The 144,179-nt window shown below is 29.6% G+C and overlaps 3 protein-coding genes, 1 long non-coding RNA gene and 1 pseudogene across 6 annotated transcripts; 2 read left to right on the top strand and 3 right to left on the bottom strand.

The window, feature by feature from the left end:
- The first annotated feature begins 5,719 nt into the window (after positions 1–5,719).
- Positions 5,720–12,523, top strand: LOC111311159 (V-type proton ATPase subunit B 2-like). Of its 2 annotated transcripts, none has more exons than XM_022910552.2 (15): positions 5,720–5,775; positions 6,989–7,052; positions 7,289–7,344; positions 7,444–7,542; positions 7,758–7,817; positions 9,007–9,118; positions 9,224–9,432; positions 9,958–10,086; positions 10,224–10,361; positions 10,653–10,803; positions 10,902–10,984; positions 11,410–11,457; positions 11,682–11,735; positions 11,833–11,916; positions 12,021–12,523. In XM_022910552.2, exons 2-15 carry the CDS (start codon positions 6,998–7,000, stop codon positions 12,204–12,206), a joined length of 1,464 nt encoding a protein of 487 aa, XP_022766287.1. In that variant the 5' UTR covers positions 5,720–5,775; positions 6,989–6,997; the 3' UTR covers positions 12,207–12,523. The 2 variants fall into 2 exon arrangements, with proteins under 2 accessions (XP_022766287.1, XP_089621945.1); XM_089765819.1 differs by having other exon boundaries at positions 5,720–5,934.
- Positions 12,524–36,783: 24,260 nt separating this feature from the next.
- Positions 36,784–39,285, top strand: LOC111303183 (putative GPI-anchored protein At4g28100). The gene is made up of 2 exons (XM_089766206.1): positions 36,784–37,749; positions 38,685–39,285. Exons 1-2 carry the CDS (start codon positions 37,081–37,083, stop codon positions 39,009–39,011), a joined length of 996 nt encoding a protein of 331 aa, XP_089622332.1. The 5' UTR covers positions 36,784–37,080; the 3' UTR covers positions 39,012–39,285.
- A 22,255-nt stretch (positions 39,286–61,540) lies between these two features.
- Positions 61,541–98,615, bottom strand: LOC111316969 (uncharacterized; annotated as a pseudogene). Its single transcript, XR_016344895.1, has 4 exons — positions 98,490–98,615; positions 62,793–62,886; positions 62,183–62,371; positions 61,541–61,783 (listed from the first exon to the last, which is right to left on the bottom strand). The product of XR_016344895.1 is annotated as an uncharacterized LOC111316969 (transcript).
- A 22,649-nt stretch (positions 98,616–121,264) lies between these two features.
- On the bottom strand, positions 121,265–123,592 carry LOC149516792 (uncharacterized). Its single transcript, XR_016345392.1, has 2 exons — positions 123,261–123,592; positions 121,265–121,476 (listed from the first exon to the last, which is right to left on the bottom strand). It is a non-coding gene; the product is annotated as an uncharacterized LOC149516792 (long non-coding RNA).
- A 4,319-nt stretch (positions 123,593–127,911) lies between these two features.
- On the bottom strand, positions 127,912–129,126 carry LOC111316961 (myb-related protein 308-like). Its single transcript, XM_022919231.2, has 3 exons — positions 128,876–129,126; positions 128,609–128,738; positions 127,912–128,321 (listed from the first exon to the last, which is right to left on the bottom strand). The coding sequence occupies exons 1-3, from the start codon at positions 129,003–129,005 to the stop codon at positions 128,000–128,002; spliced, it is 582 nt and encodes a 193-aa protein (XP_022774966.2). The 5' UTR covers positions 129,006–129,126; the 3' UTR covers positions 127,912–127,999.
- Between the last annotated feature and the right edge of the window lie 15,053 nt (positions 129,127–144,179).

The following is a 144,179-nucleotide window of genomic DNA, read 5'->3' as shown; positions in this document are numbered from 1 at the left end:
ATATTTGATATTCCTTTTACTAAGTAATAAATTGTTGAACTCTGGATACTTTCATTAGTTATTTTGAGCTTTGGGTGTTGTAGATACTTTGTGTATGGACCATACTAGAGCAACCTTTCACCTAATGAAAGTTATCTTTAAAGATGTTACTAGTAATGGTTATGAAAGTCTTTCAAATTTGTTTTGCTTTTAAATATGTGAAATTGAACTTGTTCTTGCATTTTATTCCATGATTTTGTAGGTTATCTTCCATATTTTATGTTAAGATTTTATAATTGATTATAAGTTTTTTAAAGTATTAAACGAAAACCATTTAGCAATATTTGGTATAACTGATTACTGTTAGGGTTAAGGAAGTTTTTTATTAAAGTTAGGGTTAGGAAAAAATTCAGGAAAAAATTTGAAGATTTTTATTGATTAAAATTATTTTTAAGCTTTTGTTGATTTTACTTTTTTTAATTATTGTTAAAAAAAATGCAAAGTAGGCATTTTCGTTTCTTAGGCAAGCCATTTCCCAGCTAATATAATAGTATGCCACTACCATAAAAAAGCTATGTTAGCATCATTTTAATAGGAAATCCAAAAAAAAAAGTCAAATAAACAAAGTCAATGCCACGTTATCTAAGTCAACGACCATATCAACACATTTAATTGCACAAAATTAATAGAGTTATCAATTGGACTTAGATTATTAAATCAATATAGTAAAAAGACTTAATTTATATAAATTATATTAGAGGGACTAAATTTTAGATGAGCATAAAGATGAAACCATTTTGTAATAACTTTTTGATTAAAAATAAAAATAATGATACAAAATAACAAAAGTAATTACTATAAAAACTCATAACTTTTCTATCCATTTTCTTTTTATTTCTTTGTATAACTAAATCACAATAAAACAAAGCTTGAGCTGAAAGAACTTGAACTCTATTAATATAAGCCACATAGAAGATGAATGCAGTAAAGGGAATTGATTTAGAACATGATTGCCACTTCATTTTCATGAAAAGGCTTGAAGATGTCATTTTTTAGGTTGTAAGCTTAGACTAATCATAGTCACAGCCACTTTAAATAGAAACCATTGCTTAAATCGAAGCTTGCCTTGATGAAATCTTCAATAATAACTTTCACCCTATTGATAATACCTCTTATGCAAAGATAACCTTATTTCAATTTGGAAATTAAACTTCTTTTTATATATATATTTTTTATTTTTTTATGGTCATGGTTGGTTTTTTATATGATTTACAAAGCTAGTGGAAGATTGAACAAGAATGAAATTGTTCAAATGAAATAGCTTTATTGACATATATTAAGTGAAAGTAACATACTCTTCCATGGAGTCGTGACTCTCTTCTTTCTTACCATCTTAGACGGCACAAAACTAAAGGTGAAATCTTTATAGCAGATGATGGTTGCTACTTAATTCCAAATGTTAAATCATAGCCATAAATGTTATATATTGACTTAAATTCTAATTGAAAATCAATTTGGATTTTGATAAAAATTTTATTGATTAGAGAATTACTTAGTAATTAATTTTATTTAAGGATAAATATATTTAATGGTAAGAGTTCGTAGAAAATAGAAATTTTTAATAATCAAGTAATGGGCCTCTATAAATAGGTGATGCCATTTATTTCATGAATTATAAATAAGTAGGCAAGTGAGAGAAAATAGGAAAAAAGTAAGAAGAAAAGATAAGCGTCTTTGTTCTTGTAATCTTTCAAGTTTTTCTTTCTTATATTGCTATAGGGTTTGTTGTATATCTATCTTAGGATAGTAAGAAACATAAAAGGCCTTCAAGTGAGTAGTAATTCTATGTGATAGTAATAGTTTTCATATAGTGGATTTTGTCTCTACTGACCCTGGTTTTTTCTCTAATTTTGAAGTTTTCCACAAAAAATTTTATGTTTTGTTATTTTATATATTCTCTGTTGTTGTTTGATTTTTTTGTGGAGGTAGATCTAGGTGATATGTAATTAGATACTATTTAAGTATATGGTACTATTCATGTCTATGAAAAGGATGGTGGTTCTGCATGCGAATTTCTCACCAACAAATTGGTGAAGTTTGCAGTGCTATCAAATTCATAACAAGGTATATCAAAGTCGAAGGTTTCTATGGTTCATTTGGAGTTTTTGTGTGATTATTTATCAAGCTCAATGCAATGGGCATATAATGTCATCAATAAAGTTTGATATTAAGATGGGAGAATTGATTTGTATAACACAAGTGAAAGATAAATCAACCACTCTTAACAAAGCTTGCTTGAGGTGTGGCACATTTAAAAGAAAATTTTCAGGTGGAAATAGTCTAGCTAATAGCTTTGTTAGTCTTAAATTGATTTGTATTTTGAAAAAACAAAACATTAAACTAAATAAGTTTGATTAAAATTTTGATAAAGATTTATTTAGTACATGTGTTTTTAAAGTGATATTTGCAATGAAAAACATTCTGAAAAGAAGTTTTGGATTTTGAAATAGGTTTATTTAGTACGTGATTCTTATGACATATTATTTTTTATACTAAATAAACATTATATCTTTCAAAATTTTATTTGATTCGAAAATTATTTTTAAGATTAAACAAAACTTTATTTATGTTTGTGTATTTATCAAAGCAATACAACTTTTTAAACATTATTTATTTGAGCTTAAATGAAAGTTTACAAAAATTCAATTTTTTTTTAAAGTAAAATTGTTTATCTTAGACTCTATATATATTTGATGATATTGGTATTGAGAAATGAATTAACTAAAAAAAGTTATGTTGCAAGAATAAGGTTTTTACAATATTGATTTCGATTTATTTTTTGTATTGTTTAATTATTTTTTTAATATTCAAATTATATATGGTTGAAATATTTTTTGAGTTACTTACTAATGGATATAAAAAAAATTCAAATATAAATTTTCTAAGTAAATATATTTCATTTTTATTTAAAAACTATGCAAGTTGTCTAAAATCTGCATATAGTAGTTTTGAAAATTCACTTTTTTTTTAACATTGATTTAGATGTTGAATTTTATGTAGATGAAAATCTTTTTAAGTTTATTTTTTAAATTTTCAAATGGATCATGATTTGAAGTTGTATAACTCATGATATGGTCAATTTAATAAATAGAGTGCAAAAATGCCAAAACATCCTCAAATGCTGCCTAACATAAAGGATCAATCTTTTATAAAAAAAAGTTTCAATCACCTAGCCTGCAATAGTCAAAATTTGAATGAAATTCATGAGAAGATCAATCATTTATGGATAGGATCGATTCACTAGCCCTTGATAGCCTTCAATCACTATTTTTTCTAAAGAAATAATAGCTTTTTTTTTAATCAACTCAATCCTAATTGCTCCAAACATATTTCATTTATAAAAGAGACTCCTCTAACACCATTAAAGCTAAAATACCACCTCCAAAAAAGCATTCATTCATTTTCCTCAAGCAATTCAAGAAAAAGCTAATGTTTAGAGCTTAAATTCTTTATCCTTATATTCAATATTTGTTTATATCCATTTAGTATTTTGTTGTACTTTATATGGCAAACATTCAACCTTTGAAAGGTGTTAGTTGTTTGCAAAATAATTTGTAATACCTAAGAGCTTGATTGTAATCAAGAGGTAAGGTACCCTCTTAAATGATTGTGTGAGTTTTTGTAATAACTCGATTTGAGAATTTAGGAGTTGTTACCTAAACTTAGAAAGATAGAGATTTAGATGTTGCTACCTTAGCTTAAAAAAGTAAGGAATTAGAGGTTATATCTTAGTCTAAAAAGGTAAAGATTGTACAGGTTATACCTTAGGCTTGAAACGTCGTTTGTACAATTTTTAAGAATTAGTGGATTGGGATTTTTAGCTACAAAAGTTAAGAGAAAGGATGTAAGTGCTTTTAGAAAAAGATCAAGCCTCTATAAATCTTTACATTTGATTTCTCTACCTTACTTTTTTTATTTTATTGTTATTTATATGTGTTTTAATTTTCTTAATTATTATTAATTTCATCAAATTTCTATCAAAGATTTTATTGTTTTAAATTTTTTATTCAATATTAATAAAATTGATTTTTTTAAAACAATTCAATTCACCTACTTTTATATTGTTATCTACACTTAACTTAACAAACTTCAAAAGTAGCAGGCAATGTATTTTTTGAAGACATGTACTTATAACATGTCGCTAGCTGTCATTATAGAGGATGTGTTACTGTTAGCTTGTCCATAAATTTACACATGGGCATTGGTTTGACTTTGATGCAAGGTGTGTGCTGGAATATTGTTGATGGTTGAAGAACTCTCAGAAAAAGCCAAACATGGGAGTTGCACCATAATCAACAAGGTTGTTCGACATAAGCCAAAATGAAATTTTGGAATTTGTGAATTTTAAGTGTATAGTTTTGTGGTGAAGTATGTTAATTCTCTTATTTGAGAATTGTAACTAGAAGACACAGTTGAGATAATATGCATTGAAGAAATCTTGAGGTTAGTCTTGTGAATTTGTATGTGAAGATTTATATAATATTAACTCAAATTTTAATTGAAATTAATTTGAATTTTAGTAAAATTTTATTGACTAGCGAATTACTTAGTGATTAAATTTATTTAAAAATAAATATACTTAATGGTAAGAACTCTTAATAAATTTTAATTCTTGATGATTGAGTAATGGATCTCTATTAATAGGTAATGCCATTTGTTTAATAAATTATAAGTAAGTATGCAAGTGAGAAAAAAATAAGAGAGACAAATAAGAGAAAATAGGATCGATAAAGAAGAACAAAAGAAAAAGAAATGTATTTTTATAATTTCTTAGAGTGTTTTTTTTTTTTTTTTTTGGCTTTTTATATGGTCTATTGTGTATCTAACGTAAGATTGTAAACAAAAAGAAAATAAAATTATAGGTAAGTCGTAATTTTATGTGATTGTAATAATTTTTTACATTATGGATATTGTCTTTCATGGCTCATGGTTTTTTTTTTTTTTATTTATTTAAAGTTTTTCATTTAAAATATTTTGTGTTGCTTTTTTGTTGCTGTTTGATCTTTTTGTAAAAGTAGATTCGGATAATGTGAAATTTCACACTATTCAAATATACCGCATTATTCGCATATATATATATATTTATATAGATAGAATGGTGGTTTTGCATATGAATTTTTCGGCAACAAAATAATGAATTTAGCAATGCTGTCAAATTCCCAAAATAATAAAGATGTTGATGAAATGCACTGGAACAAGGCTAAGTTAGTATTGTACAGTGACATGTTGGTGATCGGTGATGCGCCGGAAACTCAATCTCGTCACCTGCTAAACAGGGTGGTGAGAAGTGAAGAAATGACTTCGTTGGTGTGGACCTGGTTAATTTTGGGCCATCCAATCTCAAAAACAACAGCATCTGAGATAGAGGTAGGAACCCGAAGCTGGCCCAATGAACTAGCCTAGTCCAATCATCGTTCGCCCATACTACAAAAAGATTTTCTACACCCATTTTCTCCAAGTCGATCCGTTTTCCCAATCAATATCCGCCACGTCATCCATTTTTAATTGGATCCCTTACAAGCCAATTCGACTGGGAAAAAATTTACTGTGAGTGTTTCCTTTGCTCCCCTTGGATTATTACCATTACTGAAGTTAGTAATTAATATTTAATTATTTAATCAAAATTTTTATTTCTCGTTTATTTTTCTAATATATTAAATTTAATATTAGACCACAGGTTATCCTCCGTCCATCTCTCTCTCTTCTTCGCTGCTTTTCGAAACAAAAAAAGAAAGGGTAAATTCCTGTTCTTTTAATTTTTAATTTTGCTTTTTTTAGATCTTAATTTCCTTTCACTTCATTATAATTTTCTTCAATTAATCTCTTTAAACTAATCGCATCGAATTCAGTTCCACTCTCTTTCGGTTCGTTCCTCGGACTGATTTACATTTTTAAGTTGTTCAATTTTTCTTTCTGTTTACTTCTCTTATTTGTGCTTAATTTTGATCGATTTTTAATATCAGAAGTGTCTACTATTTTCTTTTTTAATTATTTTTTGTAAGGAATGTTACTTTCGGCACTTCGTTTCTGTTTGGGCACTGAGAAAATAAAGGAAAATAAATAAAAAAGAATTTTAATGTTTAATTCTAATTGTGTTTGAACCATTTCTGATCATTGAAGTTTCATGATCTGTGGCTTAGCTCATTAGTTAGTTAAGCCAAATAGAGTTTCACTCTTTAAATGGAAACAAGGTTTTCATTTTTATGAATTTAGAATGACGTGATTAGGACATATTGGTAGATAATGCATTCCAGATACTGATTACGATTAACAGTGTGTTTGGAATAAATAAGATTAATGGAATACATTTCATTGAATATATTTCAAGTGTAGCAAATTATGAAATTGAAATGATTTGAAAAATAGTGGAATTCATTCGTTCTAAATAAATATGTATTAGGGAATATTTTGTTGGCAACGGTTCAGTTTGTAATTTTGTTTGTTAAGATGCCGCTTGATTATCACTTCTACTACTTAATTTTGATTCCAGAAATAAAAAAGAAGCTTGTTTAGATACAAATGGAAAAATTATTTTTGAAGAATTAAAAATGAAAAATGTAACATGTAACTTGTATTGTGTATAGAACTTTGTGTTATAATTGCTGTTATATTTAGTCATTTAATAATTTTTAATCAATTGTAATTTTGCTTTCTACTGTTTTCTTTTGCTGTAAAACTCAAAGAAAATAGTAAAAAGGGAGTATCAAAAACAACAATCTAACAACTTCCTGTATTGTTAACTAATTTTCAAGCTTCTGGATTATTTTGCTAGTGTGTTTGAGAGAACAGAGCTTGACATGTTTAACTAATTTTCAAGCTTCTAGAGTTTTTTTTTAGAGTGGTTGAGAGTGAAAATTTTTGTCTTCCTTTTTTTAGTTATTTATCTATGTTTTACATTTCCTGCCCAGCTATGAATTTTCTGTCTTGTTGTGGCTTTCTTTCTTGACAGAACTACAAAATGGGTGTGGCAGAAAACAATCACGATATGGAGGGAACACTAGAGATTGGCATGGGTAAACTGTCTTGCTTTATACTAGCTGCATGATCATTATAAGCAACTTTGTTTGCTTATGTTCAAATGGATTTATGTTTTAGCTATAAAGTGAACGCTCTGTTTAATCATGAGGCTAAATTGTTGATAAGATTCTAGTTGAACTGCCACAAGCATTGCAACGAGCAGGATTTGTGGCATGAAAGAAATGGTAAAGTTCAAAGAATAGTTATTTTACTTTTCTTGAGTTGATTGCAGAGTATAGAACTGTTTCCGGAGTTGCTGGGCCGTTAGTAATCCTCGATAAAGTGAAGGCAAGTTCTGTTTTTCTCACTCATTGTCTAGTGTCATTCTCAAGCTTTTTTAATTTTGATTTCAACTCTTCATTATTTGAGGGTTCATGCTTTCTCTAGGGACCCAAATATCAAGAAATTGTTAATATTCGTTTAGGGGATGGAACTACCAGACGTGGTCAAGTCCTTGAAGTTGATGGAGAAAAAGCTGTTGTTCAGGTAATTTCTGTCTTAAACTCTCTAGCATTCCTCTGTAACTATGAGTTCCTATTATGTGCACTTTTACAGCCAAAATTAATAATGTCAACTAGTTCACCATGCAATGGGCTTATATTTATGGTGAGAGTTGTTATACCTTAGTCTGGTGCTGCAATTTCACTAACAGTGGAGGCATCTATTCCTTGTATGCTTTAATTATAACTCACTTGGGCCAGGTTTTTGAAGGAACATCTGGTATTGACAATAAATATACAACCGTGCAATTTACAGGAGAGGTATGTAACCTCCTCCTTTCCTTTTTTATGTTTAATCTTATTTTTGCATCTCTAAGTTTGAATAGCTTACCTTAAACACAGCTGAAAAATAATTGAAATAGCTGCTTTTTCTGTCTGGAAAATTTTAATTAAGATAACTGGTTTGCATCTTTTGCAAGATTGTATGTGTTTAGACATTGCAAGGCATGCTGACACATTTTAGTTGTTTCTTAAATCTTGAGGTATCTGGTTCTGTAATAGACTATGGGGGAAAATAAGTCTTGTAATTACTAGACCTTGTAGATATATCATGTTGTGCTGTGAAGCCAAGATTCTCTTATGGCATTATACCGGCTGTTATTGTTGTAATACTTTATCTTCTAAGTTTTATGTTATCAGCCCTGTATTGGTCTCTCAAATCAAATTAATGTTTGCAATTATCTTTAAATTACTGATTTAGTATATAGTTAGATTAGTTATTAATATTTCTGCCTACCACCATGGTTTGCAACCTTTAAAAAGGATGTAATACAAAGCACGTCATATACATTAGAGAGTAATTTTCACTTGCTTTATTAAGGTTAATAGCTAACAGTCTATTACTTGTTTGGGTTTCTTGGGAATGTTTTGTTTTTCCACCTCCAGCCTTTTTGCAAGGTTAAAGTTTATGCAATCAGGCCTTTGGAGTAGGCTTGTTTATATGTTTAGTGGTTTTTTGGACATAACAGTCATCAGGCATTGGCAGCTTATACAAACCATATATAAGCTTACTTGTTCCCATGCCCATAGAGGAACAAAAACAAGGCCCTTAGTATCATGTTTTGTATGATTTAGTTACCATGCCATCGTAGTGGTTTCACTAGGTTTTTGTTCGGTTTGTAAATTTGGAATATGCTTAAATGATAAACAAGTGTATTGAGGGAAGCACTTGTAAGAAATGGGAAAAAATAAAGGAAAAGAGCAACCGAGTTTTGCAGTGTCTTTAAAATTAGTTTTAGTATTTCTGTTTGCTACTTCCTGATTCTTTTCAATCATTTATTGTGTCTAACTTTTGTAATAATCAGTAGGAAGCATGGTAGCTAGGTAGAAGAAAACTGGGAAGAGCCTGTTTTCAGTGCATTTAGAAAATTATTCCATTTTTACCCTTGTACATTGCTGTACTGTTTTGAACTCATTTGCGTGTGTTCCTTGTTCTGACTCTATTTTGTAGGTGTTAAAAACTCCTGTCTCCTTGGATATGCTTGGGCGCATTTTCAATGGCTCTGGCAAGCCAATAGATAATGGTCCACCTATCTTGCCTGAGGCATATTTGGATATCTCTGGTAGGCAGTGTTGTGAAATGAATAATATTGGAACAGTATAAGTTGCTTGTAATCAGCAGTTTGTTAGTTGCTGCATTACTTATCCTTCAATCTATTACTTTGTAGGGAGTTCAATTAATCCTAGTGAGAGAACTTATCCTGAAGAAATGATACAGACAGGGATTTCAACAATTGATGTCATGAATTCAATTGCTAGAGGGCAAAAAATCCCTCTCTTTTCTGCTGCTGGTCTTCCCCATAACGAAATTGCTGCTCAGATTTGTCGTCAGGCTGGTTTGGTGAAACGATTGGAGAAGTCTGGAGATCTGCTTGAGGTAAAGTTCAAGTACTAATATTGATTGGCTAGTAATAATTTGACATCCTTGATGGTTTAGATAAGTTAACGAGCTAATGGTACTATATGCATGGATTATATCTCTTTCTAAAACATAGCCTGATATAAATTTCTGCATTTACTTTATTACTATGTTCAAATTGGACTCTTTGATGCTTGCTCAGTGCAATTTAATGGAAGCAATGAAATTTGTCATGGTCGCTGATAAATTATAAATTTATGATTAAGTTTTCTTTTAAGTGGCATTTTAATTTTCTAATATGTCATAACTAGTTGTTTGTCCCTTTGGAGTGAACTCAAAATTGAAGATACATAAAAAATTAACATCTTGCACTTTGTGTTAGTTGTTATCAGTTACCGCTAATATTTCTCACTACTGAAAGGATGAGTTATTTGTCCTAGATATGGCTGTTTATCTTTCTACCTTTCTTACTTTCTTTTTGATTGTTTTGGGCCCTTACTGCTAGGTTCATAGAAAGCTGATTGTTTCACTCACCTGATTCAGGATGGCGAAGAAGATAATTTTGCAATTGTGTTCGCAGCTATGGGTGTAAACATGGAGACTGCACAGTTTTTCAAACGTGACTTTGAGGAAAATGGCTCAATGGAGAGAGTGACCCTTTTCCTAAACCTGGTATGTTTCAATTTGAGATACAAAGGCTTTATTCATTTATTTGTTTTAAATGAGAAAGGTGCATGGGTGGGGAGGTTGCAGCTATTGTAAAAAATTTATTTATAGCTGGAAATTAACTTCTGCTATGTTCTCTACAGGCTAATGACCCCACAATTGAACGTATTATTACTCCTCGTATTGCTCTCACTACTGCAGAATACTTGGCATATGAATGTGGGAAGCATGTTCTTGTGATCCTTACAGACATGAGTTCTTATGCTGATGCTCTCCGTGAGGTAACAAAAAGCAACCATGTCTCATTTATTCAATCTCTCTGGTGTGCATGACTACTAGCTGTGGAAACCAGAGATCCATGAACCCTTATATGATATTCTTCACTATCGTTTATGATTTTGGTTGCTCTTACATTCTTGATATTTAATACATGCATTTCAGAAATGTATGCAGCTCCCAAAAGCTTTTATGTGAATGCTGGAAGTTTGTTGTCTTTAATCATCTTAAATTTATATGAGGTTTTATAGAAATTTATGCCCTTTGTGTGAGACAAACTATTATTGCTACTGCAGGTATCTGCTGCCCGAGAAGAAGTACCTGGAAGACGTGGATATCCTGGGTACATGTATACAGATTTGGCCACAATATACGAGCGTGCTGGACGAATTGAAGGGCGAAAGGGTTCTATCACGCAAATTCCAATTCTTACTATGCCAAATGATGGTAATGCATCTTTTAATTATATCAATTTTTTGCACCAACATGCTTGCTTTAATGTTAATTCTGATTCATGACTTCAATCAATTTATCTTTTTTGGCAGATATTACACATCCCACTCCGGATCTTACTGGATATATCACAGAGGGGCAAATATACATTGACAGGCAGCTCCATAATAGACAGGTAATGTCAAAACTAGCCTGTGCATGCTGTCAACTTGTGTATCTGGGAGGTATGCAGGTTCACAAATTATCATCATGATTCTCATCAATTTATGCATGAAATTTTATTTCTAATATTCTGTTTTCTATAGAAACTGTATCTTCTCCATCCTTGCATTGCTTTAGTAAATTTCTCAAGGTGACTTTGGGTTGAATGTGGCTCATTGTGGTTTGTGATTTGATGGCCTGTAACTTGGTTGCTTAAATGGTTGATTTCAGTGTCAACAATATTCTCTATATCTGTTTTCAAAGTGGGTTTTGGTGCATATGGTTTTCTTCTTCGTATGGATAACATTGTAGTTGATTTGCGTCAATTAACAAATTCTTCATAACATTTTAGTTGATTTGTGTCAATTAACAAACTCTTCGACTTTCTGAATCGGACAGATATACCCACCAATCAATGTGCTTCCATCGCTGTCTCGTCTCATGAAGGTGAGGATAGCTGTCATTTGTTCAAACTCTTGATTGTGCTAGAGGATTGTATTGCGTCAGTCAAGATGAAAAGTATACAAATCGTGACTTACTATGAAGTGTTATCATTGTTCTCTCTCTCTCTCTCTCTCTCTCTCTATATATATATATATTTATATATATATATTTATATATATATATATATTTATATATATATATGTATGTATGTATGTATATATTGGCAGAGTGCAATTGGTGAGGGGATGACACGAAGGGATCACGCGGATGTTTCTAACCAGGTCTGATTGCATGGTTATAGTGGCATAATTTCAATCCTCTATTTGATGTAAAGGCATCTAACTTTTGCTTTTGTTTGTCAATCGTTTTAACTTTCAGCTGTATGCAAATTATGCTATTGGGAAGGATGTGCAGGCCATGAAAGCTGTGGTTGGAGAGGAAGCACTTTCTTCCGAGGATCTGGTTACCCTCTTTCCCATTACCTTATCAATTTTCTTGCACCATTTTTTTTTTGGGTCAAGTAATTTCTTAAAAAGAACCTAATTTGATGTCCTTGAAAGTAACAGCTATACTTGGAGTTCTTGGATAAATTTGAAAGGAAATTTGTCACCCAAGGAGCATATGACACCCGCAATATCTTTCAGTCACTCGATTTGGCATGGATGCTTCTTCGCATATTTCCTCGTGAACTTCTCCACCGTATACCAGCAAAAACTCTTGACCAATACTACAATCGAGATGCAGCTAATTGAAGGAGACAAAAACTCATGCTCCCTCTTGGTCGTCTTTGCGTGTTGTTTATTTGCCTCTTTCATTCGTAAGTTGCCATCTTCCACTGTTCAAATAATAATGGTTGAATTCCAGCTAGGGCTCCCCATGAAAGCCATATGGGTAGCAAACAAGAGATAAAAATATTCAGCGACTCTTTGTGTTGGTTTTACTTTTCCTCTAGATATAATTTTTTGTGTTGCGTGTTCTATCTTCCTATTAATTTTGAAATCCAGTTGGTTTGGATTGTTGTATCGATGAGGAAATACAGACCAAGGCCAGTGCTTCCAAACTGCTTTTAGCTGTTTTGCTTTTCTTTTATTTTCTTTGTATAGAATTTGTTTAGTATGTGATGATAAAAGCATTTGAGACAATCGACGAGTTCTATCATGTTGAACAAAATCGTTGAAAAAATTAAAGAAGATTGGAAGGTAAAGTGTAAAAATATCAGAAGTTAACCACCTTCAATTGGTCGATGTTCCATGGAGTTCCTTAGGTAAAATGAGAATTTCATTAATTTAGAAGGAAAAAAGTTTTGAAAAAAGAAAAAAAAAAAAAAAACAAACCCAACATGCTATGGTCGGGACATCTTTGGTATGTTCCAATTTTGATACAACCTCTAGCTAGATGCTAATTTTCAAGCATCCACGCTAATTTAACATTTTGGTTAAATTTTAATTAACACTTTTTAAGTATTTGTTTACACACAATATAAGTTATGTAGCACACAATGTAAGCTAAGTAGTCTATCAGAATGTTGGAGGTTTTTTTTATATCAGTAATCCAAATTTAAATCTCGATAATTTCAACCATCAAAAGAAAACAATCTAAAACTAATTTAACATTTTGGTTAAATTTCAATTCACATTTTTAACTAACTATTTTTATTTACAATGAAATTTGGTGAATTTGAAGTCAAATAATAATTTAAAAAAAATGTGAAGTACAATTTTTTAAATTTGTTGGGTATAAGTTTTGATGAGTTATTTTATTAATAAAAAATATTTTTTAAATTTAATTTTAAAAAATATATTAAAATTTTAAATATATTATTATTTTATTAATAAAATAATACTTAAATTGACTAACAAAATTATGTTTGAATTGGCTTTTAAAAAGGACAATATTACATATCTAACAATATATTATTTTTATACGCATGTTGCTATGAGTGACGTGGACTTTTAAATATTGTTTTTTACTTTTTTTTTATGGTTATTTATTCTTGTGATGAAAAGAGTTTTTCTTTTAACTTATAAACAATGAATTAACTTTTAACATTCTGAAGATAACTACCGGTAACATTTTTTATATATTTGTATCAGAAAATATGTACGATTCCTTGGTTTCCTTTTCTTCTTAAAGTTTTTTTAATTTTTGAAAGCAAAATTATGATAAATCTCCTAAGTCCAAATTTTCATCGAAAAAAATTTTTGCAAAATTTCTATCTTCCTTCTCCCTCATTTCTTTAACAAAATTTATTGGCTTCTTATCATTCCTTTCAAAAATAAAGTAAAAGATATTCGAAAACAATTGAAATAAGGATTATTAGCTCAAATGATTGAATAAACCAAGAAAGAAGTGCATTGATTAATTATAAATTTTAATAAATTGATTGCCAATTAACACAAAATTCACAAAAAAATATTTTTAGGCAAATAAACACAATATATAAGCACAATAGTAATAATCTTGACAAATAAAGAGATAGAATTGGGGAATCAAATATTGAGATATTTAAAGGTTTAGTTCATCTTTAAAAAGCCTGCATCCTTTCTTTTAACGTCACTTACCAAGGAGTTCAATTCACTATCAAGATGTTGAATGTTGCAACCTAACTCTTTCGAAGCTCTATATAATCAATAAGATCCCTTAACGATTATCGTCCTCTTAAGCTCACAATCTCATGATACAAATCTTTAAAGTGTTTTTTGCAAACTTAAAAATCTCTCTAAAATTAGATGTTTGCTAATTTGAAATACAAATGAATGTTATGAAATATATCAAAAGAAAAATGAGTACAAGATTAAATTTTCTACTCTTTTCACACAACAAGATACTCTTTAATACTTGAAGAAAATGAAGGATGGAAGCAATCAATTTTCTTGGCTATTGATGGCTTGTAATTTGGTTGAATACTACATTTTATACGTAGAAAGGAGAAAAGAGTCATTGGTTTCATTTAATGTTTGGAGCATCTGTAAATAACAAGAAAAATATGACAGTTCAAGCTTGTCAAAGTTGAACTGACTGATCTTGTCTTGAAAGTGATCAATTGGTTCTAGCTTAAAAGCAAAAACGTACAAGCTTTTAAAACAGACTTAATCAATCAAGTGGCATACTCGATCAATCTTATGGCACACCTAATCGATCCTCTATATTGAGTTATATTGAGTGATCAATCTTTTATGTTGGGTGATCGATCCATTTTGATATTTTTGAAACAAATTTGGCTACTAAAAAAAAATCGATCAATTCATACAGACAAGATGGATCAAGTCTTGAAACCTTTGAACCAATCAATGGGATAGGACCAATTGGTTTTCATAAAAATTGCATGAAAAAGCTTTCTAGTTGAATACATGTCGATCCTATGAAAAAGAGGATCATTGGGTGCTTAAAAGGATTGATTCCTCCAATGTAATTTTGGTCAAATTCATTTTTTTTAAACCATAGAAAAAGGATTGTTTTTGTTTCAAAATCATTTTTTACTAGATAAAAGGCTAGAAAAACATATAAATTAAGTTCAAATCAATTTAATTCAATTTTAGCAAATTTTTGTTTTGTCATTTCAAAATACTTATCAATTCAAGCCTAACAATCTCTTTCTTTTTGATATGACAAAACTAATAAATAAAATTTGCTTTAAAAATATTTTCCTTTTGAAAAATAAGCTCCCCTTGAATATAAGCATGATTAAAAAAATAAAGAGCCAATTTTCAACAAGCATTCAACAAGTATATAAGGAAAAAATCTATCCATTTCATTGTTAGCACAATAAATATTTATCGAGATATTAATAACATTAATAGGACCTAGACACTTTCAATAGCATATATTCATTAAAGCACAAGTCTCCATTTTTTGTTATTAGCACAAAACAATTCAAATTCAAGCTTTCCCTTTTGTTATTTAAAACTTTCCCCTTTAGAAACATATAAGCAATAAGCAAATATAACAAATGACAAATTTTCATAAGTCTACTCCTTTTTATCATAGTAAAACAAAAATCTCAACCACAAAAATTTGATAATCAATTTAAGACAACAAAATGATATAGCAATTCAATCTCAATACTATAACCCATCATAGCAACATAATACCATTTAATTCGAATAACTACCAATGGTAATATAACACACAATAAAATACAAACTTATGGAAATGAAATGCCTATGCCATTGATAAAATTATGCAAAGTGCCAATATTAAAGCTACAATAAAATTTATCTTTAAGAAAATTAAGAACTTAAAAAAATAAAAATGTAGAAAAAATAGTTCGACTTGGCATCAAGAATAGGTCAAGATGAATGAGGTTAAGGTGGAAAGTGTTGAAAATGTTGCTCCATTGCAATCCTTGTTTGTCGAATCAATTATGGCATTTTAAGTGAGTTCTATATTTTCAAGCTTGGAATTCATATCCCCAACTAAATAATTTAGACTATTCATTTGGGTTATGATTACTTGTAGAGCACTTTAAGTATCAAACTTTGAACTTCAAAGGCCTCTTGTGGATCATCTTGAACTTTATGTTCTTTTCTTTGCTCAAATCTAATTTCATTCTTTCTAATCTACACACCATCATCATTTTGAATTATCCCATGCTATAAATAGTATGAACTTTAATAATGCTACATGAATCATTAGGTGCAATCCTCTATCACTCTTTGTGTTGATACCTAATTTCTTCAATAAGTTGCTAATGGTTATCCCATAAACCAAAGTGTAGTCCTTATTTTGCATAACCATCATCATACCATTTGGAAATAAAGTGACTGGATTAGGTTTTTCTTCATCTTAATCTTATACATCCACCAATAATCTTGTTTCTTAATGGTGAAGAGTATTGTGTTTCAAAGGGTGATAACAGATAAGTCACTATAAAATGAAGCAATCTATCATGCATAAGTAACCTAAAAGTTTGAGTTGGAGCAATCCTCAAATTATCATTTTCAAAAGTATCTTAAACCAATCCAATCTATCACACCTAGTATTTGTATCTCTAACATCATCTAGCATGGATGCCTTAACCAATAATTGTTTGTTTACTATAATGTCTTTACCCATCACATATGTTCTAAACTTATCATCACAATGTCTATTTCCATATCCATTAACCTTAATACAATTAGCATTACTATAGAATACCCTAACTAAATTTTCAAACACAATTCCTTACATGCTAAAATAATTAATCCAACCAAATGTTTCAAAAGAATGCAAGTATGAAAATTCAATAGATTGGAGAAATTCAAGATTGATTACCCTTTCTTGCTTGATTTCTCTATGAACAAAATGAGTCTCATATCTTTCATTTACTACAAGGTTTTCAAAATTTTGGTTGAAAAAAGATGAGCTAGAGGCTTTCCTTGAAGAATTTTTTCTTATGACAAGGGGAGTTCTAGTCTTAAGAGCCATGGAGGAATTTGAAATTTTGAATAAGAGAAAATAGATGGCTTTTTTTTTTATGGAATTGTTGATAAAATTGAAGAGTATTGGTGATAGGAAAGATTATATATTTGTGAAAGAAAAATGTGATGAGTGAAAGGGTGTTTTTGATTGAAAGCTTAAAAAAACATTAATTTTTTTTAGAGAGAGAAATAAAAAGGAAGATTTTTTAGTGATTTAAAGATATTTGAAGATGAATTTTGTAATAAATCAAGTGGGAAATATGAATTTTGTAAGAAATTTTAGTTGAAAGTGATTTTTTTGTTGAATTTATGGCTTGAAGACTTAAAGTTTGAGAGAAAATAAAATGAGAAAGAAGAGAGAATGAGAATTTATAGAATATGCTTATTACTCAATGGGAGAGTTTACGGAATATGTATACTATAAGCAAAAAGGAGGAGAACATTAACAAAAAGGGGCATAGCTTTAATGAATATGTGAATATTTGCTAATGAGTTTTTGCTATGACAAAAGAGAGTAATATTTTATGGATAATTTTGCTTGTGCTTTGATATACAAATATGTGTGTGTGTGCTTAATTGTTATATATTCTACAATTTTGCTTGTGCTTTGATATATAAATGTGTGTGTGCTTAATTATTATATATGCTTTAACATATGTATATTGAGTTGTGTTGAATCAGGTTGAGATGCATTTGTTGAGAGAAAGAATTTATTAAGTTTTGTTATGCATTGTTTAAATGGGAGTTTTTCAAAATGATTTTTGAAAATGGCTTTCAAAACCCTAAAATGATTTTCATCAAGCAAATTTATCTTTAAGTTTTATCATATTAAAAAAGGGGAGATTGTTAGCCTTAAATTGATGCTTAGTTCGAAATGACAAAAACATTAAACTAAATATGCTTGATTATGATTTTGCAAATAAATTTATTTAGTACTTGTTCTTAAGTTTTATTATTTTGTACTAAATACATAATATGTTTTTTAAAATGATATTTAATTTGCTAAAACTTGAAAAAATGTTTTAAACTCAAAATGAAAATGTTTTAAAGTGATTTATAAAGTGAAAAATGATTTAAGATCAAAAACCAACTTTTTTTCATGTTTAAAGAAGGTTTTATACAAGCTTGCAAAAAAAAAAATCGATCACTTGGTTTACATGATTGATATTCTGGTTGATTAGATTGATCCCCTGAAATATAGGATCAATCATGTCTAAGGTTTGGAAAAATCAATTGATCCCTTAAGGAAATAAATCGATCAATTTTTTATCCAAAAAGCCATAAAATTACAAACTAGCCAAAAAGGATCGATTGGGTAAAGTAAGGGATCGATCGAGTCCAAAAAAGGATCGATCATTTCTAGCCCAAAAAGCTTTAAAAGACTAGTTTTTCAAAAGTTCAACATTATTTTCATCACCAATCCATCCCCAACAACTACAAACTCATTTTCTCTATAAATAAAGTATTTCGACACACAATGGAGTAAGATGAAACAAGAAAGCAGGCACAAACAAGCCATATATTCATATCTCACAATAAATCAAAAGTTCAAAAGCTTAAAGTTTATATCTTTTGTATTTGTTGTATCTAAGTTATCTTTATTGTTCATTCATAATTTCTTATACTTTATTAGGCAAACACTAAACTTTAGAGAGGTATTCTTAATTTGCAAAATATTTAAGCTATTTTGTAACTAAAAAGTGAGGCATCCTCCTGAATAGGTTAAGAGTTTTTGTAGAAAGTCATTTGGTGAGATTAGTGGTAACTACCTTAGTCTTGAAAGGTAGGGAATCGGAGCTTACTATCTTAGCCTAAAAAGATAATGAGTGAGAGGTTGCTATTTTAAACCTTGAAAAAGATAGGGATTGAAATGTTAATCATTTAATGGATTGATCTTGGCCAGAAGATAAGGGAAAGGACATAGGTGCTTTTGGAAAAAGATCGAATTTTTATAAATCTTTGAGTTTAATTTTTCAATTGTTACACTCTTTACTTTCATTGTTATTTATATTTGCTTCAAGATACATTAATTGTTGTTCATTGCATTATATTTTCATCAAAGAACATATTGATTTTAATTTTTCATTCAATTTATTGAAATCTAATTTTGAGAAAGAATTTAAAAAATATCTAATTCACCCTCCTTTTGGATTGCTATCGACACTTAAGCTAACAATGATTTTGTCGATGGGTTTGATAAAGGATCAAGGCAAACAGATTTCAATCTAGATATATACTTAATCTTTTTACTACTTTGAAACTTTTTTGTATATACCCATATTAGATTTTTCTTTTGGTAAGGTTCATGTTTGGTTGATTCAGAAGGTCCATTACCTTTTTTTTTTTTTTAATTTTACTAATACGGTTTGAAAATTATTCAGGAAATTTATGTTAATATTTTGTTTTGGATGCGAAGAAATAAGCGATTGCTTAAAGAGAAAAATTATGTATTTGAATTGTCAAAAAATAATGACACAAGTATTGTATTTTGCATTTTTTTTAATTTTTTAATTTCTTCTAATTTTGTACATATAATTCTTTAAGCAGCTCTATGTGTGTTTTTAAAAATGCAAGTGATATCTAGCACTTTTAACCAAATCTCTATATTTCAACTACTAGGTAAGCATCTCTGAATTTCTTTTTTCTTATTACATTTCTTTTACTTTTGTTATGTATGTTATGATAAGCTTATTGATCATAATTACTAGTGTTATGCATGTTCTTCTTAGCTGATTGTTTGAAAGTAGAAATTAAATTGTTAAGATTTTAAGATTGATGTTGACTATAAACTTTTTTTTCATAATTGTTTGAATTGTTCTTAGGTGATTGATTTAAGGTAAAAATAAATTGTTTAAAATTTAATATTAATTTTGACTATAAATTCATTTCATAACTTTTTGAATTGCTAGCCCAATGTTTACGTTTATGTCTCTATTTTTTATTAAAAAGTTAAGTTTGCTGTTATTTAATTTTAATTTGTATTCTATGTCTAAAATATCAATATATGTTTGTTAGCAGATAAATGGTAATGACTTTCATGACAATATGATCACATATGAACAAACTGTTATTGGCTTCTGTAAAATATGCTTATTGTGACATATGCATAAGATCTAATTCATTTGAATTGAAAATACTATGATTGAGATTTTAAGATTTCTTGCTTGTAAGAAATGGTTAGCATGATTGTTTTAAATCTAACTTGTGTTCTTAATTGTATGCTTTCTTTTCACACAATATATATATATATATATATATATATTAGCATTGTAATGTGTTTTAATCAGTTTCACAGCAATTACACAAATTTTTGCTTATTTTACACAATTACAGATATTCATTTCTTTCTATATAAATTTGATTCACATTTGAAAAAAAAAAAGTTGATTCTTGGCAAAACTTTCATGTATTCCATTAGAATAATGTCCTGCAGTTAATGGCAAGGGGTTTAAAAAAAAACCTTTAAACCCTTACTTTATTATATATCTCTAAAAAAAAAAATTCAATATATAGGCTATGTGTGCAATTCATCAATTATTGATATCATGAGTGTTTACATGACCAATGGTTTGTTGTGTTAGATTTGATACTATAATGTAATATGTTTTTAAGTCTATGAATTAATGTGTCCTTTTTAAAATAAGATACTATTCTAATTAATCTGTCCTTGTATTAGAAACATATATATTTAAATTTTTTGATATCAAAACTACTACTTACTGTAATGTATTAATGGACCTTTGTAAATGACCATATAACATATGTTAAGCTACTATTAACTTGATGATAAAATAATTAAAATTGCTAATTGTGCTCTTTAATGGCAATGAAAATTACTGATATTTCTTAAGGTAGAGTAAATGCACCTTAAATAATTAAAATTTTAATCCTATAAAGAAATATAATAGATTTGTTACATAGTCAATAGCTAGACATGGATAAGAGAGTAAGGAATACATATGTTTTGCTACAGTAATGGTTAAAGTGTTTTATATAGCTAAGATAAGAGATAAATGAGCATGCGGTAATGTTGTTAGGATTTTATATAGCCATTAATGGCCTAAGCCTATAAAGGAACCTTTTTTATCATTTAAACTATCTTATAGCCCATGTACAATTTACCAATTGGTCTTATGTGTTTGAAAAAATATTTTGTTTATGAACTTTAAAACTACTTATCATTGTTAATAATGCCAAATTTGTTTCTAATATGTTGAATTCAATGAAACATGTATGATTCTATGGTATGAAAGAGTTTTATTTTATGTTTTTGGTTCTCTAATAACCAATTACTACCCATAACTGTTTTTGTTTCTATATCTAATAGAAATGTGCTTATATGTGATATATTGTTGAGATTGTTAACTACATAAACAATGGTATAATGAACTTGCTTTTGTTAAATGATATAACAGGTTGCTAATGATTCTACTGCTATTTTGCATCAAAATTTAAGGTTCGTTTCTTTACAACTCTAATCATTTACTTAACGAATCACTAGAAATTGTTAGGAAAAATGGAAAAGCTTAATTTTGTATTGTTATCATATATTGAGCTATTAAATAAATACAATTGTGATGAAATTTCCTACACAATAGCTCTTAATTTTGAATTCTACCTTATTTTACCATTCATTTGAAATTTTTTTTGTTATTAATTTAAAAATTACAATTTATTGTTATATTTAAATTTGTTGTCTTACCTTTTAGTTTGTTATAATAATTTGAAAAATAAATAAATACTCACAGTAATGTGCAAAATATGATCTTGTTTGATATGACCATATTAATGGACTTCACTATTTGCATTTAAAAGTTTTAAACTTTATACGTCGGTTTATATAATTAACAAGTGTTCAATTAAATATATATTCTTACTAATATAAAATTTTTTATTGAATTTGGTATCGAGAGATATCAAATCAATTTAAGAAATTATTTAAAATCTAAATTAAACATACAATAATAAAATAAAATTAAAAGTATTTGTCTTTTTATTTTAAAAATAAAATGAAAATTTTTATTCACATGCATTTAAAAAATATTAACCATTCATCAAGTAACTTTTTCCTTTTTCTTTTTTTCAAAACACGATTTTTATTGTTTGGCTTAAAATCTAAGGAAGTCAAGAAGTTGATATAATAATTGCACACATATCAATCAAATTAACACATTTATGATTTTTTTTGCCAATCACATTTATTAAAGTTTAAATATTAAATCATAATGTATAGATCTGTATACTTATCACTAAACCTGATTTTAAGGAGTCATCACCAATCTCTTTTGTTTAAAGACGATTGGTCACCTAACTAAATCTATCACATTTTAAAAAGATGTCCCAAGCTTGATTTAGGTATGCTTCAAAGATAGATTCTAGTCTATGAAACCATGATTAGGTCCGAGAGTACAATTACATGTAAGGAAGGTTATGGCACCCTCACAACACTAATCTAAAGGATGGTACCAGTTTGATTTTGTATTATCTAAGCCTTAAAAATATGTTTGTAATTTACCAAATAATTTAATTTTTGGAAATTAGTCTTAAAGTTTCTCCAATCATTTGGTAACAATTTAACACAACTTACTCACTTTAGGAGTATTCATAGAGACTCGTGTCCTACTCTGAAGAGGCTTTATTATCGGATTCATTACTACGCTTTTCCAATGAATAATTTTAAAAAACAATTAATAAAATCATCCAATCGTTTGGCAGGATTTTATATCGATGGATATCCCTAAATAGATTAGTGGGATTTTTATTTGAAAACCCCTTTTATGAATTTTTTTTTAAACAAGTCTTTAAATCTTCTAATAATTTAGTAATATTTAACGCGAAATTTAAATTTTTCAATCGTTTAGTAGAATTAAAATTTTATTTATTTATTATTATTATTTTAAATTCATTATAAAATTTTTCAATCGATTAGTAGAATTTATAATTCAATATTTAAAATCTTCCAATCACTTGATAGAATTAAAATAATTTCTTCTTCACAAAAATTTATTATGAAATTCTCCAATAGTTTGGTAGAATTCATTCTACAATCATTTAACGATATTAAAATTTATTTTTTTAATAAAATTTTTGTTATGAAATTCTCTAATAATTTAGTAAAATTTATAATTTAGAAATTCTTAAACCCATGAAAAATCCTCCAATCATTTGGTAGGATTTGTGGATTTATTTTGAAATTTTTTAAAAATATCAATTAAAACAAAAAAATTTTCCAAAAATAAAATAAAAACAAATAAATAAATTGAAAAAATAACAATTAAAATCAAATATAAAATAAAATAGAAGTTAAATAAACAAAAAAAAAACCAAGAAAATAAAAAAGATAGCCCAACTTAAAAATTGAAGAGGCGGCTCGGCTTCAAGCACAGAGAATAACTTAGGAGTGCGCGACTCAAGACCCAGCTTTGAAGCTTATTCAGCTTGGCAAAAGGTGCGGGTAATTGGGTCATGTAATCAGGCCAGGTTAACCTTTGGCAAAACATGTGGATCTTAAAAAATTATAACCTGAAAATGGTGTAGTTTTGCTATAAATATATAAGGCTAAATTTTGGCTTTTTATTTCATATTTCCTCTAGCTCTCTCTCTCTCCTCTTTATTTCCTCTGTTTCTTTCTTTATAATCTGATGAATGTCGATTGGATCTCTATCAATTTTTGCAGAAAGGCAGTGGGATCTAAAAATTTAACTGAAAAAGTCATATGAAACTTCAAAAGATTGTTGGAATATGGAAATTTCTTAGATTTTTTAAAAATTTTAGAAAATTCTCCAAATCACCAATTTAACCTTCAAACCTTATGGAACTCTCTAAAAACAACAACTTAAATTCTCACAACTTAAAAAAAATTCAAAAAATCTTTTTTTCAAAACTCTTTTTTTTTTTTTCTCAAATTGCTCACTATTTGCTTCTGTCTTCCTTTTTTGCAATGATTGCCATGTTATTTATAGGTGAAACCTGATAAGAATTTCAACTCATCCAAGATTATAGACTTAAAATTTATCACAAAACCAATCCTAATCTAGCCTATTTTTAATTTCTTAATCTTTTAGTTGTTCATCATTTTCCATTATCTCTTTTTTTTTAATTTTTTTCAAAAAGAAAAGCTAATGAGATAAAATAAGATAAAATATTTGAAAATAAATAAAGATAAACCTTAATAAAAATAAAAAAAAATAGATAAAGAAAAGACTAAAAAAGAAATAAATAAATAATTAAGATATATATATATACACATGTGGATAAAATAAAGATAAAATCATAAAATAATAAAATATAAAATCATAAATTAAAAACAAAGAAAAAAAAATTTTGGATAATTGGGCTTGGATTAGGTTTGGACCCAATTAACTTAGGCCCAATTGGCTTAGGCCCAATTGGTTTAGGCCTCAAACCAAATAGGATATCTATAGTTGTCCCTCTTTGCATAGTTACTATGCAACAGGAATTATGTAAAGACATAGATAACCTATTACATCCAAGTCCGAATATGAAATTATTTGGACCTAGCTGAAGGTCAAAATGAAATGACTTAGATAAGGTCAAAAGTAAAAAATGATAATTTGTGTGGAACGAAAAGTTAAAACATGATGAAGGGGATCGAACTGAACCAAGGTCAGACATAAAGGTGATCAGACTACACCGAGGTCAAAAATTAAGATGATCGGATTGAACCAAGGTTAAAAATGAAAATGGTTAGACTGAATCAAGGTTAATAAATGAAAATGACTAGATTGAACCAATGTTAGATATGAAGGTGATCGAATTGAGCCAAGGTTGAAAATGAAAGTGACCAAATTGAACCAAAGTCGACAATAAAAGTACCTGAATTAAGCTAGAATAAAAAATAAAGATGATCGAACTGAACCAAGGTAAAAAATAACAATGATTGGACTAAACCAAGGTTGAATATTAAGGTGACTAGACTGAACTAAGGTTGAAAATAAAAATGATCGAACTGAACTATGGTAAAAAAAAATAAAAATGATCGAATTAAACTAAGGTCAAAAAATGAAAATGATCGGACTGAACCAAGGTTGAAGATGGAAGTGACTCGACTGAGCCAAGGTTGAAAATAAAAATGACCTGGATTAAATCGAGTCAAAAAATTAAATGACTTAGATTGAATTGAGGTTAAAAATGAATGACTGGGATTAAATCGTAAGTCAAAAAATTAAATGACTTGGACTGAACCGAGGTTAAAAATGACTAAGTTTAAGCCTAAGTTGAAATATAAGATCAAATGTTCTTGAAAATAACAACCACAGGTTTAAATTATCATGCTTGGAGGGCTCACAAATCCTATTCATTTTAATATATGTATATATATTTACACTTTATAAGACAAAAGAACATTTTGTGAAACTTTTCAATTAAGAGTTAAAGTCTTATCATTTCCTCAATCAAATATTATCTTTTAAAAATTTTCCTCAACTGAGGACTTACAGGTTCAAAATTTTCTTATCTTTTTGCTAATATAAATTTTTTATTTGTAATGAATGTCATGAATACAATGCATGAAATGCAATGAATGCATCTATAAATATGGTAAAAAAGGTTCTCAATACTCTTTTTTCTTTTCATCTTCAAGATTGGTTATCTTCATAGCTTCTATAAACCAATTTGTGAATCAAAATATTCTTTCGTGAAATCTAAACTTTTCCCAAAATGCCTTTTCCTTTTTTCGAAAGTTTTATGGCAAAGATTTCTTTCATCACACTATCTTCATTATGCCCTATCACTATCGATTTTCTTTTCGAAGTAATGTAGGGATCTTTTATGTATTTTTTCATTTATTTCTTATCATTCCAATTTCATGAAAAATGTAATTTATCACATATTTTCTTATTATGGGAAAGCGAAAAACAAATGATGGAAGAATAAAGTGGTTTGAATAACAAGGATGTTCAATACAAGGACAAGACTAGTGAATGATAATAGACAGACAGGCAATGTTAAAGCATATTGTTAGGTTAAGTGTTTGGATAAGATTTGAACATCTAAAATAATGAATATTCAGATAATTTTTTACACTAATCTAGTATTCTTTCATAGGTACTCATTTTATTGACACCTTTGATCTTTTTAGGCTAAAAATCCAAAATTTGTCTCTTAGTCCATTGGACTCCTGAATACTCTTAAGCTGTCTAATTCTTGCTTCAACCAATATGTATACTTTTACTTAAATTGCCTTTTTAGGTTTTTGATTTAAGATTTCATTTTCTTTTTTTTTCATTTCTTATTTTTCATTTTTTTATTCTTTTATTTTATTTATTTATTTTTTCACACTTCATTCCCCATTAGTATCATTGAATTCTATATGAATCCTCGAAATGCAAAATCTCATTATCTATAAGCATGCCACAACTCAATATATAATTCTCCAATTTCAACATTCATATTTGATTAAAATGAACTTTTAAGGCATACAACTAAGGCTATGGTGAAGAGTTATGAAAAAAAAAAGGATAAAGTAAGCTCAAAATATATGTTTAGAAGGGTGTAAACTAAATGATCATCTCTTATCATTTGAAAAGCACCTTCTCATTTTGCCCAATCCTTTATCAAATTTCTTCATATTCTCTCTCTTTTTTTTTTCATTTTTTCTTTCATCTTACAATCTCACTTTTTTCTTTCAATTTTTCAAGAAGAAATTATGTACAAGAGATTTTTTTTTTTTTCATTTTTCTTTTGCTCTAGCAATTATTTGTGAGCCATATATATATTTTTTGCAAATAGAATTTTTTCTCAAACTTTGCCTCCAATGTGGATGGTGATCCTTGGTGGGTTTCTTTCAAAAAAAGGTAGCAAATGGATGCTTTTTTTATTATAAAAGGTAGAAGAAAAATGGTCATTTCTCATTTTAAATATGAATACTTTCTTTGAAGAACTTATACTGAATGAAAGTAAGCTTTCGGATATAAAGGATCATATTCTCTTAACATGACTTTATTTCTAACTTTTAGCATGTCAACTTTAATTCACCCTAACATATTAGGATTCCAACTCATCAATCTCATTAGTATGAATGAAATTGCCAAGATTGAACCTCAAATTATTATCATAATTGTTAAACATTCATTACATAAAATGTGAGAATGAGTGAAAGATAAAAGGATATATAAAAAAAGATAAAAAAATATGTAATGAAATGCACTTTTCATTTTATTGAAATGTGAGGTAAATACAAGATAAACACATAAAAGATTGCCCCATAGTTTATTACTTCTAGAAGTCTCAAAATATCTCCTTAAAATCATGACCCTATATCATTAGGTAAAGAAATTTTAGTGTTACTCAGCCTTTTTTTATCGTCAAACTTGACAATCTTTATTAATGAAACCTTGTACTTTATGCCTCAAAGCAACATAAGTTTTTGTTAAATGACTTGTTATCCCATAATGATAGTCACATTGAGTATTAGCATCCTACCATTCCTATTAAAGAGGTTTCATGGATACGAAAAAGTATGTAGATAAGCCGATAGTGAGATAGGTTGAAAGGATAAAATGCTACATTATTAACGGATTGATAATGAATTGGATACTTCAGTGGCAAGTATTTGGGAAAACTTTTAAATTGTTGATTATCATAGCTCATAGCTTGAATTTCATTTTTTTTTATATTTCACTTTTCTTCATGTTGGCTGATTTTTCTTCACTTAGCTTATCATTTTTTATGGCATTTTCAATTATCTCATTAGAGATTACCGTGTCAGTAAAGTTTTTAATAGCATTTTTTATCATTTTCTCATAGTAAGGAGCCTTAAAAATACTAACAAACAAGATGATGGTTTTCTTCTCAGTAAAAGGTGGTTAAACTTGAGTAACCATATCTCTTCACCTTTAGACATATTCTTTAAAAGATTCTGTGACCTTCTTCTCAATACTTTGCAAAGAGAGATGATCTAGAGCCAAGTCTATGATGTGTCGATATTGGGTGATAAATGTCTTTGCCAATTCCTTCCATGAAGTAATGTGAGTTTTATCCAATTAGACGTACCATCTAGTAGCAAAATCAGTAAAGTTATCTTAGAACACATGCATCAATAACTTTTCATCTCTTATGTAAGTAGCCATTTTTGACAGCACATGATAACATGAGTTATTAAACATTTTGTACCATTGTACTTTTTAAACTCTGAAACCTTGAATTATGGCTGGATCACTACATCTAGGACTAAGCAAAAGTCGGTTGCATCTATTGAGCCATAAAAATTCATCATCTTAAATGCTCATAATCTCTCTTCCAATAAGTTTATCTTTTGTTTAGCTTTTAAGCCCTCTAAAGTCTTGATTATCTTTAGCTTCAATTTTTTTTTCTCTTTCAAATCATCCAAGTTGGGGACTTATATTGATTCTACTCTTTTTTTTTTTGTAAAAACAGGATTGACATAAATATGAAAATGCTCTTGAGTTGATGTAGAAGGCTTTTCAAGGTAGGTATATCCTATTGGGCATAAGAATTGCTACGGAAGAATGCTTTAGGTAGACTAAGCTTGATATGGGCCATAACTGGAAGGATGAAGAGAATCAACAACATTTTATAACGATGATTTTATGGGCTAGTATCTTTTTCTACAACTTTCCCTCTGTTCAACTTGTATAAGGCTTCTAGAATTTTACTCAAACCCCTTTCTAGTTTTTCTTGGGCCTTCTCTATTTTTTTCAAATGATTTGTATTTTCTTGTTCCATTTGTTTGGCTTAGGCTTTGGTGTTGTATTGATAGTAAGTTGATTGTGTGAGATTCTTGGACAGTCGAGCTATCCTTAAACCTTATATACCATAATTTAGGATTAGAATGATGTTTAGCTATAAATCTATGCAAAGAGAAATTATGAATGAATTGATGCATGCTTATATAATAAGAGGGAAAAATCCTCAATTAAAAAAATAAAAAAAATAAATTTTTTTATAAGAATATAAAAAAATTCCTAAAGAAAATCGTAAAATCTATTACTTGGTTCTATACTTTAGCTTTAAGATCCCAATGCTATTATGGATAAATTCTTCAGCCATTATGATAGGGCAATGTCTTTTTAACAATCTTAAGCATTCCATCCTCCTCAAAACTCAACAGGCCTATTTTGATTAAACATTGCACCTTATGTTTGAAGGCAAGGTAACTCTTTATTGAATGGCCTATATTTTTGTACTGATAATCATACTGAATCTTAGTATCATACTAATTAGGATATAGAGATTTTAATGGGTTTAAGGGGACTAGTGTAATCAAATAATTTTGGAGAAGTAGTGGGAATAACTCACTATAGGTTACATGGATTGGATCAATAATAGCTCTCTCTTTCTTTTTACTCAACGATTTCTTAGGTTGAGCCATAAGTGGACTTACTTATGCAAGTCTTGGATAAGATTGGGTATATAAGGCCAAGTCATTGAAAAATTTGATTACTGGATGGGTTGATAAGCATTGTTCATAATGGGTCATAGTATGGGTTGGGCCAATCTATAAGGATTAAATGAGAGTCGATCTTGTTTAACATGCCAAAAAAGGTTATTGAGGAATAAACAGGTGGGGATACAAATTTAGGTATGAATTAATCTGTGGAGTTTGGGCAAAGTTGGAAGATCCTATCTCTTTTGTTTCTTTTCTGACTTGATCTTTTCTTAGATCATCAGATGCATTGGCATGACTTGGAAAAGTATTAGCATTGTAAGAGGCTTCTTAGTGAACTAATGAGGACTCTTGAGAATTAGTTGCTTCAAGCTTTCCTATAAATTGGGCAAGTTACATTTTTACCTCTTATAGGTCATGCCCTATTTCCTCTTTGATGAGTTTCAAGGTCTAAATTCGTGTTTCTAATTGATCTCCCATGTCTTATAAGTTACAAAAAAATATATTTCATATTATGCAATGATATGATGAATGCCATACATGAATGATGATTTATGAATGAATGAGATGCATAAAATTATTTTCAAAAAAATTACAGTCATATTGATGTTAACATGATTCAAATAGGAACAAAATTAACATATAAAGAAATAAAAGGATAAAACAAATTAGTGCACAACTTATATATAACTAAAGGTATGTAGCCTAAGTTTGGGTAATTTTTACAAAAAAGAAAGACATGGCTCTACCTATAAGTTAAGTTCATAAGGCTAACTATATGCAGTTTGGGTTAACTCTAAAGGTTCCTGAATTGTTCTTTACATCATTTTCTATCACAAACTAGTAAAGTACCTCAATCCCTATCCATCATAGCCTCCAAACGGAAAGGGTTCAATTTAAGTGAAAGTGTTTCGCTAGCCCAGACGGAGACATAAAATCTCATAGAGTATAGATACTTAACTCTCTCCTAAGAGACAAAGCTTGAGTATGGAGCTCATGATATACTTTGGTAAAATTAAAAACAAGTAAAAAATTCAAAGAAAAAAAAATCTTAATTTTAACTTAGGCTTTGGATAACACAAGTTTACTAGCCTGACTCTCAACTTTCTCCAGTGGAGTTGTCAAGCTGTCATAACGTATAGATCCATAAATCTATTGCTAGACCTGACTTTAAGGAGTCGCCACCAATATTTTTTGTTTAGATACTATTAACCACATAACTCAATCTGTCTCATTTTATAAAGATGTCCCAAGCTTGACTTAGATATCCTTAAAAGGTAGATTCTAGTCTATGAAACCATGACTAGGTCTAGAAATATAATTACTTATGAGAAAGGTTATAGTACCCTCACAATGCTCATTCAAAAGATTGTACCAATTTGATTTTGTGTTATCTGAACCTTAAAAATATGTTCGTAATTTACCAAATAATTTAATTTTTAAAAATTGGTCTTAAAGTTACTCTAATAATCTAATAGTAATTTAAGACAACTTTCTCACCTCAAGAGTATTTATAGAGACTCGTGTCCTATTCTGAACAAGCTCCATTGTCGGATTCATTGATACACTTTTCCAAGGAATAATTTTAGAAAAAAATCAATAAATTCCTCCAATTGTTTGGTAGGATTTTATATCAATGCATATCCCACAATAGATTGATGGGATTTTTATTTGAAATTTTATGAATTTTTTAAATAGGTCTTTAAATCTTCTAATAATTTAGTAAGATTTAACTTGAGATTTGAATTCTCCAATTGTTTGGTAAGATTGAAAATCTATTTATTTATTTATTTTAAATTCATTATGAAAAATTTCAATCATTTGGTATAATTCATAATTTAAGGTTTAAAATCCTCCAATCATTTGGTAAGATTAAAATAATTTATTCTTCATAAAAATTTTATAATGGAATTCTCTAATAGTTTGGTAAAATTCATCCTACAATCATTTGACGGGATTAAAATTTATATTTTTTATAAAATTTTTGTTATGAAATTCTTCAATAATTTGATAAAATTCATAATTTAGAAATTCTTAAACCCATAAAAAATCCTCCAATTGTTTGAAAGGATTTATGGATTTTATTTTGAAAAATTGTTTTATTTTAAAAATATCAATTAAAACAAATAAAATTTACAAAAATAAATAAATAAATTGAAAAAATAACAATTAAAATCAAATATAAAATAGCATATAAGTTAAATAAATAAAATAAAATAAAAAAAAACCAAGAAAATAAAAAGGACGGCTTAACTTAGGTGTTGAATAAATGGCTCGGCTTCAGGCATAGAGAATGGCTTAAGAGTGTGTAGCTCAAAACATGGCTTTGAAGCTCACTTAGTATGACAAAAGGTACAGGCCATCTGGTCAGGTCAACCTCTAGCAAAACACACAAATCTTAAAAATTTATATCCTTAAATGGTGCCGTTTTACTATGAGTATATAAGGCTAAATTTTGGCTTTTTATTTTAGATTTCCTCTAGCTCTCTCTATCCTCTTTATTTCCTCTAGTTCTTTCTCTATAATCTTATGAATGCCAGTTGGAACCTTGTCGATTTCTGCAAAAAGGTGCTAGGATCTAGAAATTTAATCGAAAAAACCATCAGAAACTTCAAAAGACCACCGGAATATGAAAATTTCTCAAATTTTTCCCAAAATTTAGATAATTCTCCAAATCGCCAATTCAACCTTCAAACTTTCTAAAATTCTCCAAAAACACCAACTTAAATTCTCACAACTGAAAAAAAAATCCAAAAAATCTTCTTTTCGAAAATTTTTTTTGCTCAAATTGCTCACTATTTGCTTCTGTGCTCTTTTTTTGTGTTGATTGCCATGTTATTTATAGGTGAAAACTTATAAGAATTTCAACTCATCCAAGATTATAAACTTTAAATTTATTATAAAACTAATCCTAATCCAACCCTTTTTTAATTTCTTAGTCTTTTAGCCATTCATCCTTTTCCATTTTCTCTCTCTTTTTTTTTGAAATTAAAAAAAAAAAAAGCTAATGATATAAAATAGGATAAAATATTTGAAAATAAATAAAGATAAACCTCAACAAAAAAAATAGATAAAGAAAAGACTAAAAGGATAGATAAAGAAAAGAATAAAATAGAAATAAATAAATAAATAATTAAGATATATACACATGTGGATAGAATAAAGATAAAATCATAAATTAAAAATAAAAAAAAAAAACAAAATTTAGATAATTGGGTTTGAACCCAATTAACTTGGACTCAATAGGTTTGGATCTTATTAGTTCCGACCCTACACCAAATATGATATTTACGTATAATAATTTTTATTTTTAAAATTTTATTCTATCCTTAATCTTTATTTAGTATTTATTTAATTAAAAAATACATTAAGCATACAAATTATTTTAAATTTATAATTTTTAAATATTAATTTTAATAATATATGAACTGATTCAAATGTTAGTTTACTAATTTAAATATTACATTGTCAATGCACATATAGGATAAAAAAATCTATAAGCTTTTCATAGTTAATTACAACGATGGTTGGTAGTTGTTTACTTTTATGAATGCTTGGCAACCGCAGCAAATGACAAAGTCTTGTATTTATCTTCTGGCAGATGGCTCGTCGGGAGTAAGGCCAACCCAACAGAACAAAATCAAACTGACGCTGTACCTCCATTAGCCACGTGATCCTGGTCCCCATATAAAATATTTTTTTCAAAGGACACGCCAAAAGTTTTCTTGCCAAAACGCAAAACAAAAAAACCAGCAGTATTTTGTTTGTAACATGGGATTTTCCACAGCCCACTGTCGAAGAGGTCATGTCCTGCTAAATTTTTGTACCTTCTGGGATTTTTCGTGGCTTTCACCTTCAGCAATTATTTCATGTAAACGCTTCAACTTGCCCGACATTGTTCTTTCTTTTGAGCGTACAAAATTCTTTATTTATGAAAATTTTAATAAATTTTTTTATTTATGATTTAAAATTTTAATAAAATTATATATATTTAATAAAAATAAAAAATATATTATACTTTAAAATATTCACACAAATTATTGTGTAATATATTTTACATTTTATATATATTTAACAAAAAATAAACAAACTTAAATACACAAATGGAAGTATCAAATAACATCCACTCTTATAAGAGCCTATCACGGTTTATTGAATCACCTAATTCTGCTAACTTAGTCAACGCCATTCAACCACTAAATTTTTTGGTACTGGACAAATTTAACCTTTGCCAAAGGAAACAAAAAGTAATTTAAAAAAAAAAAAAAAGGTTTAGCCATAATACAAGAAAATAACATTTCTTCCATTTATCATAATCTTTCAAACATTTATTGACATTATTTTTCTTCTCCAAGAAAATTCAATGAATTAATTTGCACTCCTAAATGATCATAGTTAAGCAACATTTATGGCTTTTTAGTTTGTAAACTGTTTGGTTGCACCAATTTCTCCTCTCCATTAATTATCCCTTTATATCAAAATTATCTTAAATATACTTTTGGTTAAAATAATAAAAAAATTCCTCAGCTTTGTTGCTTTGTTTAGATAAATTTTTATATTTTTATTACATTCAAATAAACTCTTAACATTTACTTTATATCTAAATAAATTCTTAAATTTTAATTTATATCTAAATAAACTTTTAACATAAATCAATATTTTATTTGAAATAAGAGTTTATTTGAATACAAATCAAAAAATAAAAGTTTATTTGAGTATAATAAAAGTATAATAATTTTATCTAAATAAAGTAATAAAATTTAATAATTTTTAAAAATATTTTAGCCAATATTTTTTGAATTTCAAAAGTGAAAATTTGACGGAGATTTTATGATAGCAAATTTTGTACTAACAAATTGGTTTGGTTGATGCTTTGTTATTCGTCTTGTTATTTTTTAGAGTTAATTATATTTTTAGTATTTCAATTTTGAAAAAATATATAAATTGATTTCAAAAGAATTAAAATATACAATTTATACATTAAATTTTTAAATTATATATCATATTAATCTAAATTTTAATCTCGCTAATTATTTCTACTTATATATATAACATTTAACAAATATTATCAATTTATATATTTATTATATATATTATTAACATCTTATTTCAATATTTTTTATTTGAACTATAAAAGTATTTGTCCATAATCAATTAATTATTGTTTACCACGTAACATTCACATGACATATACATAAAGTTTTTCACAAAATATTTGATATTTTTATTTAACAAATGACATGCATATATCAAAATTATATTGATTAAATATCGTATATACGAGTTAAATTAATATAATTAAAATTTATATTAAAATGATATATAATTTTAAAAATCAGGGTGCAATTATTATTTTTTTTAATTACTAATTTATACATTTTTTCAAAATTTGAATACTAAAAATATAATTAGCTCTATTTTTTTATTCTTTTTTATATTTATTCATTTTTGAAAAAAATAGTAAAAATTAACCAAATGGAACCTAAAAAAAATCCCTCGGTCCCATAAATATTATCTTTAAAATATTGTCTTAGTTCGACTTTTGATGGTCAAATTTTTTAAATTTTAATTTAATTTAATTTTAAATATATTATTAATTAAAATGTAAAAAACTCTTTGAAAACTTTGAATAAAGAGGTTTTTAAATACATTTTTATAAAAATTTAGTTTAAAATCAAAATTAAAAAAATTTTACCTGTATTAAAATTAATCCAGAGACGCAAGGAATAACTAACTTAAGTCGGTATATTGAGCATTATATTTTCAAGGAAAAAATTATCAACAATTAAACCTCAAGAAGCTGATTTAAGAATTATAATTCCATAATGCTCCAACAGACTTGTCCATGGGCTTGATTGGAATCAAACTTGGTCTTAGGCAATAGTTTCCAAACCCAAATTCAATTTGATTTGTCTTGAAATATTGTTTTATTAATAAATAATATTTTTAATTTTATTTTAAAATTTTAAAACTATTAAACTATTAATGTAAAATATTTTTTTATCTTAATATTATTTTAAAAATAAATGGGTCTAATTAGACGAATTTAAACGAGCTAAATTTAAACCCAAATCTGTCATTAAAAAATATCAATCATGTTCTAATTCAGTTAAGCTCATGAACATATCCACCGAATTACCATTACAACTATTTATTTCAGCTGGCACACTATTCGTATAGCCCTAAACCTCTAATGTCTATAATCCTACCAACTTCACTCACTAATCAAATAAATTGGAACAAAAGTTTACTGGCTTTTTATCCCAGCAGAACTTCCCATATCTACTATCTGTATTACTATAATTAAAATGGTCTTTTTTAAAAATTTTATTATTGATTTGTCACTCATTTAGGCCTTCAAAATCTTATTATTATTATTATTAAATCTAACATAAATTTTTTTAAAAAAATGAACTATAGGCCCTTGACTTGTATAAAGTGAACTAAGATTTGTTAAGGGTGTTAATTGTTTGACTCAAGCAATTAGCATCCTTATAAAAACTCACTCACCTTGGACATTTTTTTCCAACTTTTTTTCGAAGAATAAAGAAAGCGATTTTTAAAATTTTTTCTCTTAATAATTTTTTCTTTATTTTTTAAAAAATTATTTTCAATGAAAAAAGTTATAAAATAGGATAGAAAAGAGAAAGAAAAATCAAAAAAATAAAAAATAAATAAAGGATTAAAATAAATATTTTTCATGAAAATTTTAAAAAATAAAATATCAATAATCCTCGATGAATCGATTATAAATATACTATTTTTATACAATCAAAGTTATTCTTAAACGGTAACAATTTTCAATTAAAAAAGGTCTCGCCAATTGAGGTATCTAATTGATTGTCACATGGTGTGTGTGTGTGTCTATATATATATATATATATATATATATATATATATATATATATATATATATATATTATTTATTTATTGCTTAGAACAGGGAAAGGAAGAAAGAGTAAAACAAATATAATGCTCGTAAGATAATATAAAGAGTTGTGTGATATATTATTAATAAAGTGATAAACTCATAATTTTAATTAACATGATTCAATCCCTAGTAATATTAAATCAAAAAGCTAATAATAAAAATGTAATCATGATTATATCCAATTTATTTTATAAAAATTTAATATTTTATAATATTTCACATGTAAATTAAATTTATTATTTTACTAAAATAATAATAAATATGTTGAAAACTATGGAAAATGACGAAGAACAATTAACCCCAGCATAGAGAGACCAAATTATAGTTCTCAAATAATTTGTATCTTTTAATAATCAATAGTAGAGTTTGGTAAAAAAAATTAAGACATCCAACTATCGTTATTCAATAAAAAATATAGTAATATAGTATATGAAATTAAACTTTTTAAAATTACAAATATAAGATACAACAAGTATTATATTTATATAAAAAATTATTAGATAATTAAATTAATTAATTAATTAAATTATAATTAAATAAATTCAACAAAAATCAAATTAAACCCACACAATCAAACCTGAACTTAAAATTTCAATATTCTAAAACTTTACCCTTATCACCAAAGAAATCAAGCTTTTTTATTTCCGCCGGAATGATTTCTTCATGATACTATTCCTAATCCCTACTAACTTCATAGATATATTATGAAAAACTAAAATTTAGCCGCGGTAGCAAACCGCCAAAATTTTCCCAAACCATCCTCTTCCTTTCTTTACTCTGGTAAATCCCAACCCCAAACCCCACCAGGCCACCACCACTTTCACCCTTCAATTTTATTTCATCATAGGAAAAAAAGCATATCAACCCAAACCCACGACCCCCAAACGCTATCCCATTTCTCTTCTCCCAACCACCTTTCCCCTTCATCAATGTCTCTAAACTCATCCCCGTTCTTTCCTTTCTTCATCTTCCTCTTTTTCACCATTCTTTTACCTGTTTCGTTCAGTATATCCAATCAAGACACAGTTAACCCTATAACATCGTCACCACAAGCAACAATCCCTGCATTTCCAGAGCAATCAAATGTTGTTGGCTGTCCACTAGACCTACCTGAAGGACTGTTTCACAGCATAAAAAGTGCATGTGGCACCAAAAGGAACAATGGGGTTACAGGGCAGCTCCACCGCAGCCGATGCTGCCCTGTACTTGCAGCATGGCTTTATGCCGCTTATTCTGCCACTGCCCTTGGCACGACTGGCAAAGTAGTACAGGCAATAGCAGGACACACCCCATCATATGACATGCCCCTGCTGCCGGATGACTCGGAAACCTGTGTTGCTGATTTTGGAAAAGCTTTGAGACAGAAAGGGATAGAGCTGGCTAAACCAAATGAGACATGTGATTTGGTATATTGCTACTGCGGCGTCAGGCTACACACATTGAGTTGCCCTGATGCATTCTCAGTGAACCAAAAGGGGAACCTTGTTGGGGATGATAGTGTGGAGAGATTGGAAAAAAATTGCTTAAGTAGCAGCACCTATGTTACTGGATTTCCTGGTTTTGGTGGATGCAAAAAGTGCTTGAAAAGTCTTCATTTAGTAAGCTTTCTAGCTTTCGTTTCCAAATTAGTTTGATCTGTTTGCTTGTTCAACTGAAATTCTGATTAGGTTTTTCTTCTCTTCATCTTTGATTGGTATTTTTTTCACTCTTTTGGCAATTGGGAAAGTAGTTTTCCCTTTAGATTATTTTACGTGACCTTTACGCGCGCAGCCAAAAGGGTGCTTTAATCTCGGTAAATGAAAGATTCCAAGAGTCGAGAATTTTACGTGCTGAACAATCAACAGGTCAATTTTACATATACGTAAATTCTAGTATTCCACGCTCCGGGGGAGGAGTGTGATTAACCTTTATGGATGAGGATATTACGGTTATATTTACCTATATTAATTAAATTGTACGTAAGTTATATATAATTTTGAAAATTCTCAAATGAATAATTAGATGTGACTCGAAAATTAAAAAAAAATTAATTTTTATGTATTTATTTAAAAATTAATAAAAATTTATATTTACTCAATGATACTAAATAATTCATTAATAATATATAAAATTTATATAATATAATTTATCAAATATAAACTCAACTATAGATTTAATATACTACTCTTTAATTTCTCTTTTATTTTATTTTGTTGTTCCCTTTATTCAATTTTTTTTTCTTATTTGTTTCCCAAAAACATTGTCTACTATTTTTGGATTGTTTATATATTAATGTAGTTCTAAGATTTAACGGGGGGACAAAAGATAAAAAAGAATGTAGTGACGGATAAACTTATTAACTAATTAACTTTTTGTATGTACCATTGTTAATTGAAACCACCATAATCCAGATTAGTTGCTGGAGTTTGGAAATATGTGAAAATTCCAAATGCATCCAAAAGAATTCTGTCCTTATCGACTGCAATTACGCCCAAGTTTAAAGGATAGGAGCCAAACTTGTATGTCTAATGAGCAGCCAATAATTTTTATGCAGCTCAACAAGAAGAATACTTTGAATTCAAGCAAGTCAGAGCAGAGGAGCACCAAAATTAGCAACAAAGATTGCCAGCAAATGGGTCTCGCATGGCTTCTCGCAAAGAATCGAACCGCTTACATTTCAACAGTTTCTGCCGTTTTACGAGCGATCATGATGAGCAAAGGTGGTTCCAATCCTTCATCCTGCACACTAAACAGCGACGTAATGCCCCTAGCTGTCGATTCTTCTGAAATATATAATCAGTCCTCATCAGTTACCCTCTGTCTATCCCAACATCTCTCACTTTTATCAATTTGCTTGTTGCTTATCGGCCTACATGTTTAGTTAATTATGGCATTTATATGGATTGTTGACATTGTAAAATTCTTTGTTCTTTCTGTTAAATTTGAGTAAGTTAGCTGTGAAATTTTATGGGCTTTTCCTTGAATAGCTAAGATTTTCTGGTCCATAATTTGTGCAAATTTTCAATGTGGGCCTAGATAACATGTGCATTACTCGGCGATGTTTTATCTTGGAAGGACAAATATTGGACAAAAATTGTCATCAATTTGGTGTTTCTGTTCGGGGAGACTCTAATAGGCAGTAATTTTATTCACGAGAAATTCATGAACTATCAACATCTCAAAACAAAGAAAATCTTGAAGATGTGGATGCCATGCCTGCCCAGTTGGCTTATGCAAATTTCCTTTTCCCTATGCCAAAGAAAAGCGAAGTATCAATCTCTTACTATTATTATCATTTTATGACCTAACTTTGGTCTCATATTATTTTTGAGTTATGTTCTCACTCATTTTTGAATGAATGTCTAGCGGCCCCAATCCAAGATTGGAATTGTTGTCTTCCCCTTAAAACTATCTTTTTTTTTAAAAAAAAATCTATTACATCTATATTTGTCACTTAACAATCAATAAAATCAACATTCATATTTATTAAATCGACATATACTTGATTGTCACGTCATTATAAAAAAATATCAACATCTAAATTTATCGTCACAGAATGGGCTCACCTCACTTTTTTATTTATGGATAAATTCATCTAACTCCTATTATCAATATCACATCAAGACATCATCTCACAATAAATTAATTAATTTCAAACTTATCTAAGATCATTAAATGTAACATATTTTATTTTGATATTGTTAAATGTAGTCCATGTTTCCTTATGTAACCTTTTCTCCAGATCCATATGAATTTACAATCAACTAGTAATAACCTTTGACCACATGACTACTTTTTGTCTTGTGTATAAGAAAAAAAGAGGTTTAGGTACAATAACTCTAAATCCTTATCCAGTAAGTTTCTTTAGTATTTTCTATAATTTGTTTTCCTTCTCAACAAGCCCTAGATACCTTACTAATTTAAGAATTAAAGCACGTCCCAAAAAATCAACTCCAACTCCTTTGATTGTACTTTCCTATTACAGATATAAGCTCTTCCCAGCACAACTTTCAGACCATCACTTAAGTCACTCGTACCCAAAACACCATCAACATCCCTTTTAATAAAAAACATGGTGAAATGTGTCAAAAGTCGTCAAAAGTTCTCCTTGCAGGCTGAAAAAATTCATCTCATATGGAGACTTTAAAAAAGCAATTGGATAGTCAGATAAATCTCTCATATTCCCTGGTTGATCAATGAGGTTACTGATGTTTTTGCCAAGTTAATTTGGTGTTAATAGAATTAGTAGTTTAATTTTGGTTAACAATTAATCTGTGTTTGATTATTGATGGCAATTACTGGCTGCAATTGTTGTTCTTTGTTCTCTGCATCGAAGCTTCTCGTGGCTGGATGCTATTTCATACTGCAATTTTCTACCAATGAAAGTATGTATGTGTATATATATATATATATATGCTTTAAAAAAAATTCTTTTTGTAATTTCACTTAAAAATGTAACTTAAAACAACTTTTTTGTAGGAAAACAAATTCCACAAAACACATATATTTGATACTTTTAATAAAACCAATATATAAAAAAAATTGATAAAAATGTTAACAGTAAAATATATAAAAAAGTCTCTTTTAGTCATTTTCCATATTAATAACCTCTTGTACAGTTTTGTTTTTTAACATTTTTCATAATTTCGAATTAATATAGTTTTTTTCTATTAATCCTAGACTAATAGAGCCATTAGGCTCTATGGATAACGAGATTGATGTAAATGTCCGAGATCTTTTTGTTTTGAATTTTATTTTAATATTGAGTTTTAAAAGTAATTTTTTAAACCCAAATTTAAAAGTCTAAAAGTATTTTTTCAAAATTTTTATGTATGGTAAAAAATAACATAAATTTTTATTTTTTTAAAGATTGTGATTTTATTTAGATTTAAAATTTAAAGATTGAATTTGATTTTAATAATTATTTAAAATCAAGTTTCTACCAGAAAGAAAAGAAATTTTTTACAGTATCTTAATAGATTTAGTTGATATTAAAAATTGTTAATTTGAAAAAGAATTTAATCCCTGTATAAAAAGCTCAATTTCAAGCTTGGAAAAATCAAGAAGCAATTGACACAAAAAAAGCAAACATAAAATTTTGAGTTTTGACGGAGAAGTTCTCAAACAGAGAAAGAAGGAAAATCAATAAGCAATTGGAGGGATAAATCATAAAAATAATCAACAATTCAACAATGCAATAAGCAATTGAGCAATCAACGACAATCAAGGAAAATCACAAAGCAAAAAAAGAAAGTCATATACATAATATTAAAGCAAACAAAGTCAAACAAACCTTTGTTTTTTTTTTGGCAGTAGGCTTTGTTTTATGTTGGTCCAAAAGTATTGTTAGTACACTTTCTTTTATACTGTTATATTTATTTGTTGTTTAATGTGGTTTGGGGTAATATTTGTGATTTTTTTATCAAATTATTTTGTTTTGCTATTTTTTTACTTATTTGTTTATTTATTTATTCATTATTCATTATTTTATTTTTTTGTTTATTAATTTATTTAATTTTTGTAAATGAAAATTGAACTATAATTTTTAAAAAAAGTGTAAATATATTATTTTATGATTAGAAAGTTGTAAATATATTTGTATCATTATTTGTAATTAATTTTGTAAATAAATAGTTGTGAATAAATTGGTTTATTTGTCAAAAGATATTTAATATATTTGACAACAAAATCTCTTCAAGTGAATAATGAGTTTATCTTGAATACTCTTGAGGTGAAAATTTTTTTTTTTTTGTGAAAACCTAAAGACTTTTTTTCAATAATTAAATATTGAAATTAACAAAATGTAAGAATAAAAGCCATTTGAATTAAAGCCTAGATAAGATAACATAAGACTAATATGGTACCAATTTTGGGTGTTGTGGGGTACTAAAACTTTTCCTATACATAATCGACTTTCGAACTTAGTTCTGTTGATATAGATCAAAACCTATTCTTTTTAGAGACCTTTAGTCAAGCTTAGTATAACCTTAAAAATGATAAATTCACATAGATGACCGATTACAGATAGATAAAAAAATTGATGGTGACTTCATATTTTTATATCTAATGGGTATGTTTTTAGACTTAAACATTATGACAATTTGACAACTCCATTAGAAAAATTAGAGAATCAAGCTATTAGTTAGTTATATGTTATCTTAAGCCTTATTTTGTTAGTTTTGACTTTTATATGTATTAACCTATTTGTTTATTTTGTATAGCATTTGACTTTTCATGTATACTAATCTATTTGCTTATTTTTTGTATAGCACTTGATTTGAAATATTGGATTTGTGAATAAAAATGGTTGGTATGTGCCTTCGCACACACTACACATTCATGCATAAGCTTTAAACTTGAGTTTTATCCTTTTTTACAAGGGAGAAGTATCTACACTTTCATGAAGTTAACCTCTATGTGAGTTAGTAAAAACTCTCACTCAAATTGAACATTTCCTTTTGAACCTATAATGAGAAAGGATTGAGGTGCCTTACTAGTTTATAATAGATAATGATGTAAGGAACAATTTGAAAACTTTTAAATTGTCAAGGCTTTTAAACACAGCATGCAAATAAAACCTAAGAATCCGAACTTAAGTTAGAGCCATGCCTTCCCATTTGTATGGAAAACCCTAAAATATGACTTATGAAAGGGCATCTTTTACCTTCTTAAAGATTGTATTTCTTTTTTTTTTTATTTATGCATACATACACATTTTTATATTATGCATCACCATAGTTAAAATTTTAGATTGTGTTGCATCATACTCATTCATGCATATTCACTCATAATATGTGATTACACCAAAATTTTACTATTTTATGCTCGTTTTTAGTGCAATTTCCTTATATTTTGGCTCATTCTTTGAGATTTATGACAAAAATACTCTTAAATGCACATTTTTCTTATGTATTTGTACAAATAGAGAAAATAAGAAATTTTGGACAATTTGGATACATTTTTAGAGGATTTTTGGTGCAAATTGTGAAAATAACATAAACTAGTGTCATTAAACTACTATTGCTTTTTGAAGGAGTTTCTTGATTTTTTCTTTATGAATTTCTTGAGTTTATTTTCAAAATTTTTCTTTTAATAAAAAAATACTCATTCTATGGCTTGAATTTTGTAGCAAAATAAACGCATGAAGTTGGCAGCCAAATGAAGAAGGATGAAGCAAACATAAGCAAGCTAGTGGCGAGGATTAAAGTTCATGCAATCATGAGAAGTTGGCACCATTCTTTGAGGATTTGAAGAAGACTTTAAGGGCTGATGACATGGCATTATGGAGAGCTCCTATTAGCTATAATTTAGACTTTTTAGAAGTGACAAAACGCATGAAAGGAAGGCTTGCAATCAAAGAAGGAAGGAAAGTTACAACTAGCCATGAAGAAAGGGTGAAGCAAGAAGAAAAGAAGTCTTTAGACGATCTCTCATTTCTAGATATTTTGAAGAGATTTTTTGGGGCTTAATTCACCATTCACATGCCCATAAATAAGAGGAGAGTTGGCCATTTTAGGAAGACTTTAGCTTAGGATTTTATTTTTTTGTTCTTTAGTTTTTGCATTTTCTTTTATTGCATTTTACTTTCTTAATAACCAAATAGCCTTTGATTTTCATGTTTTTATATTTGTTTTGATTGCCATTTTACATTTTTTAAAGTATTTTTCAATGTTCTTTACGATTTTGATAATGAAATTTTCAAATTTGATTGATTTCTAGCTCAAATCTTCAAGTTTTTTTGTTGATCTTAATTTTGTTTTTGCATTTTCGCACTTGACCTAGTTGTAATGCTTTTTTCAAAACTCAATCATTTTATACATTTTTTTGCTCCAATTTTTTTCATAGTTTTGTAACTCATTAGGCTTTAACATAGTAGAAAATTAGCATCAAATTCGTTCACAATCAATATAGTTAATGGTTGTAAATTTTGGTTGAAATTGAAAACTTTAGGAAGTGCAATCTAGTTCATGTGATCCAAGCTTGAACATGATTCCTCTCTCCTCTTAGCGAAATGTTTGCTTCTTTCAACGTTTGATCTCTTAGATTTACTTGTTAGTTTGCTTATTTTCATTTTGTTGCAATTTATTTCATGATTGATGCTTTGTTCAGTTATTGCTCTGTTTTTCACTGTTTTGTGCAAATCTTGAGTTACTAGTTCAATGTGCTTGTTTTTATTTATATTGCTATGATTTTGTTGTTGGATTTTATAGTAAACTTGCTAATTAATTGTTCTTTAGCTCAGTTTAAGTTTATTTTCACTATAGGATTCTACATCTAATTTTTCTTTTACCAACTCAATGAGTCATGGAAGGAATTTGAAATTCCATTTTAAATTTTTTTAGTTAGATCTTGCATTTTCTTGCACTTTTTATTCTTCAAATTAGTTTTAATTCTAGTTCTTTAATTGATCTCTTCATTTCCAGCTCATTTGCAGTTTTTTTAGTATCATTTAGATCTAGATCAATCAATTAAAGTTAAAGTTGCAAGTTAGTTACTATTTTCAGTTTTGTTGTTCTTCTAGTAGATTGTGCCATTTTTCTTCATCCTTTGCTTTTCATTTGATTTTTCATGATGTTACTTGATGGTTCTTTAATTTTTCAACATGCTTTTATTTGTTTATGTTTCATTTTGGATATAAAATAGTAGCTCAAATTCAGTTTTGTCAATAATGCAATGTAGTCATGGTTTTGAATTTTTTTACTTGAGGTTTTGCAACTTTTACTTCTTTTTTGCATTTTAAACTTGTTTTTAGTTTAGTCTTTTATGTGATTTTTCAATTTTAGATTTTAGCTCATTTATCTCATTGCCATGTAAAGTTCATTTTATTGTTGCCAGTCACGGTGTTGCTAGAATTAGTTTTGAACTTTTCGATTTTGCAATGAGTTATAACATATAGATCCGATGACTTATTAATAGATATAGACTTTAGAAGTCATCACCAATCTTTTTTATTTAAGTGAGATTAGCCACCCGATCGAATTTTTTCTATTTAAAGAGGAGTCCCAAGATTGACTTAGGTATTTTTAAATATTATATTCTAGTCTATGAAACTAGATTTAGGTTTAGAAATATGGTTACATGTGAAAAAAGATATAGCACTCTCATAGCGCTCATTCAAAAGATGGTACTAGTTTGATTTCAAGTTATCCAAGCCTTAAAACATATTTACAACTTATCAAATAATTTAATATGAGAAAATTTTCTTAAATTACTTCAATATGTTGGTAATAATTTAAGAATATTTTCTCACTTAAAAAGTATTTAAGGAGACTATTTGTCTTTCTTTAAAAAAGCTTAGTCGTCGGATTTATTTAATTTTGCTTCTAGAAATAAATTTCTATAAATTGATTTTATAGTAAAAAATATCCTCCAATTTGTTGGTAAGTCTTTTTGTTAAAGATTATCCTCCAATCTATTAGTAAAATTTTATGCAAAAAAGATAAGAAATATTATTTTATTATTTTATTTTTTGAAATTTGATTTTTAAGAAATTATAAGGCTTTCCGATATGTTGGTAAAATCTTATTTTAAAAATAAAATATTAGCCTTTCAATTTGTTAGTAAGGCTTTTTATTATTTTTTTTGAAATAAAAAAATTATAAGGTTTTCTAATATGTTGGTAAAATTTTATTTTAAAAAATGATTGCATTTCAGTATGTTGATAAAGCTTTTTTCTTTTTTTTTTAATATATTTTTATAAAAGTATATTAAAAATAATAAATAAACAAATTAATGAATAAATAAGTAAAATAAGTAAATAAAACAACATATAAAAAAATTGAAATCAGCTTGGCTAGATGATTGAGGAGCTCGGCTCGGCTTCATGCACAGAAGGTGGTTGGCTATGGCATGGCTCAAGGGCTCGGGTTGAAAGTTTACTCGACTTAGGTGAAGCATGGGTTGTAGGGTCATGCGATACAATTTGGGTTAGGATGCGATACAATTTGGGTTAGGATGTGATAAAATGAGCGGATCCTAAGCTTTAAAACTAATATGACATCATTTTTGCCTCAATATAAAAGACCCCAAATCTGTTTTTTCTTGCAAAATTTCCTTACACACTTTCTCTAAACTTCTTTTTTTCTTAGCTTCTCTCTCTAGGATAAATATGCAGCGTCAATGGGATGAGCTTTCATCAAATTTTGGAGAAAGCCACCGAATGCTGGATATTTTTGTCAAAAATCCATTGGGACATTCAAAAGCTGCCAAAATCTTCCATCGAAATCTTAAAATTCCAAAAAAATCCCAAAAAAGCCCAAAACACCAAATTAATTCTTTTTATGTACGGGATTTCCAGAAAATTTTATTTTGATTTTCTTTTCTTTCTTTTTTTTATTAATTTTTTTATTCAATTTTTATTTAAAGTAAAATAAAAAAACAAAAATGGGTATACAATTGCTAGGCCAAGGCTCAAGTGCATAAAAGCTAGCCTATCGGGTTCATAACCCAAGCATTACCTATTGGGCTTAAAGCTGAAATGCTAATTAGACAAATTCATTTGAAACCCAATAAATATTTCAAAGGCTCGATAGACACCTTGGAAGCTTGAATAGCCTAAACAGAAGTTAAATTATGGGCCTCAAACGAAATGAGTTGTCTACAGTTGCCCATCTTTACACATTTTTATGAAATTGAAATAATGCAAAAACATAGACAACCATTGAGTCCGGTTTAACTTTAAGCAATTTTAAAAGAATCCTTTAAATAAAAGCATGTAATTTTTTGAAAATTTTTTAAAGAACTCCTTTAAGCAGAGGCATAAAGCTTAAAAAACTCCAAATAACTCCTCTAAATAGAGGTTCAACAAAATAAACTCCCCTATACAAAGGCAAACAAATTTAAGATAGAAAATGGGCTCCTTTATAAAGAGGCTAACAATTTTAGAAAATTGGCTCCTTTATAAAGAGGCTAACAATTTTAGAAAATGGGCTCTTCTATATAGAGGCTAAACAACTTTAAAATAGAAAATTGGCTCTTCTATACATAAGCCAAACAACTCTAAAATAGGTAGTGAGCTTGCAGAGGCTAAATGACTTTAAAATAGGAAATGAGCTCCTCTATACAAAGACTAAACAACTTTAGAATTAGATTCCTCTAACCAAAGGCTCAATGAATAGAAAATGGGTTCTTTTAATCAAAGGTTCAAAGGTTTTGAAAAACTTTTTATTTGAAGATTAAAATCTTACCTCAAAAAATTTCTTTCTCTATCATTGTATTCATATTTTCCATGTTGGATCTTGCGATGTTCCTGCTTTAGATAAACGAAATGGATATCTTTATATGTTATGTATGCAATACAAATGATAATTACTAAACTTTCGATTAGGGTACATAGATTCTCAAGACTTTTCTTTTGAATTTCAAACTTTCCAAGTTTCCAGCAATAGGAACAAAACCAACTCTATTCTTTATTGTTCAAAGTAAGTGCTCACCTTTTTTCTTAGGGGAAATTTTCTTTTTTTCAGGATCAATTTCTTTACTAAGCTTTGAAAGTTTCATCTTTTGCCTTTGTATCTTTCCATCTCTAAAAAATAATGCACAATCTTCCATGATATTATTCAATTATCGATCGTTATCCCAATTTCAAGATATATAAGATGCAAATCATACATTTCTCTTATTCATTGTAAAGCATTTAAATAAAAGAAAAGGCAAGGATTGAAAGTGAGATATAGATAATGAATATCTTTACTTGGAAAATAAGCTAAATTTCAAATGATGATTATTTGGGACAATTTTGTCAGCTAGATATGGTAAAGGTAAACAATGATGGCCATGTGGGATAACAATGCCTCGAGATAAATACTCAGATAATCATGATAACATATCTTAGATTCTTTTCAAAGACTCAATCATACCATGCCCTTAACACTTCAGAGCTCCTTAAAATATACTAGCTTTCATGTTGGTGAAACCTCAAAATGATGTTGTACTCTTTTTATCCAAGTAATCTTTACAAGTTTTCAACTTAGATAAAACCCTTTTAGTTCAAACCACCCATTTGGGTTTTCGATTTGAACTTTTTTTTTAAGCAAAGTACTTCTTCACAACATCAGAATTTATGAGATTGGGAAGATCATCTCTATTCATCTTTGTTAAAATAATGTTTTGCCCAAAAAAAACCTTTTTACTATATATGACTCTTCCTAATTCAAGGTCAACTTTTTCTTGTTATCATGCTGACTCGGAAGAATCCTTTTCAACACCAACTTTTATTCTCAAAATTGACGAGGTTGAACTTTCTTGTTATGAGCTCTCATAATCCTTTTTGGATATAATTGGCTAGGACACAACACTATTAGCTTTTTTTCCTTAATGAAGTTTATTGTTCATAGCTTTCTTAAATCCATTCAGTTTCTTCTAATCCCACTTCTCTTAAGAATCTCAAAGATGAGATTTCTATTTTTACTAGCAATACAACCTCCATCCTATAAACCAAGGAAAACGAAGTTGCCATAGTTAAGGTGTGCACTAACATTTTATAAGCATGCAAAACAAAAGGTAATTTCTCATGCCAATCTTTATACGCTTCAATTATTTTCTTCAGAATTCTTTTGATGTTCTTATTTGTAGCTTCTACCACCATATTCATCTTTGGGTGGTATGGTGCTTAATTTTGAATAGAGTACATATCTCTTTCATCTTACTATTTAATTAGCATTATCCAAGATGATCCTTTCTATAAGTCCATATCTATAGATAATTTCTCTCTTTATAAACTTATAGAGCATGTCACATTTGCATAAAAAGCTACCTCAACCCATTTAGTGAAGTAATCAATCATCATAAAAATGAATCTTTTCCCATTTGATGCCTTTAGAGTAATGAGACCAATGACATTCATGCCTCACATAAAGAATGGCCAAGGTGGTGCTAAAACATGTAAAGTAATAGGCAAAACATGGATCTTGTCAACATAAACCTAGCATTTATGACACTTTTAAGCATAATCGATGCATTCATTTTCCATTTATAACTAGTAATATCCAACTCGCATAATTTATCTTATCATCATATGTCCATTTGCATGTACTTTATATAACCTGACATACACTTCTTTAATAATCTTTTTTAACTCAGGTGCATTTATATATTGCAATAACACCTAATCTTTACTTCTCTTATAAAGAATCTCTTCGTCTAAGAAAAAACCTCATAGTCAATCTTTCAGGACTTTCTTATTATTTTCTGTTGCTTGATTTAGGTATTACTCTTATAAAAAACCTATTCGTCTAAGAAGAACCTCATAGCTAATCTTCTATTGACTTTCTTATTATTCTTTGTTGCTTGATCTGGGTATTATTGATTTTTTAAGTACTGCAAGATGTTATCATACCAAGGTTTTCCATTTTTCTCCTCTTCTACATTGGCGTAATGTACCGACATGTCATTGACATCTAACTTAAAAGGCTAAATCTCAATATTGTTATCAATCTGGATCATCGTAGCCAGAGTTGCCAAGGCATCTGGAATATGATTTTCTTCACAAGGCAAGTGTTCAAATTGGACTTCATTAAAATGTTTGGACAACTCTGAGATATACTTATGATATGGGATAAGCTTCAAATCTTTTATCTCCTATTCTCCCTTCAATTGATAAATAACTAAGGCTGAATCTCCAAACACTTTTAATATTTTAATTTTTCTATCCAAAGTAGCTTGTAAATCCATGACACAAGGCTCATATTCTACCACATTATTGGTGCAATTAAAGTTCAACCTTGCAATAACAAGATAATAATATCCTTAAGAAGATATCAAAATTACCCTAGTTTCATGCCTCAAGGTATTAACAGCCCCATCGAAGTACATGTTCTAGGATCTCTTATCATTTTCCTCATTTTACTCATAAACGGCCATTAATTTTTCATCCGAAAAGTAAGTCAAGTTTCATTGGCTCATAGTTTTCAATAGCATGATTTACAAGAAACTTTGTTATAACACTTCCTTTGATTGTTTTTTGGCTTATGGATAGAATATCATACTCCAAGAGCATTACTTGCCATCTTGCAATCCTTTCTGATAATGATGATTTTTCAAATATGTACTTGATTGGGTCTAATTTAGCTATAAGCCAAATGGTATGGTAGAACATGTATTGCTTAAGTCTTTTAGCTGTCTAAGCTAAAGCACAATATATTTTCTCTAGTGATGAATACTTGGACTCATATTTCATGAATTTCTTGCTTAGGTAGTAAATAACACTTTTTTTTCTACTAGACTCATCTTGCTGCCCTAGTACACATCCCATTGACTTCTTATATATAATTAAATATAGAATTAACAGTTTCTTTAGAATATACGGCACTAGCACTGGAGGATGTGACAAGTACTACTTAACCTATCAAAAGCCTATTGACATTCTTCATTCCATTCACCAAAATTGTTCTTTTGAAGGAACTTAAAGATGGGATCGCATTTGGAGGTAAGTTGAGAGATGAATCAAGGTTGTAATTCAATCAGCCTAGAAAACCTTAAACTTCCTTTGGCATACTTGAAGTAGATAGGTTTTGGATAGCCTATATCTTGTTTTCACTAACCACGAAGCCTAACAATTTCCTTGACTTGACTTTGAATGTGCATTTGGATAGATTTAGCTTGAGCTAAAATTTTTTTAACCTCTCAAATAATTTTTTGAGGTTAGCTATATGGTTTTCTCTTTCTCGAGATTTTGTGATAATGTCATCCACAGACACCTCAATCTTCCTGTGCATCATGTCATGAAAAGAGTGTCACCTAGCCCTTCGATAAATTGCCCTAGCATTTTTCAATCCAAAGAGCATAACCTTGTAATAAAAGGTACCCTACATAGTTACGAAGATGGTTTTCTCCATGTTATCATGGGTCATCTTTATTTAGTTATAGCCCGAAAATCCATTTATAAAAGAGAATACAAAATGTCAAACTGTATTATCCATGAATGTATCAATATGAGGTAGAGAAAAATTATCTTTCGGGCTAGCCTTGTTTAAATCGTGATAATCCATACGTATTCGTACCTTTCTGTCTTTCTTAAGAACAAGTACTATATTAGCCACCCATTCAGGATATTTGGTCACTTATAGAAAACCTACATTGAACTACTTCTTTACCTCTTTTTTTATCTTCAGTAGCATTTTAGGCTTCATTCTTCGTAACTTTTATTAAATAGGCCTACATTCAGGCTTTAAGGGGAGCGTATGTTTCACTATTTCAATGCTAAGCCCAAGCATATCTTGATATAAACAAGCAAACACATCCATAAATTCTTGAAGTAAATCCTCTAACCTTTGTCTATCATTCGATGGAAGCAATGTGCCAACCTTAACCTCTTTCTTGTTCTCATAATCCCTTAAATTTATTATTTCAATAATTTTCTAATAAGGTTCAATAGATTTATTCTCCCGATTAATCAATCTCATTAAATCTAAAGGCAAAGTTTATTCTTCAGAGTCATTTTTGGTGCCAAGTTCATCAGCATTAATTGAGTTTTCGAAATTAAATCCTTGATTGTATTATGATTATTTTTACATTCATTTGGGGACTTGAAATTAAATGAAATGGGAAGTGTTGGCAAAATACTTTGACTTAAAAGAAAAATGGAAACTAAATAGAAGAGATGAATGCAAAATGCATAATCTTATTCTTTTATTAAGATAATAACTGATAAAAGGCTCATACATAAAAAAATATCCCAATGTTTTTGGGCATAAGCAGTTGGGAATTATAATTACATGGAAAGGTATCAAGAATAGTAGGCATCTTGATGACACTCCAATTTTTGAGTTTAAAGCCTGGTAAACATTAATGAACCAACACCCATTTCTCTTAAGCTTTTTCTCCTATCATCTAAATGGACATCTTAGTGAAAGCTTCTTTCATGCTCAATTCATTTTTAACATTTCTTTCTGACCTTGGATACATATATCCTCTTAGCTTAAAAGTCTCATACAGATAGAGTATTACCATCAACATATTCTTTGCCATCCTTCTTCATCTCCTGTTGTCACATATCCTTTTTATTTTCCATTCTTTAAATTCATACCCTAGGCCTAATCTATCGCTATTGTCTATTATCGTTGAAGAATCTTTAATTTCTTGTAAATTTTTACCTAGCCTAGCTCTTGGATACCAATATTTATTGACAATATGGCTAATCATAATTTTACTAAAATCTGGTTGGTATAGTTTAGATTCTTCACCCACAGTTTTGACAAGTTTAAAGGTTGGATAAGACACTTCAATGATTATTCTACAGCTTATACATAGGGAGCATTCATGGGCTAAGTTACTAATAGGTTCTCTTCTTCAGCCATGATCATAAGTTGACCTTTCACGTTGAACTTGACTTGTCGGTATAAAGAGGAAAGAGCAGCACCCACCATGTAAATCCATGGCCTACTCAGCAAACAGTTATAAGATGGAGAGATATCCATAACCTAGAACTTTACATTGAAAATGTAAGGCCCGATCTATAAAGGCATTTTAACGTCTTCCAACACTTCTCATAAAAGGTTTAGACAATCATATGGTTGCTTTTTATGTAGGACATATCAATGGGCTGCCTTGCTAAAGTAGATACGGGCATAACATTGATAGCTGAACTATTATCATTAAGGACCTTGGATATGGCATGACTTTTGCATTTTACGGTGATATACAGAGTTTTTGTGCTTCCCTTTCTTTCAAGTGGGATTTCATCATCAGTGAAGGCTATATAATGTGATATTACTAAATTTTCTATCAATTAGTTCACATACTTTATAGACACATTATGTGCCACATAAGCCTGATTTAACACGTTTAACAAGGCATTGCAGTGTGGTTCTGAGTTCAATAGTAGTGATAATAAAGAGATCCTAGCTAGCATCTTATTTAACTACTCAACCATAGAATACTCACTGCGCTTTACTAGTTTTAAAAACTTATAAGCTTTCTTCTCGGACATAGCCTTTGAACTATTTTTTTCTAGAGTTAGCTCTGGTTTAAACTACTTTTCCATCACTGTCATTTTTTTTTCTTACCTTTTTCAGCATCTCCAGAGTTTAGCACCTTCCACTTTTGGCTATGTCACCTACACCAGTTATATTTGAGACATTTGGCATGGGTGTGGTCTCCCCTTGCCCTTAGACTATCACTTCACAGCCATACCTCCACTATACAACATTTTCATCCTTGTAAGGGAATAGGCTTGGGATTTTGAAGGTCACTAGCTTAGGAATAAGCTTGTTTATGATTGATTTTGGCTTAACTTCACAATATATGGTTTTTGGCTTTGGCACATTTTGACTTATCAGTCATAGAAATTTTAGCATCTTTTGAAGCTTCTCTTTCTTTGTATAGCTCAATTTGGTATGAATCCATCATTTTTTGTACTTTTTATGGAATTGTTTGCAAGTCTTAATGGAATGACTTGGAGCCCTACTATGGTACTTACACCTTTAATTTAGGATACATCTCCCTCGATAGGTGCGTGGGTCCATCGATTGTTCCATCTTAACCTCTTATAGTGCATCATGCAATTAACTGAATGGCATCTTGATCTTTTTTCCCTTTTTTTTATACGTCCTTTGTCCTTATTCAAAGCATTGACTATATGGTTAGGTAATAGATTACCACTGACATTGAGCATTGTTTTTCTATTAGTATAAAAATTTATCAACCTATCTTTGCTTAGACCTTGCATTTTATATTTCAGAACAGTGTAATTTTCAATGGAATGGCCTGTAATTCTATAATGGTAATCATAAAAAGTAGCGGGATCATAGCACAACTTGATAAGAGGTTTCAAATGGTTTTATACGGAGCGAAGCAATCAAATGGTTATTGTAGAGTTCTTGGTATAACTCCGTATAAGTCATAAGAATGTGATCAAAGGTGGGTTTCTCTCAATTACTTTGTGGTTCCCTTGAACCACTTGTTGGGTTGGATGGTCACATAAAAGATCTTGCAATAAGAGGGGTATTAGGGTGGTATGTATTGGTAGGTGGTCTAAATGATGGTTGATAAGTGGGTGGATAAGCAAATTATGGAATTGGTTAGAACGGGAAAGCTAACACATTGTTTATGGTGGGGTAATAAGTGGGGTAAATGGCTTGTGGGTAAGGAGTGTAATTCTTGAATTCCTGCCCCTTAAAACTCACAGCTTGAGTTTTACTTTATTTTTTCTTGGGCATTTTCTTGGCCACTGAGGCTTATCTTCTTTCAAGCTTACCATTCTTGATGGCATTTTGAATGATCTTGCTTGATATCACCATATCAGTAAAATTTTTATTTGTATTTTTTATCATTTTTTCATAATAGGACAACTTTAAAGCGCTCACAAACAAAACTATTATCTCTTTTTAGGTCAATGGTGGCTGGACTTGAGCAGCTATGTCCCATTATCTCTAAGCATATTTCTTAAATAACTTAGTCACATTCTTTTTCATACTCTATAAAGACAGGCGATCGGGAGCCATATCTATGATATGACTATATTGGTTTATGAAAGAATGAGCCAAATCCTTCCATGATTAGGCGTAGGTCCTGTCCAATTGAATATATCACCTTGTAACAAACTTAGTTAAATAATCTAAGAATACATGCGTGAGCAACTTCTCATTACTGACGTAGCTATCTTCTTAGGATAGTACAACATGCGTGATAGGACATTTTGTATTGTCATATTTTTTAAACTTTAGTACCTTAAACTTTGGGGGTATCACCACATCTAGTACTAGATAAAGCCCAGCAGCATCTATAGCTTTTAAAAATCAATGCCTTCCACAGCTTGCAATATCTCTTTGAGCATGTTCATTATATGATTAGCTTTAGAGTCCTCTAAAGACTCAATCACCTTCAATTTCAATTTCTCTTTTGAATAGTTCAAATTACGAACTTGGACTACATTTTCGATAAAGGCAGGATTGACGTAATTTTGAGCATTCCCTTGGCTAGACGCAGGTGGTATTCATGATTAAGTATAACTTGGAAATACAGGCTATTGTGGTGAAAGCTTTGAATAGATTAAGCTGGATATGGGCCATAACTCGAAGGATATAGTGGATTAGTTACTTCATGTGAGATGTCTTCCTCTATCGCCTTTCCCTTATTTAGCTTACGCAAAGCTTCAAGGATTTCGCTCAATTCTCTCTTGATTTCCTCCTGAGTTCTTTTCAGTTTCTCAACACTACTCACTTTATCTTGTTCCATTCTTCTAGCTTGAGCCTAGGTGTTGTACTGGTATTGAGCTATCCTTAAACCTTGTGTACCATAATCTTAAATTAGTGGTTTTATTATGAACTAACATGATTAAAAATTTAATTATGAAGGAATGAATGCAATGCATGAAAAAGAGATAAAGAAAATATTTGACCTTTTAAATAGATTTCAACAAAAGTGAACTTTCATTTATTCCACTAAAGTCTGTTTTACACTGAGTTTATTATTCTCCATTTCTAAAAATGTTTAATCTACATGTATTGATCCTTAACCTTTCAATGAAGTTCAACAGATGCTATCCATGTTCTCCTACTGGTGTAACTATTGTTCTTAATGCCTCAGTCTTGTCAACCATTTCTTCTGCCTTGATCACTGACTTGCTTATCTAAGTTATAAGATACTTTATGTACTTTGTTTTCCAAATTTTTTCTTTTGCTAAACCATGCTTGGTAAGATAGCTCTCTATGCTCTTTTGTGAGTGCCATGATGTGATCCCCTTGTTCATTCAACTTCTACTTCAATGTCTGAATATACCCTCTAAGCATTTCATTCTCCTTTTGGGCTTTAACACAATCATCCTCCATCTGGGAACATTCTTTCTTCAACTTTTCATTCTCATAAGTCAAATCAGTGATATTTATTTCTTTGGTCCTCATCTGGATACATAATCTTGAATGCTCTTGACCCAACTCCATTAACTTTTTAAGGGCATTGTCACGTTCCCTAACAATTTTTTGGGCTTTACTTTCAACTTTTAACTTCTTGTGCTGTTGATGAAGTTTGGCCAAATCTTTAACTACCGTATCACTTTTCTTGGAGATCTTTAGACTCTGACTTCTAACTTTTCTACTTTTTCTTTTTCATTACTCATTTTATTCTTGAAACCATAGAATCTCTTTTGTTTCATCTTGTTTTTCTCAACTTCAAATTCTTTTTTTGCAAATTCCAACTCTAAGGGTATCTCATCCAACTCCTAGTTTACTAGCTAGCAATAATCCTTAGGAGTGAACATAACCTCTTTGCCTCTCTTGGCTCTCTATACCAAATACTCATAAGTGACTTTGTCAGTAAACGACCCAAGACTCATTTTTTTAGACTTCTTCCATGCCTTGATCACGTTATTCACTTTTTGTAGCTTTTTTTACTCACCCTATAAAAAATTTGATGAGTGAGTTTGTGTGTCATGGGAACAAACTGGTTAGCCCCAAATTGCTTTCAAACCATAAGCGATGCAAAACTTGTTGCTCTATATAAACTTGGAAGTGAGACCCCAGTCTCATCTCCACATTGATATAGCATTGATTCATGATTTATCCATGGAACTAATCACTTCATTTAGGTGCAAGTAAGGCGTTGTAGCAAAACCATCCATTCTTCTTTAGGTTTAGGCTATGGCCATTCAATGTCACAAAACTTCTTAATTACAGAAGTATAGTTTGGAAAATGCATTTTTCTTACACTCAAAATGACTTTTCATTCATAAATATAACAATGGTACACACCCAACAAAGAGCTTTTTGCCTTTTTGATGACAATGGTCCAAAGATCTAATCGTTTTGGCCAAGATTGCATGAAAGGGATTGCAACCTTTTCCCACATGCCGGAAGAAATTAGTCACTTCTATCTTAATATGACCCAAGATCCTAAGAAAGACTACCATGCCATATATAGCCAAAGCAAATATATCTAGCTCCTAATCATTATTCAAATATTTTATGATAAAGTCATGAAAAAACTCTTAAGACAAACAAATATGGTCATTTCTTTCATGAACCTGTACATTTACATCTTCTTTTTTAACTCCCATGAGATCTGCTGGTTTTTTGCAAAATGTTGGTTTCTACCTCCTAACATATATCTTATCTAGTGATTGGAAATGCAAACCCATCAATGTAGAGTATTCCTTTATAGTTGGTGTCATGTTAACCTTATTGAAGATAAAGCATCTATATGAAAAATCCTAGAATTGCATCATTGCTCTAATGAGGGAATGTTCAACTACCACCAAAAGGAAATGTGCAATATGACCATACTTCTCATAAAAGGTTGATTATTTAGATTGACTCATACCTTTCCATATATCTGATAAAACCTTCAAATCATTTTGTTTGAGGAGCAAATGAACTTTTTTTGGCAAGGTGGAAACATAGTCTAGTAGTAAACAATCACCTTCCTTTCGTTGCCCTTTTTCTAAGTCTACCTTTACATCATTAGGTGAGTCACACTTAAAGAACATAGAGGAGGCGTAAACTAGATGTTCAGTGGATTCCATGAAAGCTTTGGCTGACAATATCCTTGGAGCAAGTATGTTATGCAATATGTATGAATATTTTATGAATATGCAAGATAAGAAAAAACAAAGAAATTAGTTAATCACTATACAAAAAATAAAACATATTAACAAAATAAATACACTAACAACATGCTATTAATTCAGAGTAAACTCTAAAAGGTTAAGAGAACATGGCTTTACCTATGGGTTAAGCTCATAAAGTTAACTATATATGGTTTGAGTTATTTCTAAAGGTTCTCAAAGTGTTCCTTACATCATTATCTATCACACACTAGTAAGACATTTTAGTCCTTACCTATTATAGGCTATAAGTGGAAACGATTCAATTTGAGTTGGAGTGTTTCACTAGCCTATGCGAAGACATAAAATCTCATAAAGGCGTAGGTACTTTACTCCTTCCTAAGGGACAGAACTCGGGTGTGGAGCTTATGTTATGCATATGCAAATGAATGCCACATATATAAAATGAATAAATAAAAAATTAAATACACATAAAGAAAAAAATCTTAAATTTATTAGGTTAGGCTTGGATAACAAAAAATCATTTACTGGCTTGACTCTCACATTATCCCTAGTGGAGTCACCAAATTATCATAACGTATAGATCCATGGATTTGCAGCTAGACATAGATTTTAAGAGTCACCACTAATTTTTTGGTTTAGGGCCGTCCGACTAAATCTGTCGTATTTAAAAATAAGTCTCAATATTGATATAAGTATCTTTAAATAGTTGATTCAAATTCATGAAATTAAATATAAGTTCGAAAGTATAATTACATATGAGAAATGTTATATACCTTCATAATGCTTATCTAAAAATGGTACAAGTTTGTTTTCAGTTATCCAAGCCTTAAAACATTTTTAAAATTTACCAAATAATTTAATATCAAATATTTTATTTAAATTACTTTAATATGTTAATAATAATTAAAGAATATTTTTTCACCTCAAGAGTATTCAAGAAGATTATTTGTCACGCTTTGAAGAAACCCTGTCGTTGGATTCATTTAATTTTGCTTTTAGAAATAAATATCTATAAATCGAATTTATAGCTAAAAATATCTTCCAATCTATTGGTAAAATTTTTTATTAAAGATTATCCTCTAATCTATTGATAAGATTTTATGCAAAAAAGACAAGAAATGTTATTTTATTATTTTATATTTTAAAACTTGATTTTTTAAAAATTATAAAACTTTCTAATATATTGATAAAAACTTATTTTGAAAATAAAATAATAGCACTCCAATCTGTTGGTAAGGCTTTTATTTTTTTTTTGAAATAAGAAAAAGTTATAACATTTTCCAATAGGTTAATAAAATTTTATTTTAAAAAAAATGATTATCTTCCAATATGTTGGTAAGATTTTTTTTCTCTTTTTTAAAAATATATTTTATAAAAGTATATTAAAAATAATAAATGAATGAATGAATGAATAAATAAATAAGTATAACAAATAAATAAAATAACATAAAAAATAAAAAAACCTGTAATTGGCTTGGTTGGACAGTTGGGGAGCTTAGCTCGACTTTAGGCACAGAAGGTGGTTGGTTGTAATGTTGCTCAGGGGCTCAGCTTGAAAGTTCACTCGGCTTAAATGAAACGCAAGCCATTGGGTCGTGCGGTACGATTCAGGTCAAGTCACCATAATATACGTGGATCATAGGCTTTAAAACTCTTATATAGGATTTTCAATAAATTTTTTTTCTTTCATTTCCACTTTTTATTAATTTTTTATTTAATTTTATTTAAAGTAAAATAAAAAAAAACAAAAATGGGTATACAAATTGCTAGGCTAAGGCCTGGGTGCACATGAAAGCTAGCCTACTCGGCTTACAACCCAAACATTGTCTATTGGGCTTAAAGCCCAAATGCTAATTAGACAAATTCATTTGAAACCCAATAAAATTTCAAAGGCTCAATAAACACCTCGAAAGCCCGAACCACCTAAATCGAAGTTCAATTGTGAGCCCTGGACAAAATGGAGTGTTTATATAATGTGACTTGTATTTTTTATTTTCATCAATTCATTTTTATTTCAATTTTTTTTTTTATTTTGATTTAACTACTGTATTTTACATTTTATAGCATTTATATGCCTATTATCATTGTCCATTTTCTCATTTACTTAACTTTACATTTTTTAAACTTTTGATCTTTTATCCAATTTTTTTTTTGTAGTAGTTAGTTTTCATAATCATTTGGTGATCGATTCAACTATAAAAGAGTAGGGTGATAATAGATACTTAGCCTAGAAAATTCTTTTCCTAATCTTTATGAGATAATATCTTGATCAAAATGTCACTATCATTACTTGTACAGCTTGTACACTTATAGCTTAACCCAATCAATATGGTGCCTTAATTGTGATAATAAATGTTCAAGGATAACTCAATATTCAAACAACCTGAGGTGATACAACACTCGATATCAAGCTAGGATCATTGAAAAAGAGTGTGCTTTTCACTTTCAAAAACTAGAAAAAGCACAAGACAAACTGAAGGGATAGCCAAAAAAAATAATTGAATTGCTAAAAAATCTGAATAAGCGAAAGACATTGGTTGTCCAAAAGCATCTCAAGGGGCTTAACATCAATTGACGTTTACTGGAGGCTACGTTTATTTGTATATTGACATGCCTTTAACAATCGCTTCTACTCTTTTTGAGGACATATATCTCATACTCTTGTTTTTAAAGCATTTGATCCAACTCAAGTTCCTAATTTGGATGATCCAAAGAAACAAGAGAAGCTAAAAATAAACACAGTATAAACCAAAGAAAGCTTTGGATCCCAACAAAAGATAGACCTCATAAAGAAAAGCTCAGAACTATTGAAGGGATGAATTTTTATGGATCAGTGGTTGTTATTGGACTATGCTTAGTTCCTAATGCAGTGATTCCGCCAAATTCAAGGTGCATAGTTCAAAAAATATGATGGAACTAAATATCTTATAATACATGTCACAATGTATTATTGCAAAATGATTGCACATGCACATGATGAAAAGTTGTTCATTCATGTCTTTCATCACACAATACAAGCACATCATAGATTTGCCCTTAGATCATATGTCCTTACAAAGCATGGTAAAGAAAGATATTAAAAGTTTCAAAGAATATGCCTAAAGATGGAAGAATGCTACTACCCAAGTTCGACTACCGCTCACTAAAAAGAAGACTACGATTCTGTTTGTCAATCCGCTCAAAGTCTTATATTATGAAAGGATGAATGAAAATGCCATTATGAATTTTATTGATATGATGATATCTGGAGAGATCATAGAGCATGCAATCAAGAACGACAAGTTTAAAGGTGGTGATGCAACTAATGCGAAGAAATAAGCTAAACCAAAAAAGAAAAAGATGCTTAAGCTGTAATTCATGAGGGGCAATAGGTCAGAGGTTTCATCTTATATTATTTTTATTCGATCACTACAAGAAAATAAGTTTTTAACGGCTTTTCTTTTTTCACATTTAGTGGCTTTTATAAATGCCACTAAATGATTCGCAGCATTTGTCAAAAACACCACGAAAAGTGTTGGCTAAACCTGCGTTGAGAAAAATAACAATGTTTTAGGCAAAAAAATCATTAATGGCGTTTATCCAAAAACACCACTAAATTTAGCAACGTTTATGTACACAAATACCGCTAAATTATAGAATTTATGGCATTTGTGTCCAAAAACACCACTAAATTTAACGGTATTTTTATATACAAACCCCACTAAATTACACAAATTAGCAGCATTTATGTCCAGAAAAACCACTAAATTTAATAACGTTTGTATCTAGAAACACAGCTAATTTTAGTAATTTAGTGACATTTTTAAACATAAACGATGTTAAATTGAAAATTTTAGTTTTTCTTATGTTTCTTTTAATATTTACTACTATAGTTAAATAAAAAAATAAAAATAAATTTCATAAACTGAATATTATAAATAAAATTATATTATTTACATCTTTGCATGAAAACGCAATAAATGTTATTTACATCTACTTGAGAATAACATACAAGGCAAGAGGAACCACAGTGACATAGCCATAGAACACACCAACAGACTATGTCACCAAATTTATGTTATAATCCCATTCTTTTGTGTGCTATATATGTCACAAAAGTCCCAATAGATGTTGCTATAAATATAAGAGTGGTGCATATCCAGAATGGTCCATAGCTGCACAAAATTTAAAACTTTCAATTATGGATGTTCATACTCATAGAAAAGGGACAAAGATGGGTGCAGAAGAGACAATGGAATATTTTCGTCACATTAAAGTTAAGGTTATTAAATTATTGTGATAAAAAGGCAAAATCAGGGGCACACTTGTATTTCATGTCTAGGAATTATCCAGAACCAAGAAATTAAAACCTGTCAAGGATCAACTCTTTTTGCTCTTTTTATAGTGTTTTAGCTACCCATTCCTAAATAAACATATTCTAATCAAGTGAAATAGAAAAGAAACTTACCAGTCTCAAGCTGAAATAATTTCCCATATATATACATTCAACAATTATTCAATGCTTAGCTCACTACTCTATTTAAACATAAATGAGTCACATGGAGAAAACTCACAAATCTAGGTTGGTAGATTTTTTTTTTCTGTAAATGTTCCTCTAAATGGAAAGAGTGACTCCTTAAGTCTATCCAAAACATCTGCAGTATCAACATCGAGGTATGGCTTGTATACAGCAACAGTGAATGTACGAAACCATCCACTTCCTTGAGGTTCATCAAAGGCACCAGCAAGTCTTGAAAATGAATCTACCTTAATAGAAATGCCGTCATTTGTCACCAACATAACAACAACTATTGTTCATCTCATAAGCTAATTAGATTTGTCATTTGAATTAAACATAGAGAAAATTACATTTCATCTGTTCGATCTATTTACTTTGGCTTAACTATTTGATCTATTTATTCCTATAGTAGCTATTTCAAACGTGTCATCAATGTTATGGATGATCTTTCCTACTGTAAAAACTTTAGAAAATCTAATCATGCAATCACAAATTCATTCACATAAAGCGAATGCAATTAGTATGCAAAATGCCACTGAGATCATGAATCGTAGATCTACTACACCAGGATAAAGAAATGAAAGCATAATCACCATAAAAAACAAGATTAACTGCAAATAAAAGTAAAATGAAAATCTTTCAAATCAAATAGAATCGAAAATTACCATCGACATCACGGGGAAGTTGAGTTCCACCGGAGATCTTCCCCTGTGCACCTAATGAAAGAAACGTCCGAAGGCTCGAATCTCTAAATTTAAATAAATAAATAAATTAATTAATTAAAAAATCAAATATATCAGCAAATTTGCTACTTTAGAGCTATAACAAGTTAACAACACTCGAACACTTCATTATCCATTAAAACACACATCCAATTCATTCATTTTAAACTCCAAATTTTCTTTCCTTTCCTACATTTACCAGTAACCAAATAAAAGCCACTACAAAAATACAAGAAATCAAATTTAGATTCATAATTTGACAATTAAAAGGAAAAAAAAACAAGAAAAGAGCGAGCACCAACAGATAATGAACCAATGAAAACCAATAAACCGGCAAAAGTAGGGCACTCTTTCCAACACCAGGATCATCACCAATCAAAACCAATGAACCTATAAAAAGAAAAAAAAAAAAAATATATATATATATATAGACACATGAAATAAGCTTCCAGTATGAACTTAAAATTTCAATTTTAAGCCTCTATTCTTAGTTTCCACTTCTGAAAGGCTTCTCATCATCCCGGAATGACCACAGGCACGACAAACACCCCACCACTGGCCATCTGAATACCCACAATTCTCACAAACCCAACCAACTTTACCTTTCCCTTTATTTTTTTTCCCAACTATGTCCCCAAATACCAACCCATTACCCGAAAATGCCTTATGGTGTTTCAAACTGGAAAAGGAATGAAAAAAAACGTGGAATCTGGTGTCCCTAAATACCAACCCATTACCCAAAAATTTTTAGAAAAAGAAATCAGAAGGAATCTTATGGAAAAGAAAGAGAAAGGAAAAGGAATGAAAAAAGCGTGGAAATATGGTGTTTCAAATCAAAAAATCAAAAGCAAACGGAGGAAAAACTCATAGCTATCGGCAGAAATGGAGGGGACTGGGTCAATTTCAAAATTTTGGGGATTAATTAGCAGTGTTTGAACCGATAAATGTCAATAATTTTCGTAAAATGAAAGGGTTTATCCAAAAAAGGTCCCTATTTGACGCAAACACTGTGTTTTCATTTTTTTGTTTTAACCATTTGAAAATGTTATTTTTTAAATTCTAGTAATTTTTAATAGTCATTTTGTAGTGTTTTATATATAAATATCACTAAATTTTAAATGTTATAGGCATTTACAGGTTCAAATGCTGCTAATAAGCGATTTTTTTTTTTTTGAAAATAATACATTTTTATAATAATTTAATAATATTTTATTATATAAATACTGCTAAATTTTAAAGTTTAATGGTTTTTTTAACTACAAACGATGTTAAATTTTAAAACTTAATGGCATTTTTATTGAAAACATTGCTATGTTTATAAAGACATGACAATTAGTAGTGTTTGTTTGAAAATGATGCTAAAAAAAGCCACAAAATCCTCATTTTCGTGAAGTGGATGTATCAATCTTATTACCCAATTATAAAAAATATCTCTCCGAGTCCTTATGCTTATTAACCAATTATGCAATCATGATTGCAAACAAATTTTCAAGCACTTGTACTTAAATTTGTATCTACAAATCAGTCAATTGCTCAATCCAAAAACTTGGTGAAAAGAGAAAAAATTACCATAGATCAAATCCCCATAACATACATTAAATTACTCCATCTACTCATTAAGAGCCACTTGATTGCACCAATCTATTTAGAGCCTTTGAAACCCCCTAGTATGATTCTTGTAGACACCTAATTTGATTCAGGTCCGGATCAATTAGACATGGTCCAAATGAGAATATGAGCTCATTTTTTTTAAATTTTAAATTAATTTAATTTAAATTTTATTATTATTATTATTATTATTATTATTTATCTATTAATATGTTTTATTTATTTATCTATTATTATTATTTTTATCTTTTTTTTTATCAATTTTTGGCTAGGATTAGGATTAGGATCAGAAAAAATTGAAATGAATTTTGTCGTAAATTGGGAACTGGTAGAGTTGGGATTGGATTCAAAGTTTGAATCCTAATCTCATATGAAATTGGGATTGATTAGAAACTCTTCTAATCAATTCCTATAAATAGATATTAAAACAGAACCCAAGGACACAAAAAGAAAACGGAGAAAGAAAAGAAAAATAAAAAAAGGCGTTATAAAGGTCAAGAGCAATTTTAGGAATTTTAGAAAATTTTTGGAGAATTTTTGGTGATTTTTTTTTTTGGAAATTTTTGGAAATTCCAAATTCAGGTAGAATTTTTTGACGAACTTTGAATTTTTTGGTGACTTTTTTAACACCGATTGAATTTTTCGGTCAGTTACCCAGTTTCGACGTACCATTTCCAGAAATCGACCAATTTTTCAGTGAACTTTCGACGAATAACCCAGATTTCGATAATATTTTTCAGAATCCGACAAGATTCAACCGGTGTTCTTGGGATTCTTTTAGAGAGAAAGAAGAGAAAAAGGGAGAGGAGAGAGAGAGGGAAGGAAGCAATCTACGAAAAAACAGAGATGAGAGTCTTTTATACCTAGCTAAAACGACGTCGTTTTGGCATTAGTAAAACCCAGAGGATCCTCGTGTTTATGTTCGGACGACCTGACCCGTAGTGCAACCCGCTTTCGACCCGAGTTCGACCTGCTTCTCAGTCATCAAATCGAGCCAAGCTGAACCGCTTGAGCCGCACCAAGCCGAGCCATTTTCTATCTCTTAAGCCAAGCTGATCCGTTCCAAGGTTTTATTATTATTATTATTATTATTATTGTTGTTGTTATTTATTGATTAGATTAGAATTATTTGGTATTTTTATTTTATTTTTTTAATGATTTTTCTAAAATAAAATTTCAAAAACAAAAAAAAATATTTTTAAGGAAAAGTTGAAAGTATCAATTTTTCTTAAAGATAAAAAAAATATTTTTGAAGGAAAGTTGATTGTATCAATTTCCTTTGAACACAAAAAAATTTTTTAAGGGAAAGTTGAAAGTATCAATTTCTCTTAAAAATAAAAGGTTTTAAAAAAAATAATTTAAAAAAAAAAATGAAAGTATCAATTTTTCTTAAAAATAAAATTTCTAAAATAAAATTTTCAAAAAAAATATTTTAGGAAAAGTTGAAAGTATCAATTTCCCTTGAAAGTAAAATTTTCAAAAATATTTTTAAGAAAAAGTTAAAAGTATCAATTTTTCTCAAAATTAAAATTTCATAAAAAAACATTTTTGGGGAAAAGTTGGAAGCACTAATTTTCCTTAAAAATAAAATTATCAAGAAAAGCATTTTAAGGAAAAGTTGAAAGTATCAATTTTTCTTGTACAAAAGCAATGGGTTTTTTTGAATGAAAAGAAAATGATTTATATCCAAAGTTGAATCATTATTCTTTTTATTTTATTTTCTTGAAACTTTTTAATGTTAAATAATCCGACGATGGAGTCTCTGCAAGTGAAGCAGTAGTTTTCTTGTATACTCTTGAGGTGAGGGGATTTTTTTAATTTTCTACCAAAAGTATTGGAGTTAATTAAGAATAATTTTCAATAATTAATTACTTGGTAAAATTTTTAAGGCTTATTGGATAACAAGAATTTGAGATGGTACAATCTTTTGATGGGCGTTATAAGGGTGCTATAACCTTCTTCACTCATAACCTAATTCCTAAACCCTGTTTTGGTTAGTAGACCCGAACCTATTCTTAGGAACCTTTAGTCAAGCTTAGGTGCTCCTTAAGAGGATAGATTTCTTAGGTGGCCCAATCACACCTAAATAAAAAAGATTGGTGGCGACTCTTAAAGCCAATATCTAGCGATAGATCTTCAGATTTAAACGTTATGACAATTTGGTGACTCCACTAGGGACATCCGAGAATCAGACCAGCAAATAAATTCGTGTTATCCAAAAACCTAATAAAATTGAACCTTTTGTATAGATTTTTTATTCATTCTATTTATTTACTTTATTAATTATGTTATTCATATGCATGTGCATAACATGAGCTCTAAACCCGAGCTCCATCCCTCTAGGAGGGAATAAAATACCTATTGCTTTCGTGAGGTTTTAATGCCTCCGCAGTGGCTAGTGAAATACTCTCACTCAAATTGAACTTTTTTTGCTTGTAGCTTGTAATGGGTGAGGATTAAGGTGCCTTACTAGTTTGTAATGGACGATGATGTAAGGAGTAATTTAGGAACCTTTAGATTTTAACTTCAAACCACATATAGTGAACTTTAAAAGTGCCTAACCTATAGATAGAGCCATTTCCTTCCCTTTAAAATTGACTAGAAGCATATGATTCATTCCTTTTATTGTGTGTGACGTTTTAATTTATTTAAGTATTTATTTGTTTATTTCTCTTTATTTGATATACTAGCCTCTTTTCTTATTCATGTTTACATGATTCATACTCATATCATAAAGTTGCATAAAGAACATTTACCTGAAAAAAAGTCTTCAACGACAAGTTTTTCATGGAAAAAAAGTCTTCAAGGACAAGTTTTTCATGGACTCCATAGAATGACTAGTTTGCTCTTCATCTGTATTAGCTCATCGTGAGTCACCCAACGAAGTAAAGGTGCAGTTAGAAATGATTCAACTAAAGAAAAGGGATTATCTACCGATTAGCTATGATTCCACTTTGACTCAAGAGACATTTATCCTCCTCAAGCAAAATAATCTAAAGGATTTGGTTGATATATGAAAGAAAATGAGCCCAGCTAGACAAGAGGAGTTTTGCTAGAGGCATGGCCATATAGCACACCTTTTTACAGTTAATGTCGACCATCAACTAATTAGAGCTGCAGTACAATTTTGGGATCCTACATACAAGTGTTTCATCTTCAATGAAATTGACATGACACCCACTATTGAAGAATATTTAACTTTGTTAGCTTTGCAGCTTAAGGCTCCTAACAAGATATTTGTCAAAAAACACAAATCAAGATTCATAAAAATTTAGCCCATCTCATGGGAATAGATAAGGAGATTATGGATTCTGAAACAAGAATAGGTTTGCCTACCTTAGAAGTTCTTTCATGATTTTCTAGTGCAACATGCCAACGAAGAACGGGGGTTAAACATATTTGCCTTAGCCATATACGGAATGGTGATATTTCCAAAGGTTATGGGTTATATTGAAATAGCAGTGATTGACTTATTTGAATGTATGATTAATAGTGTAACTCTTCAATGGTAATAGAGGGCATTTTATAGGCTACATACAATTATTATACCTATGGATGAAAAGCTACTTCGAATGGAGAAAAGGTGCTTTCTTTAAGCTTTATGTCCTAATCGAGCTTCGATAAAAGAATTATGTGAAAGTGGGTGTTCAGAAGAAAAGTCTAAGAAAGAGTGGGTAGCTTTTTTACAAAAACTGACAAGCACTGAAGTAAGATGGTTAGTCCCATGGATGAATCATGAACCTATGCTATATCAGTGTAGAGATAAGACTGTGGTCCCACTACTGGGTTTATGGGGAGTAACAAGTTATGCACCACTCTTAATGAGAAGGTAGTTTATGGTAAAATAGTTTATTCCCATGACGCATGAGTTTCATTAATCAGATTTTTCTTACAGTAAGCCAAAAGCATTTCAGAGGATGAATGAAATGATTAAAGCATGGAAAAATCCTCATAGAGTGACTCATGAACCATTCACTAATAAAGTCACTCAGGGGTACTTGGTTTGGAGAGCAAGATGAAGATAGGAAATGGTATTCACTTATGAAAGCTTCCAATCGCCAACAAGAGAAAAGTTTGAAGAGACACCATCCGAATTGGAGCTTACGACAAAAGAATTTAAATATAAAAAAGATAAGTTAAAGTAAGAAATCCAAAAGCTTTGAGAGAAGAAGGATCAATGGAAAGATAGAGCTGAAAAGCATGAAGTCAAAGTTTGCAAGATTGCTAAGGAATGTGACATGGCTATCAAAGACTTATCAGAGTTACACCATGAACATAAAAGGTTATGTGTGAGGGTACAAGCCAAAGAGATAACAATTGATGAGCTGATTGAAGAGAATGCGTGATTGAAATAAGAATATGCTGAATTAGAAGAAGAAAATTCCTAAGTGCAGACAGAGAATAACATGTTGAATAGCTACCTAAGTAGGTTGAGACAAAAGTTGAATGAACAAGAAGACTACATTGCTGTATTGGTTAGAGAGCATAGAGAGTTATCATACCAAGTTTGGTATGGTAAAAGAGAGAACGACACAAATTTGTAAATGGGTATGTAAGGCAAGAGAGATGGTAGAAGAGGTAGAGGCATTTAAGCAAGTGGTGGGCCCAGTAGGAGAACATGGGTAGCGTCTCCTAAACTTCATCGAGAAAGCCAGAGCCTAGTATGAGCAAATTAAATGATTTTATAGTTATAACTCTAGGATGATAAACTCTATGTAAATGAAAGTTCTTGGGAATAAATGAAATATTTTGGTTGAATACTGTCTTAAGGCAAATATTCTTTTCATTTATGCATTTTCATCCATTGTATTCTCATTTAATGCATTTAACAAAGTAATCATAAGATAGTCATATAAACTTCCTAATTCTAAGATATGGTATTTAAGGTTCAAAGATAGCTTCACCCAGTAGAAACCCCACTCATCGATACAACACAAGAGCCAAAGTTAGATAAATGGAGCAAGAAAACTTTCATCGACTTGAAAAGATAGAAAAAGCCCAAAAAAAGCTTAAGAATGAGTTGAGTAAGATTCTGGATGCTCTCAACAAGTTAAATAAGAGGAAAGGGGTTGAAGAAAATACAAGCCAACAAGGCCTTCCATCACAAGAAGTGGTCAACCCTCTATATCCTTCAGGTTTTGGTCCACAGCAAGCTCAGTCCACATAGGATATACCTTTACAGCAGTTCACATATCCTGTATATCTTGAAATGTCATCAGCTTCAAACCCTGGGTATTACCATAGTTATGTGAATCCTATCTTTACTGAAAAGGTAGTAAAACTAATCCAAGTCCCTGATCTTGATGACTTAAAAGAGAAAGAGAAAGAAAAGGCAAAGGTGGTGGAATCTCAGGAAGATTCAAAGATTAGTAACCTTGAACAAAAGTTACGAGCTATAGAAGGAATTGGGTTTTATGGTTCTGTTGACGCTACTGAACTTTGCTTAGTCTCGGATGTAGTCATTCCACCAAAATTCAAAGTACCAAAATTTAAAAAATATAATGGTACAAAGTGCCCAAAAACTTATATTATCATGTACTTTCAAAAAATGACAGCCCATACTCACAATGAAAAACTATTAATGCATATTTTTCAAGATAGCCTTACAAGCTTCGCTACTAAGTGGTATGTCTAGTTAGACAGAACCTGCATTCGTTCTTGGAGCGATATAACTCATGATTTCATTAGTCAATATTGGCATATCATGGACTTGGCTCCTGATCGTTTGTATTTACAGAACATGGAGAAAAAAGCAAATGAGTCTTTTAAGGAATACGTCTAAAGATGAAAAGATGTAGCTTCTTAGGTGCAACCTTCTTTGACTGAGAAAGAGACTATAGTGCTATTTGTCAGTACTTTGAAATCTCTCTATTATAAAAAGATGATAGGGAATGAATCAAAAATTTCGTTGATATGGTGATTTCAGGAGAAATTATTGAGAGTACTATCAAGAATGACAAGTTGGAAGGAGGTGAAGTATCCAACAAAAGAGCCTCAAAGAAGAAAGAGACTGAAGCTCAAGCTGTGAGCTTTGATAGATAATAATTCAAGGGTTATCAACCTTACCCACCATAAGGATACCCTCCGTATTACCCTTCTGTGAATAACACTACCCCTTACCCATACCAACCAATCCCATAATCCTCTTATCCCCAAACATATCAACCCTCTTTTAGGCCTTAAAATTCCACATACGGTCCTAACACTCAGCCTACCTCAAGACCTTATACCTGTCCGGTTAGCCCAGTGGGTGGTTCACGAGAGTAATGAACTACTCATAAAAAGTCTGTATTTGACCCAATTCTTATAACTTATATAGAATTATATTATGAGTTTTACAACAGTCATCTAATTACTCATAGCAAATTAGAGCCACTCAAGCCACCTTACCCTAAGTGGTATGATCCCATAACCCATTGTGACTATCACTATGGGATTACTGATCATTCCACTAAAAGTTGTACTACCTTAAAACATAAAGTGCAACTACTAATCAAGGATGAAATGATTAGCTTTGATGTAAGAAGGGTAATTGCACCAAATGTTAGTGGCAATCTTTTACCTAATCATAATGTAAATGCCCTGAATAACAAACATAAGTGTCATGTGAAGAGAAAAGTTATAGATATTAAGACTCCTCTTAGTCAGCTGTTTGATGTTTTGTGGAAAGCTAATAAGATATAACTAGTGAGTCTGCACTGTTATCATGAAGCATATATAGTAGGCTATCATGAAGCATATGTAGCAGGCACTAGTTGTAAATATCATAATGGGGCAATTGGTCACCTTATCGAAACTTGTTGTAAGCGGTTTCACTAAGGTATAAAAGTTCTTGGATTCATACCAGCTAGAAGTATATGAAGAGAGAGAAGTTTTAAAGAGTGTTAAAGTATCCATGACTAACAAGCCTATAAAATTATTTCCAAAACTAGTAACAATTCATTGTGGGAACAAGCCAAAATCAGTCATAGACAAACTCATTCCTAGGCTGGTAACTTTTAAAGTTTCGACTCCATTCCCATATAATGATGATAAAGTTGTACCCTAAATATGGCTGTGATACAGTAGTTCAGGGGCAAGAGAAAAATGTCTCTAAGACTGACGCCGTCAATAAAACTAGTGTAGGGGGCATTACCCGAAGTGAAAGATGCTACACTCTAGAAATGCTAGAGAAGGCTAAAAAAGAAAAGGCCAAGATAGGTGAAGAGCGAAATAATCCCGAAGTAGAACATGATGAGGATCGTCCAAAGCCAGTGTCAACAAAAGAGGCATTGAATTTTTAAAGCAGGTAAAACATAGTGAATATTCAGTTGTTGAATAGTTGAACAAAGTGCCAATAAAAATCTCATTATTATCATTATTTTTAAACTTAGAACTACATCGAAATGCCTCGCTGAAAGTGTTGAACCAAGCATATGTGGCACATAATGTATTTGTTAAATATGTGAACCACTTAGCTAAAAATCTAATCATGCCAAATTACATTTCATTAAGTGATAATGAGATTCCCCTATAAAGAAGGGAAAGTGCCAAGGCTCTGTATATCACAGTCAGGTACAAGAGCCGTATCATGGCTAAAGTCCTAATTGATAACGGTTCCATCATCAATGTCCTACCTATGTCAACTTTAGCAAGGTTACCTATCAATTATTCCCATATGAAAGACAGTCAAATGGTTATGCAGGCTTTTGATAGGACTAGAAGGAAAGTCCTGAGAGATATCAAAATACCTTTGTAAATTGAGCCATACACTTTTAATGTGAAGTTTCAAGTGATGGATATCTCTCCATCTTATAGCTGTCTACTATGAAGGTCATGGATTCACATGGCAGGTGCTGTGCCTTCTACCCTACACCAAAAGATCAAGTTTAATGTAGAAGGTTAATTGGTAGTGGTATTTAAGGAGAAAGATATGTTAGTGACTCAACCATTGAATGCCCCATATATGGAAGCTGCTGAGGAAGCAATTGAATGCTCTTATCGATCTTTTGAGTTAGTCAATTCTGTGGGTAAAGGATTTAAAAATCAACCTTTTTCAAAGGAAGTAATGAGCCAAGTCATCAATAAGGGCTGGTACCCATGAGTAGGGCTGGGCAAGAACTTACAGGGAATGAGAAAGCCTCCAACAATGATGGATAATAGTGAAAGGCTCGGTTTAGGCTATGAAGTAGCAAAATGAGAAATCAAGAGAAGATCAGCAGGTAAAACAGTAAAATTAATGATCATCCCACACTTATACGAGACTTTTAGGCCTGAAAGATTCATGTACCCAAATAAAGAATAAGATTGTGAACAAAGCATGGAAGAGGCATTCGTCCAGTTGACTATCCATGCTATTGATGATGAAATGGGGCTTGAACCAGAATGATGGGTCCACCTTTGTTCGCCAGATTATAAGCTGAACAATTGGAATACCATTGAAATGCCTTTTAATCTTGAAACCAATCCAATGTAATTGTACATCCCAATAGCTATTGCCCAATGCATTGGGATAATTTTTCTTATTTGGGCCATTTATCTTTTATTATTTTAATAAAAATTAGAAAGGATGCATTTTCATTCATTTATTCTTGTGCTTTCATTTTTGTCATTTTTTCCAAACACATCTTGCCAATATATCCTATTTCATTCAATTTCAGGTCTTTAAATGAACAAGAAGATAATTATGATAACAATCAAAAATTTAATTTTGAGAATTCAATTAACACTGATGAACTTAACAATGAAGATGATTCTAAAGACTATGTTATACCTCCGGACCTAATGAGATTGATTGAATAAGAAAATAAACCAATTGAACCTAATTAGGAGATAACTGACTTGGTGAATCTAGGAGATGAAGAGAATAAGAAAGAGGTCAGAATCGAAACTTCACTTTTATCGGAGGATAGGCAACGTCTGGAAGATCTACTTTGAGAATCCATAGATGTATTTGCTTGGTCTTATCAGGATATGCTAGGGCTAAATATAGAGATAGTAGAGCATAGATTGCCTCTGAAGCTGGAATGTAAGCCAGTCCAGCAGAAACTGAGCTGAATAAAACTTGAAATGCTACTAAAGATCAAAAAAAAGGTGAAGAAGTAGTTTGATGTAGGTTTCTTGCAAGTGGCTAAGTATCCAGAGTGGGTAGCGAATATATTACCAGTTCTTAAAAAAAATAAAAAGGTACAAATATGTGTAGACTATCATGATTTAAATAGGGCTAGCCCAAAAGATAACTTATTTTTACCTCATATCGACACGCTGGTAGATAACATGGTAAAGCATTCAATGTTTTCATTTATGGATAGGTTCTCAGGGAATAATCAGATAAAAATGGCTACAAACGATATGGAGAAGACCACTTTTGTGACCATGTAGGGAACATTTTTCTACAAAGTCATGCCTTTTAGGTTAAAGAATGTTGAGGCAACGTACCAAAAAGCCACGGTGACACTCTTCTATGACATGATACACAGAGATATTGAGGTATATGTGGACGATATGATTACAAAATCTCATGAAAATGAAGATCATGTCATCAATCTCAAAGTTATTTGAGAGGTTGAGAAAATTCTAACTCAAGTTGAACCTAGCCAAGTGCACTTTCGGGGTAAAGTCAAGAAAGTAGCTAGGTTTTGCTGTCAGTGAAAAAAGATTGAAGTCAATCCAGATAAAATACGGGCCATTCAAAATTTGTCACCTTCGAGCACACCAAAAGAAGTTTGAGGTTTTTTGAGAAGATTGAACTAAATCTCACGATTCGTATCTCAGCTTACTTATAAATGTGATCTCATTTTTAAGCTTTTTCACAAGAATAATCCTAGAGAATGGAACAAGGAATACCAAGTGGCTTTTGATAAACTTAAGCAATACTTGTCAAATCTTTCAGTGTTGGTGCTATCTGTTCCAAGAAAACTCTTAATTTTGTACCTGACAGTGTGCAAAAATTCAATAGGATGTGTACTGGGGTAGCAAGATGAATATGGTCGAAAAGAGAAAGCTATTTACTATCTGAGTAAAAAATTCACAAAATATGAATCCAAGTATTCTTCATTGGAGAAAATGTGTTATGCATTAGCTTAAACTACCAAAAGACTCAGACAATATATGTTCTATCACACCACTTAACTTAGAGTAAAATTGGATCCAATTAAATACATCTTCGAGAAGCTTTTTTTGTTTGAGAGAATTGCTAGGTGGCAAGTATACTCTCGAAATATGATATCATATATGTAAACCAAAAGGCAATAAAAAAGAGTACAATAGCTGAGTTTTTTGTAGATCGTGCTACTGAAAAATATGAACCAATGAGATTGGAGTTTCCCGATAAAAACTTGATGACTATTTCCTAATTAGAGAAGGGGGAGCATGAAGAAAAGTGTTGGAAGATGTATTTTGATGGAGCTACCAATGTTTTAGGACATGAAATTAAGACAATTCTGATTTCCCCAGAAGAACAATACTACCCTATAACAACGAGGTTAAATTTCAATTGCACAAATAACATCACTGAATATGAGGCATGTGTCATGGGTTTACAAGCTGCTATAGATAGGAAAGTTAAAGCACTAAAAGTGTTTGAAGACTCAGCTCTAGTTATATATCAATTAAAAAGAGAATGGTAGATGAGAGATTCAAAACTTGTTCCATATTACAAGTATATTTTAGAGTTGATAAAACAATTTGAAGATGTCCAGTTTGATCATTTACCTCGAGAGGAGAATCTGATAACTGATGCCTTGGCTATTCTAGCTACAATGATCTGAATTAATGATAATACCGATATTCAACCTATCAAGTTAGATGTCAAAGATATGCTAACTCACTGCTTTAATGTAGAAGATGAGAAAGATGGGAAGCCATGGTATTATAATATCTTATAGTATATTAAGAACCAACAATACCCAGTCTAAGTAATGGAGAACGAAAAAAGAGTCATCCGAAGATTAGCTATGAGTTTTTTCTTGGATGGGTATGTTTTGTATAAAAGAAGCCATGATCAAGTATTGCTTAGATGCGTAAGTAAAGTTGAGGCAAAAAACTTATTAAAGAGGCACATGATGGAATATGTGGGGCACATGCCAATGGACACATGATGGTAAGATAGATCATGAGAGCGAGTATTATTGGTTGACAATAGAGAGTGATTGCATTGACTATGCTCATAAATGTCATAAGTGCCAGATCTATGCTGACAAGATCCATGCTCCACCATTCTCGATGTGGGGCATGGATGTCATTAGTCCTATTACCCCAAAGGATTCTAATGGGCATAGATTTATTTTCGTGATGATAGATTACTTCATGAAATGGGTGGAGGCAATATCATAAGCAAATGTAACATGATCTGTAATTTGTAAGTTCATAAAAAACAATTATCTACAGATATGGACTTTCGAAGAGAATTATTTCGGATAATGCTAAGAATCTGAACAGTAAGATGATATAAAAAATATGTGTCTAATACAAGATCAAGCATCATAACTCGACACCATACCATTTGAAAATGAATGGGGCAATTGAGGTAGCTAATAAGAATATAAAATGAATTCTTAAGAAGATGATCGAGACTTATAAAGATTGGCATGAAATGTTACGATTTGCACTATATGCATATTGAACGTCAGTGCACACCTCTACTGGGGTAACCCTATTTTCTTTGGTTTATGGGATAAAAACTGTACTATCAATGAAAGTGGAGATTCCATCCTTGAGGGTTTTAAAAGAAGTTGAATTGGAAGAAGCTGAATGGATTCGAGAATGCTATGAACAGTTAAATTTCATAGAAGAAAAGAGATTGACAGCGCTGTGTCATGGTCAACTATATCAAAGAAGAATGATGAGGGCTCATGATAAAAAAGTTTGACCTCATTATTTTCGAGAGAGAGAGTTGGTCTTGAAATGAATTCTCTCAAATCAACATGATAATATAGAGAAATGGACTCCAAATTGAGAAGGGCCATATGTGGTGAAACGGGCTTTCTCAGGTGAAACATTGATATTGGCTGAGATGGATGGAAATTATTTGCCTCATCCTATAAATTTTGATGCTGTGAAGAAGTACTATGCTTAAAAAAAAGAGAGAATGAAAAAAGAGAACTCAAGGCAAAAACCTTAAATGGGTGGTTTGAGTTATAGGAGGTTTATCTAAGTTTAAAACCTAAAAAGACAGCTTAGATAAGGAGAATACAACATCAAATTTAAAAATTCATTGCCATGAGGCTAGCAAATTTAGAAGAGCTCTAACTTGTTAAGTGCATCAGATGGTTTGATTTTCAAAAGAACCTTGAAATTTGTTATCATGATTATCTGACTGTTCATTTTTGGGCATTGTCTCCCCATACCTATCTTTGTAATTCTTTCTTAGCCAAAGTTTGCCAACTTTTTTGCTAATAAAAGATATTTTTCTTCATTCTTTGTGTGCCTCTTCTGTTGATTATTTCCTAACTATTCTTATTCGTTTTTCAGTAATACCTTGCAATGGAAGAAATGTGTGAATACATTCTTACTTTTTGATATTGAATAATGATTGATAAATAAATAATAAACATGAAAGATTTTTACATTACATTGGAAAGGTCAGGAGTGATAAAGGCAAAATTGAGATGTTCAGTTCTTGATAAGGACATTGAATTTGGAAAAGAGATTACTTGCATAAAGGATATGAGAATTAAATGAAAGAGATAATTGAAAGTTACGCTAACTTGGTCTTTGAAGAACAAAGGGTTCGGGGCCCAAGAAAAAGCTTGAAAAACTTGAGTACTACAATTGAATAGAAATTAATTAGCCAGCATTTGCATAGCATGTATTGAATTTCGTACGCATTGCATTTTGCATAACAATACTACATTCAAGAAAATATAGTGCATAAATTCAAGGAGTAGGGATATTTCAGGATCCCACATGAAGAAGACAGATGTGAAGACTTTTTGATTTTTCAATTCTCATTTAAGAAAAAACTTGTGAGGTAAATTTTTAATCCTTGGAAAAAGATATCTTTTGGTATCAGGATCAATTTGTAAAACCCTTGGGCATGATCTCATATTCAAACACGATCTTCAACTCTTCTAGATATGATTGTTAATGAGCCATTTATTTTTTCAAAGTTCTGTTGCCTCTATTTATAGAAGCCATTTATTTTTTCAAAAAGTCATTGAACCTTTGTTTATAGGAGCTTTGTTTATTTTTTCAAAGTCGTTGAGCCTTTTTTTAGAGGAGATATGTTTATTTTTCCAAAGTTGTTGAGCCTTTGCTTAGAAAGCTTTGTTTATTTTACTCAAAGTCGTTGAGCCTCTACTTAGAGGAGCTTTGATCAAAATTTTAACAAAAAAAGTAACAAAAAAATTAAAAAAAGTAAAAAAAAAAGTGTTCAGTTGAGTCTTGAATGGGTGTTTATGTCTTTGCACAATTCTTGTTTCACAGAAAATGTGTAAAGAGGGGCAGCTACAGATACCCAATTTGGTTCAGGCCCAGATCAATTGGGCCTAGTCCAAATGGGTAATATGGGCTCATTTTTTTTAATTTTAATTTAATTTAATTATTTTTCATTGTTATTATGATTATGATTATTATTATTATTATTTATTAATATTTTTTTATTTATCTATTATTATTATTATTTTTTAGTTATATATTAATATATTTTATTATTTATCTATTATTTTTATTTTTATCTTTTTTTTCTTAATCAATTTTCGACTGGGATTAGGGTTAGGATTAGAAAAAATTGGAATGAATTTGACCGTGAATTTGGGGACTAATAGAGTTGAGATTGGATTCAAAGTTTGAATCCCAATCCCAGATGGAATTGAGATTGATCAGAAATTTTTCTAATCAATCCCTATAAATAGATGTTAAAACAGAACCCAAGGACACAAAAAGAACATGGAGGAAGAAAGGAAAAACAAAAAAAGGCATTAAAAATGTCAGGAGCAATCTTAGGAATTTTAGAAACGTTTTAGGGAATTTTTGGCGATTTTTTTTGGGAATTTCTGGAAATTCCAGATTCTGGTAGAATTTTTCGACGAACCTTGAATTTTTTGGTGACTTTTTTGGCACCGGTTGAATTTTTTGGCTAGTTACCCAATTTTCGACGTACCATTTTCAGAAACCGACCAACTTTTCGGTGAACTTCCTACGAACAACCCAGATTTCTACAATATTTTTCAGAATCCAACGAGATTCAACCGGTGTTCTTGGGATTCTTTTAGAGAGAATGAAGAGAAAAAGGGATAAAAGAGAGAGAGGGAGGGAAATAATCTATGAAAAAATAGAGGTGGGAGTCTTTTATACCCAGCTAAAATGACGTCTTTTTGGCATTAGTAAAACCCAGAGGATCTGCGTATTTTTGTTCGGGCAACCTGACCTATAGCACAACTCGCTTTTGACCCGTGTTCGACTCGCTCCTCAGTCATCAAACTGAGTTGAGTCGAATCACTTGAGTTGCACCAAGCCGAGTTGAATCCAAGACGAGCCGAGCCGATCCAAGGTTTTTTATTATTGTTATTATTATTATTATAATTTATTGATTAGATTAGAATTATTTGGTATTCTTTATTTTATTTTATTTTATTTTTTTAATGATTTTTCTAAAATAAAATTCCTAAAACAAAAAAAAAATTTTTTTGAGGAAAAGTTGAAAGTATCAATTTTCTTTAAAGATAAAATTTTTAAAGATAAAAAAAATATTTTGAAGGAAAGTTGATTGTATCAATTTCTTTCAAACACAAAAAAATTTTTTAAGGGAAAGTTGAAAGTATCAATTTTCCTGAAAAATAAAAGGTTTTAAAAAAATAATTTTAGGAAAAAGTTGAAAGTATCAATTTTTCTTAAAAATAAAATTTTCAAAAAAAAAAATTTTAGGGAAAGTTGAAAGTATCAATTTCCCTTGAAAGTAAAATTTCCAAAAATATTTTTGAGAAAAAGTTAAAAGTATCAATTTTTCTCAAAATTAAAATTTCAAAATTAGAAAAAATATTTTTGGGGAAAAGTTGGAAGTACCAAATTTCCTTAAAAATAAATTATCAAGAAAAGCATTTTAAGGAAAAGTTGAAAGTATCAATTTTCTTTAAAATAAAAACTTCTAAATTTTTTGAAGAAAAGTTGAAAGTATCAATTATACTTGTACAAAAGCAATGGGTTTTTTAAAATGAAAAGAAAATCATTTATATCAAAAGTTGAATCATTATTCTTTTTATTTTATTTTATTTTTTCTTTTCTTTTCTTGAAACTTTTTAATGTTAAATAATCTAATGATGGAGTCTCTGCAAGTGACACAGTAGTTTTCTTGTATACTCTTGAGGTGAGAGAATTTTTTTAATTTTCTACCAAAAGTATTGGAGTTAATTAAGAATAATTTTCAACAATTAATTGCTTAGTAAAATTTTTAAGGCTTATTGGATAACATGAATTTGAGCTGGTACCATCTTTCAATAAGCGTTGTGAGGGTGCTATAACCTTCCTCACTCGTAACTGAACTCTTGAACCTTGTTCTAGTTAGTAGACCCGAACCTATTCTTAAGGACCCTTAGTCAAGCTTAGGTGCTCCTTAAAAGGATAGATTCCTTAGGTGGCCCAATCACAATAAACCAAAAAGATTGGCAGCAACTCCTAAAGTCAATGTCTAGTGATAGATCCCTAGATCTAGACGTTATAACAATGCTAATGCTACTTATGACTCATCCTAAGATTGTAGCCATTCTATAGAAAATTACATGTCATTTAAGTATAAAGTGCCAAGTTTGGTTGAAACTGGTTTGGTGAATTTTGATCAATAAGCGAAGTCGAGTGTCATTTGAAATCCTTTGCCTAACCATACAGCGACATAATTTTGAGGAAGTTTTTATCAATGCCTATCATTTTTGTCATTTAAGGAAATAATGCAAGTTTTATGAACATTTGAGAGTTTTTTTTTTATTTATCTTTCATCATTTTAATAAAATGATATATGCATTTAATTTCATTTACTCTTTTACTCCATTGCTTTTATATATATATCCTTTCATATTTCACCCATTCCTATATTTCAAATAATGAATATTCAAATAATCATGACAATAATTCAGGATTAAATTTTGAAAAGCATTATTTTATATTGGTGAAATTGATAATTTGAGACTTTTAATCTATTGAGATTACTAAAGTAAAAAAAGTCAAATTTTATGAAATGAGTTAGAATCAGCAAGGAGTTGTGCCCATTGAAAGATGAAAGTAATGTAGTATGTGGTCTTGTGATGGTTCATTCATAAGTTTGCTTTTAGTCAATAAATGTTCTTCATTGAAAGTGTTCATGTTTAAAATGAGAAATGGCCATATTTCTTCTACCTTTTATACACAGAGTAAAATTATCCATTTGTCACCCTTTTGAGTCTATTATTTTGAAAAGAAACCCACTAGGGATCACTATTCACATCAAGGGTAAAGTTTGAAAAAAACTTAAAAGAAAGTGAAGGTCCCTAATGATGAAAAAGAAAGCAAAATTCTTTTATGCTTGAATCGTTCTTAAAAAATGATGAAAAAGTGCAAAATAAAAAGTGAATAAGAAAATATGAAGAAAAAAAATGAAAAAAGAGAAATGAAGAAAAAATAAGAGAGAATTGATAAAGGATGAGGCAAACGTTAAAGTGTTTCACATGAAGAGAAATGATCTTTTGGGTTATAACCTTCAAATACATTTTGGACTTATTTTATGCATTTTTTTTCATAACCCCTCACCTTAGCCTACATTATATACCTTAAAAGTCCATTTTGATCGAATGTGAATGCTCGAATTAAGGAATCATTGATTGAACTAAAGCAAGCTTGTGTTTAGATGTTTTGGGATTTTGATGAAAATATCACTAATAGATCAAGAGAAAAAAGAATGAAAAAAAAAGATGAGAAAAAGATGTACAAAAAATAAAAAAGAAAAAAGAGGAAAAAGAAATACTTTAATTGAAAACATTAAATGGTTATTTAAGTAAAAAATGAGATATTTGAGCTGTAGACTTGAAAAACAACTTTAATGTATAAAGATTAATATCATTTAAGATCTCATGGGGGTATAGATAATGCTTGGATTGATGAGCTCAAAGATCAAGAATATTAATAGAATGAGTTTTTGAAAAAGAATTCAAAATTAATTTTTTTAGAATTGTCTAAATTTTCATTATCTTAGATGTTGTGAACCCTTCCAAGTCCTTATCTTGGTAATTTACTTTGAAATGGTTTTCTTTTTGTCTATTTGTTTCTTTACTAGACTTGTTCTCATAATGAATATCCTTTCTTTGATTTTTCTTGTTCTTTACCATTTATTTTTTCCTTTCTACTACAAAATATTTTTCATATATTGACGTTTGGTTATACTAACGGTCAAATTTTATCAATAAAAAAAATTTTTACTGATGAATTTTTAATATTATTAGAATATACCATACTTATACCAACAATTTATTTAACCGTTAGTATAAATAAACCTTTTCTAATTGTGTACGACTATTCCTCAGTATAAATATGTTATATATTGACAGTTATTAATGTAATCGTTAGTATAGACTCAAAACAAAAAAGACTATTGGCTTAAAAAAATTAAATGGGATTATTAAATGTATTTTTGACCAAAAACACCTTCAATAATCCATTCAAAAAATTTTGAAGAAGGATTATTGAAGGCGTTTCAGCCAAAAATGCCTTCAATAATCCATACAAAAATTTTTTTATATGGATTATTTACTAACGGTTAAATTTCATCAATAGAAGAGACTTTTAATGACGATTTTTTAATATCGTCAGAATATGCCATACTTATAATAACATTTTATTTAACCGTTGATATAAATAAACTTTTTTTGACAATATATGACTATTCGTCAGTATAAATATATTATATACTGATGTTATTAACATAACTGTCAGTATAGGCTCAAAACAAAAAAACTATTGGCTTATAAAAAATTGATGGATTATTGAAAGCATTTTTGGCTGAAAATGTTTTCAATAATCCATTGAAAAAATTTAGAAAGGATTATTGAAAGCGTTTTTGGGTAAAAACACCTTTAATAATCCTTCATAAAAATTTATTAAGAGGATTGTTGAAGGTATTTTTGGCCAAAAATGTCTTCAATAATCGCCTAGAAAAATTTGAAAGGGGTCTAAAAATACCTTCAATAATCCAAATAAAAAATTTTGTTGAGGGGATTATTGAAGGTTTTTTTGACCAAAAACGCCTTCAATAATCCTTCATAAAAATTTATTGAAAGGATTATTGAAGATAATTTTTGGCAAAAAAACTCCATCAATAATCCCCTAAAAAAATTTAGAAGGGATTATTGAATGTGTTTTTGTCTAAAAATACCTTCAATAATTCAAACAAAAAAAAATTTATTGAGGGGATTATTGAAGGCATTTTTGGCCAAAAACACCTTTAATAATCTCTTGAAAAATTTTGGAAGGAATTATTGAAGGTGTTTCTGACAAAAAATGCCTTGAATAACCCAATGAAAAATTTTGGAAGGAATTGTTGAAGGTGTTTTTGACAAAAAATACACCTCGAATAATCTAAAAAAAAATAATAGGCTTATGAATTTAAATCATTTTCTTTACCTCCACCTTCGACCAACTCTACATACTTAATCTCCACCTCTGACCAACTCTTTCTACCTCTCATTGACTCTACAAATTTAAACCTATTAGCACCCATTTTGTTTTAGAGCTTAATCAAAGTTGAAGCATCAGGACTCTCGTCATTTTTCAAAAGTATTTTTTATTTTTTGCCTTTTAATTTTGTGTTATCGAGCATGCCTTTTTTTGTATTTTTGGCTATATTGGATAAATCTAGGCTCAGTTTTTGTCACCTTGAAAAAGGAAAGGCCTGAAAATGTTATTAGCGGCATTGTTTTTGTTAATGGAATAGCTTCAATAGGAAAAATAAATAAAAACTTCGACTGTTCTACTATGGATTAGTGGTTTTTTGATAAATGTTACTACGGAACTTGCAGTTGGGGTAGAGCTTCTCTTCTTAATCTAGTAAGTAGCTTATCCATAGGCCTTTCGGATAAAAACATCACAACAAAAAATCCTTCTTTTTGAAATTTAATGCCTGTTTTGCTTTTACAAGAATTTCTTAAATAACAATATGGCTTATTAGGAAATGAATTGTGTGACTCCAATATTGGAACAAGAGTTGTAGTAGATCAATATGCATATGATGTGAACAATCTTTAAAATATTTTTTAGAATATATTGAGGTTCAGCCATTAGTAATGGCAGCGAGAGGATTTTTTGATGCAAACTTCAAGCACTATGCTTACAGACATTCAATTATAGATATTAATGTTCTTTTTTAATTTTTGGATTTGATACAATAATGTTAGTTCTTGACTTATTTTAAAATTGGGGATTATAAAACAATTTGGTTGTTTTATTTCAAATGTTATTAAATATTTTTACTTTTTTGTGTATCTTTACTTTATATGAAACCATATCATATTATGATTATATAAATTAATATTAATAATTGAAAATATAATTCAAAAAAAAATATTTTTACCGACACCTTAAAATTTATATTGATGCCTTAAAACATACAAGTCTAATACTAATGAGCATTAACCATCAATATAGGCAAGAAAAATTCAAACATACAAGTTTATGGGTGTTAACCGTTAGTAAATGGTATAATAGTGAAACACACAACGGATGCTATACCAATAGATATATATTTAGTGATAGTCTTGAACTATAGGTATATCTCTGTAAGCTATTTTGACATCTTTAAAACTGTCAGTAGAGGTCTATACCGATAAGGGATACACTGACGGTTAAAAATTCATTGGAATACACATTTTGATTATTGGTATAGGGTTTATGGTGCTATTCTAATTGATTTTGAGGTTTTACCAATGCTATTTTTAGCATCACTATATGTCAGATTTCTTGTAGTGTTCTCATGATGAATTGAATTAAGTGATGGATTACATTAGTCATCAAATTGGAATTATGATGAATGAACAAATGATTAATATGAAAGATTTGTATTATTTCAAAAGGCTAGTTGAAAGTGATTAGGGTAGATCAAAAATGAAATAAGAATGATGGAAAAGGTTTAAAAAGATGTTGATCCTTGTGGCTTACAAATTAAGAGAGAAACATTCCAAATGCTATGATCAAATGATAAAACTAGTGAAAGAAAATTTTGGGTTGCAAATCAATTAATACATTTACTGGGTAGTTTTAAAGAAATTAAAAAAGAACATAATGGGAAGCTAAAAAGGAAAGAAGACATGAAGAAAGTCTTGAGAACCTTATACCACAATTAGAGATGCATGACATTGATTTTTGCATTTCATGCATTGCATTCATGGCATTGATTGCATTAATTCTGACTTTTAAGTTTGAAATCGAAATTTTGAAAATTTTCATGAAAATTTTGGACTTGACAATTCTTGATTAAAAAAATGTTGAATATGTGTGACATGACAAGATTTAAGATTAGCTGAAAGATGATGAGATTTAAGCCCAACTATATTGGCATAAGAAAAAGGTTGATTTTTGAAGTTTCAAAACCTCTATTAAAAAGGAGCTTTTCAAGATAAGAAACAATTTGTAAGACCTTGAAGTATAATTTTCAAAACTTGCAAACATAATTTATAAAACTTCAAGGCATGATCCCTAAAACCTCCCGATACCTTTTTAGATTTGATTTTTTAAAAGTTTCAAAACCTCTAGTTAGAAAAGCTTTTTAGTTGCAAATTTTAAAATTTCATAGTTTCTAGTTATAGGAGTGTCATAATGTGTGAGCTTGGAAAACCCGATCGCTAGACTTAAGGAATGGAAAAATGAGCTGGTGCTAAAAATCATTTTTGATAAAACCAAAAAAATGAGGAGTCACCACCAATTATTTTTAGGATGTGATTGATTACCAAAAAATTTATCCTTTTAATAAAACATTTAAAAGATTTAAAAATTTTATAAAAGAGCATTTTAAGGTCTATGAAAATCACATTTGGGTCTGGTAGTTAGTTAAGCATGAGGAATGATTAGTACCTCTACAGTACTTATTAAAGACGGTACCAATTAATTGTATGTTATCCTTAGATTTTGATAAAAACATCCTATTTTTAATGTTTAGAAACTAATTCCTTTGATTATTCCAAAAATCAAATCTTTTTTCCTTTCGAAGGCAAATCATTTTTAGTTTTTTTTTAAAGCAAAACAATTTATTTTTGGATTAAGATAAAAATGTCCTAAGTATCAACACACTTTTTTCACTCTTCTATATTTAGATAGAGCTTTGAAAATGCATCTTATTCAAGATTGTCTAAATTGCCCCATAAAACTAAGATAATATCTCACATAAATAATAACTATTAAAACTCACTTTATATTTAGGCCAATTTCTCAAAAGTTATATTTACTTAAAATATTATATTATTTTAAAATAATTTTTTTTGGAAAATCTTATTTTAAAAAAACCATGCATGCATGCATGAACATAATAATAATATGAATGCATAATGATTGAACATGAATAATAAAATATGAATGTATTACAATTAAAGAATGCATGTGACAACAAAATAAAATGAATTGTAGATGCATGAATGGGATGAAAATGTTGGTTTTAAGGTTTGGGGGTTGGTTTGGTTTTTCAAGGTTTCAGGTAGGTTTAGGGTCTAGAGTAGGGTTTAGGGTTTGGTTTAAAGTTTAGGTTTTAGGGCTTAGAGTTGGGGTTTAGGGTTTGGTTTAGTGTTAGCATTAGGATTTAGGATTTAGGCTTTAGGTTTAAGGTTTGTGGTTTCTTGGAAATTGCATGTAACAAAATTACAAGAATGCCATTGATGAAAATGCAAACTTTGATGCAAAATTACAAAAATGCCATTGATAAAAATGCAAGCATTAATGGATGGGAATAATGTGACAAAAATTACCAAAATGCTACTAATAAAATATGAATGTATTACAATTAAAGAATGCATGTGACAACAAAATAAAATGAATTGTAGATGCATGAATGGGATGAAAATGTTGGTTTTAAGGTTTGGGGGTTGGTTTGGTTTTTCAAGGTTTCAGGTAGGTTTAGGGTCTAGAGTAGGGTTTAGGGTTTGGTTTAAAGTTTAGGTTTTAGGGCTTAGAGTTGGGGTTTAGGGTTTGGTTTAGTGTTAGCGTTAGGATTTAGGATTTAGGCTTTAGGTTTAAGGTTTGTGGTTTCTTGGAAATTGCATGTAACAAAATTACAAGAATGCCATTGATGAAAATGCAAACTTTGATGCAAAATTACAAAAATGCCATTGATAAAAATGCAAGCATTAATGGATGGGAATAATGTGACAAAAATTACCAAAATGCTACTAATAAAAATTCAAAGTTTAATGCATGGACCATGTATGAAAATAAATTTATTAAAAACCTAGGAATATTTAAAAATATATTACAAGCTTAATAAGTTTAGGTTTTAGGGCTTAGAGTTGGGGTTTAGGGTTTGGTTTAGTGTTTGCGTTAGGGTTTAGGATTTAGGCCTTAGGTTTAGGGTTTGTGGTTTCTTGGAAAATGCATGTAACAAAATTACAAGAATGCCATTGATGAAAATGCAAACTTTGATGCAAAATTACAAAAATGCCATTGATAAAAATGCAAACATTAATGCATAGGAATAATGTGACAAAAATTACCAAAATGCTATTAATAAAAATGCAAAGTTTAATGCATGGACTATGTATGAAAATAAATTTATTACAAACCTAGGAATATTTAAAAATATATTACAAGCTTAATATGCATGTAATAGAGAGGTAAAAATAGATCAAAACTAAGAATTTTAAAAATTTAAAGACAAGTTCCACCATTTTTTTTTAAATTCATGCAAATAATCATAAAACCACCTAAAAGCCTACTAATCTACCTTTTTTATTCTTTGCAATTTTGATTAAACACCTAGAAAACTTAAAAATCATACCAAAAACATAAGTAAACATATATGAAACAAACAACTTTTAACCACCATGCTAGGAGGAGAGGTTGGCCAAACACTTCATTTGGCATCCATACTCATGCTTTCATTTCATTTAGCTTAACCATGCATTAAACATTAAAGTAATCATCATATGGAGGCAATTTTATAACAAGTGGATTTTCAAGAAAAATGTAACAAACTAACAAATAAGGAAACCATGAAAACATACTTATTTAGCCAAACACTATACACAAACCACTAAACTAACCAACATACATGCAAATAACAAGTAACTAGTAATCTAAACATCCATACACATAATTTAAAGGAAGAAAAACATTCAAAATGAGCCAAGGGAGGTTTGACCATGTGAGGAATAGGGGTTGGCCAACCCTCCCATAAACATTTTAATGGTGGACTTGTTTGATTTTCCTTGAGCCTTTTAGCTTCAAACACAACTATTAATTAGTTGGATGAAAACTTGTATCAAGCTTGGATTTTAAGATGAATAACTATGGATTTCTAAAAAAAAGAAAGAAAAATTAATAGGTAAACAAGATGAGAATGATATGAAAATGTAATTGAATGCTATAAAAAACAAAGGAAACACTAGTAGAAATTATACCTTTTGTAAGCTTCTCCAAAATTTTTTACTTTTTTTTTCTTTTCCTTTCTTATTTTTCACGCCACTTTTACCCCCTTAGATTAATTTTTCATCTAATGGCCATCATTTCTCCCTTGTTTTTAGCATTGGATGTAGCCCCTCAAGATGATCTGATTGTTAAGAATGCTCATGTCTAAAATTTACATTTTTAATGTTATTGGAACTAAGTGAAAAGACCTTTTTACCATAATTAGAAAGTTTTGGGTTTTTATGCAATTTCTTGAAGAATCGTGATCCCTTCACTTTTAGGATTTTAAAGTACCAAAAATTTTAAAATAGTATAAAATTATGATCTAGAAGTTTTCGTGGCAAACCGACCTCAAAAAGGTCAAATTATGAAATTACCCCTTAAGGGTATTTTGGAATTTCACATCTTTCGAGGTGTAATTAAGGTTTTTAATGCACCAAAAATACCAAATAATTTGAAAACATGATTTGAAGCATTTCGTGAAAAAATGACCTTAAAAAGTTCAAATTATGAAATACCCCTAAGAGTATTTTAGTAATTTCATGATTTCGAGATGCGATCTAGGTTTTTAATACATTAAAAATCATGAAATAATATAAAACCATGATCTTGAGCATTTTGTAAAACAATCAACTTTGGAAAGGTTAAATTATGAAAATATCACTAAGGGTATTTTGGTAATTTCACACCTCTCATGGTGCAATCAAGGTTTTTGATGCTCCAAAAATCTTGAAATAATATTTTAATATGATTTGAAAATTTTTACAAAAATTCAATATAAAAAAGGTCAGATTACGAAAATACCTTTGAAGGGTAGGTCGATAATTTTATCATTTTCAAAGCATAATCAAAATTTTCAGCACGTTAAAATCAAAAATATCATTTTCAAGCCCTATTAGTCCTATTTTGTTGTGAATTTTGAAGATTGACCTAAGTTTAATACGATTTGACTGATTTTAATGAATTTTGATTAAATTTGACCTTATTTGACCCAGTTTAACTAGGTTTCACCCCAGAGTGTTTGAGTTAGATTGGTCTTAATTTTGATTTTAAAAACTTGTCAAAATTAAAGAATTGTTGGATTTGAACTAGGTTAGACTTTGAAAGCTTTAAGTTGGTCGAATTATGCTAGGACAAAATTAGGTGTCTACAACTATTACTCTTTGCATATTTATGACAATAAAAAATAATGCAAAAATAAGATAAAGACCAAATATACTAATTTTTTTCAAGACTAGGATTGAAAGGAGTAGTTGCTTTCTTTTCCCTTTTTTTTTTTGTTTTTTAAGTTTTGAAAGCTAAAGGCTAAGAAATTTTAAAAATCTTATTTCGAAAAGGCTTCTATAAACATAGGCTAAGGAAATTTAAAAATCACTTTGAACAAGGCTCCTATAATTATAGATAAGGAACTTTAAAAATTTCATATTGAAATGGCTCATATAAAAATAGGTTAGGAATTTTAAAAAAAAATCTTGTTTTTAAATGGGCTCTTATAAAAATACGTAAGGGATTTTAAAAATCTCATCTTAAAAAAGGTTAAGAAAATCTTATTTTGAAGAAGGCTTTTATTAAAAAAAAAAGAACAAGGGACTTTAAAAATCTCATTTTAAAAAAAACTCCTATAAACATAAGCTAAAAAACTTTAAAAATCTCATTTTGAAAAAGAGCTCCTACAAAAATAGGCCAAGGAAATTTAAAAATCCCATTTCGAAAAAGGCTTTTATAAAAATAGGTAGAAAACTTTAAAAATCTCATTTCGAAAAGGGTTCTTATAAAAATAAGTAAGGGACTTTAAAAATCTCATTTTAAAAATGACTTCTATAAACATAGGCAAGGGAACTTTAAAAATTTCATTTTGAAAAATGTTTGGGTTGAATCTAAGAGCTTGGAAATGATTTTTTTTCTTTGAGGATAGTTTATTTTCTTTAGGTTTTTCTTGGAATGTGTTCTTTTTTGATAATGAGTTTGCTTTTCCATAATCAAATTCATTCAATGTATGTAATGAATGCAAGGTATATGGTATATGTCATGCAAGGCATATAGTATATGTCATGCAAGGCATATAGTATATGTCATTCGAACAATTTTGTCCACATCATGCACTTATATTTATGGAAATAAAGTTTTTATGGCCATAGTTATTTCCAAGTTTACAATTATAAATAGGTCATCAACAATCAAATCATATTCATTTGATCAAAGTCTTTTCCTCAACTTAAGCATTCTTCCATCTTTTTTTCTTTACTGATCATTTTGCCTTGAGTTTTTCAATAGTTATCTATTAAACTTTGCCCAAAGGCGTCATCATCCACCATTTATCATCATTATTTTCCATTTCTTGGTTTTCTTCATTTTTCACTTCATTCATTCATTTTTCTTTCAATCATCATTTCATCCTCCATCATTTTCATTTTACATTGTTCAGTTTATCATCTATTTCATTCATTCATTCATTTTTTTCATTTTTTTAAGCCTTGTTTTTTTATTATCGTTATCCTAAAACCTTTTTTAAGCATGTTTCAATTTTATTTATGAGAATTATCAATCATTACCAACAATATTATGCCAGATGCAACATCTTTTTCAATCAATGGATAAGCAAAAAAGATTTGAACAAAGAAACAAAGGGTATTCATTGTAATCTTGGTTAACTTGGTTCACAAGTTAGTTGGAAAAAGGAAAATAAATGTATCATTTAGAGTAAGAGAAAAGTGAGCAAGCAAGAATGGTATCAAGGATTTACTTTCAAATTTTCCAATACTAAACACCGGGATGGATCTAAATCATTTATACCTTATCATTTTTTGAAAATCCTATCTCATTAATAGCTCTGGTTAATGTTGACCCATTGAACTATAATCATGCCCCTTGATTGGATGACAATGATCTATTTTCCACTTCTTTTATGTTGCTACCCCCTTGTCTTTTTAGTTTAAATTTGTGGCTCAATCATTTCTTCAATTTCCTCCATATACCTAAGCCATTTTTTTGAGTTTTCAACTTAAGTATCTCCCCTTATGACACAGATTGTCCTTTTTAGGGTTTTTAATCCAAATCCTCCTCATTTTTTTTTAAGTTTTTATTTTGTTTTGTTTTTTTATTAAGTTTTTATTTTTGTTTTTTATTTTAAAGTTTTTTTTAAGCAAAGTATTTATTGATAGCATATGAGTTTATAGGGTTTGGCAATTCATCTCCATCCGTTTCCACCAAAATTAGTGCTCTGCCAAATAATGCTTTCTTAACCACATATAGACCTTCCTAATTGAATGTCCATTTTTCTTTATTGTCATACTAATTGGGTAATATTATTTTCAAAACTAATTCTCTTTCATGAAAGCATTTAGGCTTTATCTTCTTATCATGTGCCCTTATCATTCTTTTCTACATTTAGCCATGACTGAGTGCTGTAAGCTTTTTTTTTTTCAATCAAATTTAACTATTCATAATGATTGCAAACCCATTCTGCTTCTTCCAATTATATTTCCATCAAGACCTTTAAAGAAGGATTTTCTACTTCAATTGGCAAAACCACTTCCATTCTATATACCAAAGAAAAAAAAGTTGCCTTAATAGAAGTGCGAACTAATGTTCTATAGGCAAGTAAAGCAAATGGTAACTTCTCATACTAGTTTTTATAGGTATCAATCATTTTCTCCAATATCCTTTTAATATTCTTATTAGTTGCCTCCACTACTCCATTCATCTTGGAACGATAGGATGCTAAGTTATGATGACATATCTTAAACTGAAAAGCACACTTCCATCCTCATTTTATTATTTAGATTGTTGTCATTTTTAGTAATTCTTTCAAGTAGCCTATATTGGCAAATTATTTCCTTCTTTAAGAATCTGCATACAACTAATCAGGTTGTGCTGGCAAAGGATGTTGCCTCACCCACTTTATAAAATAATCAATTGCCACAAAAATGAATGGGTCCAATCACATTTATTCCTTACATAGAACAAGGTCATAGAGGCACCAATACATGTAATGGTATTATAGGAGCATGGATCTTATCCATGTAAATCTTGCATTTATGACATTTTTTTGCATAGTTAATACAATCACTCTTTAATGTCAACCAATAGTATCCTGCACTCATTACTTGTTTTGTCATCATGTGGCTATTCGCATGCATTTCGCATATTCCCCCATACACCCTTTTAAGTTTCTTTTTTTTTTCTTTGCTTCTACAACATCTACACATCTTAGCAATATTTAATCTTAAATTTTCTTGTACAATACTATCCCATTAAGAATGAATCCTAATGCCAGTCTCTTTAAAATTATCTTATCATTTTTCAATGCATGCTTGGGATATTTTTGATACTTTATATATTTCATGATGTCATGATACCAGGGCTGACCATCAATTTCCTCCTTTACACCTACACAATGTGCCAAAAATTTGAGAGTCTATATCTTGATAGGTTAATTTTCAACATTTGCATTTAGTTTAAACATTGTTGATAATATGGCCAGAGCATCAGCTATTTGATTTTCTTTTTTAGGCACATGTTGAAATTGGATGTCTTCAAATCATTTTATCAACCCCTTAATATACCTTTGACATAACACCAGTTTCGGGTCTCTCATTTCCCATTCACCTTTCAACTAATAAATCACCAATGTTGAATCCTCAAAGACTTTTAAAGTCTTGATCTTTCTATCTAAAGCCATTTGCAAACCTAAGATGTATGCCTTATATTCTGCTATGTTGTTGTTATAGTAAAAAGATAATCTTGTAGTGCTGAGGTAATACTCTTTATCTAGGGATATTAATATAGCTTCGATGTCATGTCCCAAAACATTTGATGCCCCTTCAAAGAACATATTTCATGTAGTCACCATAGATTTTTCCTTTTTTATTGACATAATAGCCATCAGATCTTCATTTAGCAATTTGAATATCATCAGCTTGAAATTATTAGTGCCTTGGTTAGTAAAGAAATCCATTATGGCACTTCCCTTAAAAGCTTTCTGAGCTACATATATAATATCATATTTAGAAAGCATGATTTGCCATGTTACTATTCTTCGTAACAAAAATGCTTTTTTTGAATATGCACTTCAGAGGATCTAATTTTAATACCAACAAGGTTGTGTGATAAAGCATGTATTACCTAAGCCAGTGAGTAGTTCATATTAAAGCACAATACATCTTCTTAAGCTATGAATATTTAACTTTATAATTAGTGAATTTCTTATTTAGATAGTTGATGGTTTGCTCATTCTTGCCAATCCTATCCTGCTATTCGAATACACATCTTATGGAAGCTTCATTCATGGTTAAATACAAGATCAAAGGCTTTATCACCATCAGAGGTATTAGTACTATTGGATTTGTTAGATATTCTTTGATTTTATTGAAGATGTCTTGGCATTTTTCATTCTATTCCCTAGTGTCACGCTTTCTAAGCAACTTAAAGATAGGGTCACATTTAGATATGAATCGAGCAATATTATTTAATCTCCCTAAAAAACTCTTTACCTTTTTTTGTGTTTGTACAGGTGCCAATTTTGTGATTGCCTAAATTTTGTTAGGATCTACCTCAACTCCTCTTTCACTGACCATAAATCTTAGCAATTTTTTTTATTTCACCCAAAATGTGCACTTTGCCAGATTTAACATAAGCCGATACTTGTGCAGCCTTTCAAAAAGCTTTTCAAGGTTCTCTACATGATCTTCGCCTTTCTGAGACTTTGTAAGCATATCATCAACATAAATTGCAATCTCTTTATGCATCATATCATGAAAAAGGGTAACCATTACCCTTTGATAAGTAGCATTGGTATTTTTCAATCCGAACGGCATGATCTTATAATAGAATGTTTCTCACGTTGTCATGAATGTGATTTTTTCCATGTCTTCCTATGCCATCTTAATTTGATTATAATTAAAAAATCCATATGTGAAGAAGAATGCTTTACTGTGTTGTCAACAAGAGTGTCAATATAAGATAATGAAAAATTATCTTTAAGCTAACTTTATTTAGACCCCTATAATTCATGCGCATTCTTACCACTTCATCTTTTTTGGGCACCAAGACTATATTAGCAAACCATTCAGGATATTTGGTTACAACTAAGAAGCCGATATTAAACTATTTCTTAACTTCTTCTTTGATCTTCAATAGCATCTCCGATTTCATATACCTTAACTTCTGCTATATTAGTTTGCAACCCAAAATCAATGGCAGCTTATGTTTTATAATGTCTATGTTGAGTCTTGGCATGTTCTGGTATGACCATGTGAACATGTCCATATACTCCTAGAGTAACTTCTTCAATCTCTGTCGTTTTCTTATGAAAGAGATGCACCCACTTTGACCTCTTTTTTATCCTCATTATCCCCAAATTAACTATATCAATGGGCTCTAAATGGAGTTTTATTGTTTTCTTCTGTTTTACTAGTATTATCAAATTTGGAAGCAATATGTAGTCTTTTAAGTCCTCATCATTAGGCTCGTTAACTTGAATAAAATTTTCAAAATCGAATCTGGAATAATCATCATGACTATCCATAATGTTAAGTATTCATAAACTTAAAAATTATTAAAATTATAAGGTTATAGATGAACATTTGGGCGAGAATGAAAGATGAATGAAAAAATGTTAAAATGAATTGGATAGGATGAAAAGATTATGTCATGAAAAAGGCATTGCATTTAACATTTTACTGATGATACTGAAAAATAAGCCCATACAAACTTGTTGCATGCCTTTAGGTAGAGGCATTTGGATTTCGGTTCAAAGATAATGAAAATAAACAAACTGGTCCTTACACTTCATCATTATTAAAAGGTAAAAAAAAGATCTTCTTCATTACCATTTTTTCATCCCTCTTTCTTGACTTGAGTCTCAACCTTAAGAAGGCCACCTTGACATCTTTTTGTAGGTATTCATGCTTCTAACATTAGAGGTAAAAATACCCTTCAGAATGGAAAGTGTCATAGAGGTATGGAAAAACCATCTTGCCTTATCCGATTGTTACCCCTTAAGGTAGGCCATTCTCTTATCTCTCTTCTCTTACATAGCTTTTCTCTTATCAGTAGCTACTGGTTAGTATCCTAAACCGAATATTTATTTATTTTTTAAAAACTCTGGTACTTATTTTATCCCTTGCAATGTTGACCCAAGACTTAAACCAGGTTGCCATTTTTTTCCTAGCATTTGTTTAACCATCATTCTTGTAGTCATAAATAGGTGAGGGATAGGTATTTAGCTTTCTTCAACATAAGTAATGTCAACAACTTCAAAGGTATGAAAAAAAATTCAAGCTCTTCTTTTGCAGCTTCCATGTAAAAGGGTTGTCAAAGTCTTGGTTACTAATAATATTTCTCTTCATCAATGTTTACTTGCTTTCCATTGACCACAAACTTTACCTTATAATGCAAGGATGACGATATTGCTTTAGTGGTATGGATCCATGGTCTCCCTAATAGACAACTGTATGATGATAAAATATCTATGACTTAAAATTCAACATTAAAGGTAAAAAACCCATTTGTAACGAAATCTTTGTGTCCCCAATCACTTTTCTTTTTAACTTGTCAAAAGCTCTAACTATCATGTGACTATTCTTCATGTATGAAAGATTGACCGACAATTTTGTCAGAGTGGCCATTGGCATAACATTGATGGAGGATTCATTGTCAATGAACACTTTCGCCATGGTATGGCTTTTACAGTTCACTATAATATGCAAGGCCTTTACATTTCCTCTCATTTCTAGCCAAATTTCATCATCATTCAATGTAATGAAGTTAGGAACCACCATACTTCCCATTAAATGATCCACCTTCTTGATCAAAATATCATGGTCTACATAAGCTTGGCTTGTTCCTTATAAATTCTTGGTAAACATACTCCTAAATGCATAACTGCTAAATGCGTATTTGTCTCATGTGTAGCTAAAAGTGGAGAAAATTAAAAATTTTGGACAATTTGGACATATTTTGGAAGATTTATGGTGAAAAAGATTAGTAAAGGCCAAACTAGTGTAATTAAGATACATTGCATTTTGAAGGAGTTTTCTTGATCCTTGCTTTTATAATTTTTTAAGCATTATTTCTAAAATTTTTCTTGTGATTTTTATGTTAATTTTGTTCATGTATTGACTTGTATTTTGCAGTAAAAATGAAATATAAATGCATGCAAGAGTCATAACAAGAAAAAGTGCACTTCTAGCATGGAATGAACTTTCATGAAGCATGCAAGTTGGCGTCACTTTTTGGCATTCAAAGCAGGACTTAAGTAGCTGATGAGCTAGTGATCTGGCATTATGAAGAGCTTTCATTGGCTATAAAGTGGACTTTTTGAGGCTACAAAACTCAAGAGGAATAGCTTCAGATGACAAACACCTTACAGCTGCTTTGAAACCTTACAGCAAGGAGAAAAGAAGAATCTAAAAGGCCCCTCATTCTTAGATATTTTGGAGAATTTTTTGGGGTTTAAAGCACCATTCACCTACCTATAAATAGAAGGAAAGCCTACCATTTTTAAAGACTTTAGCTTAGACTTTAGCTTAGGATTTACATTTTCTGTTTCTTTAATCTTATGCACTTTACTTTTTTCCATTTCATTTTCTTTTATTTTCTTACTTGCCAAATAGCTTTTAATTCCATTTCTAATTGATTCTTATTGTAATTTTCACTTTCCTAAAGTGTTTTTCAATGTTCTTTAAGATTTTCATAATGAAACTTCCAAATTTTTATGTTTTCTTGCTCAAATTCTTTTGATTTCTCGTTGATCTCAAATTTGGATTTGAATTCGTGCACCTAACCTCTTTGTAGCTTTTTAATTGAAACTCCTTGATTTTTTACTCATTTTTGCTCCAATTGTTTTTCATTATTTTGTAATTCATTAGGATTTAATGCAAAAAAAAGCCTTAAATTCAAACCACGTCGTCCAAGATCTAAATTGGAAGTTACGGTTGGAATCAAGTGGTAGTGCAATCCAAACATGAAAACCAATTTGATACTTGAATGATCTCTCCTTTAGGCTTTTAGTTTGTTTTTTTTTCAACATTTATATTCTTAGATTTACTTGTTTACTTGCTTATTTTCATTTCATTGCAATTTAACTCATGAATTTGATGGATGTTTGGATAAAATTTGTTAAAGATGTTTTGTTTTCTCTAGTTTTGCACACTTTTTAAGTTGCTAGTTCCTTGAGCTACTTTCCTTCTTAATTGTAGCAAATTTGTTCCTTAATATAGTTTTTCCCTTAGTTCTTTAATTGTTTTTTTAGATTTCATCTCGTGTTCTATTCATTTTGCATCCTTTAGATTTATAATAGCAGTTTAAATTTTTTTTTTTTCAATCTTGCAAGGTAGTTACGATTTTCACTTTTTACTTAAGTTTTGTAAATTTTGCTTTTCAATTGAGTTCCAAACATTTTTTTACTTTAGTTTTTTATGTGATTTTTCATTTTTGGGCTTTAGTTCATTTACGTTTTTGCCATTTAGATTCCTCTTTAATGTTGAAGTCAAGGTTTGGTTTATACTAGCTTTGAGTTTTCAGTTTTAATGTGGATAGTGTATTTTGCATTTTAATCACTTCATTCTTATTTCAAACTAGTTCTTACTTTGATTTAGCTATTGTATTTTACATTTTGTAGCATTTATTTACCCATTGTTCTTGTTCATTTGTTCATTTACTTAGTATTACATTTTTCATGCTTTATTGAATTTTAATTTTGTAGATAATTAGATTCCATACTTATATTGAAGATCCAACTATAGAAAGGTAGGGTGATAATAGATACTTAGCCTAGGAAATTCTTTAACTAATCTTTGTAGGATGATATCTTGACCGAAAGGTTACTATTATTACTTGTATGGGCTATGCAATTGCAAATTGACCTAATCAAGTTTTTGGCATTATTGCCAAAGATTAGGAATCAAGGGTCTTAGGCTAATATCATACTTCACCATGCTCTTTTGTATATTGGTTCACCCCTTTCGTTTAAATGGCTTAGGATAGTTGCTTAGTTTACTTAACCTTAGTGTAGATATTTAGAGTTAGCTATTATATTTGTGTTTAGGATTTATTTTCCCTTTCATGTAGGAGTATAATTCTTATGAGGTAATTGAGCATACATGTGGACCATGCTCGACTTTATTATTTTGATTATTACTTAGGACCATGGCCTAGTAAGGAAGATAAAGTCAAACGAGAGTCACCCTTAAAGCTTTATCCAAAACGTTAGATTCTCTAAAAAATCAAGTAAAGCCCATTAAAACTAGATATGATCTTAAGCTTACTTTTGTCCATAACCTTCCAAGCCAATATGATAATGGTTAAGTGTATAGTGGAATTTACCATAGTAATAGTTGTCTATATGACCAATTCTCTTATCTTACACAAACACCTACACTATTAAAACTTGAAAGGGTCACCCTAAGCATATATGGGATACTAGTTTGGGACATTCATGTAGTTCACCATCTCAGTACAACCTAACTTATCCTACGAAACTTGCATTACCACAATACCTTTCATGACTTCATTATTCTCCACCATCATTACAATTTCCTTAAGTACCATACCATGTTTCACCACAACAAACTTTTTCTTCATTGCAATACTATTCATCTTCACATCACTTTCCATCCACACTATATTCACCACTCCCTTCTATACAAGAAAAGACACTATCCTTAGAGGAGATGGTCATCAAAGAGCTTTAGATTCAAGAAAAGCTCTTTCAAGACCAAGAGACATTCATTAGGGCTCTTAGGCAATTTGGTCAAAATATACATACTTTAAATACTTATCTTTTATATTTTATGCCTAAGACTATAGAGTTACAACCTTGTTTGGAGGAAAATGAGGGGCATACATTAGGGTATCATTTAAGGAGATGATGTCCAATATAGATGGATGATGATGAAAAGCCCATTGTGGTGGAAGTGTCATATTTTTTTAACGTTGTAAAAGAAAAGATAGTGGAGACAGAGGATAAGCCTATGGCTAGGAAAGTTGATGATAGTGGATTATTCAGGGGAGATGAGATAGTGGATAGCATTCAAGAAGGAGTTGAGCTTAATATTCCATTCATGTCATTTCTCAAGTTCCTTGAGGATCACTTACCTGATCATATGGAAAGGCATGAAGTGGATTTATGTGTTGATAAGATAAGCTTACTAGATGGATTACTTAAGCCTTTAGACACATTCCTTTTTGAATTTAGTATCAAGCTTAAAAGTGAAGAGAAACTTGTTAGCTTTTCCATTCCATGATCCTATGCCTGAAATTATAGACACTTCGTTCTTAGAGCTTTCTTTAGATAAACTATCCATGTAGGAAAAAGTGAATGATATGGATTTTGGAGTGGATCGTTCAATTTCCAACCTTGAGTTGGATAAAGATCTTAGCATTGTTCTTGATCAAGAAAAATTTGGACCTCATAGTTCACCCATGTTGTTTTCTTAGTTCTTTGATATTTCATTGTATGATGATTTGAAAATGCATACGCCCACTTTTGATATCTTTGATAAGCTTAGTAAAAAGGATGAGGATGCTATAGAGGAAATTTTAAAAGAAGTGTCAAAAGTTAACAATATAAAGGGCTTGGATGATAATGATGTAGAGATATTTTCTACTTGCTTAGAAATTTCCTCAACCTCTGATTTTCATTTTGATACCATTGACTTTTCATCCTTTATGCTCACTCGTTCTATGTCATTCATGAAAGAATTTTTCATTTTAGAGCAAAAATCCATATTTTCTATGGTGGTACCTATATCATTAGTCTTGAGGCCAATGATCACCTCTATTGATCCATATTGCAATATATTTAGATTATTCATAGAGGTGGGATACAAATCTATCCTTAAGCATCAAGGTTACTTAAAGATTGTCATTACTTATTTAGTGTCAAGGAAAATTTGAAATGAGTAGATTCGAGAACTAAGAGTGGTGTGATTCTTTAACACCAATGAAAGTGAAGATTTTGACTTTAAATAAAGCACTTTAACCCAAGCTTTAAATTTCATGTCTTGTTTATTTGCTTATTTTGTTGTTTTTATGTTTGGCTTATCTTGTTTTTGTACATATTGATATAGTTTCTTTATGTAGTTTTTTTGTTTTTTTGTAGGTTGAATAAAAGCTTATAGTTAGAAGCATTAGTTTGGCCAAACATTGATGGAGGATTCGATCACCATATCTCCATGATGATAAAAGAGTTTCCTTATTCTTCTTTTTTGTGCTTTGTTGCTTTATAACTTACACATTTAAGACAATGTGTTATTTAAGTTTGAGGGTATGAGAAAATTGTTCAAAATTTAAATTTTTTTTAAAATTTTCCTTAAATTTTGCATTGAGATTGTGCTTGACTTGTTGTAGCTTGAATCATTATTATGTTTTCTTTGATTAGTTCTTCATGAAGCTGATGATAGATAGAGATTAAGAATGACTATAACTTTAAGAAAAGATTGAATATTGTGTGAAATATGAGATTATGCTTAGGTTTAATGAATTCTTTAGTATGTGTTTTCATTTGTGAGTTGATACTTTGAATATTGAATTGCATTTTTTATCTAGTATTAATTATATAAGTATGAGATATTTTTTATTGGTCTTTGAAGTTGTGTTTCATTTTCTAGAATTTGTTTTGATCATCTTTTAAGGTAAAATCTTAGAAGACACATGATTAGGAAAATGATATAAGCCATCTTTGGATCGTTTAAGCTTTTCGAGCTAACCTTGATATAATTCTTCCATAGTCACCCCTATTTAAGCCTTATGATGCCTTTTCTTTATTTTAAAACCAATTACAAGCTCATAGCATTGATTTGAATTTTTTTTATCCTTTTGATTCCTTGCCTTATATGCATTAGGACATTCATGCACCATTTGTGAGTTATGCATTATTAGGGAAAATGGTGGATCTAAGAAAAAGAATGAAAAAATCAAAAGAAAGAAACAATCAAGAAAAAAAAAAGTCAAGCTAGTTTACAAAAGAAAGACAAGAAGAAAAAGTTGTGAAAAAGAAAAATAAACAAACAAAAATAATAAAATGGTGAAAAATCAAAGAAAAGAAAAAATGAAAAAAAAAAAAGGCTAAAACAAAGTTTGAAGGTGATTCTTTGGTCAAGCTTACCTTTCTTACCTTGAAAGCTCAATTGTGAATGATCTTAGACAAAGTAATGCATTGTTAGGGTACTTGAGCCTAAAATATCTTTGATCATATCTTGACTCTAGCCTTACATTACAAGCTTATTAAAATCCTAAATGATCTTTGGTCATAAGTTTGTCTACATTAGTGGAGAGAGATGTGATAAGTAAACTTATGAAACTTGAGCACACTTTATTGATCTTTGTTATTGAAGTTTCATGTGTTGCATAACATTACTAGATTTCATGCAAAGATGTGTGAAAGGTATTGCTTGCTTATGGAACCATAATTAGGAATGAGTTTAGCCTAGATTGATTCTTACATATTATACTTGTTCATGATTTTGCTTTAGTTATATACATTTTTCAATTTATGAGGCATTCATGTTGAATAAGGCATTAAAAATATATAATGATGCTTTCTCAATCTCCTTTTGCTTGAGGACAAGCAAAAGTTTAAGTTTAGAGGTTTGATTGTGTTAAAATTTTAGTATTTTCATGTTCATTTTTAGTATAATTTTCCTTATATTTTGGCTTATTCCTTGCAAATTCTTGACAAAAGTACTACTAAATGTATATTTGTCTCATGTGTAGATACAAATGGAGAAAATGAGGACTTTTGGAGAATTTGGACATATTTTGAAGGACTTAGTGAAGGCCAAACTAGTGTCATTAAGATACATTGTATTTTGAGAGAGTTTTCTTGATCCTTCTTTCTATGATTTTTTTAGCATCATTTCTACAATTTTTCTAGTGATTTTTATGTTAAATTTGTTCATTTAACGACTTGCATTTTGCAGCAAAAATAAAAATATAAATGCATGCAAGAGGTGCAACAAGGAAAAGAAGAAAAAATGCACTTGTGGCGTGGAATGAACTTTCATGAAGATGTAAGTTGGCATCACATTTTTGCATTCAAAGGAGGATTCTAAGGAGCTAATAAGCTGGCATTTTGGAGAGCTCTCATTGCTATAAAGTTGGCTTTTTGGGATGGCAAACTTAAGAGGAATAATAGCATGAGATGCCAAACACCTTGCACTAGCTTTGAAACCATGTAGCAAGGAGAAAGGAAGGATCTAGAAGACCCCACATTCATAGATATTTTAGAGAGATTTTTTTAGGTTTAAGTCACCATTCACCTACCTATAAATAGAAGGACAGCTAGCCATTTTGAAAGACTTTAGCTTAGGGTTTACATTTTTGTTTCTTTAATTTTTTACACTTTACTTTTTTGCATTTCATTTTCTTGCATTTTCTTACTTGCCAAACATCCTTTATTCCATTTCCAATTAATTCTTATTGTAATTTTCACTTTTCTAATTTTTTTCCATTTTATTAAAGATTTTCACAATGATACTTATAGATTCTTACATTATCTTGCTCAAATTCCTTTGATTTCTCATTGATCTTAAATTTGGACATGAATTCACACGCCTAGCCTCTTTCCAAATTTTTAACAAAACCTTATTAATTTCTTGTTTATTTTTGCATTAATTTTTTTTCATAGTTTTGTAACTTAGTAGGATTTAATTTAGTAAAAAATTAGCCTTAAATTTAAACCACAATGTTCCAGATCTAAATTGGAAGTTGCAGCAAGAATCAGGTGGCAGTGTAGTTCCAGACGTCAAAACCAATTTGATGCACAGGTCCTCTATCCCCTAGGCATTTAGTTTGCTTTTTTCAACCTTTATATTCTTACATTTACTTGTTTAGTTGCTTATTTTCATTTCATTACAATTTATTTCATGAATTTGATGGCTATTGGATGAAATTTGTTGAAGTTATTCCATTTTCTCCAGTTTTATGCATTATTTAAGTTGCTAGTTCCTTGAGCTGCTTTCCTTATTAATTGTTGTAATTTTCTTATGGAATTATGTAGTAAACTAGTTGATGATTCATGCTTTAGCTCAGTTTTAGTTTAATTTCAGTAGAATTTTCTAAATCTAAATTTTTCTATGCTTAATTTAGTGATTTTTTGCTGCTAAACAGATTTTGTTTGGATTTCTTGTAGCTAATTTTTGCATTGCATTTTAATTTTTGTTCCTCAATTTAGTTTTCCCTTTAGTTTTTTAATTGCTTTTTTCAGATTTCATCTCATGTTCTATTCATTTTGCATTCTTTAGATCTAAAACAACAGCTCAATTTTTTTTTCAATCTTGCAAGGTAGTTATAGTTTTTACTTTTTACTTAAGTTTTGCAATTTTTGTTTTTCAATTGAATTCCAAACTTGTTTTTACTCTAGTTATTTATGTGACTTTCCATTTTAAGCCTTAGTTTATTTACCTTGTTGCCATTTAGATTCCTCTTTAGTGTTGAAGTCTTGGTTTGGTTAATACTAGCTTTGAGTTTTCGATTTTGAATGGATAGTATATTTTGCATTTTAATCATTACATTCTTACTTCAAACTTGCTTTTACTTTGATTTAGATACTGTATTTTACATTTTATAGCATTCATTTACCTATTGCACTTGTTTATTTGTTCATTTACTTAGTATTGAATTTTTCATGCTTTATTCAATTTTAATTTTGTAGATAATTAGATTCCATACATATATTGTAGATCCAATTATACTAGGGTAGGGTGATAATAGATACCTAGCCTAGGAAATTCCTTACCTTATATTTGTAAGATGATATTTTGATTGAAAGGTTACTATTATTACTTGTATGGCTTATGCATTTATAGATTGACCTGATCAACTTTTAGTAATGCATTCCTGCGGAGTTTGGAGTTCAACAATAAAGACAATGCGAGATTCTTGTTGGCATTTTGTTGAGGTGATCCACTACACTATATTCATTGTGCTTGATAATCTTAAAAAATTCACATGCCTTTTTTTCTGTTACTGGTCTTTTGTATTGTACTGCTAGGTTCATGGTACTAGGAGTTATTTTCTCATTTTTGTTTCTTTTTACTTTATTTGCTTTCTCTTTCTTTGTTTGCTTTATCGCATTAAGATAATAACATCACCCGCTTTGAGTCATTCTTCCAACCTTGGATATGTTGGTTGCATCCTCGATGTTTGAATTGCTAGCACCGGATTTTTGAACTACTACCTTACAATTGTACTTCCAAGGGATCATCTTATCACTTTTATAAGGAAATGCACTGGTACATATACAGTCATAACTATAAAAGGTAGTGAGTCGATTCATTTGCCACCAGTTTTGGTTCATCATAGAAAATAGTTAAAGGCTTTGGGACAAACAATTCACCCGACCTTTGACTTGCTATCATGCTCATGCCATCCTTTTCCTCTTTATTGTAGAATTCAATCATCACAGTATCCATTAGCCTTTGTACTACCTATTTGAACTATTAACAATCTTGAATCAAATAACCTCTTACCATTCCCTGATACTTGCAGATTATACCCAAACCTTGATAACTATTGGCATTCTTAGAGATTCTTGGCTAAATTATGTTGATTTTAACCAAACAGTTGTACACCACATCCAAAGGAGTTTTCATCTCTTTTATACACCTTTTAACTTTACCCTTTTGTATTGCATTGCTTGTAACCTTAACATGATTGGGTAATAGGTTTCTTCCAACATTTGGCTTCATTTGGGTGTCAAAATTTAGTTGTTTGACCTTCACCAATGTTTGCACCTTGTATTCCAAGATCGTACAATCTTTCAAGGAATAACCCATAAAACCATAATGGCACTCACATTGAGCATTAAGGTTGTACGATTTAGGATACAATGGTTTGAGAGGCTTAATAGGGATAGAGGCAATAAGTTGACCTTTCAAGAGTTATGGGTAAAGGTCTGCGTAGGACATGGGTATTGGGTCGATAAGGGTTTTTTTCTTTAGTATTAGTGTTATAAGAGTTTTATTGCTTTGAAGTTGGGTTACTTGGTTGGGAAAATGGTTGTACAATCAGTGTTAGAGTGTATTAGGGAACTCTTAGTCAAAAATTGGGCTGGTATATTGGCTATGGTGGTGGTGTATATGAGTATGGTGTTTGGGATAACTAGTTTACCAACAGGTAGTAGGTTGAATAAGTAAGATATGGATGGTAGGGAATGAAAAGTTCTGATGATGGGCTTGAAACTGCTACAACATGGGTTTTTAAATATTTTTTCTTGTAGCTATGGTCATCTTGGCATTCTAGGCCTCTTGCTTATCAATTTTGTATTTTTTTAATTGCATTCTCGATCATTTCCCATGATATCGCCATATCAACAAAATTCTTAGTGGCATTGCCTACCAATTTGTCATAAGAAGGGGCTCTTAGGTTGTTGATGAAGAGTATTGTAGTCTCTTTTTCTATTAATGGTGGTTAGACCTATGTAGCCATATGTCTCAACTTTTGTGCAAACTTTTTAAAGGTTTTAGTGGCCTTTTTTTTCATATTCTATAAGGATAACCTATTCGATGCCATATCCTCAAGATGATTGTATTGTGCTATGAAGGCCCTAAATAGATCTTTCCAAGAATGAATCTTGCCAATTGGACATACCACCTTATAACAAACCCAATAAGATTGTCTTGAAAACAATAGATCAACAACTTAGCATTGTGTGTATAGCCAGTCATCTTTTTGTAAAACATTGTAGTGTGTGCTTTGGGGCACTTCGTTCCATCATATTTCTTGAAATTTGGGACCTTAAACTTTGATGGAATAACAAGATGGGTACCAAGCTTAGTTTACTAGCATCAAAGCTTTTATACGCATCATGCCTTCTTATTGCCTTCAATATTTCATCCAACATGTCATACTTTTTCTTCATTTCAATGTTTCCCATAGACTAAAGACCCCACTTAGTTTCTCTTACTTTTTGGGATCATTAAGATTTGGCATAGTAATAAGGTCACAAGGAGTAAATCTAAGATTAGCATTTATTTGGATAGGTGACGATTTGACAAAAGTACTAAAATATTGTTGATGAGTGGTCAAAGATGCTTGAGTAACATAAGGATAAGGATATGTGAACCCTACATACACTAATTCTTTTATTGCTATTTCTTCCCTTACATCATGTGTTTCAACAATCCTTTTTCCTTTAGACAACCCTACTAATATTTATTTCAATTTTGCAAACTACCTATCTAAATTCTGTTGCATCCCTATGACCGTTTCTCTTATTTTTTTTGGGGCTTTTGCCATTCTATTAATTCAATTGGCATTTTCATTTTCCATGATTCCTGAGTGAGCTCACATTTTGTAAGTGTGAGGGATTAACTAATCTTGCTTTTTAGGATGCATTATCCTTGAACATTTTATTGATTCCTAAAAATAAAAAATGCATAATGTAAATCTTTATTATTCGCCTTAAAAGATCATTTAAAAATCCAACAATATTTAGGTAAGACTTTTAAAGAAATCTTTTCGCTTTGAAATTTTAATGAAAGTATACTTATAGTCACCATTCCTTATCCTTGAAAAACAATGTTCAAACTGATAATGCATGATATGCAAGTCAAATTTTATTATTGTTGAAAAGCAAGTTAAATTTCCTTTCTATATTTAGATTATTTAAGGATACTCTTTTTGCCTCATAAGTCTGATGATATATTCACAACCATTATCTTTTTTCATAAGCTCCTTTAAGCATACTTTTAAGATATAAACAGAGACATTCATTTATAGATAATTCAAACTAAAGGAAGTTTTCATTCATCCCAAAATTTTTTTTTCAAATTTTATATATCATGAACCTTTCTAAAACTAAAGCCATAAAAGTGCCAAACTTGCTTTTATACCCTTTTACTTCATCTAGGAAATCCAAAATAAGCTGACTTTGATTGCTAGTAGGGAAGACTCTTTGCCTCAGCGACTTTGCCATTTCCATCATCACATTGACCTATCTAACTACCTTTCAGATCTAAATACTAAGGTGGTCAATGTACATCTCTATCTTTTTTTACTATTGGTCATCCATTGATTTTAGGCTTTCATCTCTTAGTCACACACTTGTTTCTAGTCTTTTTCCCTTTCTTGCCATTCTTTGTGTAAGAAGGCAATGTAGTCCTTATTTTCTTGCAACTGTTGTTCCAATTCTTTGATCTCTATACTAAGCGTATCCTTCTCCCCTTAAGTATCTAAACACCTCTTCTTTTCTCTTCTTAGCTCTTCCCTTAATTCCTCAATCTCTTATTGGCACTTACTTAGCTCTTTTTTTATTGCAGCAAGGGCCTTATGTGAATCTTTCTTGTCTTGCATTATCAGAGCAATCTTATCTTCATTTTCTTGGGCCTTGTGTTTCTAAAACTATATTTCATCCTTAAGCTGCTTCATCTCCTCTTGGCATTTACTATATTTTCCTTTATCTTTTGCAGAGTCTTTAGCTTTGGTTTTCCAAATGCAACTCCTTGAGATCACTACGAGCAAAAACCCTTTCTTTTGTTATTTTTTCTAACTTGTCTTTTTATGTGCTTTCTTCATACTTTAGCTGACCTATCTTTTCTTGCAGTCTTTATTTTCTTTCTTTACTTTATCCATCTCTACCTCAAACTCTAACCTAGCAATCTCTATTTCTAACAACGCGACTTGGCCTATAGGTCAATCGGCTAGACTAATTCCCGATTTGATGGTAGCACTAAATGTTGACTCACTTAGCCCTCTAAACTAGATATCTTGTGATCACATCATTTGTATATCTTTTCAATTTTGAAAGGAATATTTACCCCTAAGCCTTTGAAATGCCGCACACTTTAGCTAAGCAGCTTTTTATACCATAGTCGAACTTTATCTGATCTAGCCCTCAAGCCATTAGAATGAACTATTGGGACCTAAACTATCTTTTAACCATCAACAGAGTGTAGCTAGTGGTCTCCAAATTTTAAGAAACAAAACCCAAGGTTGATCTCCAAAACTATACAAAACTAAAACACGGGCCATCCACAATGCCTTCGAAGTCACCTTATTTTTCTTTAAGCTTTGAAAGAATACCATCTATTACTTTTTAAAAAGATTCCTAAGCCATTCTTTTGCATTGAACTCGGTTAAAAGCACTAAGGATTTTGTATAAAACAATAATGAAGTCTAGTCAACACCCCAAAAATAACTCTAAATTCACACATAAAGTAGCTAAATGCAACCAATCATCCTCCATTCTCCTTTCATTCGACAATGATTTAAGGACTTAATGGTTTCTACCAAAATTGTTGCTGGAAGGTTAATCTTATGCTCTAAATATATGAAAAAGTCAACCACGGGCCTTTATGTACCTTAAAGCTCTTGACAAAATCACTAGATTGTAGATTGCTAATGCAAACATATCCATAACTCAGTCTTCATTGGAATTTTGAAACATAATGTCTTGTAAGTAAATCCATAGTATCCCTTTACTAGTCCCTTTTTTCCTATCAATACTTGAACTTCGACCCCAATTATCTTTGCTAACTTTTTCTTGTACCCTGACAACTTGTATGCTTTCCAATATACTTTATCGGGCTTGGGTAGATCTAAGCACAGTAGGGAAGAGTGCTCTTTTATAGTAGATGTCAGATCTTTCTTGTTGAACGTGAAGCATTAGTATGCCATATTCCAAACTTTATTGTAGCCTTCAGCATCTGATCATTAGGTTTCACCATAAACAATAAGGCAATGTCTCTATACTTGGCTACGAAAGTGATCTTTTTTTTTGGGTCCCACTGACTCCAAATAGCTTCCAAATTAGTCATGTCATTCCTCATTAAGTCCACATATACCAACTCTTGAAGGCTTATAACATACCTATCCATCAAACAGTCTACCTCTATCTATAATGTATTTTTCAATTAATCTTTAACCTCCCAAAATAATATATTTATTGAGGATCTACATGTGATTTTTGGAATGCAATTAAAACTTGTACCAATGAATTATCCATAATGTATATTCCAATGCTTTATGTCAAGAATGATGCATGAAGCAAACAAGAAAAAGGAAAACACAAAAAAAAAAGAAAGAAAAATTAGTCAATAAGGAAAAAGAAATGCAAATGTAAAGTAATAAGATAAATTCACACACATTTTTATTAATCAATTTTTTTAAAACCCCCATTTTTCATTTTTTTTCTATTCATTCCCCTTTTGTTTTTCTTTCCCTCTTCTTTTTTCTTTCCTTTTTTTTTGTTTCTTTCTATTTCATTTTTTTTTAAAGAATTGTAATCCTTAATGACTTTTCCTTTCTTTTAAATCAAAAGCAATAATTCAAATTATCAAACTAATAGAAAAGTAAATGAGAAAAGTGAAGAGTATTCCTTTATGTGACTTATTTAGGGTCAACTTCTATGGAAAAGGGTAAGCATGGCTCTACCTAAAGCTAGCTCCCTAAAGTTCACTATATGTCGAGTTAGGAATTGATGTGTCTAAAGATTCCTAAATTGTTTCCCACATCATTGTTATCATAGACTAATTAAGCACCAAAATTCTCACCCATTATAGGCTATGAGCAAAAAGGGTTTAATCTAAGTAGGAGTGTTTCACTAACCATTGCAAAGGTTTATACCTGCGAGAGGGAGCTACTTTACTTTCTCCTAAAAATGATTAGAGTTCGAGTATAAAGCTTATGCATACAATAAAATATGAGCATGTACAAATGAACATACAAACCTTTCACCTTTTCTTATGATACCCTTATCTTAAATGCCCTACAATTATTAAATATAGAATAAATAACATTAATTTAAAATAAATGACATAATTAAAATATGCATGATATGTAAAACACACACTTTTTTTTTAATTGTATGCTCTTTTGAAGCAAAGAAATTAAAATCAAAACATTTTTTTTCAAAATTTTCAACCTTTTAAGAAAACGAGAAAATAAAAATTAAGGAATTAAGATTAAACAATAACTAGGTCCATTAAACCAAAATTTAGGATAACATGCAATCAATTCTTTAGCTTGACTCTAAAAAAATATATCCCAAGTAGAGTTGCCAAGATGTTGTGATGTTCAGGCCCAGAAAACTCGACCATTTGAGGCAATGGAAAAATGAACGGGTGCTAAAAAGCATTTTCGATAAAACCAAAAAAAGAGGAGTTGCCACTAATATTTTTTATAGTGCAATTAACCACTTAAAAATTTTATCATTTTAATAAAACATTTAAAATATTTAAAACTTTTATTAAAAAAACATTTTAAGGTCTACAAAAATTAGATTTAGGTCTGAAAGTCGGTTACGTATTGGAAAAGATTAGCACCCTCACAATGCCCATCGAAAACGATATTAATTAATTGCATGTTATCCTTAGATTTTTATAAAACGATCCTATCTTTAATGTTTAGAAACTAATTCCTTTGTTTATTCCAAAAATCAAATCTTTTTTTCTTTCGAAAGCAAATCATTTTTAGTTTTTTTTTTCTTTTTTTTAAAGCAAAACAATTTATTTTTGGATTAAGATAAAAATGTCTTAAGTATCAACACATTTCTTCCACTCTCTTATATTTAGATAGAGTTTAAAAAATGCATCTTACTTAGGATTTTCTAAATTACCTCATAAAACTGATAATACCTCACATAAATAATAATAGTTAAGACTCTCCCAAATTCTCAAAATTTATATTTAGTTAAGATATTATTTTATTTTAAAACATTTTTCTTTGGAAATCTTTACTTCTTAAAAAAAAAAAAAACTATGCATGCATTCATGAACATAATAATATGAATGCATGATGATTGAACATGAATAATAAAATATGATGCATGACAAGTAAAGAATGTATATGACAACAAAACAAAATGAAATGCAAATGCATGAATTAGATGAAATGTTGGTTTTAGGGTTTGAGGGTTACTTTGTTTTTCCGAGGTTTGGGTAAGTTTAGGGTCTAGGTTAGGATTTGATTTAAGGCTTGGGATTTAGTTTTAGGTTTTAGGGTTTTGATTTAGGTTTTGAGGTTTTATGAGAAATGCATGTGACTAAATTACAAGAATGCCATTGATGAAAATGCAAACTTTGATTTAAAATTACAAAAATACCAATGATAAAAATGCAAACTTTGATGCATGGGAATAATATGAGAAAAATTACCAAAACACCATTGATGAAAATGCAAACTGTAATGCATGAACAATATATGAAAACAAACTTATTACAAAGTTAGGCATATTTAAAAATATATTACAAACTTAACATGCATGTAAAAAGGAGGTTAAAAATGGATAAAACCAAGAATTTTAAAAGTTTAATGACATGTTCTACCCTTTTTTTTTTATTTGGGAAATTCATGCAAATAATCATAAAACCACCTAAAAGCATACTAATCTACCATTTTTATTCTTTGAAAATTTAATTAAACAACTAGAAAACTTGAAGATTATACCAAAAACATAAGCAAACACATATGACACAAACAACTTTTAGCCACCATGCAGGAAGGGAATGGAGGCCAAAGCATGGGGAGTTTAGCCAAACACTCCATTTAACTTCCACAATCATACTTTTATTTCATTTAGTTTAACCATGCATTAAATATTAAAGTAATCATCATATAGAGACATTTTTATCATAAGAGGAATTTCATTAAACATGTAACAAACTAATTGTAGATGCTTAATTTTGTCCAATATATTCTATCACTTTAACTCGAACTCGAGTTTTACAATTGGATCATAATCATAATTTTTTGATCCGTTACATAATATATTTTTAAATGTTTGAGGGTGAGGCCTAAAATGGGCCCCATATCGAAGCCTGTTGTATTGGCTCAAATAATACCTTAAATAGCCTGATAAGGGCCCGATAAAATATTTGTCCTTAATACCTGAAACGGCCCATTATTGACCATTAAATATAAAAAAAAAAGAAAAATAAGATATAAAATAAAATAAGGAAAAAATGTAATATATATATATATATATATATAAATATATATAAAATTATGGGCCCAAATAAAACAAAAATAAAACAAATTTGCCAAAGAAATGAAAGCCCAAGTTACCCACAATTGGAGCCATTCGGTTTGGCTTTGGTGGAGAGCAAAGTAACATGCAAAAACAAAAAAAGAAAGAAAACTGATGAAAAATCCATGGTTCATTCATCATGATACAAAACAAATGGCATGGTGAGCCATATATATAAAAAATGATGTATGGATGCATGGGCATTGCATGGGGAATCAACACGTGAAAACAAGGGAAAATTGCTGCATGGATATCACGTGAAAAAAAAAAAAAAGCAAAGCTGGAAACTGCATGGGACGGTTTGGGCTTGATAAAAAAACTGCATGAGTGTGGAGGAGAACGTGCAAAACAACTGGCGGCGTGAAGGCATGAATGAAACGGCAGCAATGGGTGCGTTGGAGGATAGTAGGCAGCAAAAAAAGGAGGAAAAAAACTGGAAAGAAAATAAGGCTTTCATGCGATGGTTACGGGAAAGAGAAACGAAAAAAAAAAAAAAGAAATGGGAAAGACTTGAGGAGCATTTATCTGCTCATGGGGCAGTGAGGAAGCAGAAAATAGGCCAAGGAGAATCCGAAAAAGCCAACAGAAGAATTAACAGCCAAGCGAAAAAAAGAAACCTGTAGCAAAAAAACAAAACTTGATAGCAGCAAGCAGAAAAAGGAAAACTGGGCTGGTGGCGTGAAAAAATGCAGCAGTGGCAGTGACCAATGTAGGCAGTTCATGCGAGGGAGGAGAACATGCAGCAAACAAAAAAAAAGTAGAATGTGAAGAGCAAAAGACGGCATGAGCGGCCTCGGCAGTTGGTGATGCACCATTGGAGATAGTAAGAATAAAATACTGACCAAAAACAAAGGGAAGGAGAAGAAGGCAATCAAAAGGGTGAAAAAAGAGGAGAGCAGTGGCGGAAGAAAAGCTGGAAAGGAGAAGGGCCAAAAAAAAAAAAGGTGGACACGGGGTTGGGAGAGGCGTGAACTGAAGACCAGAAAAGCAAAGTAAAAACCAAGAATATAAAGCAGAAAAAAAAACGAAAGGGAGAGTGGCAGCAGGTGGCAAACATGAGATGAAAAAAACTGCATAAAAAAAAAAACTAAAACTGGACAGAAGAAGAAAAGGGAACGGACGTGGAACTGGCAGTAGCAGGAAGTAAAAATAAAACCCAAATAAAATGAGTTTGTGGTAGCAACAACAAGGGGGAAGAAAAGGGATCTGTTGGTCGACTTAAAAACAACAAAAGAAGGAAGAAACTTGTTAGTTTTCAGGGAAGCAGAGAAAGGTAAACTTCTTTATGTTCCTCACGATTTGCTTGTATGTATGAGAATACTATCTTGCTGCTGGGTAAGGCTTAAAACAAAAAACCATCTTTTTTGTGTGTTCCATACCGTATCTATGGCCTCCTCATGCATGAGGTTTGCATGCAAAATTTTAGTGCCTCATCCATTTTCACGTATATTGCTTTGTGTGGTTAGGGAAGACTTTGCATGTTTATGATTTTTTTTTTCACTACAAGAAAATAGAGATTTAGTAGTATTTTTTAGTGACGTGTTTCAATAAACGCCGCTATTTGATATGTTAGTATAAAGTTAATGGCATTTATTATATAAACTCTACTAAAAAAAATATAACGGTGTTTGGAGTTTAAAACGTCACTAAATTTAAAATTTACCAGCATTTATATAATAAAACATCATAAAAAAGAATTTTAATTTAAAATTTAATGATGTTTTTGTTAATAAATGCTGCTAAAGGTCATACTTTAGTGGCATTTGCCTCAAATTAAACCTAATCCCGATTTTCCCTACCCCTCATTTCCCCATTCCTTTCCTTTCCTTTCCCTAAATGGTCTTCCCTTTCCTTTCCCCCTTTTCCTCTAAAGGTCATTCCTTTCCTTTCTCAAATTCTACTTACCTCCACATCGAAATTGCATTCTAGGCTGTTACAAGTTATGGCAAAAATTACTTTTCTTTGTTTTGTTTTGCATGTTTTTATAAGAATTTTGTTAAGAAATTTGGTTTAATTTTTGTCTTGAAAGAGGTGGCAAAGATAGAGCCTAGTTTGACCTGGAAATTTATTTGCTTCATAGTTGCAACTTGTAAAATCGGTGATGCTGTGTAATTGGAAAAGTTGTGTGGTGCAAGGCAAAAAGTTTCTGAGTGAAGTGGAACAACAGGGCACTCTAATGGAGCTTCAGTGGCTTCTTCTCATCAAGAGATATCTGTTGCAGTTGTGACAAAGTTCGTACAGTGGAACGAAGAAGCAATATCCAGATACACTATATTTTCTTCTCAGATAATAATTTATCCATCAATTGATGGTATGCTCTGTTACTTGTGTACAATTTTTCTGCAACTGTGACAGATAAACACTTCAAAAAATACTGGGTATTCTTCTGCTAGATTAATCTTGCTGAGGAAATTTCTAAAATGAAGTGAATAGTGAATCCGAGACTTTTACGCCATTTATTTACTGCTTCTTTTGGCTTGTGAGTTAGGGTATCAAAATTTTAAGCTTTTGGTGTTTGTTTTTTATCCGACATATACAAAAAAAAAATACAGATAGCTTATAACTATATGACATATTTTCCCTGCTTTAACTCATACCATCATTATGGAATCAGACATTTTTATGTGGTGGTCAGAAAGGAGCCGATTATGAAGATTTAAATAAAAAAGTTTGCCATATGTTATGACGACTTTTTTTGGCCTAAAAAAGGGATGGGTAGGAAATGGTCTGTGTCAATGCCATTGGTCACATGATTCATGGTTTAAAATGCCATTGAAGAGCGTTTTCTACTCTGGTTCAAGATGCCATGGAATATGATCTTTTATTGTATGAAATACAAGACAAAGCAAAAGTTATAAAAAAAAAAAGTAGCAATTACATACTCTTCCATGCTCAATTAATTCAATTTTGTTGAGTTTCATTTTTCATGAGATATAATAACTAGAAATAAATAAATAAATATTATGACCAAAAGGCTGAATGATTTGCAATTTGAGCATATGGTTTCTATAAAAGATTCATTTGTTCTTCATTCGTTATTTTCATGGATCCTAGTTTACAAACTGAGCTGGGGTGTTGCTGGGGTAATGGATTCCTTGAATATATGTAGTTGGCTGTGGTTCTAGGCGAGTTTGTGTTCGTCCTTGGAGGCTAGTGCCCTAATACATGGAAAGGATTCTCCATGGCTGCATTCTATGATCTATTACCTATAATAAAACTCTCCATAACCTCTAGTCTCATGATTTGGTAAACTTAAAATTTCTTGCAATTATTATGGTATTGAAAGCAAAGTTACATGCAATACTCTTGTCTAATTAATTGATATCTTTTAAATTGATTATTTCTAATTAACAACTAGAGTTGTGGTACAATGCCATTCTTATTATTATTATTGCATTGGCAACTTCAATAATGCCCTTTTTTGCTTAAAATTCTATCATCAAATCCTCGTTGAAATATATATATATATATATATATATAAATAAATAAAACCTGTTGAAATCAAATTTGGAGATGTATATGAATTTAGGTACTCCTAGTTATTCAAGCACAGCTTAAGAATTACTTGAACTTGATTAGATCGATGTTAGCTCAAGTTGAATTCAAACTCAAATTATTAATTGAGTCAAGTTTAAATATTTTAATAATTTAAATAATTTATGAACCTGTTTTGAACTTTTTCATTTATTTTTATTTTTATAATATATATTAATATTATATATAAATACTTTTTAATTATCTATTAACAACTTTACTCTCATTATATATACAAGAAAAAGCTTTAATTTTTTTTCAATCAGAATTTGATCTCAAGTAAACGAGCTTAAAATTGAACTTAAACTTGTAAATTTTCACTTGATTACAAGCCTAAGTAAAAGAGATAAAGTAAATCAAAACTAGAAAATTAATATCCAATCAAACTTGCTTGAACTGTGAATTTCAAGTCAAACTCTAACTTTTCTATTTCGATTCAAATCGCCTCAATTATGTAGCCTCAATCTGCTTCATTAGAGGATGGATTTAAATATAATATTTCGATATAAAAATGAAACAAATTAAACTTTTAAATGCAAATAAATTTAGTAAAATTATACATATGATTTTAAACTTATGTGGATGTATCCCCATTCATGAATAATAATTTTGATAAAATAGAAAAATTTTACAAGTGTATAAGACTTATACTATATATATATATATATATATACATATATTCTAATCTATATATATTCTAATCCTTGTAAAACTTTCAATTAAGTTGGCAATCTTAACTTCTTATATACTTATTTTGTTGAAAAATCTATCCTACCTCTTTTGACATTGTTTTCCCTCTGATGATTACCGATTAGGTCAAAACAACGTTCTGTTTTTCTATCCTACTATATGCCAATATGTTTTCTTAGTTTCACATTGATCCTACCATAAAAACAATAAATTTCAATCACCAAAATTTAGATTTTACCATTTATGTATTTTTTAATATTTATTTTATATTAAATATATTAAAAATATAAAAATTATTATATTATAATTTATACTAACACGAAATATATTTTTTATTTTTATTAAATTTATTTATTTTTTAATTAATTTTTCATTCATATTTTTTTCATATTATTTTTATATTGCATTATAATGTTATATCTAAAATGATCAACCAAAATCTATCAAGTTAATATTTTTAAATTTAGTTCAAATAAATATATATTATTTATCTAAAATAATCACAAGTAAAGTTAAACAAGACTCTAACTTAAGAATTCTACCAACTGAGGATTGACTCAAATCGAATTAGACCCCACCATGAACACATAGCTATTTATACATTACTCAAATTTAAAATTTCAAGCAATTGGCTCATTTTTCACAAAACAGGTAGAAGACCATTAATTTACTAATTGACGTATAATTTCCTCTATATGCTATTAATCGAATAATCCTGGAATGGAACTTCCATGAAGGAGAACAGTGACAAAAGCGGCATTTCCTATCAAGTTATAAACATAATAGATGCAATCTTATTGTACAAATGGATGATTGAAACTTTTTTTGTGTGACTTGTCCAATGATACTAAGTTTTGGTCTTTTTCATTGATCCCAATTTTCAACACTAATTATTGAAATCATGCTAAATTGGTTGTTGAGTGGCTATGTTTTTCATTTGGTTGTTAAAGTGCCAAAAATTTAATATATATATATATAAAATAACATTATTTTTTAGCTTAGCATACTAATTAATTAATTAACACACTAACATTATCTTTTTATCGTAGATACATGATCAGAAAGAGTTCCGTTTATCACTCGATCTAGATTTGGAGAATTGTAAGTATTTATCACTTGAGGTAGGCAAAAGTGTGCAAAACCTTTATCTCTTCACAAGTATTTATTTAGTTTTCCAAATTCTAAATTTCATACTTGTTTGGTTTAAACATATACTTTTTTTCCAGTATTTGGGAATATTCTTTTTGCCTTCATTTCATATTTTGCCATGTTACATGCATTATACAAATGCACCAACTCATTTCTTTATATCATGTAGACTATACAAAATAACATAAATAACTTGTTTAGTGATATTTTTTATTATTTTTGGATTTAGGGTTAGTCTAATTAATTATGTTAGGTTTGTTTTCATATAATTAATTATATATCTTTGGTTTGATATTGTAGCAAGTACTAAATGGATAAGAGTTGGATGCAAAAGTCAATATTAAGTCAAAAGTAACAAGATGGAGTGGAAAATGTTCTTAATTTTGTATTTGAGAATGCAAGTGAGGATAATATGATATTATGCCCATATTTTAGTGTGTTAATATCGATTGGCAAATTCGTAAAATTGTTTTGGAACATTTAATTTGTATTAGATTTCTCTTGGGATATGTTAATTAGTATTTTCATAGAGAGTCTGTACCATCAAGGTCATCAACTAGAGTTTTTTCAACTTCAAGGGTTCTCCAACATCAACATGATCATATTAGACTATGACATTGAAGGCATGTTGTGAGATGCTTTCAACATTCATAACAAATATTTTCATAATTCGTCCTCCCAAAATAATGGATTTAATGAGTCAAATGTTAAAAGGAATGAATTTGGTGAACATGAGATAGGTGTAGGTGACCAACAACCTAGTGGAGAAGCATAAAAGTTCTATAAGTTGCTTAAAGATATGAATGAAATCCTTTTTCAGGGATCTACGCATTCAAGGTTGTCTTTTGTGTGCATCTTTTTCACTTGAAATGCTTATGTGGATGGATAGAAAACTCTTTGACTTTATTATTAAAGTTTATGAAAGAAATGTTTTCTTTTGCAAAAATCCTTGAGTCTTGTAAGAATTCAAAAAAGAATATCTAGGATTTAAATCTTGGATATGAAAAAATTTATAGTTGTTCCAATGATTATATGTTGTATTGGGATGATATAAAAAAATCATGAATCTTATCATGTGTGTGGTAATTCTTGTTGGTTGGATATAAATCCCGATGAAAGGTTGAATGAAAATGATGATGAAGTCCATGTCAAAAAGAAACCTATAAAGGTTTTACGATATTTTTTATTAATACCAAGACTTCAACAATTTTTCATATCTTCCAAAACTACAAATTCTATGAGATGGCATCATAATGAGCGAATGGATGATAGATCATTTAGGCATCCTACTGATTCTTTGGCATAGAAATCATTTTGTTCTAGGTTTTTAGACTTTACTTCTGATCCTCGAAATGTTATGCTTGTACTAGCATCTAAAGAATTCAACTCGTTCAGAATGATGAGTACGCCTTATAGTACTTAGCCAATTGTATTGATTTCGTATAATTTGCCACCATGGATTGTCATAAAATAATAGTCATTTATTTTGTCTATGATAATTTTCGAAGAGAAAAGTTCGAGTAATAATATAGACATCTACTTGCAACCTCTTATTGAAGAGTTAAAACGATTATAGGAAGGAGTTAAGACTTATGATGCATAAAAAAAAAAAAAAAGAGAACTTCAATATGTGTGCTACTTTATTATGGACTATTAATGATTTTTCTACTTATGCAAATTTATCTGGTTAGAGTACAAAAAGTCATTATGCTTGTCTATATTGTGCTGCGCAGATATGTTCGAAGTGGTTACATAATGGTAAAAAGTTTAATTATATGGTACATCGTCGATGGTTAAATAATAATCATTGATTTAGATTTCTAAAATATCTCTTTGATGGAACTTAAGAGTTAAAGAGAGCATCATTACCAATTATTGTGTCTAATATCTTGTCAAAGTTAAAAAATATCAATTTCACTTATGAAAAAATGACTCAATCAAAGAAAAAAGTGAGGAAGATCTTTGAAGGTGTCTAACCTTTTATTACTCAAGTTGGTGATCTTGATGTTTAAAGTGATGATAAAAATGAAGAAGATTACACCAATGAGTATGAGTTGTAAAAAAAAAAAAAGAATTATCTTTTTTTAGTTGCCTTATTGAAAATATAATTTATTACGTTATAACCTGGATGTGATGCACATAAAGAAGAATGTTCACAAAAATTTTATCGGGACAATTCTCAATGTGAATAAAAGATCAAATGATGACTTAAAAAGTTGGCTTGACCTAGTTGACATTGGGATTCACCTTGAATTTCATTCGAAGTTGCTTTCTGATGACAAATCCCGATTACTTCCTACTTGTTTTGGGATGTTTGAAGCTAAGAAAGATGTATTTTATAAGGTTTAGAAAAATGTAAAAGTCTCAAATGACTATACATCAAATATATCTAGATGTATGAATCTAAAAAAGTAAAAACTTTTTTCATTGAAGTCACATGATTACCACATTTTGATGTAGGACTTACTTTCCCTTACTTTACGTTCATCAAGGTCAAAGTAAGTCACTTCAGTGACAATTGAATTAAGTAGCATATTTAAAGCTCTCTGAGGGAAAATTCTGAATATGGAAGAGCTTGACAAACTTCAAAATCAAGTCGCGATTACTTTATGTCATTTAGAAAAAAAATTTTCTCCAAACTTTTTCACTATTATGACACATTTGGTTATCCACCTTCCACATGAAGCAAAGGTCAATAGACCAATTTATTATCAATGGATGTATTCTATCTAAATGTATTATTTGTTAATTGCTTGGTTAGGTTGTTAGCGTTGATCAATCTAGTTAAAAAGGTATATAACAAATATTTTATGCCTTAGATTTTTAGGGAGGTTAAAGTCTTATTGTCGCAATAAACGCTATCCAAAAAGTTATATTGCTGAAGGATATTTAGCAAAAGAGTGTATGACATTTTGTTCTTGTTATTTGAAAGATGTTGAAATGAAATTTAATAAACCATCATGAAATGTTGGTACGCAGCATGTTAGCTTTGCTTACACTTATCTTTTTTAAAGTTTTGGAAAACCAATAGAAAAAGTTAAAGTGGTGGAGTTAGATGATAAATCTTGGGCACAAGCACATCAATATGTTCTTTTCCATCATAACTCAATTGAATCGCTTCACATGTAAGTTTTCCTACGAGGAAATCATTCATTCTATTAAACATAATTTATTATTTTTTTTCTTATTGTTAATACTTTATCTTGATGCATGCAGTGAGTATAGAAATAATTGAGAGCTTGTGCACATTATCGACGATCAAACCCTCGAGAACTTGATAAGTTATTTACAAAAAACTTTCATGAATGGTTAAGAAAAATTGTAAGTAATGCCATACTTCCCATTATGAGAATTGTACATAGAATGCTTAGGGTATAAATAAAATTAATAACATATATATTTATTCCACTTTTATAGGTTTGGAATGAAAAGCTTGTTAGTAAAAAGGTAAAGTGTCTTTCAGAAGGTCCAAATAGGATTGTGAAATGATATAAAGGTTTCATCATCAATGGATTTAGATTTCACACTAAAACCCATGAGAGATTTAAAAGAACATAAAATTCAAGAATTGTTGTTACTTCAATAACTAGTTATGATAGTGCTAGGGACAAAAACCCTTTAGAGGAAAATGTTGACTGTTATGGCATGATTAATGACATCATTGAGTTTTATCTTTTGTAAGCCTTCAATCTTGAAAGAATACTACTCACAATGGGAAAAGGAATGTAAAAAATCCTCAATGGCATGAATCCAAAAACAAGGGAAATGATTAATCATAAAATAGAGCATATTAGCCTGGAAAGTCTTCAAGTTTTTATTTTTGTTAATTAATTTGGGTGCAAACTTGGAAAGTCCATCAAGCTTCAGGTGTGCTTTTTGTAACTATACATTGCGTGCTAACTACAAATAAATTGAATTGAATCAATAAGCACTCAAAATCAAAATATGATTATTTAATTTATATTATTTTTTATAAAAAATGTCACAATTTGAGAACAAATAAAATAATAATATCAATTTAGAATATCAAATTTACTAAATATTAACTCTTAAAAATTACTACAAACATCTGTACTTACTGCTTACTCGCTACAATATATATTGCACAGCTGCAGAGATCCTCAAAGCCACCAAGTCCTGCCATAAGAAGATGAAGAATCAGTTTATTTTATCACTTTTTTTTTTTTTGGATGAAAGTTTGAGATTTGATTTCAGTACTTACATTCTGTGGGATTAGATAATTTCAATTGACAAATGAAAAAAAGAATCAGACTATACAATCTGGATTCTAAACTTAAGGTATATAGTTGAGTTATTAATACTACTTAATATGTATCAAAAAGTGACATTAACCTGTAAATGATGGTAATATATTAATTAATATGTTATAATGAAGTTTAGAACTTGAGAGTATTCAAAGTGCAAATCATATATGATCAGCAACCACTTGGGGCCCATGGGAATAGGATTATGAAGGCTGTTGTTAGGTTTCACTTTTTATTCTTGTGTTTTGTTTTTCTCTTTTTTAAAATTGTTGTTGAGGCCCTTTCTCAAGTAAATTGTAATGTACGTTCCTAACAGAAACATGGTTCTTGGAAACTGAAGTGAAATTATTGAAAGAAACTTTTCTTTAAAAAAATTATTAAATCTAAATATGTAGATTCAATTGAAATGTTGACTATCAAATATAAAATATATGTTTCATGAATCAGAATTATCATTTATTTCATGAAAATTAAATTTTCTGATGCTAAAATGATGCAAAGTTTGCTAAAACATACGAAAGCAGAGAAGCCATTAGGTAATTCTTTAGTTTATAATAAATATGATAATATAGAATTATTAAGAGGGTTAGCCGACAGTCGTGTGTGGTTTATTTCTAGAGTACTGAATTCTTAATTTTTGTTTAAAATTCAATCTTTTAATACCTCAAATACAAAAAAGAAAAAAAAATTATTAAGGAGGCTTGGACTATAGAGTTATTTTGCAAAACATCACTTATATGAGGTTCTATGTCATGCTCCAAAGATGTCCTTAACAAGAGATTTGCCATACAACAGGTTTAAAAAGGATACTAGACCTGCTGCAAGCTTCTAAGTCAAAAGACAATGAGAATAGCCCATGGTAAGAATATAACTATTTTCCTATTAACTTGCAGGTCTATTGTGTGATGAAATTGTCAGTGGCGTACAGGTGGGTTTCTAGCAGTTATGCTACAGTTATCTACTCCCAATTCCCATTCTCTATGGATCCAAATTTCATTATTCTAATCAAGAATATGATATCCAAAATCCAAATAAGAATAAGAATAAAAAATTCCACAACAAGTAACTTTGACAATGGAATTGAGAAAACAAAACATCCTATGTCTTAATGATTTAACTGGAAAGACAATTGAGAACAATCATAAAAAGCATATAGGATTTCAATTTTAAAACTAAATTCAAGTAATTCTTAGCCAAACAGCCTACATTTTCTCAAACACCATATAAAACATCACTGCTACGTATTCTCAGATGCCAAAAGCTATAGACAATGGATAACTAAAATTGAAAATAACTAGACCAGAGAATCATCGCATGTACCAAAAGTCCTCAACCACATATCATTAAAAAAAAATCATACGGCAGGAAACGATCCTATCCTACTAAGTGCAACAGATTCAAAGGAAAGTTGAAAGGCATTGGGAACAGAAAGAATACTAAGGCTAGAGTGAAATTTCAACAATCTCTAGAGCTTCAATCAGCTACAAAATAATAATAATAATAATAATAATAATAATAATAATAATAAAAGTAAAATATTAACAAAAGTTTGGGCAGAATTTAAATCATAAAAAAAGGGTAATGGCACAGATAGCAGATGGGTCGAACAAGTAATACTAATAATAAAAAAAAAATTAAAAAGGGAAAGAAGCAAACCTGATAGTGGAAATGAGATGAAGATGATAAGGAAATTCAGACGAAATGCGAAGAATGAGGGGATTCTTGGAGAGTAGAGATGGACAGTGTCTAGGGAAGGATAAAAGAGGAAAGTGGAGATGGACAGTGTCTAGGGAAGGCTTTGTTTTTGGGTTTTCACATATTTTTTGTTTCAATTTTTTTTACCATCTTCTTTTTCCTATTTTAATATTGTTTTCCTTCATAGTTCTATTTGTTGCTTAAAAATGCATAAACTCCTTTTTAGCATCTCCAACCAAACAAGAAAGATCTAAAAGTACGCGTACAAATTTTATAGAGTTTTTATTCAAATTGTACAAATTTTTTCTGTTAATTGAGAAAGAAGAGTGATTCTATTTTTTTTTATAAAAAAAAGGTGTCTTATTAGTGAAATGATAAATATTTATTTTAATAAATTCATTAATAATTTTAATAACAAATAATATTTAAATTTAAAAATTTTAAATATACTATTTAATTATAAATTTATTAATTAATATAATACCTAAAAATTTTAAGTATTATTTATTATCATTTAAAATTAATTAAGTTACAAATTTTATTTATTAATAATTATATTTTGAAAAAATTATAGTTTTTGAAAATTTTTATTAGAGAAAAATATTATGAATTAATATTTTTCAAAAAACATTAAGAATTAAATTTTCTAAAGCTTATATTGACAGTTATTATAATCGTCAATATATAACATATTATACTAATGGATATTTATATACCATCAAAAAAAGTTTACTTATACTGACAGTTATCTAAAGTGTTGGTATAGACACTGTCTATATTAACAGTAACAAAAATCTATCAATATAGATACTTTTTACTTACATAATTTGATCGTCACTATTGATAAATATCATTATATAGCATACTTATAGTGACAAATAGTTATATACCGTTAAAAAAAATTTTTTATACCGACGATTATATAAAGTGTTAGCATAGATATGATATATTCTGATAATATTAAAAAATTATCAATATAAATCTCTTTTATTAATGCAATTTGATCGTTAGTATAATCAAGTATCAATATATAAAAAATTTATTGTAGTGCTTGTTGCTGATTGTGTCTATGTTGGGTATGGGTTATGACTAGGTTCTACTACTATGTAATTGTGTCTTTTGCTGAAATTGTTGGTGGAATAGTTGGGTGTAAAGTATTGGTTGGCCAGTGGTGGCAATGGCAGTGCCATTGGAATTTTGGGTTCTTGTCTGTGGGAATGTTGCTGCTACCAATCCCTTGTAATTGTGTATCTGTGTTTTCGGTAATTGAATGTGGTTGTTTCCCATTCATGTGATTGAATTGTTCTCTCATAGGGACTTAATTTCATTTTGAAAAAGATCCAGATAAAAGAAAATTTTCGTGTCAGATAAATTTCCTTAACATTCATAGTAATTTCAATTCATGTAAGGTTCAATCCCAAATTCATCATCAAAATCCTTTCAATTCGAATAGTTTCGGATTTATCTCTTTTTATTTTTTGTTTCTTTCCATTTTTCCAAATTTTTTATTTTTCTAATATTTTAAAAATATTAATAAAATAAAGAAAATAAAGAAAGGAGAGTAATAACTATAAATTAAATAAAAATAAATAAAAAATATAACATATACTTGGTTTGGGCGTAAAACCCAAATCAAGCCCAAATTAGATTAGTTATTCCCAAATCAAGCTCAAGAAACAATCAATGGATAAAAAAAATGAATCCCAGGGTTCATGAATGTCAAAACATCTTGAATAAAATGGGATGTCTACATAGACAATAGATTGCTTATGTTAAAAGTCTTCACCAATTGATTCTTTTCATATATGGAATCAATTTCTTAGGTTATGGAACCTTTCCAAAGTTATGTCATGGCTTCTTAATCACTAATTTCTTACTTCATCAATTAAACATCATGTCCAATGAATTATCTTTCACTATATTTTGAACACATTCTAACAAAATCTTAAGTTCGGGCGTGCATTGCATTGGCTTAACTGAGAATAGAAATGGGACAATAATCCAGGTAATATAGCTAAAATCCAACCAAAAAAAATCGTACGTTTTTGAATGCTAGATGGCATCATACTTGCCATAGTATCTGCCGTTTTACTATATGGATTTGCAAAAGAAACTATATATAAATATATAAATATATATATGTATATACACATATATATGTATATACACACATATATATTCATACATATATATATATATATACATATACATATATTATTGATAGTTAGTTGGTTTGACTTGTAGTTGCTGCAGGTGACTTGATAGTCAAACCAACTAGCTATCAATAATATATATATATATATATATATATATATATATATACACTTATACAAATGTATATGTATATGTCAATCAAGTCACCTGCAGCAACTACTACCAAAACAGAAATTACAAAATTGCTCATTATTTCATCTATAAATTGCATGCACCATCTTTTGAATGTTTGGTTGTGACTGAACTTTCATGCCCTCTAAAATAGAAATATAGCAACTTTATCCTGTTTTATATATATATATATATATAGTTAGCTTAATGGTTTATCTGTCTTTCCTATAGATTCCATAATAAAATATAGTAGGAAGTTTCTAAAATTGCATCATCTAGCTCATGCGTGGATAGATATATCAAACCTCGTAAGGAGTTTGTCATGTCCGGAAAACAATGTTTTAAATATATGTCAAATATCCAAGTCAAAGAGAAATTGTAGTACTTGACATTTTGAACAAAATGTTTTCCATTATTATTCCTTTTTACTAGTGTTAATGTATTTTCTGGTATGATGACTGGATATTTAAAGGAAGGTTGTTTGGATGGTTAATTTAGGTAGCAGAGATGATCTATCACAAGGAGAATGGTCAGGGGCGTCGGAGATAATCCAAAGGACATTTTGACTCTCAAGTCGGCAACATATAGGAGAGGGGAGAAGAAAAAAGAAGGGAGGAGAAAGAAGGGAGGTCGGAGAGGGTAGAAAACGAGCATGGAATTAATAATGAATTACTTGTAGTTCAATCCTACTTTTTAGTTAATTTATACTGATTTGGCCAGTTGATTATCAATATTAATCAAGTGTTAAATCAGCTAAGGTGGTGGCCTACTTAACGGTCAATATATATCGATTTAGTAGTCACAATATTGACTGACAGATCATGGTCTTAACAACTAGCTTTAAATCTAGTGCAATGCATGAAATCACATAATTAGTAAGTTTTCTAAGCAAGCAACTGCTATACTAATTTAAATACATAAGTTAATTAAAGGCGCCTTCCTATAGCTAGGCTACTATAACTATTTTGTTTTCATTAAAAGAAATTAAAAATTTTGACAAGGAAAGAAAAGAAATTGAAATATATATAAGAATAAAAACATAAAAATATTTCAAAATAGTTATTCAACAAGAAATTAAGCAAGATATATTCTTATATGCTAAGAAAATTAATATATATATTATATGAATACGCACACTTGTTTCAAACAGGAGGGCAAAGTTTAAGGAGTTCACTTTCCACCACTACAAGAGATGTGATTTTTAGCAGCAAATATTTTATGTTTAACTGGAAGATGTTGCAAATAGCTGTGTTGTAAAAAGCATTTGCAATAATTTCTATGCATACTTTTGTTAAAAAAAACGTGCAACTCCTATTTCAATATAAAATCTTTTATGCTACAAAATATTTTACAAATTATTGTAAGGTGTTGCAAATGGTAATATTGTACAAAGTATTTGTAAAAATTTTTTATGCATTATTGTTACCAAATGTAATTTGTAGTACTTCTCCAATTATTACAAATTAATTTTAAATTAGATATTTAACATAATATTAGAATCAAATTTATTTTGTTCTTCTTGTCTATTATCCCTTCTGAACTTGAAGTTAACTAGCTCATTTATTAATTATATATCCAGTTTGATTTTGTTAACCTTTTGCATTTCATAGTCTTTCTTCTCTTATCCATAATTACCACCAAATATATGGGTAATTAATAACCTTCTTCTTTTTTTTTTTTATCTTATCTCGTTACCTGGTAACCTATAAATGTACTCATGATCAGATAACTCAATAAAATCACTTTCTTACTTAACTGCAAAGTTACATCACCACCCTCGCTTGGATTCTAAGTATCATCAAAATAAACCTTAGGGGTCTGCTTTACAACAATATTTTTTCTAATCATTATTTAAATTATCTGCTTTGATATGTCTTGCTTGTGAATTAATGTAGATTTATTAATGGAACATGCTGCGCTGGTCGGATATTTAGGTTTGAAATCAGCTCGGGTACTTCCTAATGATGATATGGCCTTAATTAATTAATTAAAGTGAAAGTTGTAAATATTTATTTCGTGCGAGTGCTCAGAACATTTTACCACAAATTTTGCTTTCAGAGGCTTAGTAGGTATGATAAACATTAATACAAGAATAATCATTATATATAAAGAGGTATTTATTGAAGAAATTCTTCATTAACGAGCGTAATAATATTTGTTTAAACTTTATTTTCAAAAATTATTTGGTTAAACTTTAGTAAATGTTGTTACTTACTGATGTACAATAGTATGTTGGTTATAGTGCAATTAATTTAATTACGGAAAAAAATTGATTTCACATACTAAATTAATGTGGAAATATAATTTGATGATAATTAAATAAAATGAGCAATTAAATGTAATTAATATTTAATAACAGATGTTGGGTTCTCGTTCTAGACATTATATCCTACTTGAGTAGACTCCAGATTAATTAACTGCTTCTCTTCCATTAGAGGAGGGGCAATTGTAAGGTCGAGATTCAAGTCCGGTAGCCTAGTGCAGATCACCTCCGAAGCACTTGCGGATTTCAAGGGTTGGTTGTCGGAATTGAACACGTTTGAAAAATTTGATTTGGTAATGATACGAGAGAGCAGCGATCGACGATTGTTGGGTTCAATTCCCATCTGCAATAGTTTCCTTTTTATGTGAGTATTCCAGTAATTCTTCACTTCGTTGTCTGTCCTTCCTGGCAATCTTCCTGCTATTAGTGACCACCTAAACAATTGACAATGCCGATCGTTGTTATTAATTGTTTGTTCAGACTTCATACTTCAAATTCTAATACCGTAATTTTGTCCGCATGGTATATATGCTAGAGCACCACAAATTTTCACATCATTGATTAACAAATTTAAAACTAAATATTCTTAAATTTTAAATATTTATTTATTTAAAACAAATTAATAATTTGACACCGTATAATGCGCAAATTAATGAATAATATTTATACTGATAGTGTATTATAAGAATAAAACAATAAATCCTATATAATAAACAATTACCTATTTCCTAGGAGTGCATGGAGTTTGATAATGAGATCCTCTTCATCTTCCCCAAAATTGCCTCGTTTAAGGTCTGGCCTCAGGTAATTTACCCATCTCAATCGACAACTTTTACCACAACGAAGCAACCCTGGTCGGTCAAAAATATGAATATATAACTGTAAATTTCAACAACTTTAGCAAAAGTCCATCAAGAAAGCATATATATTTAGGACAAGTAGTGTTTCAGATTAATGACTGAGCATGCATGAATATGAATATACATACCTGCAGCCTGAGGAAGAGAGCGCCAGCAACCTTCACCATGTTTTCGAATGTAATCAGTAAGCTTCTGGTCTTCTAGTTTTGACCAAGCTCCTTTGTTAGTCTCTTTCTTCTCACAGCAAGGCTTCCTCATTGTGAGAAACAAACAGATAATTATCGAAAAAAAGGAAAAGCAGAGGCCAGTTGCAAAGTCGGCTGAGAGAGAGAAGAGAGGATCGGCAATTTGGCATGCAAACGCAAGAGACTGGAAGTGGATGAGAAAGAAGTAATATAAAGGGGTTGTCTCCAGCTACTAGGGCTTGACTTACGGTTACCAGCCATAGGATTTGTCACGCTTTGCATGCGATTGGATGTGTGAGAATCCCGCCGCTTGACGGAAATAAGTTTTTTTTTTAATCTACTTCCTACTTGACTAAAGAAGATTTTACATGCATATATATGCTTTTTTAAATCTACAATCTTTAAATATCAGTTTCAATATTATATCAACTAATTTAAAGATTTATCCACTAAAAAAATAAATTAATCCTTTTATAAATATATATACGAGGGTAAATATAATTATTACATTTATTAATTATTTGTTTTTTCATCAAATGAAAGTGAATTTTGATGTATAAAGTAAGGAAAACTTTTTAAAGAATTAGAAATAAAACTATTAACCATGTGACTTTGAGTAATTTTTTAAACTGAATTAGTATTATTCAACAAACTCAATAAAAAATTATCAAAAACAAGACACATCATAAGTTGAAATCATGATTATTTTAAATCAAAAAATTTATATAAAATAACAATAAACTTTTATTTTTAATTAAATAAATTATATTTTTTACAAGTTACTTTTATTATATTAAAACAAATGAATAAAATTAAATGAAAACTAAGAACAAATAGACATTTAACCTCTTTTGACTATATAATTTAAGTCTAATTTAATTAGTAAATATTAATATGCTTTGAGGGTCTTGATATATATATATATATATATCTTGGTATCTTCCAACAGGTGTAGAAAGGAGAAAAAAATTATAAGAACTTGATTGAAAAGTTAAGATTGCAAACTTTATTTTTGACTGATAGCCCTGGACGACTCTATATATCATTCTATTTCTTCAAAAAAAAAAAAAAAGTCCCTTGAACCCTGATACCAACGGGGGTGGGAGGGGGAGGCAGAAGTCACATGTTTTGAGGTTGACTGTTAGATTTTCATAGATAATGCTTACAACTGACAACAAGATTATCTATAGAATCTAACGTACGTGGTGAATTGAGAGGAAGCGCTTTCCACTGAAAAATATTTTTATTATTATATTTTATATACTTAAACACTATTAAATTAATTGTTTACAAAAAATACAATGCAGTGGGAAATGACATAGACCCATTTTGTATTTATATAAAATAAACATAAATCTTTGAGCAAAATAGAATCTTTTAAGAAAAAGGTATTTCTTAGCTAGTTATAAAATATTGAAGGTTTTTTTTATTCATTATTTTTTTTTGGACAAGTATTTTATTCATGCTTAAGTAATGTACTTGAATCTAATTGTATGATTAAAATTTTAATAATTTTAAATTGAGTATCAATTTAACAAAATTTAATTAATATTTATTTAAATAAATATTAACCCTATATTTAGATAAAAATGCATTACTATAAAATAATAAAAACTTTTATTATTTTTTAGTTATAAATATAATAAATATTAGATTTATATAATAAATTAAATAATCAATTATTATATTATAATTAAATTACAATTATTATAATTAACAAATAAATTAAAATATAACTAAACACGTAAAATAAAACTTAAATTCAAAATCTTAAAATTCAAAAATCTTCACCTTACAACTAAATAAAAGTCTCATTGCCAACTTTTACTATTTTTTTAAGTAACAGGCAATCATTTTCCATCTCTTAATATTTTTCTTGTATTAGATTTCCCTTTATTATTATTATTATTATTATTATTATTATTATTATTATTTTGTTCTTTTGAGGCTTCCTAGATATCATTTTGACCTTTTGTGGTAGAAAGGCGTTACCTTTGGGGAAGGTCAGCCGCAGCATGTGGGGATGAACCAAACACCTATCCGTCGAACCAAATTTAATGATCCTCTATCCTCGAGTTTCACAAATTTTCGAAGCAAACATTGTAGAAAACCCAACTAATATTTTGACTGCATGTATTACTAAGCAGAGATTTGACTCATAGGTAATTTACGCAAGGGTTAGAGCACTTGAATAAGTCATATTAAACCAAGGGCAACAGAATCAAAGAATCAACAGTCCATTTGCATTTTTTTAAGGCTAAAATATTTATTAAAAATCAAAGCAAAATATTAGAAAGCAAAGCAAAAAATGACTTAAAAATTTGAAGTCAAGCAACTAGATCATGATCTATACTAATACATTAAAGCAGTTGTTAAAAACAAGCTTTAATGCACTTCAACAGATTTTAGGGGACGAAATCAGTAAGTTGCTTGTTAAAAACTGTGGGAGCTAGAGGTAAATATGTTTTTACAGCTATTTTCTGTACTTTTTACTCATTTTCTATATGTCATGAATAGCTATGCTTTTCTGTGTAGCCTGTAATCTTTGTAGTAGGCTTGTCTGCTCCTTTGGATGAATTATAGGATCTCATCTACCCAAAAGTAAAGCAAAATAAAGATAATTAAGAAAGAAGTTCCGGAATAATTTTCTGTAATTATATTCAATACAAGATATAATTACTGTTAAAGTCTTAATTTGGCCTCTTTATTACCTTAATCATGTTGTTTTAGTCCTTCTACTTCAAGTTCAATGAATTTAGTCATTGTACTTGTCATAACGAATAGGTTTATAGACTTATTGTTAGGAAAAATCGTTATCAATATTTTTTATTTAGGTGTAATTACTCATCTAATTGAATCTACCCCTTTAAAAAAATTCTAAACTTGATTAAAAGTGCTTGAAAGAATAAATTCTAGTCTACTAATTAGAATAGGGTTCGATTACGTAATGAAAAATGTTATAACCTACCCAGATGCTCATCCAAAAAATGATATCATTTAATTTTAAATTATTTTAAGGATCTTTGGTTCTAATGGTTTTCTATTAAATCTTAATGTCTACATATTAGAAATAATTTTTAAGATTTCTTCATTAATCTGATAAAATTCTTAAAAATACCTTTTTACATCAAAAGTATTCAAGAATCTCATTTGTTTTCTTGAAAAAGTTTCATCATAAAAAAAAATTTAATCATTTTTATTAAATTTTTTTATTTAAAATATATCTAATTCTTTCACTATTTGGGCCAAAATTAAAAATATTTTCTCACTTTAAAGTTTCTCAAATAATCGTCCCTTTGCGATTATGAAAAGTTTCATCCTCAGAATTTATTCTTTATTTTGTAAATTTTATTTCTATATCTAAATTTCTATTGTATTAAGATATGTCTAAATTTTTTACTGTTTGGACCAAATTTAAAAATACTTTTTTTAGAATTTAGACTTTTATTGTCAAATTTTATGCATTATTTATTTCCTAATTTTTTTAGAATGAAAATAAAATGCCAACTATGGTTTGAAATCTCATTCAAATTCTTCCACCATTTGCATTGAATTTGAAAAAGATTTTTACCTAGAAATCTCTTAAAAATTCAACCATTTGTGATTTTCTTGGGAATTCGTCATTGGATAATTGTCATATATTTTCAATCAAATTTATAAGTTATATAATTTTTTATTTTTTCATTTGGAAATGCATACAATTATCTTTATTGAAATTTTGTTTAAATTATTCAACCATGTAAGCTGAATTTATAAAAATTCATTACCTAGAGATTTGTTAAAAAATTTATCATTTGAAAATTTTAAGAATCTCATCATGGAAAAATTGTTAACTAATTCCCAAAAATTTTATAAAATTTATTTATATATTTTTTAATTTTAAAAATAAATACTAATTATTATTAAAGAAACCTCATCTAAAGTTTTCCTCCATTTGGGTCAAATTTAAAAAGATTTCTCACCTAAAAAGTTTCTAAAAATTATCCATTTGTAATCTCTAAAAATTTCATCTTTGGATAATTACCACTTGTTTTTCAAGATTTTGTTAAATTTTTATTTTATATATTTTTTTGTTAATTAGAATAGATTCCTTTAACTTTTCCTAAAAACTTAATCTTGCAAAAATATTTCAAAAATAAATAAATAAAACAAAATAAATAACAAAAATAAAAAAAAAAGAATCGGTTCTGCTTAGCTTGGCTTGGGTTATGGCTCGATTACAAGAACATAATGCAACTTGATGGATCGACTTAGTAGTTAAGACGGCTCAGCTTAGCAGCTAAGATGACTCGACTTAATTGACTCAATAAGGAATCCATTTTTAGCAAGCATGTCGAATGCATTGCGGATTGGGTCATCATGCGAAGCAACACCTAGATCCTGGGGTTTTAAAAGGTTCCAAAATGACACTGTTTTCCCCAAGTATAGAAGCTTTAAAATTTTTTTTTCTTCAGACTTTTCTTTCTTCTTTCTCTTTTTTTTTCTTTCTCTTTTCTTTTTACCTTTTGTAGATTTCGGCCACCAAAATCTTCAACTTCAACGAATAAAATTGTCGATTTCTAGGTTTGTCACCAAAAGCTATGAATGGTCGCTGGAAGTTGTCAAATTCTAAAGATTGTCACTGGTATGTGGGAAATCTATAAAAAATTGGCTAAAAAACTGGAATCTCATAGGAAAATTCATTGAGAAATTCAAAATTTAACCAAAAATTCAAGTTTTTTCCAAAATTTTTCAAAAATTTCAAAAAAAAATTGCCAGAACTTCTATTTGAATGTTTTTTAATCTCCTTGATCTTCCAATCACATTGATTCTTTTCGAAAAAAGCCAAATCAATTTCCAAAAAACAAATTTTCCTAAAACAAATTTCCCTCAATTCAAAACCCCACTACCAGAGCAATTTTCTCTCTCGATTGTTTCTCTAACTTGTTGTGTGTCCTTTTTGGGTAGAATGCTAGCTTATTTATGGGGAAAGATCATGAGAGTTTCAACTCACTTAGGATTAGATTTTTAAAACCTAAAGATTATCACTAAAGTAATTCTAATCCTAAACTATTTCTATGAAGTCAAAATCCACATCGAGATAACATTAGACAAATTTTAAACTTCAAATTTTTTAGTTTTTTCATTTTTTTTTAAATAATATGATATTTAAAGATAAACAAAATCAAAAACAAATTAAAAATAAAATAAAATAAAATACAAAGGATAAAGAAAATAATAAATGAATAAGATAAATATACAAAAATAAATGCAATAAAAGTAAAAGCATGAAATAATAATAAAAATAAAAATAAATTTATAAACATAATGAAAAAGTTCTACCAATTGGGTTTCAAGCAAGCTCAAACCCAACCGTTTGGGCCTCGGACTACATAGGGTGTCTACAACTACTTCTCTTTGTACAGTTTTTGTGAAACAGGAATTATGCAAAAATATATATACCCATTACGTTCAGGCCAAAGTTATTCAACGTTTTTTCTCTTTTTTTTATTTTTTAATTTTTTAAAGGCTTTTCAAAATCAAAAGCACTCCACTATTAAAAATCAAATACTTCTTCAACATAAAGGCACACAACTTTAAAATTTAAGGATGACACCTGAAGGTTTTGGTGATCATGCCCGGAGGTTTTATTGCTTGTATCCTAAAAACTAAGAAATTATGTCTAGAGGTCTTATAGATCATTTTTAACTTTGCAAAATGCTCCTTTAAAATGAAGGCTCTACAACTTTAGAAAAGGTACCCTGAGGTTTTAAAAGATCATGCCCAAATGTCTTATAAATTATACCCTGAAGACTTGAAGATTATGCTTGGAAGACTTGAAAAATCATGCCCAAAGGTCTTATAGATTGTGCTCATAGGACTTAAAAGATTAAGCCTAGAAGTTTTATAGATCGTGCCCGAAGGTCTTTGATATTTTGCTTAGAAGATTTAGTGATTATGCTTAGAATACTTAAAAGATCATGCCCATAGGTCTTGTTATAACATATAGATCCGTAAATCTATAGCTAGACACAATAAGAAGAGTCGCCACCAATCTTTTTTAATTAGGTGTGATTGGCTACTAATGAATCTATCATTTTAAGAAGCTCCTAAGCTTGACTAAGAGTTTTTAAAGAATAGGTTCTGAACTTCTGAATAGAAATGGGTTCGAGAGTTCGATTATATGTAGGAAAGATTATAGCATCCCCACAATGCCTATCCTAAGATGGTACTATTTAATTTTAAATTATCCTAATAATTATCTTGGTTCTAATGGTTTTATTTTAATGTTTAAATATTAAAAATGTCTTCTAAGATTTTTCCATCAATCTAGAAGAATTCTTAAAAATATTTCCTCACCTCAAAAGTATTCAAGAAATCCTATTTATTTTCTTGAAGAGACTCAATCATTGAAAAAAAGTTTAATCATTTTTATTTTGATTTTTATTGAAAATATATCTAATTATTTCACCATTTGGGCCAAATTAAAAATATCTTCTGACCTAAAAATTTCTTAGATAATCATCCCTTTGGTGATTACTAAAAATTTCATCGTTGGAATTTTTTTTTATTTTTTTTATTTCTAAATTTTTTACTATTTGGGTTAATTTAGAATTGTCTTTTTTTATTTATAATTTTTCACCAATTAGGTCTATTTAGAATTTTTTTTTTATCTTTAGACAGAAAATAATATGACAATTATTTTTTGAAGCTTCATTTAAATTCTTCCATCATTTGGGACAAATATAAAGAAATTTCTTAGGAAATTTACCATTTAAAATTTTTAAAATTCTCATCCTCGGATAATTGTCAAATATTTTTCAATCAAAATTTCTTTTATTTAGGAAAAAATACAATTACTTTTTCTTAAAATTCCATCTAAATTATTCCACCATTTGGAATAATTTTGAAGAAATTTCCTACCTAGAGATTTCTTAAGAAATTTACCATTTGAAATTTTTAAGAATCTCAACCTTGGGCAATTAGTATTTAAATTCCAAAAATTTTTATTAAATTTTTTATTTTTTTTATTTTTTCTCTTTTTTGATTTGAAAATAAATATTAATTATTATTATTGAAACTTAATCTAAATTATTCCACCATTTAGGACAAATTTAGAAAAAAATTTCTCACCTAGGAATTTTATAGAAATTCACCATTTAAAATTTTTAAAAATTCTATCATTGGATAATTATTATTTATTCTAAAAAAAAAAATTTGTTTAATATTTTTAATATTTTTTAAAATTTAATCATGTAAAAATACTATAAAAATAAATAAAATAACTAAAGAAATAAAGAAATAAATAAAATAATACCAAACAGGATCAGATTGGCTTTAGTTACTGTAGCGCAACTCGACTTCAGGCACAAAAGGTAGCTCCAAAGACACGGTTTAGTGGCTTGGCTCAACTTGGCTTCGGGTCCAATTGCCAAAAGTCAGTCACGAGTCAAGGTGCTACGGGTTAGGTTACCTAAATGGAAATACGTAGATCCTAAAGGTTGCTTAAGGCAAAAATAGTATCATTTTGGTAGGGTATAAATAGGTCAAAAATCTTTTTCTTTAAATTTCCTTGTTTTTTCTCTCTCTTTTTCCCTTTTTCTCTTTTTCTCTCTCTAAAACCCTAAGAACACCGGTTAAACTTCACCAGATTCTAGGAATTTATGCCAAAATCTGGGTTGAGTCATTGAAAGTTCATCGATTTTTGAAAAATGGATGCCGAAAACTGAGAACCTTGCCAAAAGTTGGAATTCTCACCAGAAAGTCATCAGAATCTTCAAAGGTTGTTGAAAAATTCAATTGAAATCTGAAAATTTTCTAGAAAAATTTTTAATAGGAAAAACTTTTGAAACCTAAAAATCTTTAAAAAGTTTTTGTATCATTTAGCTACCTTTGCCTGTGTTTTTTTTTTTTTTTATCTCTGTGTCCCTCTCTATGTTGTTTAGGATTGTTATATAGGAAAGAGTCCAAATTCAAGTAGTGTTCATTAGGATTGGATTCTTTAAAAAAAATCCAATGTATTATCAAATTAAAACTTTGATTATTTATCCAAAAACTTAAAAGTTTAAGTTCAATCCAACCTTAATTGGCCAACCAAACCACTACCCTTCAATTTTATCCTTTTTTTAATTAGTTATAAAAACAATTAGACTTGCAGACCTTGGACTAAATGGGTGTCTACAGGTCTTATAGATTTAATTCGGAAGATTTGGTGATTATGCCTAAAGAACTTAAAAAATTATACTTAGAGGTCTTATAGATCTTGCTCGGAAGACTTGGTGATAATGCCTAGAAAACTTAAAAGATCATACCTAGAAATCTTATAGATCATGCCCAGAGGGCTTGGTGATTATACTCGAAGGACTTGAAAATCATGCCCAAAGGACTTTGAAAAGAGTTCAAAATTTTAAAGATATAACCAAAAATTTTAAGAAGAATTACCTAGAGGTTTTAAAAAAATCATATTAAAAGGTTTGAAAACTAATACTCAAAAGTTTTAACAAAATACCCTGAGGTAAAATTTTGTTTCATGTCATCATCAGAAGTTTCTTATCTAAAAAAAAAAAAAAAATTATCTTGAAAAGTTTTCTTTTCTCAACCAAAGTTTCAAGCCTAAGCTTATGTCTTTCCTATCTATTAAAAGTATGCAATAAGTGCAATACAAGAAATAAATGTAATGCATATAATGCATGATGAAATCAATACCATATGTCCCTACTTGTGGTAATATGATACTCAAAACTTTTTTTTTCCTTTTCCCTCCAACTTTCTATGACATAACCTTTAAATAGGCTGACAAGTTCTTTCGTTAACTGAAGCAAACATTCTCAAAATATTTCATTCTAAAAAATAGTCCTTTGCATTTAGCATTCTTATTACCCTAAAAAGATCTATTCTATTATAGCATTCACCTATTTTCCCACAATAAATATTGAGATTCAAAAATACTTCCTAAACATTTCTCAAAATATTCAAAAATTGTAATGGAAAGTGCCCCATATAGCTATCTTTCTAAAACATGAACCAAATTCTCACATATGATCAAATCTCTTAAACACTAGTGATTACTATGCATAATGAATGCGATGAATCACAACTTGGTTTTTCCAAAAAGATGCAATGATTTAGTACATCATAATCTTAGTTATCAAAAGGAACTTATCCACTGAATGAGAAAGGGATTATCTATGTCTCTTCATTTTAGTTCATAAATGAATATGAGCTTTTAAAGTACAATCCATTTTGGCACTATCTTAAGTTCTTGATATATGGTAGTTTAGTAAATGCTAAGACTGGTCATTCAAGACTCAAAGTTTTGGGAAATAAACAAAAGACTCAGATTTAAGAACTATTCATCAAAATAAGGTTGATCAAAAGTCTCCAATGCATCGAGGTTCATTCGAAAATGCCTTTACCTAATGCTTGTTGCATCAATCAGTTTCATAAGTTGCTTTCAAGTTTTCATTTTTACTCTAGACTACTCTTTTGCTTCATTTTTTTTTCATTTTTTTTTATTATTCCGTTTTGCATTTGAGTATTTAAAATGCATTTAAAACCAAATCTATGATTTTCTAAGGAACAAACCTTTCAACTTAGGTTTCCATACATAATCAAAATAGACTTCTCAAAAGATGTAACGTAAGCTAAGGTTCAAGGTTTTCAAAACAAAAAAAGATAACTATGTAACGTAGGCTAGGGTTCAAAGTTTTAAAAAATAAATAAATAAATAGGCACAAAATATATGTTTAAGGGTAATTTAACCAAGTATCATTTTTTTTCCAAAAGACATCTTTTATTTTATCAAAACATGCATTTTTTTTTCTTTTTTTTTTTTACTTTCTTTTCTTACATGAGTTCAAAATTTTTGAAACTCAGTTTACTTCAAACTTACCCCTTAACATAAAAAGATTATTTTCTAGCCCTTAACATAAGATCAAATGCCATTCTGATGAGATCTTTTTATTTTTTTTTAATATACCCCTAAATTTTGAGGGTAAACCTTGGTTATGGTTCATTCAGAAAGAAAAATCAACAAACTCAAAAAGGATAACCAATGAATATTTTCCTCTTTTGTGAAGCAAATTTGAAAGATAACTATTTTTCATTTCAAGTATGGATACTTCCATTGAAAAACAGTTCTCAAAAGCTGACATTCTTTTTTCATTGATTTTAGATTCATTTAATCATCTCACATGCATGATGTCATAATCAACTTTCTTTTTTTTTCTTTTCTTTTTCAAGATTTTTTTGGTTTTTTTGACAACTCATACTCATAATGCATTTTCTTAACTTTCCACTCAAATAAAGCATAACATAACAATCTTTCTTTTTGTAATCCATTTAGATCTTCTTTAGTCAGAATAGTCAAAAGAGGTTGAGTGATTTGGCTTTTTTTAGTAAATTTGCCTTTAAGATGAGGGCAAATAACCATTTGGAAAAAGATTGGAAAGGGAGCAAAATGTTGCACAAGTTAAGATACTAAGCAACATTGAAAAAATATAACTCTATGAGAATTTAGAGTTTGAGAAGGAACTTGAACGGTGAAATTTTTGAAATAGCCTAGACATTTATAAAATCACCAAAATTAAAAAAGCTTAGGAGAGTGCCTTAAAAGATTTATAATTTAAATGACCATCTCATTACTCATAACCCAAATGAAAATCAATAATTTTTAAGGTTCATCATGGTCAAGTGGGGTGAAGTTCTAAAGTTTTCGTCTTTAAAGATTTTCAAGGTTCTTAATCTTTCAATTGAAAAGAATGGCATTTTTAGGGAAACAGCTCAAAATGCTCATTCTTTATAGTAATCACTAAATTTTTTTATATTTTTTCACATTCATGTACAGGAACTTAAACAATCAAAATTGAAGGAACCAAAAGTCATTACAAACCAATGAATTCATGTTCGAGACATCAATATACAAAGAAAAATCAACCTATGATCAAGCAAATTTCCATTACTCAAAAAGCTCTCTAGTTAAGGTGTCATTATGGATGAGATTTTCAATTTTCTCTTTCAACTACCTGCATTTCTCAGTGGAGTGCCCAATTGCCCCATGTGATAATCACATTTACAATTTGGATCATAACTCTTAGTTGATAGATTTGGAATTACTTTCAGAAGTACTAGGGTGAAATACTGGTTCTTTACCAACAGAGGTAAAATATCAAAAATTGAAATTGAGATTTTGTAAAAAATGTTTTTTGATCTTCTTTGACTATTCAATGGTCAAGCAGCAAATTAAAGAGAAGAACTTGTATCGGGAATTGACTATTGGGTTGGCTGGTGAAAATGAAGTTTTGAGAAAGGTTATTATGGCAAGGTAGTAAGGTTGGTACATTGAATAGGGATGATATCAGGTAAAGCCTTTAACCTATTTTCCTTCATAAATCATGGCTTAAACATCTCCTATTTCCATTATTGGTGTACCAACTTCCTTTATACTAGCTACATCATTCTTTTTAAACTTTTCATTTTTTATGGCATTATCTATTATCTCCCTAGATATGACCATGTTAGCAAAATTCTTAGTCACATTTTCAATCATTCTTTCATAGCATAGAACTTTAAAAGTGTCGACAAATAAAACTATAGTTTCTTTTTCTTTTATAGGTTGTTAAACCTGGGCAATAGCATCCCTCCACTTTTTAGCATATTGTTTGAAGCTTTCAACATTTTCCTTTTCCATTCTTTGTAAAGACAACTGATCTGGGACCACTCTACAATGTGCTTGTATTAGGTTTCAAATGCCTTAACCAGTTCTTTCCACAAAGTGATGCAAGTTTTATCCACTAGACATACCACCTAGCAATAAGCCTAAGAAGATTATTTTCAAATACATGAATCAAAAGCTTGTCATCATGGGCATGGGTAGCCATTTTTCTACAACACATAGTGACCTAGATGCATTTAGTCCTATTATATTTCTCAAATTCTAAGACCTTGAACTGGGGTGGAACAATCACATCTGGCACTAAGCAAAACTCTTATGCATCCATAGATCCAAAAAAATCTATTCCTTCGATAAACCGAAGCCTCTCCCTTATGATATCCATTTTCTTTTAGGCACTTGAATTTTTTATTGCTTCAAATGAACTTTTCTTTAATTTTTTTGGCTCTTCAAGATCGTTAGGGATTTAGATTGGATCATATTTATCTCCACTCAAAACAAGAATAATGTACCCTTGGGACTATCTTTGTATAGCTACTAAAGATGTTCCAAAATGAAAATATGTCCCAAAAAGTGGTGTTTATTGTGATTATGCCCTTTGGGATGTTTGGACAAGATATGAACTAAACCCAGTAGGGTATAAGGAATCTTTTATTCTTTGAACGCAGATTCCCTCCACTTCTCTATTCATATTTTTCAGCATTTCTATCATCGAGGTTGGGTCTCCTCTCATCTTAGGCTTTTTTAACTTTCTCAATTCAACTATTTTGTTCTTATTTCAAGGGCATTAGATAAGTAGCAAGTAAATTTCTTTGAAACCTTTCACGATTAAGCCTTTGAATCTTTATTACTATAATTAAGAATTAAGATAATAGCTAGCTATAAATTTATGCAAACAAAAAATATCTATATGAACGAATGGATACATGCATTGAGTGCTATAATAAGATAAAGAAAAAAAATCTTTAATTAAAATTTAAAAGTTATTCTTATAAAAATCTCTAAAAAAGAGAAAATCCAAAAATCTATTGCCTGATTCTACATTTCAATTTCAAAATCTTGGTGCTATTATAGATAAGTTCTTCAGCCACTATGATTAGGCAATTACTTTTCAATAATTTTAGGCTTTCTTTCATCCTCAAAACTCAATATGCCTTCTTTAATTAAAACTTTCACCTTATGTTTGAAAGTAAGGTAATTTTTTGTCGAATGGCCCATATTCATGAAATGATAATCAGACCTAGCATCAGCATCAAATCACTTAAAATAAAAAGGTTTTAGTGGCACTAGACAAACTAGTGTGATCAAATGGTTTTTAAGAAGTTGTAGGAATAGCTTAGTTCAAGTCATAGGGATTGAATCAATGATGGCTCTCTCTTTCTTTTTACTTAATTGTTTTTTAGGTTGTGCAATTATTTGACTTATAGGCGTGGGTCTTGGAGTAAAATTGGGTGTATACGCCTAATGGTTCATTGGAAAACTTGGTTATTGGATGGGCTGATAAACACTAGGGTTTTGGAAAGCATTGTTCATAACTAGGAAATAGTATAGACTTAAGCCAATCTTAGGGGTTGAATGGGAGCAGGTATTGTTTAGAAAGCTATGAAAAGTTATTAAAGAATGGCTAATTAAGGATAAAGATTTGGGTATCAGCCAATCTGAAGAGTTTGCGTGAAGTTAGAAGCCTTTGTCTCATATGTTTCTTTTTTGACTTGGTCTTTTCTTAGGCCATTAGATGCATTAGCAAGACTTAGACAAGCATCAGTATTGTAAGAGGCTTTTTTTATTCTAACACAATGATTGTTTAATACACAAATGAACTAAAAGTAGTAAGGACTTTTGAGAATAGGCTGTTTTAAAATTTTCCATCATCTTAGAAAGTTACATTTTTGCTTCTCATAATTCATGTCCAAATTCTTCTTGAATAAGTTTCAAAGCTTGAATCCATGCTTCTAATTGATCACTCATATCATTTAAATTGCTACCTTAAATAAAGCAAAAGACTGCTATGTTATACAATGATATGATTAATGTATTACATGAATGATGATAATCTATGAATAAGTGAGATGCATGAAATGAATGAAAAATAATTGCAAAAGGTATGTGACCTAAATTTGGGTTATTTCCACAAAAGAAAAGGGTATGATTCCTCCTATAGGTTAAGTCCATTATGGCTCACTATATAAGTGTTTTGGATTCATAATCAAAAGGTTTCTTAATTGTTCTTTACATCTTTGTCCATGACAAACTATTAAGGCATTCCCATCCTCACCCATCATAAGCTACCAATGGAAAGAATTCAATTTGAGTGAGAGTATTTTACTAGCCATTGCAAAAATTATCATCTCATAAGAGCATAGGTACTTTACTTTCTCTTAAAAGGGACGAAGCCTAGGTATAAAGCTCAAATAATAAAAATATATGTGTGAAGGAATATATATATTTTTCAACCCCAATTTTCCATAAATCAAACCAAAGACAAAAAATAAAGGAAAAGGTGTTAGTAAACAAATTACATAATCCTTACATTTTAAGACCATTAGACCAAAGAATAAGATAAATTTAAAATTTTATTATTTGACTCTTTATACATCCTCAATGGAGTCACTAACCTCTTATAACATATAGATTCATGAATCTATTGCCAGATATGACTTAAGATGAGTCATCACAAGTCTTTTTTGTTAAGGTACGATTGACTACCTAACTTAATCTATCCGTTTAAAGAAATCATGAGCTTAACTAATGGACCTTAAATGAATAAGTTTTGATATACTAACTAGAATAGAGTGCGACAATTCGATTACATATGAGGAAAGTTATAGTACCCCATACGCCCATCCAAAGGATAGTACCATTTAATTTTCAATTATCTTAAGGATCGTTGGTTCTAATAGTCTTCTATTAAACCTTAATGTCAACATATTGGAAATAATTTCTAAGATTTCTCCATTAATATGGCAAAATTCTTAAAACTATTTCATCACCTCAAGAGTGTTTAAAAATATCATTTGTTTTATTGAAGAGGCTCTGTTGTCGAGAAATATTTTCCTTTATTTAAAATCTATTTAATTCTTCCACCATTTAGGCCAAAATTAGAAATATTTTCTCACTTATAAGTTTCTTAAATAATCATCCCTTTCCGATTACTAAGAATTTCACCCTTGGATTTATTCTTTATTTTGCAAATTTTATTTCTATATCTAAATTTCTATTGTATTGAGATATGTCTAAAATTTTCAATTTTAAGTCCAAATTTAAAAATATCTTTCTTAGAATTTAGACTTTTATTGTTGAATTTTACACATTATTTATTTCCTAATTTTTTAAAAATGAAAATAAATGCCAATTATGATTTGAAGTCTCATCTAAATTCTCCCACCATTTTGGTTGAAATTGGAAAAGATTTTTACCTAAAAATTTCCTAAAAATTCAACCATTTGTGACTATTTCGAGATTTCATCATTGGATAATTATCATATATTTTCAATCAAATTTATAAGTTATATATATTTTTTATTTTTTGGTTTGGAAATGCAATTATCTTTATTAAAATTTCATCAAAATTATTCCAACATTTGAGCTAAATTTAGA

Source organism: Durio zibethinus, chromosome 9 (genome assembly GCF_047325235.1).
Source record: "Durio zibethinus cultivar Kanyao isolate XHJ-2024 chromosome 9, ASM4732523v1, whole genome shotgun sequence".
In the NCBI taxonomy this organism is placed as follows: domain Eukaryota; kingdom Viridiplantae; phylum Streptophyta; class Magnoliopsida; order Malvales; family Malvaceae; genus Durio; species Durio zibethinus.
This window is presented reverse-complemented; position numbering and strand designations above follow the sequence as displayed.

What these genes read in the sequence shown, in the direction of transcription:
- LOC111311159 (XM_022910552.2), top strand. Translation starts at nt 6,998, where the DNA reads ATGGGTGTGGCAGAAAACAATCACGATATGGAGGGAACACTAGAGATT. An exon ending in GAGAAAAAGCTGTTGTTCAG is followed by an intron (nt 7,543 to 7,757) that starts GTAATTTCTGTC and finishes CACTTGGGCCAG; the next exon opens with GTTTTTGAAGGAACATCTGG. An exon ending in TGACCCTTTTCCTAAACCTG is followed by an intron (nt 10,087 to 10,223) that starts GTATGTTTCAAT and finishes TGTTCTCTACAG; the next exon opens with GCTAATGACCCCACAATTGA.
- LOC111303183 (XM_089766206.1), top strand. Translation starts at nt 37,081, where the DNA reads ATGTCTCTAAACTCATCCCCGTTCTTTCCTTTCTTCATCTTCCTCTTT. An exon ending in GCTTGAAAAGTCTTCATTTA is followed by an intron (nt 37,750 to 38,684) that starts GTAAGCTTTCTA and finishes ATTTTTATGCAG; the next exon opens with CTCAACAAGAAGAATACTTT.
- LOC111316961 (XM_022919231.2), bottom strand. Translation starts at nt 129,005, where the DNA reads ATGAGGAAGCCTTGCTGTGAGAAGAAAGAGACTAACAAAGGAGCTTGG. An exon ending in CTCTCTTCCTCAGGCTGCAG is followed by an intron (nt 128,739 to 128,875) that starts GTATGTATATTC and finishes TTGACCGACCAG; the next exon opens with GGTTGCTTCGTTGTGGTAAA. An exon ending in CATGCACTCCTAGGAAATAG is followed by an intron (nt 128,322 to 128,608) that starts GTAATTGTTTAT and finishes TCAATTGTTTAG; the next exon opens with GTGGTCACTAATAGCAGGAA.